Source organism: Tyto alba, unplaced genomic scaffold (assembly GCF_018691265.1).
Source record: "Tyto alba isolate M040663 unplaced genomic scaffold, T.alba_DEE_v4.0 Super-Scaffold_3, whole genome shotgun sequence".
NCBI classification, from domain to species: domain Eukaryota; kingdom Metazoa; phylum Chordata; class Aves; order Strigiformes; family Tytonidae; genus Tyto; species Tyto alba.
The window spans coordinates 11,979,073-12,120,170 of NW_024881304.1; the positions used below are offsets into that span (position 1 = coordinate 11,979,073).

The window sequence follows — 141,098 nt, forward strand, 5'->3', positions numbered from 1 at the left end:
CTGGTGCACGCGTGTTGCACTGAGCCTCTCCCTCAGCTGGGAGAAAGATATTGCAGCTGAAACACGGAGGTGACAAAACTTGATGGTTTTATTTGTTTTTGGGGAAGCTTTCAATTGCACTGATCTGTTAGTAGTCGTTTTTTTAAGGACTGTGTAGTTCAGAGCCTCCTAAAAGATAAAATAACGCTTGTAGTCTATCCTAATAACAAATCCTTCCAAAGACGTATCATTTATTCAGGAAAACAGGATAGTAAAATGACAGTGACTGTATGCTTGAGAGTGAACAATTAGAAGATTGTAACTGAGCTGTATCAGAAAAGCTGAACAAGGATCCCAGAGACTGATGCCAAACGAATCACTGGTTGTTCATAGGAACTTCTTTATCTAAGATTAATGACAGGAGGTTAGTGGCATCTTGCTCCAGACCCTATTTTGGCTCCGGGACCCTTGCCAAAGTTTAGACTCCCATCCTGAGTGTTGACAGGCAGAGAGAGCACTTCAGAATGTGTTATGGACATAATTAGTTACTGTTATCACAGTTTTCTTAATTAGAATATCATAAAAAGGGGAAGTGTGATGATTTACATGGGGAAGATCGGAAGAGCAGCAATTATAAAGTCCAGAGACTGAATGCCAGAGAGCAGTATAAAGTTTTTCTGCCTTTTGGATGAGGGATGGTTCTCACCTGGGACATTCAGAGGGATGCCTGGAGGTGCTCTCACCCGGATGACTGAATTTTTTTTTTTTTTTCAACTTTCCACTAACAGCCAGATTTTGCAAGCCTTTGTTCAGCAATTGCCCATCCATCTCCTGCAGGATGGCTCATCCCATGCCAGAATCCTTGCAATGCTGATAACTTGCAAATGTTAAAAGGAAGCTTATTTTTTAAAAAGACAGCAGCTTCTTTCATAATATACGTTTTTCCTGCTGTTTCTAGACAAGAGAATCTGAGACATCCAAAGTCCATACCATCCATGGTGGGTTTTTTTACCATTGTGGGGAGAAATTAGAAAACCATCTTAAAATTAAAGCAAGCAGCTAAAGCAGACCCAGTTATTTTACTGATAACCTCTCTGGCAGTTCCTTACCGGGGCTGTGCCTCACTTCTCAGATGTGCCAGCCTGAAAAAGGCAAGGTGCCACCTGGCCCGGAGCACAGTTTAGAAAGCCCTGCTCCAGCACTGGCTGCTCCCAGCCTCGACACCTGTTTGAAGGCTGATTCTCCAAGCTGTTTTCCAAATCTCTCTGCCCGGTGAGGAGTCCAGGCCGAGCTATTTGCAGTCCTGGCTGTCTCTGCCACGTACAGGGCCTGCCCTCCTCTATTGCAGGGAGGAGCATTTGACCGGTTTTGAGGCCAGCGCTCTGGAGCAGGAGGTGCCTTCGGTTATTTGTTGGGGGCTTGCAACAAAAATTTCCACTGCTTACCAAAACTGTCACAAACCTGAGCGCTCTTCCTGGAAGAGATGGAAACCGTGTGCTTTGAGGCTCTCAGCCAGGCTGTGCTGCGCTGCCTCCCCCTGCGCGGCCCTGCAGCGGCGTAGAGAAGCACGCGGCAGGGGATGTAACTCGCAGTCAATAAACCCATTTCTTCCGTTGCGTTAATCCTTCGTTCTGCAAGTAGTGATTAAACTGTTCCCGGGGAACCTGGGACGCAGCAGCCCACGCATGTGCTGTCATCCCTGCTGAGCTGAGGCTCGGCATGGCAGTGGCCAAGCACTGTGCCTGGGGGGGATGGCTGCTCTGCGTGCCCCCCTGAGCCCCGGGGACAAGCCCTCTGCCCCCAGCAGCACCTTCCTCGGACAGAAGCCCCTGACAATGACAGGGCCCATTCTGCACTCGAGAGAGCACCATGCAATGGTAAATACGCCTTGCACAGAGCCGTGCTACTGGGATTCATTTGGGTTAATTAACCCCCTCCCTTTCCGTCTTTCCTTGACAAATAGTTTCTGGTGAGACTGAACTTAAAATACCTAAATGAAATTCAGTGTGACTTTTTTTTTTTTTTTTTTTTCCCCCTATAAAGTAGTGACTGAATCATAGTTTTCTTGAAGGCAAAAGCTATGGTTTTTCCTAATGGCATTCCTTGTGCATATGGCTGCATGAACTCACTCTTGTATATCTGCCTCTCCTCCACTCCCCCTGTCAGTGTGCACACTCACACATGCACTTGTTGCTTGGAGGAATGATGGTTTCAGGAGCCATGAAGTGTCTGTATCCATCAGGGGTAACTACTGCTACAAGTGCTATCTGTGTTTAGTTGTTGGAAAGCACTGAGCTGAGAAGCAGGAGGGGGAAGCGCTAGTTTTGAGGAAGTGGAGATTGCAAAACACACACCATGAAAGCATCGTGTTCGCAGAGACTTTCTGAAACCCTGGTCTAGGGCATGGGAGGCTGAAGTTCAGGCTGTGTCACAAAACAATTACAGCAAAATTCTTAGCCCCAGATGCTTAGAATTGTCTTCCTGGGGCTCCTCTGGTTATCCAGGAGTGGCTCCAGGGGGACATTCCCCCACCCCAGACTGATGGACTCAACTCACCTTGGTGGGATGGGAGGTTGCACCAAGTGCACAGGTCACCAGAAATATTTTATTGTTTTTTTCCTAATTCTGTGCCCTAATTTGACCCCTCCAGTGTGAAAAGAGCTGTGCTTGCCTTGTCATGGGAGAGGAGGGGCTGCAGGAGCAGGCTGGCCCCCAATGGCACATCTCACCCCCATAAAAATTTCAGTTTATGGGATAGGAAGGGAGATGGGCAAATTTCTTGTTTGCCTATCTCTTGTTTAAGCTGTTCTAACAGTAAGGTGAGCCCAGAGATGCAATGGTGATTATTGAGACACCTTGGCATATACCTGTGAAGAATTATTATTTTTGTTCGATGTTTGTCCCAGGGATATGTCCCCATTTGCCCTCCCTGCTAGGTGTTTTTTAAGGGTATGCTGCTAAGGCCCACCACCCCGCATTGCTAGCACCCAAATTACTGTGGCTGGCATTGTCTTGCAGCTCTCACCCAGCAATAATACACAAATACGTGTGATCGCAATCGCTGTCGGCGCTGCAGGCAGGCACCGTGCCCGCGGAGGCAGCACTCCTGCCTATTGTGCCTCGGCTCCACCAGGAAAGAATGGGAAAGCAAAATGGGTTAAAAATGCAACAAACTTTGCACATTTATATGAAGGGACTGTAATTTTCACATTTAACACTCCGTTAGATCTAATGGAAAGCTGATATTTTTCTGTAGGTGTGAAATTAACCTTTCAATAAAACTAAAAGCTATCTTGAGCATTTTCAAGCTGAAGTTTAAAATAGAGCAATTATGAAACTTGTTGAAGGACTGCCAAGTTTTCTTGTTGAAAACTGCTGCAAATGAATTATGTTTCCCTTGTGATTTACAGCACAGTGTGAGGGAACTTGAGTTTGTATTTAAATCTGCTTCTATTAAAGACTATTTGCAGCTTAAAGAAATTTAATTTTTTATTTTTTTTGGACAAAGTTGTCAAACTCCATCAGAGAAAATTCCTTTCAATGTTTAATGCTACAAATTGCTAAACATGGCATTGTTTTTATGAATGACATATGTAGTAATTGCATGCCTTGACAAAAGAAAATTTTCTTTCTGGGCAAGGATGGCTGATGCTAAAAAAGTGGTTCCCCTTCTTGTGGGGTCTGCTAGAAGCAAGCGGGGACATAAGGGCAGTTTTATCTTTCCTTAAATCCCAGCAAAGCTGGGATCTTCCATGCCATGCTCTATTATCCGCATTTAGGTTAAAAAACAGGAGCTGAAACACAGCCACATGTTTATGCAAGCTTTTGATATCTGTGTAGAGGATGGTGTATGCCAACAGGATTGCTATGGGACACTGGAAAAACTAATTGAGCCAGCATCCATTCTGGAAATCCAGTCAATTTTGCATCCTACTCCTAGAAACAAGGGATTAAATACCAATTCACAGCTCACTGCTCTCTTTTACACAGTGCAGACTGCAAGGAAGATGTTCCTGGGGAAATGGAGTATGGGGGGAGAAAGCTGATTATAGTATCATGGCTGTAGTATCTGGAGAGAGAAGTGGAAGCTGCTTCACTGGACAGTTTTCTGGGAAGTGGGTTGAACTTTCTGTGAAATATAGCTTACAGGATATGAAAATAAGATGGGTCTGCAGAAAGGACTTTAAGTAAGGAATTAACAGTAAAAATATTCCTGTATGTAAAGTCTTTATGTCACCATATACAGATGCCATCACTTCATGTACTTTGACACCTGCAACTTCAGTTGGATCCTCATAAATTCCTCAGTGGCCCCAAAAGCTTGACAAACCAATCTGTATGGCTAATGCTAAGTGGCTATTAAAAATATACATGGTTGGAATCATACATTCCATGTAATGACAAGGTAATTCTTCAAGATATTCATATCCAAGCTCAGAAGCAAAACAGCATTTATCTATTTTTCTGATTGCATTCTGAAAACAGTAGGTAAGAGGCAATGATGTCCTGTTTAAAGCTACTCCTATCCGAGGCAGGAGCGGCAGGCCGGAGGGCGGGAGGCCAGCCTGCCCCGTGAGCACCGCGGCGTGGCAAGAGCTAGTGCCCACAGAGGTGAGGAGGGTGCCCACGGGTGCTTGCCCCGGCACCCCGTCCCCTCGGAGGTGAGGCCGTGCTCGCAGCATCTCTGGTGGAAGCTGTGCCTGGCAGCCTGCCCCAGCCCCGCCACGTATCCCCCAGCTTCACAAAATCAAAGCATTTTACTGTTTTTTTCTGGTATAAGTAATTAAAGGCGTGACTGCCGCTCCCAGACTCATGCACAACTGTATGTCCTGCGTGTGTGGGGTTCATCGGCTCAGCATGACCTGGCAGGGGCTCACCCCTCCACCCTCCCCCCCAAATATCTCTCCCCCTTTCCCCGCTGCAGCCTACGTACACCCCAGCCCTGTAGCACCAGCTGCTTTGTGCCACTATTCACCTTGCTTCCAGCTCAGGGTGGGCTTGGGCCAGGCTAGACATCACCATAAACGGGACAGTTTGGGGCAAACAAGGCACTCGGGCTGAGTTTTACTTCACGGATGGTGTCCCCCAGCCTTGGCCTTGCTTGAAGATCTTCCCCATACCTGATGGACTGCTCTCTGCTGCAGAATGAAGTACATCTGGGGACCTGCCCTGGTAAAGACATGTTAGCTCAGCAACAACTGAATTATTTGCAATCACCTCTGTGCCTGTATATCTAATTAAAAAAACCCATTAACATGTCAAAGTAGCTAATATTCTTGCAGTCTCCATAATTATCCTACATAAATGTCTGTCAGCTGTACAAGGTTCGTATATTGCCATCCATCCTAATAGGAGATAGACTATTTGCCTGGCTCATGCAGATGGGTTTGGTGCTACTGGCTTCAGCAAGGTGACGATGATTTACATCAGTGGAAACCTGGTTTTATAAGTGTAATAGCTAGTAGATAATTGATTTCTTGGTAAAATTCAGCTGAGAGAGTGTCATGATTCCTGAAAAACACAGCAAAGTGGCTTCTAAGTTATGAATCACATATCTGATCTCATTTATGTCAGCCTTGCATCAATGTAGCGGTGAAATTTGCTTGAGGGGGTAGGTTCAGCTGTGCTGGAGCTGAAGTCAGCATTGATTTAAAGGATGCTGAATCTGGCTCTGCTGTCCCAGAGCAGTCTGTGCAGCCCCATGAGGGGCCAGCTCCTGAAAGCACAGAGGATCTAGTCCACTGTCACTAATGTTTGAACTGTCTCTGGAGTGAATCAAGCATCCAGCACAGGTACTGAAGATGGGAAGGGTGTCAGTCCCTAAAAGAGCAGGAAAAGGACTTTTGTCATGATTGCATTGTGTGTTGAGTCAGTATAAAAAAGGTGGCAGCTGCTCACAGTGCAGAATTAAATGCCGAAGTGCAATGCTCACCGTCGAGGCTCTGGCACAGAGCAGTGGGGATGTGGGGTTTCACAGTCAGAATAGCTCTGTGCAGGAACACTGCTTAAGAATTGGGATTTTCAGTGTATTTTTAGCACACAGAAAATCACTAGAGATTGTAAAGGATAGAAAAATTGAAGCTTTTTTTTTTTTTCTTAAAGGAAAAAAAAAATGCACTTTCCCCTCATGTGCATACTCTGCAGGAACAGTGGGAGTGCTCTCTTCTCCACTGGTGTTCTGATGGGGAGGGAGTAGTCCCAGTGGATAACTCTGGAAAATGACTCTCTCCTGTCTGAAATTGCATGACTGCAGTTCCAACCATAATTATAAGTTGTCAAAAAGCTGCAACAGGTAACTGTTTTTTTGCTAAAGTTATTCTCGGGAAATGATCTATACCTGGACTTGTGCTATAAACAGCACTAACAGCTAATCAGAAATTCCTCATTACAATGAATATTGAAAATGCTGCCACACCAACAACCAGGAGCTTCGCAGCAGCCAGTGGTTTGAACTGCTCTTGGTTTATGGGGCATTGCCAGTACTAGGGGGAGGCTTTGGCTGCCTCTTAATATCTGAGAGTTCCCCTATAATTCTTCTGTCTCCAATTCTTTTCTTGCAGCCTCGTCAGAATGACCAAATTAGCTCAAATTAGTTGCTAGGTTTCTGTGTATCCACTTTGGCTGAATAGTTTTCTATTGCAAGATACAAGAGGGAAATATTTGTGCTGGATCTCTGAAAGGCTTAGATTCTTGTAAAGCTACTAATCTTGGAAGCTGATAAAAAAGACGGAAAATCCCATTTCCTATTTCAGGAACTAGTTAACAGCACAAACAGCTTCATTTTCATGGAAACCTCTGAAGTTTTAAGTTTTCTGTTGCCAAGAAAGTGACATTTTCTTTGATACACCTCCTCTCCCCAATGTCCTTCAAAATTTCTGTTTACATGAAAAACCTTATTCAATAATACACAGTGGAGGGATTTCAACCAGCTCTCACTTTAGTCAAATAAATTAACAGAACTCTCTTTACCCTGTAGAATAAAGATTTATTTGGTAGCAAGTTAGATGTTGCTGCTGCCAAGTCTTTCTGGTTTTGAGTTACTTGAGAGTAGCAGTTGTGTTTGGTTGGGTTGTGTTGCGTGAAGCTGAGCTGTAGAGAGGAAAATGGGTTGCTGCAAGGTCCTTCACACCTACAATTTGCACTGTTTGTGATTATTATTTCTTATTCTCACCACTGGGTCCTGTTTATAAGCACATGTGTAACAGAGATAAAAGTTCTGCTGAATAAATTATGTTTCCATAAAGTGTAGAACAGGGTGTGCGGTGCAAATGTTTCTAAATTTCCCATCAAAACAGAAGTACACAAACACAATAACCACAAAGCTAACTGGCCTGCCCCAGCTCCCCAGAAGCAACAGGAGGATGTTTGGGGAATTTCACAAACTTTTTGTAGGTGGGATAGCTCATTATCAATTATTTTGTGGCTACCCCTAGGAAAAAAATACCTGTTAAAAATGGATTAAAAGAGAATAGGTTTCTATATTTAACAAGGACAGACAATATTAATATGCAAGTGCAGGGAAATGGCTAATGAGTAGGATTCATTCTTACTATGCAATCTATAACCTCTTTGAGTACCACAAGTGGTTGGGGAAGTCACTGCTGAAGTGACTAGAATTAATGAGTTGTCTCAGGAATCTTATCAAGTTCTCTATAAAAGTCTTTCACTTGTTCCCGAGGAGATGGATATATTCAGAGAGAGGCAGAGAAAAATTTTCTTTGTATCTGCTTAAAGGTTGAACGATCATGAAGGCTATAAAACCCCTGAGCTTAGGAAGCTCTTCATGTTGAATTTTTATGGGAGCTTTGAACAGCATCAGTCCCATTAGTAAAGAAATACATTTAACCTCTTCAGTCTGTTGGTTTACCTCCTACGGCTCCAATCCGTCAGGATTCTTCGGTGTATGAGCACGTTTAAAATGAAAGTGGTAGCATGAATAGACTGGACTAGGCATGGGCTTTGATGTAGGTTTTTAATAAAGACACTAGTGTGCAGTTTGCACAAAACTGTTATTGCTTAACGTTTTCCCAGGGCCAGATTGATTGAACCAGCCTACACTAAACTGATTATTTATGTAGCCATTATAGAAGTTTTAGAAGAAAACAAAAGCTCAAGGTACTTAACGTATCTTGTCAGTGACTGAGTCTCAGGTGAAGCTGCCTCATTTCTTTGGTAGCTACATTCAAGGTGGAGCAAAAATGAAACCTTACCACTCCCTCCTGTAGAGGAAAGCTGATGCTCACAATTGTCACATAAAGTAGCGATCCCTCCATATGTCCTGCCTTGCAGTAACTAGAGTGTAAATGAATATATACTAGAGTATCTATGCCATGGCTTACTCAAAGACAACGTATTCACATGCCCACGTCACAAAATGTCATGTTCTCTTAGATCAGAGCTCGTGAGGAAGGCTCAGGTTTATATTCACCCCGTTCACTGCTGAGCTCTTGATTCAAGTAAGAGCTAACAGAGGGGCATCACCCTTCTTTAAAAGTATTTCCTTCAAAAAATTGAAAGGTCTCAAAGGCTCAGGGTGCGTGTTTGAGTGTGTGTATATATGCATGTATTCATAATTTCCTGTGGCAACTGTCATCCTCTTTTCATTAAAAATCTCTCACACATATCCAACTATATATAAATTGCATGTAGGAGTTGCTCTCTCCTGTATCCTGAGTGCAGAATAAGTAAGGGAAGATACAGGACCAGAATGTGCTTCGCTGACATTAACATTTTGTGCTTGTGTGTAAAAGTACTATCTATAATTAAGCAGCGAGAGCAAAGAACAGCAATCTTTCTCCTCTTTTTTGCTCCTCTTTTACACTCAAGACTGTGGGTCACTTCCCAGCAAGCACAGGAACCCACTAGACTGGACCAGGTGAGTCAGCTGAGGATCTTCCTCTCCCGGTTAGAAGTTCTGCTCCAAACACTCCTGAGATGGAAGTGGAGAGAAGGTGGCCAAGGGCAGGTTTGCAAGGCATCCCTAGGCAAGCAGCAGAAGCACAAGCAGAGGGGGAAAGAAGTCCTTTCACAGGGTTTGTTCTTGATTATTGTTATTTTTAAAATAAGAAATAGGAGGCTTGATCAAAAAGTTGAAAGTAAGTAGATAAGAACCATGTAACACCTGAAAAGCTGTATGTGCAGAACAAGGAAATGAATTCAGGGTTTGTCATCAGTCTTCTAAAGATGCAACTTCAGGGTTCAAGAGGGTTTTTTCCAGTTAGAAAAAAATCAGAAGGAGCTGTTTTCAACAGTTGCCTATGGTTTCAGAAACAAAATGCAACTTGTCCGGGGAAGAAGAGGTAACCACTTTGGTGAAACTATCTTTCTAAAGAGAGGACAAAATAAATATATTCTAGACTGAAAGAAGTTGTCATAGAAATGATTCCAGTATCATCAATAGTAAATGCTTTGGTCCTGCATAAAAGCTCTAGGCAGTTCTGTCACATACACAGAAAGGAAGGATGCTGAAAACCCTATGGATATAATCCCAATATTTCCTAGTGTCCTATACTGTGAAGAAGTTAAGGCCAAGCACAGGACATTTAACAGAAATAAAATCTCACCCTTTACTGTTTGGAGCAAGTGTATTCTCTGTTAGCATTGAATGTCACTGCAGCAAAGGCTGAAGTAAGATCTTCATTGGAAAACTTCATTATAAGGTTTTAATAATACAAAAACTAAATTCCATGGCAAATGCTGGGGCTGACTGGTGTTCTGAGATGTCTTTATGCAAAATCTGCTGCCAGTTCAAATTAACATCTCACATAACTAGCCTGGAATGAGAAGTGATCATCTGAGTAATGAACAAGTGCCAGTTTCTGTCCTTGCTTATGCCCTGCCTCAAGGCTAATCCTTCTTCCTTCAGCACAACTCTTCAAAATCTTATAGAAAAGGTGTAAAAATGTGGTTCATGAGGTTTAAGCAGGAAGCAGAAGTATTTTATCACAGCTTGAATGTCACTAGTGCCTGCTAGAATCTTGTATTTGTAGTGCATTTGGTGTGTGCATTCTTCTGTGGGAGGGAGATGGACTCATCTCTCCTGGAGGAGTCCAGCTCTGAGCCCTGGGGTTAGCTTTGTCAGCGGACAGCAGGTAACCAACCACACATGTATTTGTTGTCCCTGTGCAGTGCACAACGCTAACAGCAGTTACTTGGTTGTGTCTGGATTAAACTGGGGTATTTTGTGTGGTGATGAGTGCTATGGCATACTCCTGTATGTTTAGGTGCTTGAGCTCTCCAGCATAGAAAATAGCGCTTAATAATCTGAGGTTTAGAAAAATATGTATGTGAAATATAAGTAATGGAAACAAATAAGTGTATTTGTGGCATTTAAAATCACATGAGGTCAGGCAGCAGTATCTGCTGCTGCAAAGGGCCATCGCCCTCTTTTGGAGGTGCACTCCTCCCAGACTGCTGCAGGTCCTGTTGGTGTGAGGATGTTGTCTCCATCCCATGGGCCAAAATTTTTAAAAGGCCCTTTAGTGCCTAAGTGCAAAGGCAGGTCCCTGACCAGGATCTTTAGCACGGTCAAGGAGGGAGGGAGGTCTCATGGTTTTCTCAAGACTTCTAAAAGTTGTGTTAGGTGCTGTTCTCTCTGCACATGAGTGTCTTCAGCTTTGAACACCTGCCCTGGGAGCCTGTGGAGGCTGAGAGGCTGCTGCAAACACCAGAGTTTTTGTTCCTGTTGTTTTATGAGTGAGCTACTGGAGGGGAAGGGGGCATGGTGCCTGGGGAGGGCAGGAACACCCAGCCAGGGGGACAGCAGTGGGTGGAGGAAGCTGAGATGCAGCAGCTGGAGGAGTGGGAATGAGTTGGCCCAGTGAACTTGCTGCCCCTGCAGCTCTTGTAGCTGGGGTCAGTGCCTTGCTCTTGCTCGTTAAATCACGGCTATTCTCTTGCTGCGCAGCCTGATGTTGTGTGCTGTTGGGGTGTGTGGTGCTCCCAGGGCAGCAGGCAGCAGGCTGTGGGTGACAGCGGGGGGCTCCAGAGCTCGCCTGCCAGAGGGGCCCCTGCACCAGGCAGCATCGCAGTAAGCTCCCTACCTGACAGGCTTCATGTCTTATCTTCCAGTGCAAGTGTCAGTGATGCTGGGAATGCCAACTCCGTGTAATTAAGATACGGCACATCTCGTTCAGCAGGTTTTTATTCCCAAGTGTTGCTTCTGATGAGCTCTGTGGGGACCTTTCCTTTGAGCCAGGCCTGAAGGGTGGAAATATGTTCACAGAAATGCATGCCAGTGCGGGTGATTTTCCAGGTAGTGAATGTCTCTGTACAAATCCTGAGCACCCCTGTGTGTCCCCAGGCAGGGGATGAGGGAAAAGCCTGTACACTGGTCCTCACTGGATACCTGTGCTGGAAAAGGCAAGGAGGTGAGGAGGGGCGATGCCCTGGCTGGGGTTTTGTCCCCACTGCAGTGAGGGCAAGGCTGGCTGTGTAAGCCAGGTAGCGTGGCTTATAACTCTTGGGTCTTGGGAGATCAGAGGTAGCTGCACACTCCTACTTTGCAGACAGGTAACATCCGCCGCCCTGAGCATTTTCTGCTGCAGCCCATCTGTCCCAGGACCAGCCAGCAAAATACAAGCGAGCAGAAGCATGTCTGGATGATCACAGCTGTGCCAACCAAACAGCTATGGTCTGTGCAGACTTCCTTCAATCAGAGTTTGACACTTTTTTATTCTTTTTTTTTTTTTTTTTTTTTTTTCCAGCCTGGGCTTGGCTTGAAGCAGTTTGACCTAATAGCACCACTTACAGAGAGTATTTCTGTCACAGCTCTGGGATGTGAGGTGGCTGCTGCAGGGTATGAAAGTTTTCATCAGAAAACTCACCAAGTAGGTGATGCTGATGTGTCTGGTACCTGTATGCTCAGAGCCCGTTACTGGTTGCCACTTGGCTGTGAGTTGTTGGCTGCTCTGCTCCCCTCAGCCTGCCCCACTGCTGGCTTAAGCATGGGCATGGAGTGTGTGAGCCCTTGCAGGGACCTTGCAGGTCTGGAGGGAGTCAAAGCTTGAATGCTGTTGTGGTTTGGGCCTGGTTGGCAGCCAACCACAATGCAGCAGCTCTCTCTCCCTTCCCCTCCGGCAATGAGAAGGGACAGAGAGCCAGGCTTGGGGTTTGAGATAGGACTGGGCTGGGGAAAAATCCCCCTTTTATGATCACGAGCAAAAAGGCAGACTCGTTAGGGGAAGAAAAAAAGAACATACATTTATTACAGACACTAACAACACATAACAGAGTAGGACAGTGAGAAGCATTACCACATCTTGAGAACACCTTCCCCCCACCCCTCCCTTCTTCCCGGGCTCAGCTCTGCTCCCGATATCTCTACCTCCTCCCCCAGTGGCGCAGGGGCAGGGAATGGGGGGTGCAGTCAGTGCTGCCACTTCCTTCATCTTCAGTGAGGGGAGTGTCCAAAACTTGTTCCTCCTGCTCCATCGTGGTCCCCCTCTCACAGGAGACAGTCCTCCACAAACTTTCTCTGACGTGAATTCCTCCCATGGGCCGCAGCGTTCCCCACACTGCTCCGTCATGGGTCACTAACTTCCTCCGACTGGATTCCCTCCCACGGCTGCAGCCCTTCCCGAGCTGCTCCGGCGTGGGACACCCCCACATGCTGCAATCCTCCCAGCGCTGAATTACAGCAACGGGGCTGCCTTTTCCCATGAGACCCCGGCCTTCTTCGGGCACAGAACCTTGATCAGGCGAACAGGAGCAACAGGCCATAAATCAGTGTCTGCTCCACCGTAGATCTTCATGGGTGGCGGGGGGGGCCGCCCTACCGTCTCACCACAGGATACAGGGGGATCTCTGCTCCGGCACACCTCCCCCCTCCTTTCTTCCTCTGTTCCTCCACTGACCTTGGTGTTCATGCAGCTGCAGCAACTCCTCCTCACAAGTCCGACTGCCCGTCACCACGTCCCTTCTTAAATACGTTGTCGCAGAGGCGCAGCCGATTGGCTCAATTTCCCAAACTGAAGTGGAGCTGACGTGGAGCTGGGGGAGCTTCGAGAAGCTTCTCACAGGGGGCCGCCCCGATAGCCCCCTCCCCTGCCACCAAAAAACTCCACCACTCACTCAACCCAGGACAAATGCTTTGTCTGAATTCCTGAATGAAATAAAAATAAAGTGAACAACAGTTTGGTTCTGCAGTGGCTCAGAAGAAACTGGGGAAGGGACAAGTTTCATCTAGCTTTTAATATTTTTGATATTGAAAATTGGTGAGTTCTTAGCCTCTTTTTAATGAAGTTTAATTGTTTAAAATGTATTTTTAAATCTTAAGTCATAACTAAATAAATCCCCACTGGTACATAGGGTACCTTCTAAACAGAGTTCAGCAAAGCTCCTCAGGGGTACTGAGCAATGACTGGCCCAGGACTTTGAAGGTAGAAAAAGTTAAAGCAGCACTGCATCAGCTTCATTGTGATGGGAGAAAGCCCAGTGAGACACTTGCTGGCCTCAGGATGTCCCCATCCCATGCTGTGATGGAGGAATCATTGAAAGTTAGAGGAAAGTCCACTAGTCATTAACATAAGGACTTTACTGAAATTTCCCCAAAGCTTTTAATAGGCAAGAAAAACATCTTAATCAGCAAGAAGTACAAAAAAACTCCCTAAAACTTTAATTGCTCTTCTATAACTCTGGAACTGACAATCTCACTTTTAACGGGTCTGCTGTACAGCTGGATTGTCAGCCACAGAAGATATTAGTTTATAATTAAAATGCTGGCAGTTCCTTAATTATAGGCACTGCTGCAATATCATTCACCACTGTAATTGTTTTGCTTTCTGGTGGAGAGCATGAATAATTATTTTTCTTCAGGATCTTCAAATAAAATATTGTTGGAAAGGATATGGTCATCATGTCAGTCTGATGATGGGAAGAATATGTTGTGCTAGTGCAGTGCATGGCATGAGTGTTCAGCAGGTGACTCTGCAGGTGAAACTGCTTCCAGTAAGAAAAGTTTTGGAGTGAGGTTTTCAGCTGCCCAGACTGATGGCAGAGTAGGATCTGACATGATAAATGCTGGGGTTGCTCTCTCCCCTTGGCTGCTGGAAAGCTGGGGTGGTTGTGCTAATGGAAGAGAGGTAATAATGCTGTCCAAGAGCTTGGTTCCCATCTCATGTGAAACCCTACCTCTTCATTTCCTATTTTGCTTCAAAAATAATGGAGCACCATCAGTAGAGGAGCTTTTTTAACCTGTTTGATGCTTTGTCTAAATAAGCAGTAGCAGAACTGCATGCTAACTTCCATGGCTAGGTCCAAGCACACGAATCCCCAGAGTGTGGCTGGACTGGGGAGGGGATGCTGCTCAGCCGGGTGACAGAGCCCAACTTGTCCCACAGCCACAAGGACTCGGGGCAATGGCACTATGGCCAGTAAGGGAACGTCAATTGGACAGCAAGAAGTAAAAATTTCCCAATGGTCAAACATTGGAACTCGGACCTAGAGAGGCTGTGGGCCCTCCGTTCCTGGGACACTGAAATAGCCAGGTCCAGGCTCTGAGCAACCTTGCTTAAATCTGAAGCTGGTCCTATTCTGAGCAGGAGGTTGGACCAGAGACCTCCGAATATCCTCTGCGGACTAAATCATTAAATGATCCTGTATGGACAGTTCAGGTATCTTACTTTTACACATGAGCTAAGAAAAGGCAAAGAGAAGCAGGTCACCAGGTGTGCAGGAGGGTACAGGGGGGACGGGCAGCATTCGTGCAGTGTGCCTGGGCGTGCCAGGCCCCTCGCATGCACCTCAGGAGCTACTCTGCTATGGAGTCCCAAGAACAGACACCTCAGAGTGATTCAGTGTCTTTCTGGCTTGAGTACACCATCCAAGGAGCTTTACAGCATTTTAGCAGACACGACATGCTTCTGTTGCACTTGCTGGGAATTGCTGCCGAAATTAATGAGCAGGAGAAGGACCGGGTGCTGAGCCCGGGCCGCTGCAGCTGATGTGGTTAATCGCAGGCACAGCAACAGGCAGGTAGCAATTTGGAGATAACACAACTGGGAATCTTTCTTGTCTCATTTGCACTGACGCATCCATGTAATCACTTCATTTTGGTCGGTTACTATTATTTCTCAGTGAAATTGCTGCTCTCTGCTCCATGTGCCCGGCCTCTTCCCCTGCTGCTCCCCCAAGGGATGAGCAATTGTAAAGCAAACAAGCAGAGGAAGCTTGACAATGGGTGATAACAGGACAATAGGAAATAGCAAGGTAGCCGAACTTTCCAGCACTTCCCCAAGTGTCAAGACAAATAACAACGAGTATTTACTCCTCCTGTGTTTGTATTGCTGGCGAAGGTGTGGGAGTGGAAGAAACGGTGGGGGCTCTAGGCTAGCTTGATCGAGAAGCTGTGGTAGTTGTGGGTGGGAGGTTTTGAGCCACAGTCAGAAAACATGGGAGCCACTGAGATGTGTGTGTTGATTTAACCAGTTTTAGCTTCAAGAAGTGCCTTTGTACAGTGTACCCAGCAGCCTGCAAGGTTTCCAGCTGCGGGGTGTGTGTGTGTGTGCGCACGTGCACATGTGTGTGTAAACATGCACATACAGAGGCTACAGATTTAATCCTGGAGACATATGGGCATAAGGCAGGGACAATCAGTTTACAGTTAATTTCTTTCCCTTTCCCTTTCCCGCTTCATTTTTCTTCTTTCCTCTCTTCCAAGAAAATAAGCCCACTGACTCACATCTCTTATGTGGTCACTCCCAGCAGGCAATGCAGTGGTTTAATGCTACAGCCTGTCTTTGAGTACTCTGCCCTGAGGATTTGTTATGTTTTAGCTGTTTCTCCCTATAGAGCTGTCCTGCAGTTTCTTTTCACCCCCATCCAGGCTTGGTCTGCAGCTGACTGCATGCAGGTTACAATGTTTTTGGAGTCCTCTGCTTGCTACTTGCATTAGCAGGAGAAAGTAAATATTCCCACTGCTCTTTAGCAATTCTCATCCTCAGGCACTGTTAATGGCATAAACCATCTATCAGTTGGCAGCAGGCTACAGCGGGAATTGGCACACTTGAAAAACCCATGACATCGGATTAAAAAGCATCCACAGGCCAAGTAAACACTGGCGAAGCCCAGGCCTGGGGGAGCGGGGAGCAGGCAGCTCCGGGCAGAGCCCGCAGTCCCTGGCTGCGTTGCCAAGGCTGGGCTTGCACAGCACAGCCTTTCTGCTGGTCCTGCAGTCAAAACTCCACGGAAATGCTGTGCTGCCAAACAACCCTTTTGCTTTCCTTAGGATTTTGCCCTCAAATCACACTATGATGTTTTTGTTCTTTCTCACTTGTTTTTTTGTTTGTTTTTTTTTTTTTTTTTTTTTTTGTTGTTTGTTTGTTTGTTTTTGTTGTTGTTGTTGTTTTTATCTGAGTGGTTTTGAAACCTCTCTGCATTGTTTTCAGCACAGCCCCTTACCCAGATCACAGGAGCAGTGTTGTTTTCTTCTTAAGACTTGTCACCACTCTGTCTCTGAAGAGAAGTGCTTGTCGGGTGCTAGCTGCAGCCCTTATACAATGTCGAGAGAATCAGCATCATGTGAGAGGCCTGAAATACAGGTAAACTGTTTTGGTTTACTGCATATTATATTATTTGGTGTAGGACGGTATAGGCATACCAGTGTTAGTTGATGCGCTTGTAGGATTGGGGTCTGAGTTTAGTCCTATCAAGCTTAGAGAATGTCTCTATCTGCATCTTGAAAGATGCTGAAGTGGAACACAAATCCCCTTTTTACATCTCTCTACATTCAGTAAATAGGCTGGATATTTACTGTATTGGAGCAAGGAGATTACATAAGGGTTTTTCCTCATGTGCCTTGAGATCCTTTGTCATTGCTTGGTGTACTTAGTGAAGCAGCTGGCAAGTTTGATGGGTTAGGCAGTAAGGAAGAGAAAGGGAGAGAACTTAAGCACAAGTTAAACACTAATATAATCTGTCTATTCAAAGAGGGATTTGCTGTCTCTTACAGCATCCTCTTGAATAAGTAGGACTGAAATGTCAAACCCAAACAGACCCCAGATACACCACTCTGCTGCCCCAGCAGTTTGGCACAGCCTTTACACCCAGGTGGGTCCTGGAGAGTGCTGTCCTTGCGGACAGCCCAGCTCCCTGTCCCACCTTGATGCCACCCTCTGCCCCACATACACGAGTAAAGGGACCCGCAGGCATTGTCAGAGCCCGTGCAATGTATGGGAAGAAATCTTCCTTTGGTTTTGTTGGGTTTTACGGGGTCAGGAGAGGTTAGTCCTGGGGATTTTGTTTTCTCCATCAGTGTACCAAAGAGTGTTGGGAAGAACCTGCTTTTATATATGAGAAACCGAGTGAATATGTGCCCCTGACACGATGAGTCCTGAGATGCAGCAGTTGTCTCATTCTTTCAGTGAATCACACTGCTGTTACATACCAGCAAACAGTTTTGATGCTCACAGTTTATATGACCGAGGCACAGGTCTCCCAGGGAAGGTTTCTGTCATTAGGACCATCAGTTTGCCTTCAATCACATCTCAAGCCACCTCAATAAAATGTCATGCTGGTATGTCAGAAGGGCAGAGATCTCAGACAGCTCTAGAAGCTTTGAAAAATAACCAGCACATTATTGGCCAGCCCCAGGAAAAGCTCCAGCATAACTTGTGTCCTGATACGGGGCATTCAGGATTGTGTAGGCAGGTAGTGGATGCTACCACCACGGGAGATGTTTCCACTGCGGTTTTACACCTTGCTGGGTACTGGGGACACTAATGACACGGATGGTAGAAGTGGTGGCCCCAGTGTTCCACAGCTTTCTGGTCCCAGCAGTCACAATAACAAAACAAAGCAGAGTTGATCCAAAAGCTTTCTGTGAATTCATGCAGAATAAGTCAAAAGATATCGATGCTAACAGACACTAAGACAGAAATTAAGAGACTATTTTTTTTCCAGGTTTCCTGTCAACAAAATTATAACATCTCCACCTTCAAATTTCCTTCACTTTGTAAGTTTCCTGAATGTAACTGGGGAGAAGCTGCTCTGGACAGTGGTGATTGTTTCCATGTCTTGTGTCTAAACTTGTCTCTTGTGCTTGGTAAGCAGCCAGAGGCTTTTGGTTTTAGCTTTGAAGCTTAGTGTTGTTTGGGACTATTTTAGCAACAATACAGTGCTTTAGGGAAAATATTTTGTTTGAAATGGGAGCTAATGCATGGGGATTTTGGTGCAGCAAGTTCCACATAAAGATTAATTTCACTCAGGTTCATATAAGGAGATTTAAGTGTAGTAATGCTTTTGGAATAGTCATTGCAAAGGTGGCCTCAGACAACTTGCCTTGACAGCTCATAAATTATATGTTGCTTTTTGTTCCAAAAGGGCTACTTGTGGGACCTATTTGTTACATGCAGTACATGCTGTTATTTCCAGCATGTACTTCTGATTAAACCATTTTTTGTTGAGAAGAGCACGATCCTTTCCTCCTTGGAGTTAAACCGTCATTTTATATTCTCTTGGTGGTGACTTTTCCATTACAAGCAAATTGGCAAAGCATAGAAAAGGTTGTTTAGTTGGTTTGCTTTTTATTTTTCCTTAATGTGACAGCAGCTGAAAAACCTGTGTGTCTGGGCTGATGACTATTTTAGGAATTATCACGCAGTAAAATGCTTTTGGCAAACTGTTGCCAAGTTTCTCACCGTGATGCTGCAAATTCTGAGCATCCCGGTATGGAATGATCCGGCAACGTCTCTCACCTTGGCCTCGCGTTGCCAGGGCTGGGTGTGATGGCGCAGGAGGGTGCTTGACCCCTTCTGCCAGTGCTGCGGGGCTCTGATTTTCCTGCCCGTCCGTGGGAGAGGTGGCTGGGAGGGTTTGGTATCTGCTCTTCAACATCAATAGGAAAATTAAGTGTTGGTTACTGCCTGCTTGTGTCACGTCATGGGGCGTTACAAAGAGCGTAGGTTTCAGCATTGCACCTTCTGCTGCTGGGCAGCGTTGTATGTGCGTTGGGGTGTTTTAGGAGAGGCGCTGAGAATTGGGGCAGTGCGGGTGAGGTGCTGGAAATGAAGAGTGGCAAGTGGGTTGAGCAGAGAAAACGCTCTGTGGTCTTTGACCCCTCCAGACAGTCCCGTGCATGGAGAATTGAAACCAATAAATAAATAGAAGGTTTAATAAGGGCTTGCAAGGCCGGGCAGTGATGAAAATATAAACACCGAGGGCCGCAACACGGGCCCTGGGCCTCGGCGCGGCCCAGCAGCCCCGGGCTGCCGTGAGGGGCCAGGCCGGACTCTGCTGCCCTCTGGCGGCCGCCCCCGCCGGCCGCGGCCCGCGGAGCTCCGGGCCGGAGGGAAGAGGGCGCGGGGAACGGGAAGTGCGGGGTCTCAGCAGCCGGTGGGAATCGGGGGATCCGGGTTTAGTTTTGTGCCAGCGAGGTGGGAACTAAGTGCTGCCGAACTGATCCCGGCCCTGCTGCGCTTCGGGCGGCGCTTGCCGGCGCAGCGGTGAGTCATTGTGAGTTTCGGCGCTGTGGGTAAGCCCGCGGGGCCTAACCCTTGAGCGGTGGAAGGCAGCGCACCAGCCCGCCCGCCCGGCTGCTGGGAGCTGCGGTGGCTTATGTCATCCAGACGTGTGGCCCCGCACGAAACTTGAACAAAACAAATGTAGAAAAACGAGTTCGGTTCAGAGTTCCTTCCATGCGGGTTCCTCGATTAATACCGGCTCCCGCCATTCAGCCAGCAACACCTGGAGCAGCTGCCCAACGCAACCAGTTCCTGTTGAGGACAGCCCTAGAGCTCCTCTGAAACAAGCCCTCCACCACTTCGCCCTGCACAGAGGGGTGTCAGGCCCCTCATCCCTCCCTCAGGACTCTGCTAACCCGGACAAAAAGCATGGCACGCTGCATCCCTGCCTTTAGGATGACCCTTGAATACCTGGCCGGCTCCTCGACACGAGGATGCCGGGTCCGTCCCCCCGTGCCTTTGGCACGCAACGTGCTGCGGGCAGGTGAATCGCGCCGGGCCAAGGTGAAGGTCGGGGTGTTTGCAGGCAGGCTGCGGTGCGTGCTCAACTCGGGATGCTCTGTTCCAAAGCCTGGCTTTGCCTCCTGGCTGCTGCGCTGCTGCCCGGTACACAGGGGCAGGAACAGCCTTTTTGTTCTGCCTTTGCACAGTGCCTAGCAACACACGGGCCCTGGGCTACGAGTGGCACTTCTAGGGACTTCTGCAACACAGATAATAACGTTTATTAAAATAGACTTAGGAAATAAAGGCTGAAGTAACCCAGGAATATGTTTGACAATCAGGATGAAGCATGAAAGGTAGAATGCTTCTCTAATGCTAACTTGCTTTCCCTGGCATCTGTTGTATATATATATATATATATATATATATATATATATAAAGTGGTTCATACACTAGTATAGTGTTTCCCTAATGAATGTATTCTAGAAAATAAAAATCACACAGGTTCCCAGAGCAAAACTAACAGTACCTACCTCTATTTCTGAAATTATTTTTTTTTTAACACAAAAAAAGGAGAACCACCTGACACTTGAGTAAAGGAGTCGGGGGAAAGGATGGTACAAGTCAGCTGTGACAGCCAGAAAATTTACATGACAAATATCTAAAATAGTAATTTCTCTCTCTTAAATCACTGTTAGATATTTTTTGCAATTTTCTTTGATGGCAGCAGCTGCCTTCAAATTACCATGGTTTCAGAGATATCCCATTACTTGGCAGTGTGTCACTGTGACCTTCTTTCTCCTCCTTCCATCCCTCCATAGAGCTCACTATATCTCTCTTTAAAAATTCTGCCCAAGTGACCAATTCTGTCCAATGTTCCACTCTCCCACTCTCATTTGGAGAGGACAGAAAAACCGTCCTGGCATAGAAAATGTCATTTTATCACTTCAGCATCTCTCTTTCTGCTTGTATTTTTGCACTGACATGGCAATGGCATTAAGAGGAAACATTTAGGCATGTAATGATCTTTCAGCTCACACAGGGACAAAGCAAGTCATAAAACCAGGAAAAATTTCTTAGTGTCATTGTTGAAATCCTGAGTTTACGTATGTATCCATTCTCCTACATGTACCTTTAGAGGTAATGAAGGTAAGTAGCATCGTAGAGGACAGCTTTTCAGGCAGTGATGAAACAGTGACTTACCATCCGTGCCTTGGAAATTTGACACAAAACTTCAACAGAGGAATAAAAAGAATGCAGATGCCCATTTCCAACATATGCAGAGCAGATTTGAACCTGGAACTTGGGGCTTAGCAACAGAGCAGGTTAAATGTTGCCTAGTATTCGAGTTTCATTTGGGTTTGTTTCTCTTTTGGTACAAATCTAATGTTCAACAAATTACAGTTATAACTACTGAAAAAAATAGGAGCAAAGATTTCAGATGTCCTACTAGGGCTGCATTTGCAATAAACTGGTGTTGGTTTTTTTGGTTGCTCTCCAAGGCAGTATGGTGACATCACCCTCTTGCTGCTACATGGCACTAAGGTGACTGGATTTTCTAGGGCAGTAATTTCTTTGCAAGATTGCATCGCTGTAATTCTAACTAGAATACGCTTCTTACTTTGCTGCTGTATACTTGTAATGCTTCTCTGCTGTAGAACTTCTGTTTGTGCGTAAGTGTTCCTTAGCAGAGGGACAGACTCGCGCATTGGCATCTTTCTGGTCAGGTTCTATATAGAGCAGCACAAGTTCTGAGATAATATACTTGAGTGATCCAAGTAATTTCCAAAGAACTGTGTAAAACAATGAATGGAAAAATTTGAGGTTTTCATGACAATGCTGTTACAAAGACCATTTTTAGCTGGTAATTGTCATCTACCTCTGCACCAAAATACAATCATGGAGGGCCTTTCAACCACAAAAAATGTTAATATGCTTTAAAAGTGTCTTGAGACTTTGTCATTTATGATCTTTATAATTCATACGTTCATGAAAGTGACTCCTCCCTGATGTGGCAATAATTTAGTACTGCCGCTTTACAAAATATTTTACTATTCACTGTTGTTAAGAGGCGGGAAAAAAACTCAAAACACTAAATACTTTTTGACAGTGTATTTTTCATATTAAATCCCTTTTGTTTGCTTACTCACTCCCCCCGTCTGCAAAATCTGTAGTGCAGGAGAAGCACTGCATGCCTACACAGGTTCTATCAGGCAAACCTGAGTTTCCCCTGTGTTCTGAGTTGACCAGCTGTGAACAAGAAGACTTTTGACAGCTTATTAGTCCAGGTCTGCACTGTGCTACTGAAGTTTTATGAATTCTTCAGCTGGCTTGCTTTTAGCAAACTTTGGAATGTGAGCAAAACAAGCTCAGATATGTCTGTTCAGCCCAACACACGCAGATCCACAGCCACTGAGAGTGGGAATTATATTGCATTTAGACTATAAAAGTCCAAAGTCACAATCCTGTAAATCCCCCTCAGCTGTTATCTAGTTTGAGGAGGCAGTTCTATTCTGTATAACATCTTTATTTTACCTCAGCAACCTATGTTTGAGTCAGACTGAGTGAAATCCAAAATGCATTCTTTTACCCAAACCACTGGAAGGCTTGATGTAACAGATGATTTTACAACATGGCTAACAGGTAGTGACATGACCTACTACTGCCCCTTGTTCCTTCTTGCCTTGTAAAAGCCTAGAGCATACTTCTCTTCTCTTGTTGGGAAGGTTGAAGCCTGCATTTCCTAGCTCCCAACAGACTGCAGGATGATCCAGGAGGATAGATTCCACCCTCCCTATTAATAATAAGAGTATCTGAGATTCTTTAACATCATGATTACTGCTCTACTGCTTCAGTTTGTAATCATGACAAAGGAAGGGTTCCACCACCTGTTTTAGGAACTATGATGTATTTCATAATAGTCACTTGACAGATAAAATCCAGAAGCAGACTATAAATGGTATCAGGATTAGATTCCTGGTTCTACAAGAACAAAGCTTTTAAACTGCAGTTTTAAACATGTCATTTCAAAATGTGACTCCTGATGTAGTTGCACAGAACACAGCATAGCAAGGCTCAGATACTGCAGTTCTTTGCATCACCTTAAGCAAAAAAATAAAGCTATTACAGTATGATTTTGGTTGTTCTACACCCCCTGACAAGCATTAATTCTATAGAAGTAATTTGTTTTATACGAAACTAGCAAATTCTAGTCTAGTCACAGGTAAGTTCTAAAGTGGCAGCTACTTTGAAAAATTAAGACCCTACTTAATTCAGTTTTAGGTCCCATCTGGACTAGGGTATGGAAACTGGGACTCACGCAAAGATGCAATGCCCTCAGTCCAATGTCAAGTAAGAAAAGCAGCCAGTACTATTAGGCTCAATGCCTACTAAAAATAGAAAACTCTTTGTAAACACCTTTTATTGACAATGTTTTGCAAACACCATAGTTCACAAGTACTGTGCAGAAGCTTCATCCTTTGTAAAACAAAATATATTTCTTGTCACAAATTACAAAGTTTTTTGATCAATGCAAATTGCCTGTCTGCACAGATCTGCAACTGTTTTCCCCCGAAGCATAAGCAAACAAGTATTTTTGTATAAAAATTCACAGAAGCAGTAGAAAACTATTTTTCGGCTCTGTCTCTCTTACTGTTGGTTTCATCACAAAGTGAAGACACTTGGACATTCTTCAATAGTATAGTCAGTCTTCATATTACATCTACTGTTTGGTCTCTGTTTCCATCTGAGTTTCTTGAGATTCTTCAGCTTCTGAAAGTTTTTCATCATCTGAAATTCAATATTACTGTTAATCAAACATGCCTGATTATATTTACAGACCACATTGCAGAGCTGTGTCTCACTTAAATATTTTATGTTGATTGCCTTTAAATGTGTAGTTGAGTATCTCATTATACAAAATGTTATGTTCAAATGAAAAAAAAATGCTTCCAAGTTTTTGTAACAGATATTACAGGAAACTGTAATAGGGGGGTAAACTCTGTAGTATCGATACTATGAGGTAAACTCTGTAGTATCAATTCAAGCACACAGTACTGGATTGCTTCAAATTACATGGCTTCTCTTTGCCTATTAATGGCTCTCAAGCTGTTCCTTCTGCTAAAATGTTATTTCCTTCACAAAATTCTAGAAGCTGAAAGGTAATCTATACACTCATGTGAAAATGTATTTTAGAGACTAATACTTCATCAAGTATTAGTAACACATAATAACAATAACCTTCTGCTAAAGTGCACCTAGAATTAACAGTTCATTCTGCTTAAGAAGATCTAGACGGCCTTAGAGAATGAAAGTCTGCTCTTACAGCTATCTCCGTACGTTATTCAGGTCATGCTCAGAGGCCCTACCAATTATTCCGTCTCGGAAAGACATGGCAAAAATCCCAGTAAATAATATATAAAACAGTATTATGCATATTAGAGCATGAAAAGTAAGCACTGATTTGAAAATATTAAGTATTTGTATGACAAAAATGAGTATGACTAAATTCCTGAATTTCGCTCTTGTGTATGACAGTTTTAGTCTCTGCTCTATCCCAGACACACTGTCTGAGTAGGTAAGTTAGCTTTCCTGTATTTCATTTTCTCTTTAGTAAAGCCTCAAATGATACCATGATGGCAGTGACATGTTCAAAACTACTAAAACTGGAATTATACAAATTAGTTTGGAAACTATGTACAAGAATACTTTTCTGTAAGAAATCCTTTTTCTGTTAAAAAAAAACCCCGCAACCTCAAATCACCATTATTCACCCCCACATTTTAAAAAAGTCTGTTGCCTACAGGTTAATTTGAAGCTGGTCAGGAAATGATATGGTGGCTAGCTTGTAGAAGAAAAAAAATTCTGAGCAGTCTCAGGCTCTGGACTACTATTGAGAAAAAAAATGCCACTGGTGCAAGAGGTCACCAACCTCAATTGCACATAGTTAGCCCACTGCTGGAAGCTGCGATGTCTTTTGATCCACTGAAACCCAACCCAGTTATATATATTACTTAAAAACACCACTTACTTTCCAGGGTTTGCTGAAGTTCATGGATAGTGCTCAGGAGAACATGAAACTGTTTTCTTCTCAGCTCCAACTGGAACAATAAAATATGTATTTTAGGAAACAGAGAGCACATACAGCCAAACAGCCTATAGCAGATCCTCCAATAATTATGTTCCTAATAAATACTTATATAACAATCTCTATGAAAAACCTACCTTATCTTCGACATTTTCTTTAATGTGAGAAAGATGTTGCAGTTCTTTTCCCAAAGCTTCTAGCTGCCTGGAAAGAAATTGTCATAGCATTTTTAAAAAATTCTGTAAAATTATTGAAAAACAGATTTGAACTAAGTGGAGGAAAAAGAACCATTAAAAAACCAGCATAGGTAAACAAAGCATAACAAATTAAATGACAGAGACACAAATGTTAAATTATTATGTCATACACTTGTAATTTCAGGACTTGTTTTCTGTAAAAGGCCTGCAAGCTTGAATACAGTTGTACACTGGGCATTTGGACTGTAACAATTCAGTCCTGACACAAACATGTTATTTACTTGACCATACAATGAAAGTTTAATGTAACCCACTGATTTAACACCCACGGCACTTTCATAGGCTTCACTACTTCACCAATTTCTTTATGTTGATATGCATAGATTACATAAAAACACAGCATCAGCAAGGAGAACATATCTGGTAAACCTACATACCCAACATACAAACACAACAATTCCCAGACACAACAATTGACCAAATACATAGTCAAGTACCTTATCTCTGTTAATGGCCTGACCAGACAGAGTACTGGATAGCATGTAGACTTTACAGTAGGCATGTGTAGAATAATCCACATTTCTGATGAAACTACATGATATAATTTATGCCTTAGCACACAGAATTTAACACTGTGATCCATATAAATACTCATTTCCTTCTCAAATGTCAGTTTTTCTTTTAATTGATTGTCTCTGGCATTGAGAGATAAAGGACACATGCAACACCTATAATCTTCATTATTATTCATATCCTTTTGAAATACATCATCTTTCAACAACTCTCCAGGATCTTTCTGCAAGCATCTGACTGTTTTCTGTTCTCACTTGGACCCACCATGGACCACCACAACCCTTTCTGACATAGGGCAAAGAATAACGTGTACCATAATGTATATTAGCTTTCAAATGAGGATGGATCATCAACAATTACACTCAAACCTCCAGTTTGGCCACTCTACTTTTCCTCTAATGGCTACCATAATTTATGCTCCAAGTAATGAGAACAATCTGTTTCTTTAAAGGTAAAGTGGATTGAGGCTGACCATCATAATTAACTAGCAGGTAGAGCCATATAGGTATCAGTAAGGGCATAATTTTTTTTTTTTTTTTTCCTGAAGTACTGACAGCTGCTTCAACTAGTTTGGGCAGGGAACCACAAAAAGGCCTCTAGTTCTAAGTAATTCACAATGGCTGGGAAAATGGTCCATTTTAGTGCTACCTGAGGGTGTTGTCTTTTTGAGCCAGTCTGCTTGGCATTTTGAAAGAAATGCCTGAAAGAGGGTTGGGTGTGACATTATTTCTTCCTGTAACAGCAACTGGTTAACAGGTTATAGGCTCATACAGTGATTTTGCTAATATTTGAAGACATGCAATTTTTTTCTGTTATATGAAGCTATATTTGGCATTTTATTACTCTTACTTTCTGCTCCAGAGAATCTTTGCCTAGCCTTCTCATTTTTGTATCTCCTTTTCCAAAACTGTGTCATTTCCTGGTCGTCTTAACAGGTCTTCTGATACTGCATCTATGCCGTGGGCACTGCCGTTTAGTAGTTCAGGTCCTGTCACTTCCTGCATTGACTAAGCTGATAACACCTTCTCTTCTTTTGTGCTGTATGACTAGTTCCAAGAAACAGTCCATTAAAAGCATAAAGAAAGTATTTTCCTAAACTTTGTCATATTGTGCCATATAACCTGCAAAAGCTATAAATGTAACTCTTGCAATAAACCATGACATTTGTCCTCACTAGAAGTTCTCTCAAGTGTTTTCAGCGATTAAGAATCCCATGAAGATCATGACATTGTTAGTGAGGCTTCCTCCGTCCTGATTTGAGAGTGATCTTTCTTGGTTCATAGTACAATTTTCTGTATGCTTTCCTCAAACTGGAGAGAAAAGAAGCCTTGTAATTAAAACATTGGATGAAAACTTCATCTAATTTCTATATTTAAAGTCTACTCACTTGGAGAAGTCAGTTAAAGCTAAAATACCTATGAACCAAGCTCCCTTTAAAAAATGTTCCATTCTGTTACTATGTCATATTTCCCCATCTGCAAAATGGGGGATCATACTCTGCTACAGTTCAAGTTCAGATATAAAGGACTAAGGACAAAAAGGGCATACAGTGTAGGCATTCTTCCACTGGATGAATACACTGGTATTTCTAACTGTAATATCCTCTTCTAAAGAGATGATAAAATTAAGTCTAAGAAAAGACAAAATGCCAAATTTACTAGCTGTAACTTACCACCATTTCTAGCTTTGCTCAAGAAACTTAAGCTTCGATGTGTTAATCAAAATGAGAACAGCCCCTCCAAACCTAAACATCCTGGCACCCCCTAAAAAAAAGTATCATCATCTAGTTCCATTCTTAATCAACTGATTTAAGCCTCACTTGATAAATGGCACATGCTGACTAATGAAGTAAAAAGTAGTCAAGCCACATGAGAATCACCTGTAATCAAAGTTGTGGTAATGAAATTAAGGCACAGAAAAACAACATACAAGAAATGCATGAAATATTCTCAGTAGCTTATAGCTATAAAAATATTAATATTAGGGTAATAATATAATAATTATATTCCTTTTACTATAAAAGGCCATGAAATGTGAGAATACAGCCTCCCTCTGAAAGCAGGCAACAGGACAGGTGCAAACTGTGCTTAAATGAGACCAGTAACCCCATGCTACACCTTTAATCAGGTTAGGAAGAACAAACTCAGATGCAAGGAGTTCTGGAATGTTTCTGTGGCTTGATAACGTTAAAAAGATTATGTCCCCACAACTGTCCAAAATGACCCAAATGCACAGATAGTGATCCAAATCCAACGATGACAGAAGCAATACTGTAAGTTACATGCAAGACGGAGTTGGACAACCCGTAGGTCTAACCTGCATGCCAGGGCAGGTTATACTGTGGTACACAACGTAGTGATTTATAACCAGGCATGCAGGAACAACTGCTACAAGGAAAACACAAAAAAAACCTAAGAGCTTTCTCCTATTTTCTCTCATTCCACCTTACTTGCTTGTGCATTATATATTTTGTGTGACTACTAAAACCCTTGCTGGTGCACTTTACAGCACTTTCCCACTATCTCTCTTTTCTGAGCAACTTGTCCCCAGTAAACTCACATTAGGTGTACATTTACATCTGAGTTCACTTATTCACCTTAAGGATGAAAAAATTTTAAGTACAAAATGATTAGCAATGCTTCTAAACCCATGCAGATGGAGATTAATTAAAGCAAGCTGATAACAGCACAATTTGAAAACGAAACCTAAGATTTTCTTGTGTCAAAAGAAATTATATAAAAGTGAGGAAGGGTCAAACTGAAAGCAAGGAAGTGTCAAACCTGGTGACTTCTATCTTACTGGTTTATTATAATTTAATGTAGTCTCATACTTACTTCAGTGTTTCATGTCTGTCTGGATGGTGCTGTATGACTTTGGCCAATGCATCATATTCTGAAAGAAATTTAAATAGTCTAAATAATTCTGAAAGTGTTGATTCAAGAATAAAAAATCAGGTACCAAAGAATGGTACAGATTACTAATTCTTAAAAAATTGCTTTAACATTTTTCAAATTTGTACATAACACCTTACATACATAAAAATGTACCTGCAAAAATACATATATAAAAATGTATATAATTTATACCATGCTATAACATTTCAAAATAGATGATTACATTGAAAGAGATTTTAAACAAACTACAGATATGATTGTAGGCCATTATCTACTCACTCAAATTTGCCCAGTGCTAGGGATTCATAAAGGATGAGGCCAGAAAACAGGACCTTTAGATAGCTCTGTATTGTTGCACATTTGGTCTTTTATGTATAATTCACAAGCATTAGTTTTACATACATTGTAATGTGTATGTACAGAAAATGGTGTTGATGTTACATGTTAACATTTAAGAATTTTAGAAAAAAGTATAAAATGCTGCATGAGAAACAACAGGATTTTTTAAAAACTATATTACACATTGAGATCAGTATTATGGTTATACAGGCAACAGCCATTTCCTGACAGTAAGATTGTACATATGTCAACTACCTCATTCGCATGGAAAAATCGGTGCTGCAGGCTGGACAGAACATATCAAAAAGCAAACACTTCAGACCTATGTTTCTGAAGACTTAAGAGCTCTATATTCCTATCGGTTGAGGTTCTTTTAATTTCCAGTTGAGTCTAAAATGATCAAACAGTTGTATTTAAAACCTCCATCTGTTATACTTTTAATCATTTTCTTTTTGCATTTATCAAGAAAAAACAAATTCTTGGTTCTCCTCAATTGTGAATGTTTTTATAAGACAGTATTACAGGAAAGTGCGTGAAGTTTCAATTGAAATTATCAGCACATACTTTTAAGAGTAGGGAAGAAATACACCTCTCATAACACTTATTCAGTAAGGATACATAGAGTTCTTGGGTATGTAACTGGCACCACTGACACTGTGTATGTCAAGACGTTACCTCCCCTTAAGAGCTGAAGGAACACACTTGCGTGATCTTCAGAGCTGGGTGTAAGTCTATTCAACTCCTGTCTCACTGTTCATAATGTGCTTTAGTTCTTCAAGTCACCTGAATTGCGATAGGATGCTTTTATGGTTTTTCACTGGCTTGAAAACATCTCTCTGAACTACTGTTTTAGGTTTTCCTGATGTTGCATGTCACTGAGATCTACCTGTTCAAACTTGCCTGTCTCATCAAAAACTTTCAGTAGTGGGTGTGGAACCCACCAGACTAAATATAGTATTCATTATGTGAGTATATTCTCTTGCACTTTCAAAAGTTTGGAATCTATTTTCAGATACAAGGTATTTTAAAAGATAACAAAATAATGAAACTGACCAGCATAAACATCAATATTGCTCCTTACCCTGGCGATTTTTTCGAATCCTTTTTGCTTGCAGGATTTGTTTTTTGCATTCAGAAATCTTCTCATGTGCTGCAGCTATACTATTTTCTTAAAAAAATAAAAAACCCAAAGAGTTATATTGAAATCAAACAATACACGTAAACAATCCATTCTAAATTATAAGAGCCATTTCTGACATGGTGGGCTGCTAGCTCCATCAGCTTCAGAACTACATACACTTCAATAGGTTAAAAAAGCTTTTATTTGTATGTATTTTATATACTCATAAGATGCTTACAGCATATGTATGAGTGCTATCAAGAGAAATAAAAAAGAAACTCAGACCACTCATCATATGTATATATTGTGTTCGCTGGCTCAAGCTTGTTCATAAAAAGAGAAATTGAAAAATAGAAAACAGTAGTATTTTCTATGTTACTATATTTTCTATATTCTTTACCTATATCCTTATAGATTTTTTCATAATTTTCCATTTCTCTCAGGTTCATATCATACACCAGTAGAGTTTTCCCCATTGAAAATTCACACTGTGATAAAGTACTCAGCATTCGTTGGTACTGGCTGTAACTGAAAACAGACAAGACATTTAATCCTAAGCAGCATAAAAATACACCTTACCTTTACAAGAGACAAGAAAACAAAGCCTCATGTAGCATAAGGGCAGTCAAATAAGAATTATTAAGTAAAGAAAATATTTCAAAGAGTCAATGTATAATTTTTTTGAAAGTGCAGTTATAAACATTGCACCCATTAATTCCACCATCATGTCCTTAAAGGTGCATGAGTAAGATGAGTATTAAAGCAATGGGCAGGTTGATCCAGGCATTATGAACTTCCCAGCTATGGCTGGCTCTGTGACCACCAAGATTAGTATTTTAATACTGCATAATACTGCAGTCCTTCTCTGTACACACAATTGTTATATTGTGTCCTCCAGGAATTTATATCCAGTACTAGTACGCACCCGGCAGCAGAACACCATGTTGTCACTCATCCCTTACTACTTTAGGCTGTTGTTGTTTTTTTGTTGGTTTTTTTTTTTTTTTTTTTTTAAAAAAAAAAAAAAAAAAGACTAAAGGGAACCACAGAGGCAGAAATAGCAGCAGTACTATCCTTCCCTAACAGAACAAGTGCAGAACTGCCAACTAAAATATACAAGTCACGATCCTGTTATAACAGTGGGACTCCCGGACGGATCACGCAGCGGCATGAGAATCCCGAGGGCATTCCAGTGGTACTGGCAGATTTCACGATACAGCCTGCAGCCTTCAGTAATTTCCAACCCATCTCTGTTCCTCATCTCCCACCCTAACGCTGGAAACACCACAGAGCCATATCGAAAAGCAGATGTATACATTTTAACATGTATGTTTTCAAAACGGATCAAGCCCAGTTTTCCACTGAAATACAAGCTGGTCAGTTCCAAGGTAAAAAAAAAAAAAAAAGCAAACAAACAAAAAAAAAAAAAAACCAAACACCAAAACAACAACAACAAAAAAACCCAAACAGAAAACAAATACCCTTCCTCTTGAGATCCGGAATTACACCACTTAATGAAACTCTTCACCAACAAATTGATCCGCCTGTCGTCACCAGCACCATCACCATCGATCAGGAGTCGCTTGCGGATAACTTCATCTGAGGAAAAAAACTCCTGCTTAAATGGCAGCCGCGTCCCCGACCCCCGCGCGGATTCCACCCCAGGGCCTTCAGGGAACGATTCCCGGGGCTAAACCGGGAGGATCTGTTAAAACAGCCGCCCCCCCGGGGCTGAGGGACCCGGCCGAGGCCCGGGCGTGCCCCGGCGCGGCGGGCCCGGGAGCGGGGCGGCGGGCTCGGGGCCGGGATGGCGGCCCGCCTGCGGGGTGAGAGGCCGGGGGTCGGGCTCGGGGAGAGGAGAGGAGAGGCCGGGGAGCGGGAAGCTCTTCCCCGCAGGGCGGCCGGGACCGGGGAAGGGAGGAAGGAAGGCGGGAGGGAGGTCTCACCGTCGGTCACGGCCCCCATGGCGGCGAGTGCCGGAGCCGGCGGGGCGGCGGCAGCAGCGAGTGAGGTCAGCTTCCCACAATGCAGCCGGCGAGAGCGGCGGCCATGGAGGGGGAGGCGGCGGCGGCGGCTGGGGCCTGAGCCGGCTGGCGGCGGACGCGGGGCCCGGCGGCGGCGGCGGCGGCAACGGGGAGGGCCGGCGGGCGAGGCCTGCGCCCCGCGTGGAACCGGCCCCCTGGCGAGGGGCGGCCCCGCCAGGTGAGGGGCCGACGGGGGAGGGAAGCGGCGGTCCCCGCAGCCAGGCTCCACCTCCCCGCCCCCGCCACCGCGCCCCCAGCCCCGCCGCCCCCCGCCCGGGCCGCCCCGCCATGCCCCCGGCACATGCTTCCCTCGCCCTCGACGCCCCAAGCCGCCGGGCTGAGGTCGCGCCTCGGCCGCCCTCCCGCCGCGCTCCTGCCCCGGAGCGTCCTCCCGGGGCTGGCCTCGCCATCCCCGTCCTCCCCTCGCCGGCCCAGGCCCCCGCCGTGATGGCGGCGACGCAGCGGGGAGCGCGGGTGGCCGGTCCCCGTGGCGGGAGGCAGCGGAGTGTGGAGGACGTGCCCGTGGCACTGGCATGAGGGAGCCGGGCTGGCCTCCCCTGGGCCACCCTCGGGCTCATCCCCGCTCGATGCCAGGAGGACAAGCAGGAGGGCCCGGGGTGTGAAAAAAAAAAAAAAAAAAAAAATCATTATTCTGATATGTTTCCTGGCGAGTTCGGCTGTCACCAGTGGATGGGAACAAAAGTTGTTTCTTCCTACCCTGAAAAATTAGGCTGACGCTGGGAAAAAAACGCTAGAGGTGTTGAGGGGGAAAAAAGGGATATTAAGGTGTTACCAATACCGTGTTGAGTTTTAGGCTTTTGGTTCACAGACTCTGACACTTGGGCGGTGCTAAAGCTGGCAGTGTTATTGTAGCATATATCATGGTACCTGAGAAATATGTCCAGAGGCTGACACCCTCCTATTCCCTCATCATTTTGGTTTGGACACTTAAGTAGCTTATGGACTTGTTCTGCTTAGCACTTTTCATTGACAATTTTAGGGTCCTGGGGAAAATCAGGGTAAGAAAAGAACAAAGCGAATGAGTGCTGTAATCTGTGCTTTCCTACTTTTAGAGCTGTGAGTGATTATGAGGTGCTTTTCTTGTTCTGGATAGCGTCCTTTAACAGCTATTTACGGATTTGTAGATTGTTTCAAGCCAGGACTTTGTCTTCAATAGGCAACTGGTCGGATTCTTGGGAAGGTGTTATCAGGGAAAGCATTACAGGGAGCAGTCATTAAAACTCTGCCTGAACTTTTGGGAATAAAGAGTTTCCAACATAGAAAACCTGTATAAGTGATTTTTGTTCTTGAAATTTTTATGTATTAGTAGGTGATTTGTGAGTGATATAATTTTATGTGAAAACCCAACTCTCTATGCAGTTATACAAAACTTGGGCCAAAGAACAGACCATGAATTCATGAGCTATGTAAGCATTATTAAAAATGCTCACTTTTATGAACTCTGAATTTGTTGCTGTTTTTAATGTAGTTGGTTTGACAAAAACCTTTGTTTTTCCTAACTCTTTGGTCATTGTGATATAGCCGTAGTGTTTTGTCAAAGGGTGAGAAGACCTAGCTGAACTTCTCTACACAGATGTTATACAGTGTGGTTTGTTGCTGCCTTTCCCTCTTTACCCGCTGATTACCTCTTGGAAGTCTTAAGTGTCTTGAAGCATCCAGTCTTATCAAGACTTAATATATTTCTTGCCCTTCCCTGAGCTCTTTTTGTTTTCTGAGCCCTTTCCATTTCAACCACAGAGAGAAGTTGATCTGAACCGAAGGCTTGTAGGTGAAAATCCACAATTATTTATTTAGCCACGTTAGAGTACTATGGTGTTATTTTCTGTCATTTAATCCAAGTTAATCTTTTCTCACTTTTTGTTCATCATTCCAGTGTTGGTCAGATAGTCTTATTAAACTCTCCACAGTGACAAATAGATAGTCCTTAAGTAATTAATTTAGAATACAGCAGTCCATATGATTAGTTAATAATATTTAATGACTTCTGTGCCATTCTTGTCTTCATATGTGTTACTAATTACAAAATTCTTACAGATCCTCTGTTCTGGGTCTTAGGCTCATAAGAACAATTTTGAGAACAAAGCCATTATTTTTCTTTTTAAGACAGGGCTCTCAGGCATCAGCCATGTTAATTAACTTTTCTCTTTTAGAATGGGAAGTAGAACTTGGTAAATACACCATCAAGAACCTCACTAAGGCTGTGTATTGATGTAATAGCCTGTTCTCTTTCCTGCTCTATTTTGCCATTTTAAACATCCACGAGATGTTTTTGCCCAGGAAGCCAGTTCCAGCTTGCTGGGTTTCTATACGCACTTGAGTCTTTGGAGTCTTCTTTTGATTTGCTCCATTTCCAAGTAGAGTTCCTCATGTTGTAAGTATGAAACAACCTTCCTTTCACGTGTATGCTGTGTGTGTTGCACGGGGCTGTATACTAGCATGTTTTTTCCATTAATTCAGTGTTATGTACGATGTAGATCTCTGGAGCAAGGTTGACCTACTCTTATTTATTTGTCCTTCACTAGTTCATGTATTCTGTGCAGATTCTATCAGCTACAGTCTTTTATATAATCCTTCAACCCACTGGCAGAAATACTGAGTAGCACTGGACCTTCCTTAAGGCATCAGTATCGGATGTTCATGCAATAGCACGAAATGTCTTGCACGGGGCATAGCACCTTACTCCGTGCCAGCTCTGTTGGAATATGTACCTGTGTGTGCAGGCTTTCAACCAAGCTCAATTTGATGTAGCTTTCCCTCTTTCCTTGAGTTCCTTTATGTGTGCCATATGGTAAGACCTTGAAGCAGCTTATACATAATAATTTGTTGCACACCTGTCCTTGTCAAAAGTGTTAAATGATCCTTTGTAATGTTTCCAGGTGACTCTGGATACAAGAAGTATATGCTAGGTAAGTTTAGTACTGCAAGATGTTACAAGTGTGTGGAACTGGCTCAGATTTTTCATTAGAGTTTTTTTGTCAAAAAGAATGGCTTTTAAGTACACCAGATTTTATTTTTTTTTAATTGAGGAAATCTGTTAATGTTGAAGTTTTCTTTCCTGAAAAAAAAAAAAATCTATGAGAGTCAAAGTTTAAAGTGACTTTATACCTCCTCCCCTTTTCTTTAACTGTGTGTATATATTTTTTTTTCCAACTGCAGAAAAAGTTAAAGGGGAAGAAGCTTTTTATAGTATTCCAAGCTATAGTGAGCTATGATTTTTAGAGCTAAGAAAACAGCTTTAACTATTGATGAGGTGGATTTAAAATATTTTTCCTAAGCCTCCCTAATAATTTATGAGGTGGTTTTAGATTCCAGGTTTTCTTCGTGTTGAATAACTTCTAAATCAGACTGTTGTGTGGCACTAAATCTTACAGAGATCTAAGTATAGTAGGTCAGAAACTACAAGGTATTTTTATCCAGTCCAACCTATATTCTTGTCAGAAAGCCATACTAAATATATTTAGTGAGACCTATTTTCTGTAAGCCTATGTTTAGCGTTACTTTTTACCACTGTCCTTTATTTCTTTGTTGATTGTGTACCATGATTTTGTGCAAGACTGATATCAAGCTAACCTATTGATGTCACCCCGTTTTCTCATTTTAAATTATGTCAGTGTTACATTTTCTTTTCAGTCTTCTTTAGCCTCAGTGTTTACTGAAAACTAGCATCGCTGTTTTAAGAACTTGTCATCTTGTTCTGTAAAAATTCTTGGACGCTGGCTGTCTAGTTCTGCAGATATTAAAATATTCACTTTTGGCAGATAAACCTGACATTTTTCAATGCAGTGATTGGGGTAAAAAAGTAGTAGGGTTTCTTTCTCTCTCTTTATTTTTTTTTTTTTTTTTAGATACTAAGCAATGTGGTTCTTAGCCTTGTAAAAAGCTTTCCTAAGATGGACCCTTGTGTTTCTGCAGAGCTAGCACATTTTCACAGAATTACAACATAACAAGAGAAGGGAGAGTGAAAATACTTGTTGCAACTGTAGTGACAATAACAATAATTTAAAAATGCAACATTTTATTATCTGAACAGTAATCAATTTTGCTGTCTACTGCCTATGTTACCAGGATTGATTAAGTGTACTGTTAATACCGTACTTTAAAACCCAGGCTCCTATCAGATAACAATGTAACAACAAGTTGTGGGGTACAGGATTGTTTTTACTTCTTATTTTTCACTTTGTAACTGAAAGAAGCCTGTAAAATTCCACAATTTTTGACAGAAAGCAGTTTGAAAAATGCAAGTACTAAAAATACTATGTTTGTTATAAAGACATTGTATTACTACTACTGCTTTTCTTGTGAAGGGAGACAAAACCTTATCTTAGTAATTAAAAAAAAAATAGTGCTGCATGGTCCTTTTAAATAACTTTTTCTGAAGGAAGGGCTCTGTCTGTTGGTTAATCCAGGTAATACAGATGGCATTCTGATATTGCCCTTTTTCAGATATCTTCACAGAACTTATGTAACAGCTTTGTACATTTCATATCTGGATCCTACTGAATATTTATGAAGCTGGAAGATTGATTATTGTACATTTTAAGGTGATCTGTCACTAATTTATTAAAGCTTGACAAACTCACATTGAAACTACACGATACTGGAAATGTAGGTATTCAGTGTAGAAAAATGAGTTTACAGGTGCAGGGATGTGCCCAGGAAACGAAAGCATGCCTTGCATGCATGTCAAGAGGTGCTTTAATTGAGGCAGTGTAATTACCAGAAGTTAAAAGTGGTATACTGGGTCATGATACCTATAGCCAGTGACTTGGTAGGTTCCCCCTTGGCAAGAAAGTCAAGGTGTTTTAACAGGCATCCCATGAAACTCAGTGTCATGAAACTGCTTCAAGACAGATTAGATGGTTAGATTTTTCTTTTAATCTAAAAATCGTTAACACCATAGACTTCAGCTGCCTGTGCAGTGCTTCAGAGATCCCACATGGTGTCTGCATTCCGTGATTTAAAATGACTGTCGGGTAATTTTAGGGTGGCATTTCATGTTTTGTGTATTTTGTAAGGAAGCAGCCATTTATTCTTTTGAAATTATTTTAATCAGGATTAGTCAATTATCTAGTAGCCTTTTAGTTTGCTGTCAGGATGTTTTCAGTGTGGCTTCCTTTTTTTTTTTTTTTTTTTTTTTAAGAAAAGAACAGCATATTTTTCTTTTTCCTTCCCCAGTCCTTCAATTCATGAATTTGGTAGCATTTACATTGTGCCCTGAAGATATCAGTGGCGTGCCAGAGTTTTCAGAGGAAGAGGTGGATGCTGAAGGAGGTTTTACACTGACTAAGAAGAATTTGTCTGTGTTGGCATCAGGCCAAATGGTAAATGTTTGTATTTAGCTGTGGCTTGAAACACTGGATGAACAATAAGAGAGTTGTGAATATTGTGTTTACTTGTATCATGTTTAAATATATAACTGTTAGTGCTACTGAGGAAATTTTGCAAAAAGGTTACAAGGGAAAACAGGCATTTCCTCCTTTGGAAAGCAGCTCTTGCCCGACTTCAGAGTGGCGTTTTCTGAATCACATGGCCAGATGATTTGACTCGACTAAGAAAGCTGAATCAGAGCTATTGCGCAGCTTCTGAGTCAGCTTTTCAAAGTTTAATAAAAGTTGGTTGGTTGGGTTTGTTTTGTTTTATTATTTTTTTCTTTAAAGCAGTCCAAATCTGTAAAAGAAGACCTAGAAATTTTACAAGGCCACGTCATGGAGAGAAGTTGGAAGAAACACTCCTGTCTCAGAAAATGAAGAAAGAGAGTATCAGGTCTATATTGATAAACTTATGTTTCTCATTTTAAATTAGGTCTATACTTTGCTTTGGATTATTTTATGGTTTATTTTCTTTTAATGGAGTAACTCTGTCAGTGAGCAGTGTTTAAGCACAGCTACAATTTACAGTTCCCATAAAACATGATACACTGAAGCATGTTCTCAAACCCTGATTTCTGAGCGAGGTACAAGCCTGAGCAGTGAAACAGAAATAATTGGAGGCACAGTCGCACACTTTGGTGATGCCTGCACTGTTTCGGGTTTTAGTATGTCATATGTTGAATGAAAGCACTGAACTTTGGTAGGATAATGATGGTGAGAAACAATAGTGACTGAAAGCAGGGTAAAACCCCAAAGAGAGGTTGTGGCCTTCTTAGGAAGAAGGCATGCTCTCCTCAGTTTTTTTTTTTTTTCTGGGTAGGACAAATGTAGCTTCTAAACTATTGCTTCAGTTGCTGTCAAAGCAAATGGTTTAAACAAATATTTCAAGAGATGTATGATGAGAAGATAACTGGTCTTTTCCAGCAGACTCTCTCAGATCCAGAAGGGGCAGACCCAGGTTATGACATTTCCTTACCCTTCTCAAACTGGTTGTACCAAAGGGAAGGTGTGTCTGACTGAGGCCGGATATTTCCCTGAAGGTGGAGGGGGGGCAAATTCTTTAGTACTTGCTGGTGTTCCATTAAAATTATACCAGCTGGAGCAGCTTGAAGGAGATGATGAATCTGCACATTTTCTATGCAGTAGCCGAAGTAGGAATGTGCTTAAATCCTGACTATATCCAGGGCTAAGCACCTTTCTCTAGGGAGCATTTTGGATTCACGCTCTCTTGAAATTAGGATCATAAGCCCTTTCTTTCAAAAAGGGAGCAAAGGTCAATCTTTGCTTTCAAAACCCAGGAGGTGGCAATGGTTCTGGTTCCCTTTTCGTCATTAGCAGAGCTGTTATCCACTAGACTGCTCACCACATGTGTGGGAGACTTCAACCCAGCTCTCCTCCTTCCTGAGGGGATTAATGCCCATAATTCTTTCCATCAGAGTGAATTTTGTAATCGCCAGGCTGTTGACTAGTATGAGTTGGTGTTGGTGTCAGAAAGACAGACTGAACATGACAGCATAGCCCAACACAGAAGATATTAGATGACTGAGGACAAAGGCGTTTAAGGAAATAATCCATAAAAGCAAAGGAGTAGTTGCAGAAGTGCAAGAGAACATGCAAGATAATTTTTGCATTGAAGATCAGATTCCGTTCAAAGATGTATGAATGTCTTCCTGGTGATTTCCAAATTTTATTTGCAAACAGGGATAGAATTTTTAATTGAGAAGTATAGGCAAACAAAAAAAAAAAACAAATTGTGGAATAAAAATCTGCTTCATAAGCTGTTTTGATGAGTCACAAAAAGTAAATAGAAAAATTAATGTTAAAAATTGGGAAATAGAGAAATTTGTCACAAAATGTTACCTATAAAGTGTGTGTATATATGTATGTATTTATATATACGTGTAAATTTTCAGTTGAGATATGGAAGTGGTTATATGTGTGCCCAAAACATTAAGTCCAAAATGTTATTTCCCTTAATAATATTTACAAAACTCTCAAGGTAACTTTTCTTATAATAATGTTTTAGTGGAGACTTGGTATAAACAAGCATTCAAGCTTGCTTGTTGTTTTTTCTTTTGTAAAACGTTAGTGTAGAATGTTTGAAAACCACGAGGAGTTCTTTTTTGTCCTCTGCCTTTTAATAAAAATTTAAATGGTGATTATACATGGAGAGAATTGAACTAATAAAAGAGGCAAGGCAGATAAATTGGATTTTATAACTTAAATGAATAAAGATTGGCTTGTAAGAGATGAGAGTGAAACAAAGGCATGCTAATAATAACTACAAGTATGCACCTGTGATTTTGTGGTTCATTGTAAATATTTTCACTTCAGTTTCATTCCAGTGTTACTTTGGCAGTTAGAGGTTAGGGTTGTTTTTTTTTTTTAATTTTTGAGATCTGCTTGTGGTTTTTGGTATATGTGTATGTGTATATATGATGGTGTTGAATAATAACATATCCTGAAATAAAATTGTGTGCATGTATATTAAGATAAAACATAAGGGAATTTTTAAAAAATGTCACAAATTTGAAATTTAATTTTAAAAGTACCTAAATTGAACTTCAGCTGCAGCCACTTTGCCTGGATTGGAAGAGGGGGATAGTTACAGTCAGGTTTCCTGGTAAAGCTTTTCTTTCCTGTTGTTATGTGAAAGACTTGCACAGACAGGAGCAACTGACTGTAACTGTAGTTTATGTCATCAAACAAATGGAAGGAAATAGCTCCAGAGCTGCTGTTTTCAAATGTTTATGCTAGAGAAGTCTGTCCTAGTCTTGCAAGCTCTTGAACGGATTTTGAACTTCACTAGTCCTCTCAAATGTTGGCATAGACTTGCAATATGATGATAATACAGGTAATGAGTTTTCGAATGACTGGATTATTCATATCAAATCTTATCTATTTGTATTTGCCTCTTTATTGAGTCTGTTCCCCTTTGTGTCTTTCGAGGACTGGTCAACTAAATTTGGTACCGTTACAACTCTAAGACAGCCATTTTGCGACCTACATTTTCCTCTCTGTCTGCTAGTATCAGGGAGTATAATTGCTGTTCTGTATCTTTTTTTCTGGTGGTGGTTCTCTTTGTTGCTCTTCTGTGGAGATGGATGCTATGAGAATGTTTTTTTCCCTTGAAGATGCCTCTTAATGTTATCGGCAAGTACAGTCGTCTTTAAATAAGCAGTTGTTCTCTGTTGGCTTCTGTGCAGGTGGTGTCTTTTAAGCAGCTACAGTACTGTCACTGCTTAAGGAAAAATAAGTAACGGGTAGCCCTAGGATGAGACAGCTTCTAGTAGGTATGGGTAGAGTACAGGACTGTTTGTTGTGGTTGAGAATTGCATTACAGTAATTCATGTCAAAATGTGATTTTTTTCTTGACAAAGCTATAGAAATAGGGAAACATTACCTTAACTGTGTGCCACTGTAGTTAAAGATTATCCTTTTTGTTGAAAAGAGTCATTGGAAATTCCATGATCTCTTTTGCCAAAAATCATCTGATGTCAAGTCAAAGATCTTCCCTGGCAAGTGCCTTCATCAAAAGTAATGTCAAGACTGTGATATAGTTGTCTGTTGTTATCAGACAATTTAAATCTTAAGAGTAAAATTTGTTTTAAAAGTATAAATATTTCAAAAATAGAAAATGTAACTGCTGAGAGTTTATGCACATAAATATAATATTGGAGGATATATAAAAGAAAAAAACACACTTTTATGCGATCTTATTTTGCAAAGATTTACTTTGATGTTTTCAGATTAGTTTTTTACTTTTTATTTTTCCTGCTATTTGTCAAGTATTTTTCAGTGTTTCTAGTTCTTCACCGGTTCTTCTTTGTGCACCATCTCTGATATCAACAGAAAAGCGCATAGTTTTGCTGCAGGGCAATGGGGCCAACCTCCTTTTCATATTTGTGCTCACACAATAATGATGACATTTTATTATCTCGGGAACATGACTTGAATTTTTAAAGTGATAGGAATGTCATATATACTTTTGCTGGTTTAATTGTAAGTACAAAACGCTAGATAGGGAAAGAGTGCCTATGGAATTCTAGCTGAGCTTCCTAAACTTTCTTAGAGAAAAAAAAAATATCTACATTATTAAGGATCCCAAGTCTGTGAAAATCTGACTGCTTGGTCAGTTTTTGCTTTGAATTAAAGTATTAATTAACTGCACACATGCAGGACAACAGGGTCTGTGTTGAATGAAATTAGGGAAGAGGAAGTGTGGAGACACCAGGGCAACTGCTTAAAGATTTGAAAAACATGATGTATAAGCAAGTGTTGAAAGAATGCAATTCCTTAGCTGAAGTAAGCGGGGACTGAGGGAATGAGAAGACAGATCCGTTGAAGAGCGTTGCAAAGCGGTGGGGCTTATGGCAGGTAGGGCAATAAATAGATCAAATTGCAGCAATGAAGATTCAGCACGGACAAACACGGTTTTCTGGTGGAAGTATAGAAAGGTTGGAATAATCATCTGAGGGGACAATGGTGCTTCCATTGCCTGAGGTCTTTAAGAACAGGTTCGATTACATGTATTGTTCCCAGCAGATAGTTTAGCTATCATGCCCTGGGGCTAATCTGACCTTTGGAGGTTCCTTTCATCCCTTCTTTGGTTTACAGATCTCTACACTGTGCAGATTTTAATAGGATCAGAGTACATAACTGGTGGACGCTGAAACCTATTTTCTACCTCTGTAACGTGTTTAGCCATTCTATTTCAACTTTTATTCACTTAAACAGTGTCTAGTGGTTGTTTGATTAATGCTTGAGTATTGAGTGCCCTATTAATAGCTACATAAGTAGTAGTAGTCAGAAAAAGATGTGATTTTTATATAGTAAAATAAACAGCTGTGGATTAATGTATTCTATAAAAACGTGTCAAATTTACAATGTGTAAGAAGTGTTGTTGGCTTGGCTGGGCTTTTGTAGACATTTAAGCCACTAGTATATTTGGGCCAGTATGAATGTATTTCTTAAAATGAAAATATTAAGGTTTTAAAATTAATTTCATGCCACTAGAAAGACATTTTTCACCTCATTAGTATCACTAATGTCATTAATGTTAAAGCTTTGTCAACATTTTTACATAGGTAGTCTTTGAAGGGTGACTGTTGCATCTTTAGCGAATGATGAAATTTTGTATTTAGTTTCTTAGCATGGCTTATCATATTTCTTAGCAAACAATTTGAAACACAGGATTTACTTAAAATGCAGTATAGTGCTATTTTATATATACTTTCCCCACATGTAAAACTGAAGCGTTTATAACAAAATGCAATTGTAGTTTTTGGAGAAAGGCAGGGAGACATGGGCCAAATGCTCATCAGTCAGAAGGCACATTAAGAAGATAGACTCAAATAATTTAATTTTTAAAGCTAGTTGTAACTTTCTAGAATGTCAGTTCTTGGTTTTTTTGAATGGGATTTACACTTCTCTCATTTCTCTAACATTTTTCTCCTCGTTACCAATACTGTGTTTCATGTGAGGCGGTGTACTCTGACTCTAGATGGCAGTCACTGGTAGGCAAACAGGAGGATCGGTCTGGGTTGCTTGGCTTGGGCCCTGGAAGTCTCTGCACTACTTGGCTTCCCTAGCTGGAATTTTTATGGTGTTGGACAGCAATAAAAGTGTCACCTAAGCTTCTCTCCCTTCCAAAATGTAACAAAGATACTATGAAGAAAGAAAGAAGAAAAGGGCAAAAAATAAGAGAAACTGAGAAAATGTTGCAGTGAAACATTCACAAAAGAGAGCTGTAGTAATGCTGAAAATAGTGAAGAGGTTTCTTTTATATTGGCAAGATTTTGCCCTAGATTAACAGAAATAAATTTGTTTATAATGGGAGAAATACCAGTTTCCTACTAAATTCAGTTTCAAAGAGGAAAATAGATTGACCAAGGTGCAACCAGGGAGAATAGCAGTGGAGGAATGTGTGATTGTAATCTCGCTTTAACAAATGAGGATTTCCTTACAGTCACGTGGGCACGTGATGTTGGAGAAATAGTTCTTTTTGCTTAAGACATTGTGTCTTCCACCATCCCGTGCCCCCTATCCTCCCTCTCCAGTTTCCATCCTCTCCTCTTAATTTCTAAACTCTTTCCCATAATTTTACAGGTAATTCTATCATACCCGCTATCAGGCTGTCTCTTGACTCTCCACTCTGTCTCTTCTCTTTAAAGCAGGATAGATTTTGATTTTTTTTCTCTCCCTTTCTTCATGTAGGTGCTGTTTGACTTCCTTACTCGTCACTACTTAAGAGTTAGATGTAACATTGCACTTAGAAAAGGCAACAGCACTCAAGCAAAGGAACAACAGTTTCTCAGCACTTGCTGTTTAGGGATGATTGCACTTCATGAGATGAATACTGCTTTATAAGAAAGCTATTGCTATAATAAATACAGTTCAAACCCAGGAATTAATCTATACATTTTATTGATCTCTGCTTTCAAATGTAGTGCCAAATTACAGTCTTGTTTATGTACGTGCAAATCCCAAGAAACTCTTTGGAAAGTGCTGGAGTCATTCTGGATTTGCAGAGGTCAGGATTTGCAGATTTAAGATCAAGTTTTGGCCTTCAGTTTCAAGAATAAGAAAATGATTTACTGTTTTATTGCATATTGTATTAACTACTGGCATTAGTAAAGGGACTGTGATCCTGTAAGTGCTTTGCAAATATTCTGCAGGACATTTTTTGCACTAAAAAAGAGTAACTGAAAATCAGAAGATCTTGATTTTTGCTTAATATAATCCTAGCAACAAGCTTCTAATTTCTTAGCGTACTAATTTAACTGTAAAGAACTACTGATTTTTTAAAGGAAAGATGCTTTAGTTGCAGAAAAATGAAAGAAACAACCAAAGCTTTAATTAGGTCTTTATTTTTACATGTTTATAATGAAAAATACCATCGACATTTTATGCCAAGTTTTACGATTCACAGTCAAGTGCATTTCCAGAGGCAGTTTGAGAAATGTGAACTATCGTTTGTGAGGGAAAGCTTTCTGAGAGTTAGCAGTAATCTAGTACAGATTTCTGTGTGAAGTTAATGTGCAAGAAAGACGAGATAGAGATAATTTTGGTATTATGTCAAGATTATATATTAGGCTGACAGATATCACAGTCCCTAATAGTTTGCAGAGTGCAGAGATAATGAAGAGTGATGCTTTCTGTTCCTAACCCTGCCTTGGGCCTGGCAGGTAACTGTGGGCAAATCACTACTTCTTCCTCAATTTTTCTATAAAAATGATGATAATGATGTGGATTATTTTGTGTTTCATTTTGAGATCTAAAGGGAATATGTAGAAATGAAGCGGTAGGAAGATGATGGGAAATATAAGGTGGTAAAATAAGCATCTGTATTATAGGCAGCTTCATACTAGCCACCGATTATAAAATTATTGATTCTACTGTTCTTCCCTGGTGAGGATATTACTATGTACTTGTTCACAGGATTGTAGAAAAAAAATCTTGCTATTTCTTATGTTAGCCAATCTTTCAGCTTCTCATTCAGAATTTGCCGTAAGGTTATTCTGCTTTTATTCTTGCCCATTACCATCCTCATGAGGCACAGTTAAAGCTGTAGTTAATGGAGGATAAGGACAGCAAAGGTCTGTCTGTCTTTCTTTTCTCTATCTCCTCCCTTTCTATCTCTCTGTCTCTCTTTGACCATTGAAAATGTAGGTCATATTGCATCACCATAAAATGGAACAGTCAGAAAGGTGTTTGAAAAATGCTGACATCCTTAGCCTGGGGTGCATGCCAGTGTCCTTTGTTTACATTGAGAATAGTGTTGTACCTGTGTAAGAACCAGCATCTCTGTTAAGGTTAGTGATATGGTACCTAAATTATGAGTCAGATTTTAAGATGACTTTCATCTGCCTGCAGTAATTTAAAATTAGGCAGATAAAATGCAACCACTCACAATAATGATATACATGAGAAGCTAATTTGAAATCTTTAATCTGCAATAACTGTGACAGTGTAGTTTGAATAGTATTACCTTTAACAGGGAAGCTCAGTAATAAATTTTGCAAATCATGTTAATCATGTACTCCGCATTGTCCTGATGAGCTGTGCTTTTCTGTCTTGAAAAATATGTTTCTATTAGACATTTGTATGTTCTTTTTAACATTACTGTTTTACTTCATGCACCCTTTTAAATGAGTTAATCAGGATTTTATTTATTTTGAAAAATTGAAAATCATGATATCTAATGTCTTATTGCTTGGTACCAGTCTTTTGTTGTTTGTGTTTCTGATGTAATACCAGTTGTAATTGGTATGAAATATTCCTATAGCATAAAATGCAGAACATATATTTTTTCTTCTCTACAGTTGAATAGAAATACCAATTTTAAAGAAATGTATAAATATAATTTCAACTCTCCTTATTTATCTTAGATGCAGTGAGCTAATGTTTTTTTATGGATTGAACTTTCAAATGGTGGCATAAATCATACTGCAAGATGCAGGTGTTTTGAAATATAAGACAAGATACTTGTTTATAGAATATCTTTCATTATTTATGAAACAGAATTTTTTTAACCTGTCCTATGCTTTGTGTGGTTGTACTTAAACTGTTGAAGTGCAATACACAGAGGCTTCTTATGACTTTGTTAATCTTACTGCTAAAGAAGGCTTCTAAGTTAAAAGAGAAATTGTTGGAAAATAAAACTAAAATTAGTGATAACATGGTTTGTTGGACAAAATAATGAATGCAAATCTTTTCCTGTCGCCATTAGACAAAGGAAAATTACGATAGTCAAAGTTAAGACCCCTCAAATGCACTTTGCTATGAGTAAATATTTTGCCATTTTTATCAATTAATTTAGAATTAACCGAAAGATGTTGTTGCTTCTCCATTGACTAAGATATTAGTTATTTAGTAAATAAGATATTGGTTATTTAAGTTTGACACTTCTCATTATCTATGAAGATACTTATACATGTTTGGAATAGTTTCAAAATAACTTGCATCGTGATTGTATTTTGCAGTGAATATTCTGTTGCATTTGTGTTTGCACAAATAATAGAAAATATTTAAGTAATTCTAAGAAATACTTTATATTGGTATACATAGGAACTATATGAAATCTTGAGGTGCTGGAATTTTGTAATTGGTATTTACAGAAGTTTGGTTTCTAATCTCTATTTGAGGCGTGTAACTGGTCTTTATTTTTTCATCTGTGAAGATGTAAAGAATTGTGTCTCTCAAAGAGAGTAGGAGAGCCTATTCTGTATCAGTAGATCTTACAGTCCCTATACCATCTTTGACCCCCTGAGATTCTGTAATTGGTGGGTCCTGAGTCAGTCTCCAGCACAAATGAGATTAGGCTGAGAATTGCTCTGATTTTCTAGCAGCCCCTAGCTTTCTGCTGGCCGGCTCGTGTTCCTTCAACACACGCCTCCTGCATCCATTTTTCCAAGGGACAGAGTAAGACCCCCTTAGGTTATCCCCACAAACGAAATAAATAAAGACTGGTATTGGGGTGATTATACCTGGCATGTCCAAGTCTTTGTTTATATAAATGTAGACATTGTATTTTATCTTAAATTTGTATATTTAGTAGATAACAAATAAGAAATAATGTTCCAAAATCTAGGCACATTCTTTGGTGCCTGTTCCTGACAGCTGAAATCCAAAAGATTTAAAGGAGTTTGGATAGCTGAGGTATTAGTTTTGATACTTTCAAAAGTTAGGGATGCTTTATCACATACATTTACATTTCCTTTATTTTAATAAATTGAATTTCAATTACGATTTTTGTATAAATGTGTTTCCCCTTAAATGGATAATACACATTAGTCATTGTAACTATGCCTTTATTATATATGTCTATGTCGATGCAATTTTGAGTGGGATATAGCTTTTACTCTGTCAGGCTGTGGTTTCCTGTCTTGCATATCAGTATGTCCTCAAAGTATTAAATAGCGATTGCAACCAAGTTGCTTTGATAGTCAAGCATTGAGAGTGACATAATGCTAAGTCTGCTTCCCTGGTTTGAAAATGCAGGCCTTTTTCCATTTTCTTGGATTGCTGGTTTGGCTTGTTTTGTCACCTTTCCATCTTTCAACTAGCTTTCCCTTTTCCAGAGTACCAAAGTGCTTACCTTCTGGAGAGAGAGCTCCCCATCCGATTGCTTCCATGCATTACTCTTTGCCGACAGTTGTGGTTGTAATTGACCTGCTGTAAATTCTTAACAAGAATCGTTCCTGTTCTTTGCCACCCATTATCCAGAGAAAGAGTTCTCTTTAAAGGGTTGTTAAGCTGTCACTTTACTCTTTTGAAACTTATTCTCTTAACTTCATTCAAACTCAACTCCAGATGTAATCCCTACAGCAAAATTCACAGCTGGTGACATAGTATGCTCTGATCTCTCCTATACAGGAATAAAATTTCTGCTGATCCTTCCTTCACCCTCTTCTGGTCTGTTTTTTGCATTTAACACTTACTTATTGCCCTATTCCTAGATTTTTTTAAGTCTTTGGAAAAGTCTTCTGCTTTATAAGTAGTTTTTGTTTTCATTTTTGCATGAAGCAATGAATCTTGCCTTTTATGTAACAAATAACATTTGCATCATGATAAAAGCAAGAGCATTTTGCATGCAGAGCTCTCATATCCCCTAAAGAAATTGGGGCAGAGATGAAGGAGCGAGTTACTTCCACAGTAGGGAGGTCGTATGCTTGAAGGGATTGGGACTTTGAGGCTAAACATTGAATGACCTTCTGTAAAGGACACGGTCCATATGAATTCAGTCTCCTGTCCTAAACAAATGAAGGAGAAGAAGGATTTTTGGCAAACACTGCATTGCCTTTCCCAGTGAGCAGCAGTAAGAGTTGAAGAGAAAGTTTTACACTGTAGTATTCAATGAGATGTGTACATGTAACAAGGAAATACAATGTTTTCTGAGACTTCTACTAGTGTAGAAATTTGTTAACGCATGGTTTAATTACCATAAAGCAGAGAAATGAGCGCAGAGGAGAGGGAGGAAATAGTGTTGGACTTTCTCTCAAATGTTCTCCACTGAAGACAAGAAAACTTTGGATTTTATGGAGTAACCGGAGTACAATTGAGCTCAGATGTGCTTCTTAGGATCAAGTATGTCACTGAGCAGAGTAAAGCTTAGAAATAGTAAATATATCTGTAGGTGATCTCAGTCAGGATAGTGTCAGCTGCTAAGATGCAGTTTAAAAGAAAAGGGGGAAAAAAAGGGGGTTTTATCCTCAGTGCATAAGAAGACTTTAAAGACATGAACTCAGTTTGCAGACAGCTTCCTAGAGGAGCAGCAGCAGAAGCCGGGAAAAACTTCATCCTGCACCTTCTGCTGGGGCAGAGCCCTATAGCTTGTGGGATGCCTTGGTTGCCTTCTTGGACTGCATTCCTCTTGTCTGGACTTTAATCTTTGGAGGGGAAAAAAGTAGTTTTCTCTTGAGTGTCATTTGGTCCCAGTGCTAGATTGGCATTTTTATGTCTATCTTCATGACTTTTTAGTAGATGAAAAAAAATCACCAGTTTAATTTCAAAGCACTTAGAAAAATCAGTTAATTGATCTTTAATATAACCTGTGCACAAGAATGGTTGAATTTTTTTTTTTTTATCAGGCCTTTGGTTGAGCTTTAACTGATTAGGCATTGATTTATGCTAAATCAAAGCAAACTGGGCTTCAATTTGTTTTATATAAACAGTAAGCTTATAAGCATTGAATTAAAGGATTTTATAAACCTGAGCTTGAGATGATAAAAGTTCCTTTTGTGAGAAAGGTCTCAATCTGTACATTTCTCTAGTTTTTGTTAAATTTTTCATCAGCAATACAGTAATAGTCAGTAATGACTATTACGTGAGGAATCATTTTTAGCTATCCGCGTTCTATGACATGGTGGTAAAAGTGTCAATGACTGTGTACCGAGAGCCCCTGTTGTTGGAGTCGTGCTATATTCTAGAAAAATGCTGTGTAGAAAATCCAGCGCTGTCATGTTACCAGCCTGTGATACAGACACAACCGTCTGCTTGGAAATCTGGTCAGTAATAGTCGATGTAAGTGCAGTAACTGGGCTGAAGATTGAGATTTCATCCAATGCATACCTTTCTGGTAATGTCAGGCTGCCATTTAAAGAGCTTCTCTGTACATGAGAGTGCACAGCTCCCTACTTACCTTCCAATTTTAAATCCATTGCAGAAACTGTATTTGTAAAATTGATAAAATACTTCAGATTAGTTTTTAGATACATTTATAGCTATGAAATGAAGATAAGGTTTCAAATGTTTTATTGCTGTACTCTCTCTTTTCTTTCAGATTTAATCAGGTACAAGTTAGAAAAAGCTTCCAAAAATCTGAACAGATGAAGATCAATTGATAAATCAACCCAGCGATTCAACATACTTCCAAGGTACCATGACATGCTTATCCAAATATTTTCCTTAAGCATAATATTCACATACTTTAGATGTGAGAAGCGTGGAGAACAGGATATTAGCAGAGTTGCAAAGCAAGTCTGAAGTGTTACCAGATGCAGTGGGGAGACTTTTTTTTTTTCAAATGCAGGTGTTTAATATATGTTTCAGTGGGAAATAAAGTGACCTTACAATCAGCCTAAAGGGAGTTGAATGCATGGAACAGTCAAACTTAAAAAGATAAAAGTAACTTGTTTTCTATCTCTCAGTCACTTAGATGAAGTGATTTGGACAAGTAAGATGTGGCAGATGGGAAATATTTTTAATTTATTATATTTTAGAAGAAGTAAACTTCTTTTTCTAGATAAATATTTTTTTCTATTTCCATGTTTCCATGATTCTTTAAAGCATTTGGAAGCTGTTAGGCTCTGTTATATACCATAGCCTACCAGCTGCATCAGTTTTGTTATCTTACAAGTTCAGAAATTGGAATTGTAAACTGAGGCAAAGACTGTACAGTTGCCTAACACAGTGGGGTTATTCTTCATGACTAGTGTTCCTGGCAGAACATTAGGAAAAAAGATAAAATGATAATAAATGGAAATTTTGGCTGAAAAGCTGCTAGTGCAGATTATTTTATCAGGTACTGATAATGCGTTGAAACAGTATCTGTTTCTTTCTCTGTTTCCCTTACATTTATCTTTACTCTTTATCATCACATGCATTTCACCATTTTGTACATTTTTGCTTCACATCATGAAAGAAACGACTTCAAGTTTTCATTTTTCTTATGCACAGACTTGAAGAATTTAGTCTGTTTTAGACTGGCTAGTATTTGCTGTGCAAAACATCCTTTAATAGATTTAAAAATAGATTGCAGCAGAAGGGGCCACTACAGTTAGCATGGGGCTGGTTTGCAGAACTTAAGTAAGTGGCAGAGTTAATCTGGGCTCATGAAGAGTGAGGAATGTTTGCTGTGGTGTTGCTCCTGCAATATGTAGCATTGGAAGCTGTAATATCTGACATTTCTGTAACAAAATGCTTCTCTGGATTTTCCAGCAGCCTGAGAAGTGTCTATATTAATGAATCCAGAGTGCCTGGGGATACAAAAATTGTCATTGTTCTTATCTACTTGCTTGCTCCTTGTCCCTAAATAGGGCTACAACACCTGTCAGATTTTCATACAATCATAGGAGGGTCTAGATTGGAAGAATTCTCTGGACATCATCTGGTTCAACCTTCTGTTAAAAGGAAGTTATCTGATGCCTGGTCAAGCCAAGTGTTAAATATTTCCAGCGGGGAAAGTCCACCATTTCTCTGAGCAACCTGTTTGAATATTTAATTGTTCTCACAGTGAATATTTTTTCCTGTATCCAGACAGAACTTCTGAAACAACTTGTGCCTATTGCCTCTTGCCCTGTCTCTGTGGTTTTTGTGAAGAGAGTACCTCCATCTTCTTTATAATTATCTTTTATTTATCGGAAGACTGTGATTACATCCCACCTGATCCTTCTCTTCTTTAGGCTGAACAAACCCAATCCCTTCTTCAGTAGGTCTTACAACCTTTTTGTCACTTTGTTGGCCTTCTGCTGGACCCTGTGCAGTTTTTTAATGTGTCCCTTGAATACGGGTGTACCTACCTGACTTCTGAGTTTCATGTCTTCTGCAGACTTGGTGAGGATGCATTTACTGCCATCATCCAGACCATTTGAAAAGATATTGAATAGGATTGAGTCCAGTATTGACCCCCAAGGAACTCCGTTTGAGACTGATTGATTTTGAGCCATTACCACCCTTTGAGCACAGCAGTTTAGCCAGTTTGCCAGCAATCTCTTGGTCCACATCCATGACCTTTCAAACTAAGTCTCTTGGCACCCTTGCATGCATCCTGTCAAGTCTCATAGACCGGTCCATGTCCGATTTGTATGATGCTTTGTTGCTAACTTGCTAAGCGTGCAGTCAGCGCAGGTAGCATCAACAAGCAGCAACTGAATGTGAGAAGAATGGTATAAATTTAAATATCCTTGTGCCAGTGTTCTCAGGATCCTTCATCTGATGTTAATCAGCATGTCAAACTTCTGAAGGTATGGGGACTCAGGCAGCTTCACGCAGGCATCATTGTGGTCTCAAGGACCTTTTGAATCCTGTGGGCTTCTCTTGGACCCAGTGTCTTCTGCCTCAAGGAATTGCCAAGGAGTCATGTAGACAAGCTGGCAAGAAACCAGGCAGGGCTATGAAACCTTGCATGATAGTTAGGTTCCATCAAGAGATTGTTGATATCAGACTGTTCCCATTAAATGCTTTGATTTCAATAAATGGAAATTCAGAACTAATGTTTCATTACAATTGACCTGGATAGCTGTGTATTTTAATAATTCTAAATTGTAATATTGTATTCTGTGTGTATAAATGAGAAGTTAAAAGGTCATACCCATTTCATTAGCATAGTTAGGTTGTTGAAATTGTTTTAACATTTCCAAATTTAAAAGGTGATTTCATACCTTATGTAAAATTGATAAAATTAGGTTCATTTCCAAATCATTAACTGGGTGTATTTTGTGTAGTTTTACCTATTTACCTTTAACACTTGAAAACTTTATGCCACTATTCAGTAAATTCTGTAAAATCCTCTTCAAAAATTGACAGTATTTAGTGACACCTAAGCAGGCCAAAGATCTGTATTCCTGTATTCCTTATGCTCCTTAGTCTGCTTTAGATCAGTCATCAATTCTTGTGGATATTTGACTTGCATTTAAGACATATTTGATAGTTATGTAAAGAAGAAAGCAGTTGCAATGTTTTGCTAGGTACTGTGTGTTTTATTAACACATGACAATGGCATTGGCTTATAATTTGGCTGTAAAAATGTTATACTATCTTCAGTATAGTCATTGTGATGTTTGGATAAACATATAGGGGCATCTATTGCATTTTCATCCTAATGCAGAATTCTTTGCAGATTTACTTACATTTATGAGCCTCCATTCCCTTATTCCTCCTCCTCAGAAAAGGAGACTTTAAGTTAGTCTTCTAATCTTAACAATATTGTTCTTTCCCCTGATACATGTGGTTTATAGTAGATATCCACAATAATTTCATATTCCAGTATTTAAAGTAGCTGTATTCCAGCACTTCTGAGCATCTTCAGCTCCCCCTTTGAAGTGTTACTCATAAATAAAATTATACACATCAACCTGTTCCCATGATCTGTGGGAAAAAGGATAATAGACTGGCATGGTTTGTTGTATAATTTTTTATTGTGTGTTGTTCATGATTATTATTCTGTGGGATTGCAGTCCTGTGTATAGTTATAAAAGGAGAAGTTGCCTGATTTCACTGGAGGTGAGAGGGAACTACAGATTACCATAAGGTGCTTTTCTTAATGTTTTAATATTTTTCTATAGTGGGGCTTGAATGAAATAGTCTGTTTTGTTATGACTAGATCTCTCATCATCTGGACATCCTGATTTTTATGAGCTTTTTAATCTCTTGCTTCCCTACTTGCCCAGTTATATACTTACACCTCTTATAGTGGAGACATTTTAAAATGCACAAAATGTACTGCCAGTTCTACCACTGTCAGCAGGAGCTGACAGGAGGGTCAGGACTTCACTTCAGTGTATCAGCTACTTGAGTTGTCATTTCATCCTGAATCTCATCTACTGACAAGTCTTCACTAATAGTATTTGTTCTTAGTTTTTAAGACCTTCTTGATCATTTCATACCTTTTGGTTAGAATTAGCTTACTTGATTTCCTTTAATGCCATAATACCCCTCACATCTTTTGCTTGACAGACTTTTTTGTGAATTCACTTTTTTTCTTTCTTCTGAGTACTGATGAAGTGACACCCTCACAGGTTCTCCCTGTCTCTCCCTTCACACTTCAATTCTTGCATCCTTTCACTTTCATTGTGGAAAATCATTGGTGAATTGTATCATTGTACTTCTGTTCTTGAAAGAGTTCAGGGCTGCAGATTCATCCTTCCATTTTCATTACAGTTAAGAGTTATCATATCTCAGGTCCTATATAGAGGGTGTCTTACAGATTCTAACTAAACAGCTGAGGTAGGTGTTCCCTGTTCGAATGGCTTTCCCAGACCACTTGGTGAAAGAATGAAACCTGCCAATACAGGTGAAGAAAAGCCTGCAGTGTCAAGCCACGAAATAACCATCCTCTGCAGTTTTAAGCAGTTGCATGCTTGTAGGCATAAATTTAATCATAGTATCACCAACCACGTTTAATATGTTGTTAAATCTATTTAGTGAGCTTTAAAACTGTGGATTTTCCTTTTCTGTATGTTTTGTTTCTTCTCTCTTTCTTTCTTTAGGCTGTGTTATATTTTCTGTTTGTCTGTTTATGCTTTCTTCACCCCATTATTTAGCTGCTTTCTCTACATCATCCACTGTTTCTGCTGTTTTCCTGCCTGACATTTTTCCTTTTCCTTGTTTTATCTGAGCTTAACTTGACTCCGTGTTTTTTCTCTGTTCTCATTCACATGTGCGAGTAGTCTGTGGTGGTTCACACAGTCTCAGTCCCAGTGTTACTTCTTGGGTTATTTTGCTTCCTCAATTAAGTCCTTTAAGCCCTTTGAACTGGTAGGGTTTCTGGTCCCCTTTTTGCTCCCTTAAAAGAGCATTGGCAGTGCTTTCTACACTTGAGTGTTCTGCCCACTCCTGACCAGGTTCATCCCACTTAATTCTGGGTGCCTAATGCAAGTGCCTAATTTATGTGCATGTTCATCCTTGACTACTCCTGTGGTTGGTGGGAAGAGAAGGGCTTCTTCAAAAAGTTCTTTGGACCAGGAAGGATGAAACTGATCCCAAAAGTATCCCTGGCTCTCTGCTGATTGCCACAGAAGCTTTGGATGACCGTACTCCTGAGCTGGATGCATCAGATTCATAATAGTCACCTCTGTTCAAAGTCTACAGCTTGTACATGTGTTTTCAATTCTGATCTCCTTCTAACATGATGAATTTTCAGGGTTTTCCCTAAAATCATCAATGTATCCATGTACTATGGAAACAGTTTAAGAGAACTGAACTTGTGTGCTTAAAAAAACCCAAACATATATTCAGCCTAGTGAGTTTGTGGGAAAAGAAAATTCTCTCCACCTCCAGTCCTTGTAAAATTAGTTTTTCAGCTGCCCCTGTTCCTCCTCTCTGACTAATCGGTCTTGTGCACTGAACTGATGAACTGATCTTTCTGCTGCCACTTTCCTCCCTCTACTGGAATACTGATGTATTCACGACATAGTGGGAAAACATTTTACTAGTGGAAGGTTTACTAAAGGACAGCCTGAGGCCCAGTCTGCAGAATTAGATCTTGAGTGGGAATATATAGGAAAAAAGGAAAAGCTGTGAAAGAGGGTGAGGACAAAAATGCAACAACCGGTTTGAAAGAGCAAAAAAGAGCAAGAAAGGGGATAATCAAAGTTGTGTGAAATAACAGTGGTGTGTGCTTCACCTGTTTGGCTGGCACTCTTAAAGTAAGAGGCGCTTTTGAGTAACTTGATGAGTGTCAACCTTAGAAACTGAAAAGTTGATAATATATTGGCTTGTTAAAGTAGTTAGCTAATAAGTGTAATTTTGCCAAATTAAGCCATTTTACTTTTGTGTAATTTGACATACATACATCAGTAATGTTTAAAGAAAAGAACCATGAGATGTGTCAACATTAAATTGATATACCATGGTAAAATCTGTCATTATTAAAAGGTAGATGGTAGTGTTCAATGGCTCTGTTTGGTCACCCATCACTATATTTGCTTTATGATCTATGTAAAATAAATAATAGTAAAAGCATTACGAATTTGATGGGCACTCAGAAGTATCGAGAACTCTTTTTCAAACTGCAGCTGAGGCAGCTCTCTGACAGCTTTCTCCAGAACAAAGGAGAACTGCATGAATGAAGTTGTTAATATAAACCAGAATGTTTGACACAGAATATAGTTCTGTCTGTAACTTGCCTTATGCTATGGCTGGATTCTGAATACAGCTACAGATGTTATGTTAGACTTCATTTGTGGAGCACTTGAAGAACTAATCTTGAAAGAAATTGGTCGTAGATTTTTTTCCCCATCTGGCTTCTACACCACAAAAACAGCTTAGGTTCTGTTCATTGTTTAGCACCTGACTGACATTTGTCTTTCAGTGATGTTCTTAGCTTTAATTGTAAGTAGTTTTCTGAATTGTAAGGTATACTATTTGATAATTAATCAAACAGTAATGCCCTCCATTCATCAGTTATTCTTAGACTCTGGTTTCATAAACACCTTTACTCATGCTCAGACTACGATGAAGAGTTATTTCACTGTTTTGGGAAGCTACAGTACAGTGCAGAGCAAGTGTAGCTGTCTGAAAGATCAGGGCCCAGCTTGGGAAGTTGATAGCCTTGGTTTATTAATCCTGCTACAAATGTATTCAGTAGAAGTCGTTGTTGCTGTCCTTATCTCATGGTGTTTGCCTTTTATTAAGGAGTTAAGTTCGATTTGCAGTGACCAAGAAGAGAGGAAAATCTCACTAGCTATTCTGTATTAGATCTGAAATTTTACAAGATGCATTCTGAGTGTGACATAAATTATCAACTGGGTGGAACACTGAAACTATTCTTATAATTACAACCTATCCCATCCTGTATGACAATTGTCTGATGAGCTTGTGTTTATACATCTTTTATATGCATAAATTTGAAAAGAAACACCTATAGCTTCTATAGTTCCAGACTTTAAGTGAAAATAACAAAGCCTTAGCCAAACCTGCACATATGTACACCTCTGCAGGGCTGGGACCAGGTAGTCTAAACAAATTTATTTACAGTTTTGATTTCTGCTGTCCAGTTTTGCAAATAAGCTTATGGAATCTGTGAGCAGTTCCACTGACAGTGCGAGTCCCATGCTCACGAGCTTATGCATAGGCTGAGTACCTATAGAGGAGGGAGCAGATCAGCCTTATATATGTTTTTAGCTTTTAATTGGAGATGTTATTACTGACAGTGACATCGAGGGTGTCCAGAAATCTTTGCAGATCGTGGCCTGAGAGTTTAATTTGACTTTGGTACTTGAACATTTTAGTCAATATAGAGAAAGCCCTGTACTAAATGAATTCTAAAACCAAGTTGATTTTTTTTTTTTTTTAATCAACTTGTTTGTGTAAAGCTTAAACTTTGTTACTAGGATTTTTTTAGGCTGGAAGGCATCCTTTAATCCTCGCTTTTAACACCGCTCAACGTCATCCTGAAGTTTAGGGGGAGGCGGGGGGGGGGCGGAATTAAAAATGCTGTTGTTTAAAAAGAAACACGGAATAACAATGACAAGGATCCCCCCGGGAGACAGGTGACGAGTACGAGGAAGACAGCGGCGAGCAGGAAACTCGCTCGGGGCGGGTGGCGTCCGTTCCCCCCCCACGGCCCCGGGTGGGTGTGCGGGGGCGGGGGCGGGGGCGGGGGGGGGGGACACACACGGCCGGGACGCCGCCCGCCCGGAGCGAGTTTCCTGCTCGCCGCTGCCTTTAAGGAGGCGCCGGGTTTAAGGTGGACCGGCGCGGAGGGGCGGGGCGCGCAAGTCCGGTTCCGCCCCGCCGCTTGTTCCGCCCCCCTTCCCGGGGGCAGCGGGTGCCAGGCGGGGTTGTGATGCGGCCGTTGTTTTTGTAGGGTCGCGGGCCGCGGTGCGGAGAGAGAAAGGCGGCCCGTGGAGCCGGGGAGCGCCTGGTGGGTGGTGTAGCGCTGCTCCCCTCCGCCACCCCCCCCACCCCACCCCACCCCCCCCCGCCCAATCCCTTCCGCCGCTTTGTTAGCGCAAACACACAAACACGCCTCATCTGCGCGGTGACGAGGAAGGGAGCGCTTCCCGTACCATAATGGGCACCCGGCTCCTGCCCCCCGGGCCGCCGCAGAGGTGAGTCGACGCCGCCCCAGGGCCGCAGGTTCCCCGCGGGGACGAGAGCGAGCGGGCTGACAGCGCCGCGGCGCTTCCTTAAAAGCGCGCAGCGCCACCTTAAGCGCCCGCTGACTTTTTTTTTTTTTTTTTTTTTTTTCCTTTTTTTTTTTTTTTTTTTTTCTCTCCTCTCTCTCTCTCGTTACATTATAGCAGCGGAAAGAATGTCGGCGCGGGCCGCGGGTGACGTCAGAAGGGAGCAGCGCAGCGCGGCGGCGGCCAGGCAGCGGCAGCGGCGGCCCCGCCACGGCGAGGGAGGCGGAGGCGGAGGAGGCGGGAGCGGCGCCGGCCCCGCCGCCACCGCAGCGGCAATGGCGGCCGTCGGGGAGCGCAGGTCCCTGCCCAGCCCCGAGGCGATGCTGGGGCAGCCCTGGAGCCACTGGGTCGATGCTGCTAAACTTCACGGGAACGACGGTGAGCGGCCGCAACCCCAACACCCCACCCCCCCCCCCCAACCTCCTCTACCGGTCCTCGCTCCCCGCGGGGACGGTGGGGTGCCCCGGGCACGGCCCCGCCGCGGGAGGGACCGTGGGGCGCCGATACGACGCGGCAAGAGGGCGCCGCGGGTCCCGGGCCCGGTGAAGGGGGTTGGGGCCGTTTCCCCCCCCCACCCCCAACAGCCGAGTTCGTTGCCCGGTACGCGGCTCCCGGGGCGGCGGCGGCCCCCGGCCGCGGGCTGGGGAACGGCGCGGAGCGGGCAGCGCTTGCCCCAGTTCCTGTAATCCGGGACGCGGAGGTCTGAGCCGGTTCCCCGGAGGCCGGCAACCTCCTGCCCTGGATTCAGCCCGGGCTCGGGGCGGGGGGGGAAGCTCCTGCCGCAGGTGAGGCGGCCCCCCCTCCGCTGACAGCGGCTGGGGCAGCCCCCCCCCCCGCTCCCGGGGCCGGGGTGGCTGATCCCCCCCCCTCTGAAGCTGTCTTTGCTGCTGTAGCAGTAGGAGCGTGTACCCCTGAGGTGCTGGTTTGTTCCTGCGGGGGAATGGGCTACAGGTCAGTAGCGGGGCGGGGGGGGGGTCAGCCCCATGCTCTAACCCACACGTGGATTTGAGACCTTGCGGCTTTTTGGTTTTAGGAACAGCATTAGAAGAAAGTTTCAAGGAATATGGAAGAAACCGAGAAGCAATGCGACTTTGCCGAGAAGGTGAGTGCGATTCGTTCTTGAAGAAAAGTGCACGGGGAAGTTTTCCTGCTCGTAACTAGTTATGAGAGGACGTGCATGGGAAAGAGAAAGGAAACTTCAGTCCTGTCACTTTGGATTTGGGACTTGCGGCCTGTCAGTGAGTGGTGTTACCAGCATTATTATTAAATTAATATATAATCTCAAAACTACAAGGTAGGGCATAGGTTACTTATCATCTTTGCTGTGTTTCTAATTGGATTTTTTTTTAAAAGAATGTAAATAGTCTAAGGAAGCTGTATGACCAGCACTGATAATATCTTCTCTTTCACTAAAATACTTGTTACTTAATATAATCCGTGTCAGTATTTGAACACTGATCCCTTTCCCTGTCATGTCAATGTGTTTTGCTTATTTCTTAGTGCACTACTAAATGAGAGTGACCTTTCACCTGTGATTAGCAAAAGCCCATTAACAGCCCAGTTAGTTTCAAGAGTAACAATGCTACTTGAAGTTGTAAGCAGATGATGAATGAAAGGTTATTGGTAACTTTGTAACAGGGAGTGAAAAAAACCTGTGATGAGTCTGATTTGTGATGTTCAAGCTTTTTGTTTGTTTGTTTTTCCAGTTTAACAGTTGGTTTATAGCAGAGGAATGTTCTGAAACTTTTTTAATATTGTTGAAGCTAGCTTAATTCTGTCGGACTTTCTGAGAAGTATGCTATAGAATAAATACTAGATCAGTTAGACTCAAGTCATTCATTTGATGCTAGTAGAAATGGAAGACTGCGTTTGTAAACGTGGTTTACGATCACAGAAGGCAGGACTTGCCAGGGACCTCAGGAGATGAACTGATTCAGCACTTGTCTACTTGTGAGCTACAAACATCAAATGAAACCTAAAGCAAGGTGGGACGGGCTAGTAAGATTGGGAGGCAGTGATCCATACTGAGGCTGAATCAAAATGTCTGTTTATTGTAAAATTCATAGTGTTACTAAGATTTGGAAAGAATCAGTTTCTAGGATCAGAGTCAGTGGTCACTGACCTGTAAGAAAGATGCAATAGACAGCTATGCTGCAGCATTCAGTTATGTGTGCCATTTTGCCATCTTATAAGTGTATGTATAAGTTTGTAGGCATCTGAAAAATCACCTTATTACTTCATTGCTCATTGCTGAGTTCCAATCTGTTAGTTGTGTTGAATATTTAATTTATTTTTCTGAATAGGCAAATCATTCAAGTGCTAAAACAGCATTTATAACAATAAGCAAACACATTATCCTAGTAAAGATTTTACTAATAAGGATTTTCAAACATTCTTTCTTATTTCTACCTCTTAAAATGCAAGCGTCTAAGGTTTCCAGATTTTAAAGATTAGCTGGCAGGGTGAAGAATAATCTTTTTTTTTTTTTTTTTCCCCCTGGAGAGAGATCATGAAACTGTTTTTGCATAGGCTGACCACTGAGACACAACTTCTCCACACTGACTCCAACCATGTGAATGATGAGTTGAAGGAAGTTCATAAAACACTTTGAGAATTAAAAAGTGAAACCTAGTAGCTCTGTCAGGCTTCCAGAAGTCTATTTATTTTGTTTGCTTTATGACATATGAATGAGACACTGACTTGGCATATACCTGTAGCTAGTCTGTAGGGAGCTCAGCCTACTGCAAAATAAAGCAAAAGAAAAAGTAATATTAAGTTTGCACTTAAAGAACTAGGGGAACAGGAAAACATGCCAGAATATCTCTGTGCTGTGTTATCAAATAAAATTTCAAGAATACTGTAACAGATTGCTTTTCCCAGGAAGAATTTTGCATTCAGAATTGAGGAACAAACATTTATTGAATAATTGGACTGGCTAAAGCATGGATCTTAACACAGAAAGGTGAACCAGAGGTATAAATTTTGTCAAATCAGCTTTAACCTCAAGATTTTTGTCATGGCACCACACGGTATTTTAAATATGGCTAACAACGGAACTCGTTGTGTAAGAAGGCTATTTCTCTACAGATTGGGAGTTGACTCAGAGGCCCAACTTCACAAAAGGATTTCAAGGTTATTTAGGCTAATTTAACCTTGCATTGCAACTCTTCCAGTTTGCATAAAAGAATTAAATATTCATGGACTGGAGAGGGAGCGAAGGAGGGAACATGACTTTACAGCCCACTTATTAGAGATGGGTTCAAAACCAACAGCTATTTTCTTTATTTAACAATTGTCAGCTTTCAGATCAGGCTCCCACTGGCCTCTGTACCCACTGGGTTATGGGTTGTAGTTGTTTCCTTTCCCACATGCCATTTCTCTGCATCTTCTAGTGGGAATAACTTCATCGTCAGCCTGCCTTGTGGCGAGAGGTGGGTTTCAGGCTTGCAGGCAGTAGTCTGGGTCTCCTGACTGAAGTGTGAGTGTTGCCCTTGTTGTTAACACTGTATTAAAAAGGGGCCTAACATTACCAGCCTCTCCTTTTGTTATGCTTTAAAGGAAAAGAATGATTCCTGATATCCTTTTAAAGGAATAAAGGATGTAACTGTAATTCCAGGACAACATTTACAAGCTGTGGAGAGAGGCAGGATTTCAGACACACCTTTGTCACTGGCATTTCCTATTTGCTGATCAGGCAGCTCCTCTCTCAGCATGCTGGTGGTTGTGAAGCCTGATGAGTCCTTAATACCTGTCAGTGATGCTAGTTCCATGCAGGGATCAAGAAACTAAAATTAGTTCATAGTCTCAAACGCTTTTTTTTTCCTGTATCTAACCCTTCTTAACATAAGCAAGTTCACATTGAAGTAAGAACTAGAAATTGAATTTGGGCTTCCCAAACTCCCAGTGTTTGTCTCCCATACTTACCTATTTCTTCTTCACTGCTTTTATATTCTTTCTATTCTGGTAATCCATAATATGCAATCATTCCTGCTGGGATCCTCACAGACCTTCATCAAAGTGCGAAGCTCGCTGGATGCTTTCCTACATGTTGCTTTTTGAGGCAGTAATAGTCCACGCTGAGCTCTGATGTAGAACTCAGAGCTGCAGGAATAAGGTACGAGTCCAATGGACTTGGCTCATTTTGGTACAGAAAATCCCCAACAGATAGCAATGAGAAGGGGGCATCCATCATCATGGGAAAATTTTACTTCGGAGTAAATTTTAAATGGTACTTTAACTTTGTATGCTGAAATCTTCTTGTGATGAGCAATACTATCAATGTAAGAGCATGTTAGAAGCAATTGTACTTCAGTTATTTTCGTATGTAGTTCACATGACAGAATCTTTTAGCTTATACAGGCATTAATTGCTTACTGCTTCTGAACCAGCTAAAGGTGTGATTCCCCTGCCACACAGCTTTTGCTGTGATTAAGCACGTATAGCATGTTGCATTATAATCTGTAAAGGCATTTTAAATCAGCAAGATGGCAAATCTAGTCTTTTTAATGCATTTTTCTTATGTTTTAAAATGAAACTTCGCTGAAGTGTATCTTTCGAACTTGTTTGTGTGCTACTGGGAGCATGTGCCATCAGATGCAACCAGTGTGCTCATATGCCCAGTTCATCTTGGAGATGCAGCAGGTTTCAAAAAGAGGTTGATTTGTCTGTAGTATATGATACTTTTTAATTTGAAAAGAATGATTCTTAGTGTCAAACTTTGTAATCAGTGCTTGAAACATTTTTGGCAAACAAGGTAGTTTTTCAGGAGATTCTTGCTAACCTGTGTTGAATTTGGTTTGCTTTTAAAAGATTTTCTAGCCCATTATTGTTGTGAAGATGATCTCTAAATAGAACTGTGTTTGGAAGCGTAGAGTTCATTTGTGGTAACTTTGACAGACTTCAACGGAGTGAACTTTTGCTTCTTGCAGAATTTTACAACAGGTTGGCTTGTCTTGTTTTGTGGAAGAGTAGAGAAGCTGTGAGTAGTAACAGTGAGGCCTAAAGCTGTTTATTGGAACTGGAGGCTTAACCCTCCCTCACCCCATGAGAAACTGACTCTCCCCACAAAAAATTTCCAGTTGCTACCAATTATCTCGTATGTTGTATTAAATAAAACAAAAACTAAAAAAACAAACCACCATCCTCAAGACTGTATTGGAGAGAAAGACAAAGAACATATCTGCTCTTAAAAGAGATCGTTATTACTTGCAGTAATACTTGTTAATGTGTGCAACCCTTTTGGAGTGGTTGGGGTGAGTCTGCTAGACTCTTATATTGACTTAGGAAATAATTTTGAAATAAGTACAATAATAAAAATGCAAAGGAAACTATAGCATCTCAGAATGGAAAATAAAAATGTGGAGAACAGAAGAGGGATTTGGTTAGACAATTTAAAATTGAGTGTTTGGTTTTAATAACATATTCAGTGCATGCTGATATCCATGGGATATCTTTATACTAGAGCTTAAGCATGTCATTCTTCCAGTTACATGCATAGCCCCTTTTTTTGGTGTTTTGGGTTTTTTTGTGTGTTTGTGTGTTACATCCCTTGAGAGGTGAATCCCTTGGTACTGCCAGTTTCAAGTACTTCACTAGTACTGTCACCATAGTTTAGAGCTAACTGGCAGCAATGTATAGGAGGAGGAGAGAACATTTGTAACTTGGGTCTTGGGCTCGATTTGATCACTTGTCATCGATAAGGTTGTTGAATCTTTGCTAAAAAGATGTCTTTACTGCCCTTACAGGTTCCATACTTCTAACTTCTATGATTTCTTCTAACTATTTGTACTTGGTGCTTCTGAGAATCCTGAGGAAGTTTGTGATGACTCTTTGCACATAACTGAGCTGTTTTGGGTGAGGTGGTCCTCTCGATGGTCACGGAGGGAGAGGCAGAGCAGGCAATGACTTTATCGTAGGTTGAGGTTAGTTGAGCACTGGTCACTGATGCCTTAGATGGTGTTTGGGGGTATCGCAGGTCAGAACTGTTGTGGTGATGTTGTGTGGTACCAGTCTTACAGTTTTTTCAGAGGGTACTGAAAGCTATGCAATGAACCCTTGTCCCTGTTGAGCCGTGAAGTCCAGGACCGGGCCAGGAGGGCTCACTAGATGCATCTGTATAACATAGACCCAAGGTCTAGAATTTTCCCAGCAGCAGGTTCAATAAATAATTAAAGCATTGCTGAAACTTTTGTTCCAATATTAAGTTGTAAATACAAGTAAGAGACAGCATCTCATTTCAAATTTAAATTTGTTTTTATTCTGCCTTGGGAGGTGCTCAATTGAGTTGATTTTTTTTGTGTTAAATCATGTCAAAGATGCTTAGAGGGCTCTGTAGTCCTTGACTGCCTGCAAACACACTGTGAGAATTTTTAATAGATTGAGATAAATATTTTAAGGTAGCAGTACAAAGTGCCATGCTTCTTTTTTGACATTCTGCATAGCTATTCACAATCTGTAATCAGATAAATCTCCTCTTCACTTCATTGCATTTTAATTGACTATTTACTCAAAGTGTTTTAAGGATTTGTGGACTGGTTATTGTAAAACAATTACAAGGAGAATTTAAAAGTGCATTGAACTGTTTAAGAAAATTGTAGAGATTTTATGAGAGTTTCAAAAATATGTAATATGAAAGGATGCTACTTTTGAGATTATCTGCAGTGACTGGCCCTCATTTTCTTGTTATTTTTTCCCTTAAATCCAAGTTCTGTTTACAATATTTAATTATTTCTGGTGAGATGAGTCACATGTTATAAATAGAATATTGTGATGTTAGACTGCAAGTTAGAACTGTGTCATCTTTTATGCTTTAAAGATACTTTGCAGGTTTTAGATATGACCATCGTATTGTGTGATATTGCAAGGCCTTGGGGACTTTCACTGGAACTGCAGCCACAAAACTGCTTCAATCTGTCCGTAATATGTGAGGAAGCAGGATATATATTTTTTTTTATAAGAACCTTTGAACTAGCTGTCTATACACACACATAACAGTCAGGAATTCACTGTTATCTAATGCTTCTTAAGTGGTATGTATGATTAGCTAGGTTATCCCTATATAGAAGAGGTGATGTCTTGATAATACTTGATTAAATATTGCTTGTTGCATAGTTTCTGTTCTGTGTTTGACAACAAATGCTCAGTAAGAGAAGAAAAATGTGATAAATATCATGTAGAAATATGACTTTCACATGAATTGATAGCACTGTCATCTGAGTAGAGCAGGAAAGACAAAAAGGCTTAGTGAAGGGTACTTTTAAATAAATTGGGTTAAGAGGATGCAGATTGCTCTCTCTAAGGTAACTATTTTAAAAGCTATTTCCTCCATTGCAGTGGATCTATAAAAGAAAATGCATACAGTTCTTACACTTTTTCTAACTATGTGTAGCCTATGGCTGTAACTGCCAAAGGCTGGCCGGGGTAGTGTGTTCTCTTATCATTTACAAGACAAAAGATTTAATCTTTCACAAATCATTATAATTGATTTGCAATTAGGTATTTGAAGTAGTCTGAGATGCTTAAAAATTCTTTCTCTTCCCTTTTAATGATTAAAATGACCACTGCTGTGGAAGTTGTCCATATGTATGATACTCAGCTTTATTTCCTAGACATTCTTACAGTGTAGGTGACAGCACAGAGATGAATACAGCTTTGTACTTAGAGTATAAGTTTTTAGCAGCAAGTGTTAAAATCTGACAAAGGGAATTCAAAGTATAAGGGAGCTGAGTAGCACGACTGTAAAAGCAGTTGTCATGGAAGGCAATGAATTTATTGTAATTGGTGTTCCTGTTGCTAGAAGGCTTTGCACAGTCAGAAGTTCTCCCTGCCTGTGCAAGCTGGGTGCAGCTGTGAGCCAGGACCAGTGGTGCAGCGGCTCTCAGACTGATTTTCGTGGTAAGTCAGATACTCGTGGTAACCCCAGATACTATGGGGTATGACTTCATCAAAGTAAACTGCACATGCAGCTGCTCCCACATCACTTGCAGTCATGATCGCTAGCTTTGGAAATGGTCACTGTGATGGTAAATATTCTAGGTTATTGGCTCAAGTAGATTACAAATACTCATATGCTCAGTTATTTGTGTGTAAACACTGCTTGTCAGCCCATGTCAAATAAGCTGTTTTGTGGCAACCTGTTTTCCCATGAGAAAGATCTTTTTTTTTTTTTTTTACAAGCTTGACCCCGCCTTGATTTCGACTTTTGATAGCTTCAGCGTAGCCCATAGACAAACTTCATTGATAATAAAAGGTGAAAGGGTTAATTGGTTATGCCTCCCTTCTCTTCTGGTGGGATTATAACAGCCAGAAAATTTATGTGGTGTTCTTGATCTGCTTTTTTGTGGCTAAGCAGAACATGCACCTCTCATCAATGTTTGTAGTGTAAAAGAAAATTCAGTGTTCTCAACTGGCACTGAAAAAGTGTATACAAAGCAGCTGAAGGCCTAAATTCCAATAGGGAGCAGCCTTGAGGTTGTAGGTCTGTGATGTGTGCTTTTGTTCTGAAATCTAGAGGTCTCAGTTTTATTTGCAAGAAAATTTCTTGGAGAATTTCACACTGATATGGTAGCCTGAAAGTCCTATAGGAGCTTGCTTAATATGAAGTGTAGAAACTTTAATGACTTAAATTTGAAAAGCAAAGAATGTGTTGAATACGCAGTAAATTGGATGTTTGTTTTCCTTTAATGTCAAATTTTGTTGTATTTTCCTCTTCATAAATTCAGCTTTCTGTCTACAGTTTTTTTCTTTGACTGCATAAACAGTGTAGTAGATGTTGTCAGTGGGCAAATTGGATTTCTGCTGGTTTATTAAGTGGTATCTGGGGATGTGAGGTCTTGTCGTGAGCCACTGAAGTCAACAAGGGGTTTTTGCCTGTGACTGGAGGGAGGACACAGGACTAGGTTATGGGGCTTGACAGGCGAGAGTTTGCATGTGCAAGACAGCCGGTTCCTGCAACCTTGTGATCAGACAGCCCGCAGAGAAGTACTTCGCTATGCAAACATTTCAATTGTCAGTCCCTAGATATTGTAGCCATTGCTTTGTCAAGGTGTGTACAGCCTAAATGACACCCTCTGGCTATTGTTTCAGGCCAAAATACAGAAGAAAAATCTCTATCAGTTTACACCTAGGGTGTGGTTTTATAATCTTTTTTTTTCCTCCCAGTAATGCTGGATTAAGCAGCATGCTTAATCTAAACTAAATATACTTAAACTAAAGTTGTTTCCAAAACAAGGTGATGGTTGCTTAAAGAAGATACTGAATTTTCCAGCACGTATTCACCTGGTAATCCTAGAATCCGCTGGACTGTGCTTGATTGTATCTTTTCAGAGTGAATCTGATCCGATTTTTACGTGGCTCCCTACATGATTGTATAGCATAGTAGAACTTGTATCTTGGTTATCTTTCAGAGTGTTAGAGATGTTGTATCAGTGAATAACTGCACTGTAAATCAGGATCAATTGTAAATAGTGTATTGGGAAAACTAAACAGCAAGTAAGAACTAGCTTATATTATTTAACATACTGGTTATGGTTTTGGGTTTTGTGTGGTGGGTTTTTTTTTACTTTATTTTCAGTAATTAGCTGTGTCAGAAGGCCAGGTAATAGAAATCAAAAGCTTATTTGACTGCAATTTACTGGGAACCATCTCAGGACTTTGTGAACTGGAGAGAATACCATTTGAATCTGGGTTACTTTGCTGAGAAAGAGTTATGGTATCATTTATTTTTATCTCCTATTGCAGGGCTATTGCAAATAATGCCAAGAGGAGAAAGAGGCATCACCTATACAGTATACATAAATGTGAACCATACCAAATATTACTCTTATCTCTTCAGAACAAATCTGTGGTAGTGTGGAATCTCCAGAGGCCTCAAGCCTCAAAAAGTTTGGGTTAACTGGCTGTATTTTTGATGGATATGTCAAAAGAGCATGAAGTTTTCCCAGTAGTCAGACAGTGTGGGTGTTGGGTTATTGAGACAGGCATGTAAAATAATTTGGAAAGCAGCTTTCAAAATAGTGAATCAGGAAATGGTAAAATTGTCCATTTCATTCCTGTTCAATTAGAATGACTCTAGAAATGTATTAGAGTTTAACTTGCCTCTGAGAACTAGAAGGCTTCACTGGGCTTTGGTTTATAAGGATTATAATTCGGGGTTTTAGAATGTTTTCTTCAGATAATTTGTTTTTTAAAATGTAGAATCTGTGCTTGAATATGTCTGTTCTGCGCTACTAGGAGAGATGGCAGTCATCTTGCGCTCGCTGGCACTAAATGGAAGTATTTCAGAGGAAAGACTTAAATTAATTTCCTGATAGGCAGTATTTACTTCATAAAAGTACTTAAAGATGAATTTCAGAATGCAATTTTCGTTTTAATTTCTATGTAAGTTGTGTTACTCAAAGCAACTGTCTAGAAATCATGCTTGTTAAGGAGCTTCTGTTCCATGTTGTAATTTGTAATTTACAGAGAAGTTTTAGCGAAATTCAATATAGCTGTGTTGCCTACCAAAGCTAGTGTAATGTGCTTATATAATAGATTGCAAATTTTTGTCCTAAATTTTTTTTTTTTTTTTTTTTGTGGCTAAGTGACTGAAGAAAGATTTCTACTAGCAGTTGTGCTATGATACTCTGGGGGAAATATCAATGTCTGAACTATACCTGACACCGTTCGATTATGTTTTGTGTCTTGGCTGGGCAGAGCCCTGTCCTTATCTGTTGTACCTTCTATAGAACCTGCTTTAATAGCTGGCTGACTTGGTTTGCTTTGCCTGGCTATTTCAACACCGCTACTTCCATGGAGTGTTTGGAGAAGTCCAAAATGCATCAGCCCATGTTTGGGAATTTTCCGTTTGGTTCTGCCTATCAGCTTGTGCCCTGAAATGTAGGGGCACAGACCGCCGTGTCATTTGCTGGGATAAAACTTGCAAGTCTCTTTTGTGGCCTGAATTTAATGATCTGAAGTGTTAGCTTGATAGCCTTGGAGATAAGAATGCTATTTTTATCTGTGGAGTAGGTAGAGCACAGGAGTAAAATCTTCAGTGCGCTGTCAGTGTGTCTTGTCTGATGCTTGTTTACAACTGCTTGGGATGAAAAAGGGATTCTCTGTGCAACACTGCAATTCTCTATCCTCCTGCTGACACTGTCGAGAGTCATCGTGAACAACCACGATGATGTGAAGGAAGTCTCCTGTCCTGGGAAAGGACCAAAATGGCAGTCTGGAGAGATGATGCTCTTCATTGCAAAATGGGAAGACGTGATGATAAGGTGCAGCATCAGCAGTTTTATTTATAATTTAATCACACGAAGAGTTTTGCTGCATTCCTGTGAGCAGTGTTGTGCGATGGAGGTCACAGGAAGCGCTGCGCTGTTTGTCATTGCGGTGAGTCAGGGCGATGTCACCAGCCGACGGGAGCATTTGGGGTGTCCGTACCGCGACGGTGGCCCCGCGATACCCTTTCTTGGACTCTTTCGGCATCTTTCCCCAAGCGCTTTGCACTGTTGCTGGAAGCAAAAGCTTTTGAGCAATTTCCAAACACAAAGCGGTGCATTGTGGGCCAGCGCTGGGAAGACTGGCTCAACAAGTTTGGCAGCAGTGGCTTTGGCTTCCTGCCTCCCCTGGAGAGGCACCAGTGGAGACCGGCCGTAGTCTCCGAGCAGGTTTGAGCTGAAGACCTCAGCCTAGGTCCTGAAATTCACGTGCGTGCAACTGCTGTGCCTGGCAGAGGATCCACTTCTGTTGTAAACCTCACTTTTGTTATACTAGATATGTTTGCAGTAGATATCTTTTGTCCGCTTTAGGAAGGTGACTGTATTATTTGTTGTACTGGAGGGTTGTAAACTCCACAAATTTGTTGTAAAATCGTAGGAACCTGTTTACCTTTCAATTTTCTGTTCGCTATTTAATCTGATTTACCATTGTCATCCTGAGTCATCTAGGGGCAGTTAACTAGTGCTCTGAAATGTCCTCTTCTGTGCCTTTTTTAAAAATACCAACTCCGTATGTTCTTCGTTGTGCCTCTTGCTTAACACTGACTCCGTGTGTCTTCTGTGATGTCTCCTCTACAGACCTTTGCAAACAGGCCTAGTCTTGTAATGTGGTGCATTGAGACCACCACTTGAGGTCTGTGGGGCTCCAGGGGGTGCAGGACACCACTTGCCTCTGTCTCATTGCACAGTCATACACTAAATATTCTTGTATCTGCATAAGGATGACTTTGTCTTGCCGCTTGTATACTCAAGTTTATTGTTTCTGTGTCCTTTTTGATGCGAGATGTCTAAAAATTAAAATTTGTGCCCAATTCAGTACTTTTTTTCCCAAGAGTAGAGCATTTTACTTCCGAGCTGGCCTACAAAAGGGAGACAATCTCTTTTTTCACAACCCCCTGTGTATTTATGTCCATTCATACGTATCTATATACCTTCTTAGCAAGGGTGACAAAAGTGCTGTTAGCTGCAGAGGGACCAGGGGAGAGGAGTAGTGTTAGAAGTATCTGTCAGAAATGTGAGTTAGACCAAACCAAGCAAATCAGTATATAAAGTAGTCTGACCAAATTCTTCTCTTCTTTCATTTTGTTTTGCTGAAGGTATTCCCACTTGTGATATACACAGGTCTGGTGCTCTGGTTAAGTTACAGAGGCCAAGTTCATGAAAGAGCAGAAAAAATTACTTTAAAGCATGTCAGCCCTTTCACTTCTTCTGCATGTATAATACAATCTAGGTGATCTTCATTTTTGAGTACAACTAAATTTAAAAATATTAAAAGTTGCAGTCATTCCCAACTTCTTTCTATTTAAGAGTGAAATGGGTGATTTCAGTAGCAGAGAACTAGTTCCAGGTATGGAAGAATAATGCCTGATGCTGATTGGTTCATCCAGTGTTTTCAGAGTCTTTTTTATTCTCTAACAGGTTTCATAGATTTAATGTGTTACGTTTAGAGATGGAATTCTGGAAAATTTTGTGAAGATGGGCTCCTAAAATAAGGTGAATCACTTTTAACAGTGAAGAAACACGCCTTGAAATAAGGATAGTGAATAAGGCTTATTCTAAAAGCAAAGGCAAAACCTAAATTTCTTCTTTAGAAGAATTTGAAATTCCATAACAATAAAAAAAATTCAGTTCCATAAAGAGCTTTTTAGGCTGAACTACATTTGTGTTGTATCACAAACAGCTAGCAGTAGAATTACTGACTTTATACTGAGAACAGGTAGCCTGATTTTTTTCAGTGCTTACCTGTTCAATTAATAGAACTGTGTGTCAGAGGACAACTAGCACTGGTTTAAGGCCTAACATTTCTGAACAGATAGATCTCCTCTTGGAATGGGAGCTCTGACGACTGTAGCTCTCTGTGTGCTGGAATATGTCAGATTTGAGAAGACTTACAGTTCCTCAGCTAGATAATTGAAATAGCCTTAGTTATTTGTCTAAAGGAATGCAATAGCCAAGTTTAAAATACTTTGTGTCACTACGTGTGCATTCAAATACACAAGAACCGAGTTAGCTCTTTTACTGCAGTGTAACAGCAAAAACATTGTTTGATTTTTTTTTTTTTTTTTTTTTCCACTTTATCTTTTAATCTTATTAAATATCACAGTACTGTTGTTTGGGTTTTTTTTTTTTTTTTTTGGCTATAGTATATTTATATGCCTGTTGCTATGCTACTTGCTGTTTTTTTTTTTTTTTTTTTTGTATCAAATCAACTGCTAGTAAATTTGTAAAGTAAAGGAAGTAAATTTTAATGAGAAAAACTAATAGTGCCTGTCAAATTGAGAGGGGTGCGGAAATGTAAGTTGGTATGTGAAAATCGACAGGCATGAGTTTCCTTATAGCTATATTAGACGTGATTGAAACAGTCTCGTTTTTGAAGTGGATGTTCCAGTGCATGGAGAATGGGAGTGGCAGGGGTGGGGTGGTTTTAGGTAGTTGAGTTGCCTAATAAAAGAAAATACTGAAATAGAATTCAGTTGACAGGTCATCTGTGTTAATTTCCTTACTTTTTTTTTTTTTTTTTGCATATGCTGATTTGCTCCCTCAGGTATCAGGTGCACAATGTAAAATGTATGCAGAGTATTCTTTGTGCAAAGATGCATTGGCTTTGTGCAATTAAAGAGTAATGCCATGCTGCCGTCACACAGGAGTTGGGGCCACGGTCAGCGGGGAGGAGGGTCGAAGAGGTTGAAAGATGAGCACCACGCATGTCCTGTGTTCAGCCGGACAGGGGCTGGGCCATCTTGCCTAGGCTGTGCTTTTGCCAAGAAAGATTGTGCCAGGTGATCCTTGAGGTCTCTTCCAACCTGGTGTTCTATGATTCTATATGTAGCAGGGAAAATAATGTGTTAACTGATGATGCTTTTAATATGAAGATTGCAATAATGCCATTGTGCAAGGGACGCATAACTGTTTCTAGTTCTTATTTTTACTGGTTTATAAAGGTTTGTATTTTTAAAAGTTTGTATTTTGACTAGTGCTTGATGTCACTTTATTTTTTTTTTTATTATGACTAATTTTTATTGTTTTCTTGTATCACAAAAGATGTAGTCATGGGTATGTTGTATTCCTCCAGTTTCAGTTAGTAAGGGAATATGTAAATCTGTAAGTGAATGGTTGTTACCACTCTACATCATAAGTTCCTGGGTGCCGAGATGCAGCCAGCACCCCGTTGCGTTGCTGTGATATGACCAGTTACATAGGGAAGGATGGCAAAAACCACACAAGCCAGCTTTTTTTCCTCAAAAGCATGTCTAGATAGGAGATGGGAGAGGATGAGGAGCCTGGAACGCGTTCACCATTTGTAGTCACAGTGTATCAAAATACTTCTGCTGTAATGAGCAGTTTTATGTAAACTGTGAGTTTAGGTTTAAATAAAACAAACTTCCTTTTTCCTACTACAAAAGTACAGCTGGTGCAGAGTACAGAGAGTGCTGTGTGTGAAAGAGAAGTACCAAACCTGCTGATGTTAAAACAATAATAGTAGCATGCTTTAGGGTATATGCATTAGCCTATTCTATGGATGATTTATTTAATTTTAATTAAGGCTATATTTGTGACTAGTTGCTTATCCAGAACACCCCACCCCCCGCATCCCAGTAATAGACCCTGTTTATCTGCATAATAACTGAAGTGTTTCTGTGTACACTTTCATATTAAATCAGCCTAGATTTTAATTTTACCGTGTAAACTCAAAGTCTCTCCTGATTTCTATTTAATTTTTATGTCATAATTGCAAAATTAAACTCAACTTTGAGGGTTCTCTAAGATATTTTAGGATTGGATATATAACAAATAGGGGATTATTTTGACACAAAAACATAAATAATAATTTGTTGGCTTCCCTAAAATACAGCAGTGACACAATGAGATCATGTCACCTAAAAATAATGCATGACTTCAAATGAAGATTTCTTATATGACAAATTGTTCAGCATTTGTGTAATATTATACAAATTGGCTGGAGAAATTTAACATATCTTCAGCTCCGAAAACTCATTAATGAGTAAATGGGAATAGTTTTTGCAGATGACTGACTTCATTCAAATTACTGATGAAAACCTGATGTAACAGAATACAATGTGTGTGGGGAGACTTTCATCTGCTGAAAAGCTTTAAATATGCTATTTGTGTTTCATTGAGAAATTTATTAATGAGTGTCTCTACAGACAATCTTCTGTAAACTTGCTCACTGAAATATCGTATTATTCTGTATAATAAACTTAAAAAACATGCTTTATAGAGTTGAATGAACAATTTGACAGACATTTTGTGTTAGATTTTTCCAAAAGATTGTGTGTAGATGAATTCATATACAAAGAATTTAACTGAATACTTAGATGTCTGCTTTGATATGCGTTTTATATGTAATTACGGGAACATTCAAATCTTGGGAGCCTAAAATTAGAACTCCCAGCTGCACGCTAGGCTGCAGGTGCACGTGTGCGTGACGCACTTCTCTTTGGTATCTGCTGCTCAGTTTTTATCGGTGATCACAATACAGAAATTTCCCAATACTGTTAAATTTTAGAGAACAGGAGGTACAGTGACTGTCAGTTGCATTCTGCATCCTCGCAGAGGGAGGAAAGGCTGCAGGAGAATTGTGCTGATAATGCGGCCGTAGCCTTGCAAAAGGGCTGGTGGTTGGATTTGCCGTTTGGGTACGCACGGAGCAGCGTTACTGCCTGCAGCGTGTGGCAAACCTTTTTGCTGGAGGTGAAGCTGGAGGGGGGGGTGCAGGGAATGGGATTTTGGAAATGCAGCATGGCTGAACCCGTGGAAAATGTGAGCCAGAAGAGGTAGGTCCTCCTTCTCCCTTTCAGTTCTCACTGGGTGAGATTCTGCCTCGAATTTGGGAAAACAAAGTAAAAACTATAGAACTGTAGCTTTGGAAAAATAGACTGTCTCAAGTTTTGAAAGGCGACTGGGCAGAGAGGACTCTGCTTTTAGAGATGAAGCATTCTAATACTAGGAGAGATTTACGACTGATCAAATCTTGTAATGCAGTTCCTGTGCCTAGTTAAACTAGATTGTGGAGTTTTTTGGTCTTGAAGTAAAAGTCATTTCTCTGAGCCAAAACTTTGAGGTTTGGGTATTCTTAAGACTTCAATAAAATGCTATGTAATGGCTATATTTGCCAAAGTGGAAAATGCAGTAAAAACATTTAATCGAGTCGTCAGCTGTTCCCTCCTTCATCAGATCAATCAGCGACTGCATGGTGAAACAAAGTTCATGCACTTGTGCTCAAAACCCAAGGAGAGCTGCACCTTTCAAAAGTCTCCTCAAATAGATTGGCTTTCAAAGCTGCATGTACAAAAAATGTAAGTTGTTTAATGTACAGAGCAGAGTTGGCAAGGAATTTAAAAAATGGTTAACCTTGCGGAAAATACTTTAGTAATGCTTCCCTCTGAACGTAACTGAAGCAGCTCAGGTATGAGAATATCCTTATTTATTTATTTATTTATTTTGTATTAAAAGGTTCTTTTGTATCTGAGGCAACATGAGCACAGACCTTGTGGGACAGATTTTTTTAAAAAGTGTTTCTGTATGTAAATTTGATTGGTTTATGTTTGGTTTGTTTGATTTTGCATATGTTCTTTGCAAGCACAAATTTGCTATTCCTGCACATATCGTTCATAAAATACTTGTGTTCTATTAATACACAAGTGTTCATTACTTGAAATTTTGCAGAAAATGCTCGAGTATGTGTATTATACTAGAATCTCTTATTTTGGTTTAGAACTTGTGTAAAACAGAACCACTCTGAATATTGTATAGTTTTAGTTATTTTGTTCACACTATCTGTTTAGGAATATTTTTTTTTTTTTTTATTATCATCTTGCATAGTACACAGTAAAAAATTTGCCAGTAGTTTAATTTCATTTCAACATTGATAAGTATGCAAAAGCATGTGTGTTCATGAATGATAAGCACTCAAGTGTTTCTGGAAAATAGCTTGGAAAAAATATTGTGTGGAAAATAATATTTTAGTTGCAGAAAGTGAAGTATTTGTACATGAAAGGTAAGTTTTGAGATGCTAAGTTAGATCACTTTTTTTTTAAAAAAGCATTTGTATCAATTAAAATAAGAGACTATATGAGTTAGAATTGATGGGAGCTTTCCTTTAGATAACTAAGTTAAGATACCTCATAGTGCTGTTTGTGCAGAAGGCTTATTGCCTCAGGCTTGCATCTAAGATTCTCCTCGCACCTGAAGATTACTCGTTATTGACAACTAATGTCAGCAGTACATCCAGCAGGACTTGCCTGGTGTGCAGATTTCTTGGCAGAATTTTAGCTTTTGGGGCTGACTGTAAGCCATTAGCCTGGTTGTAGGCAAGCTCAGCTTTCTGTCTGAAACCTGCCCAGGTTTGGTGCAGGCAGTTTCACATGGTCCTCAGTGCTGGTTAGGCACCTTCCTTCTCCCTCCTCATACCTCTCCCCCAAATCACAAGCTGTTAAAATTAGTAATTTGGGAGGTGTTGTTTGTTTTCACATATTAAAATTACATTCATGTTCTGCACGGTCATAAAGGATAAAAAAATTAGAAATATTTTTATTGCTTTGACAGAATCTGACAGTACTTGGGACATGTGTTATAAGCCAATTATGTTAGGTGGCACAAAACTTCTTTTCCTTCAAGATGTCAACTAGTTTCAAGTTACTGCAGCTGTGTTTTTCTCAGCTTTTTGTAATTTTTTCAGGTGCTAGTGAAGAGTTGTGTTATCTTAAAAGTTCTAAGGAAAGCATACCTTTAGAGAAAGAAATCTACCAGTTGAACGGTTAAAACAAGGTGCACTCGCATACTGTTTTACCTTAGTGTGATCAAGACTAATTCTCTTCTAATGAGAAGAGAAAACACAGCTAGTACGGAGCAAATGTATTCAAGATAGCTGTTGTGGACATTATTTGAACGTACTTGGTCCACAAAGTAGATAGTTCAAACAATCCAGAGTTGGCAGCATTTCAAAACAATGGAATATATTTACAATTTCCTTCTATAGTACCTCCAAAACAGTTCCCTGATGTCTTAATGGAAAGCCTAGTGAATCGATAAAAGTTGGTGCATTTACTTAGGGTGGATTTGGATCAGGCCCCAGTAAAAAGAAAAAAATTCTGTGTTTGGGGAATTGTAAAGATAATAGGGAGTTATATCTGTTGGGAGTGTAAAGTTAATAGTCTAGGGCATCACATTTTTAGTGCATCTAATATTACCTATAGTGATTTAAAAATATTCTGGAGGTATAATCAGGTTGGTGGTGTGCTGAAGGCATGTTATACTATGCCGTGGAAATCTTTGTAGTCAAAACTTTGCACTGTTCACACTGGGCATCAGCATGAAATGTCTGTTGTCAAATTATACCAAGTGGCAAGCAATTCTTACATATTTGTGATAAATCAGACTTTTAAAAATAATCTTAATAAGCAGATGTTTATGCTGGGAATGGATAGGAACAGAAGTGAGCATTAGCAGTGTTCTGTCTTAAAAAAATGCTTCTGCAGTACTTTTATGCATTCCTGTCACTTTTTTGATGAAGCTTTCTATTCTTTTGCCCAAACTGATAGAATTTGTTCTTTGACCTTTTACTTCTACCCTTACTAGTTTTGCTTTCTCTTCCTCTGTTTCAATTTTCACTCTCCTTCTTGTTTTTTTTTCAGTAGTGGTGAGCAGACTTCTGCAAAATAGTGAACTTGTGTTCTGTTCTTTGCAAACAGCCAGATTTAGGGCTTCTTTTACCCCCTTCTTCTAGAGTTTGCTGTCCTGGAGGAGATCTTGACCTTGCTTTTTTTTTGGTGATAATTCACTTCTAGAAGGGATGTTGTCTTATTAGGTGCTAGAATAGATGGACTGTGCCATGGTCCCAATCTGAAAAGGGACAACAAGATTTGTGGGAAATTTGAATTTTGGGGATTAAAAAAAAAAAAAACAAAAAACAACAAACCCCTCAAAATCAAACACACACACACAAATAAACAAATACACACAGTGGATCTGTGGTGGTCACTGAATCTAGTGGCTCAGTAAACACAAACTGACAACCTGTTGTCTAACTGTGTTGTTTTTTGCTTATTTTATTTGCTCTGTTGTATGTGATGTTAGGTAATAGAATTGAGAGTACACAGACACCATTACTTTCAGTGACCACAAGAATAAATTTCTGTAGTGTAACTGTCCTGAAAGAGAATGCTGGAAATACTAAGAAATTACTAGATGACTTATGTGCTTCTACATCCCTCTGGAGGAGATGGCAGCTCAGTTTATGAAAGATTTTCAGAGTAGACATGCTGATCTCCATGTTACTTAATGTACAGTATGCCAGAATGTCCATTATTGGGTTTCCTTTTTTAATAGAAAAGATGCTGTACTGGCCTTTTCCAAATAAGAAGCATTTTCCTTATGTGCTCCACAAATAATGCAGTTAAGATACCTCAGAATTGCCTATGGCACAGGCTTGATCTGGCCTTTTGTAAAGAGTGCAGCAATATAGCATTTGAAGTTACTTTTTTAAAAACACCTTAGCTAAGTTACATTTGAAAGGAGAAGTGAATTCTGGAGGACAAAACGTTCAGAGGTTTCGTATTATGGAGGTAAGTTCTTATTTTTTATAGCATTAATAGAATTAATGTAACTAGCAGCTCCTATAACAGTATTTTTATGTTGATACTGTATAAATACTGCATTTATGAAAAAATAAATAGAAAGTTTGGGGTCTTGGTTTGACTTTTTAGTTTGACCTTGAAAAACATTCCCAGGTAGAGAGAGTTAAATTAACCCAGCTTTGAAAGAGGAACTTATGAATCATGGTTGCTAGGCTCTTCTTTGAGAGGCATGGGCTTAACATTTACAGTGAAGTATTTTAAAAAGTAATCCTTAAACTTGGTGGAACAGTGCATTTGAAATTACGCTGGTGAAATACTGTAAACGTCATTAGACTTTTAAATAGAGAATTTGCATGTCATTAAATGAAATAGGTATAATGTATTAGATATTGGAATATCAACTGTAAGACTTGTGAACTTTCATTAAGTGATTGAGAGGTGAAGAGGAAAATTAGGCATCCATCTCTTGGTACGTAATTCTTACGTCAGTTTTGTTATACTGTTCTGTGTATATTAGTCTCTTAACATTTGCATGGTCTAAGTTGTCATTCTTATAAGTGCTGCATAGGTGTTTGCCCCATTTGGATGCAGAAACAGAACTAAGATTTCCCTGAAACCTGCTCTTGCTCTCCTTGACTAAGATTACAGTGAAGCACGTTAAGCACTTGGGAGCTTATCTGACTAAAACTGAGGCTCCTGGGTTGGGAAGTATGGATTCTGATCCATACTTCCAGTTGTCCTAACCTAACTGATCTTGGTTGGGTCACACTCCTTACAGTTTCAAACCCATTGTTAAAACTCATGTTCAGGTCTCTGAAGTATTGATACTACTTTTTGCCCACTGGTATCTAGTCTGTGGCCCTTACGGGCTGGTCTCACGTGTTCATGCAGTGCTCAGCATAGTCAGGTTCCAGTGTTACTTGGGGCCCTATGGGTTTCTCTAACAAAAGGATTTGATTGCATCTATTTTAAATAAGTGCTTTGATAATAGAAAGCTATAGTTTATTTTACTTCATATGATAAAACAAAAGGAATTGCATTTAGGACTCTAACCTTCACTACTCCCTTGCTGGTTACGTCTAAATGCTGCTCTGTTATCCATACTGCAGGGGTAGAAGATCTTTTACATTGATTTGTGTGATCTGGCTGGAGTCTTGTGTGTGACTTCCTCTGAAATCATGGTTGTGATTTTGGGTGCGCAGCAAACCCTTTTTTCTGTATCAAGTGGTTTTTCTCTTAGAATGTTTTTTTTTTTTTTAATGAGTTTCTGAGTTTGCTAGTATTCTGGCATTTCTTTCTGTAACCTGGAGCTCTGATTTTAAAACTGAAAATGTGCTTCAGAGTGCAAAGAACACTTGTAAGTTATTCAGATTTCTTGGTATCCCCAAACTGAAATAGTAAAACATTTTTGTTTACATCAATTTCTGTCCATTTGTTTAAAATCTCAGCTCTGTATTGCCAGCAAATATTCATAAAAGTGTACTTGGAGTGAGCATGAGGTCTCAAACTAGTGTCAAAGAGTGTGCTTTATCTTGCAGGAGACACAGAAGTAGGCAATCCTTTTCTCCTGTTAATGATTTCCCCCCTGCATTCTGTACAAGCTGGTGTAAAGTCTGAGTCCAGCGTTGTCTGAAAGGTACAGTTATGAGAACAGGTTACAGGGTGTGGGTTTACAGTTCGTTAGACATTATACAGTAGTAGCCTGTCTGTGTGCTATTAACAATGTAAATAGCAGGCAGTGCATGCTGTTACAGTCCCATTCATCATGGTGTATTAATAGTCAAATGGAAATGACCCTGGAGTTTTTACTTGCTGTGTGTAAGCTTTTTTTATGCAGGCATAATACCCCAAGAGCTTCTCCGTGAAATACTAGCAATGACATTCAAGTTTATAATTTTTTTTCTTATGTAGCTTACTATTACATCACAGAAAGTAGATATTGAAAAATGGTTTGTTATTCCTATCTGATTCCTGCCCCCAGCATATATTTTCTAGTTTTGCCTAGTTTGCAGTAAGTTAGGTGTGCCCAAGGTCTTAATACTTTTAAAAATAAACATAATATAAATAAATAAGCAAGAGTTGCTACTTAATGAAGTAGAAATCAGATTATTATTTATCTGTTTGTATAATGTAACATCAGTTACGAAAAGGTGCCTGTGACTTAGATAAGTATAGCTCTGATATACAACAGCCATGTCAGATGTCCATGGTCATTGTATTTGTGTCCAGTGCAAAATCCAGTGGCAGCTGTTACTGCAGGTATCATGCTTAATTTGAATGTAGCACTAGTAAGGGTTTTGGAAAACCTGAGATAGACCTTCTTTTTTAAAGGAAAGTAATTAAATGCTTATGATGAAGATAATTACTACAAAGGGAGCCCTTGATTCTGGAAGCCGTTCGGTGTGGATACGTTCTTTTGTCTGCGAGGAACAAAGTGGAGTCTGTGGGGCTCTACAGGGCTGACAGCGTCATTCTGCCAGTGGTTACCTTGTGTTATGGCACACTCACTCTTAAAACGCAGCCCACTCTATTTCATAATTAGTGTTCCATTAATGAACAAAAATGAGTGTTGTTAAAAATACAGATAGGCAAATTAGTAGCTTTAAATCAAAACTCTGGTGTCAGTTCTGAGGTAAATAAATTTAACTTAATTTCTAAGTTACTGTTAAGATAAATCTATTGCTTGAGTTTTTGTTTTTCAGAAAATAAATTTTCTTATACCCATTTTAAACCTTTAAATAGCATAATAGATATCTTAGCCACGTGTTTGGCAGTAATGAAATTATACTATTATGTTTGCAGTTTCTTACTTTTTGTCTTCTAATGATCGAATAACATTTTTAGTTATAGAAGTGTAATGTACCTTTAAGTTGTGCAGTAATGGTTGTATTTAATGCTCCAGTAGACTGGATACAGTTCTAACTGTTAAGCTATATTTTTAAGAAACTGTGTTCTTAAAAACAAAATTGTAGAAACTAATTTTATTAGTAAAAGTCTGCAGGTATGTGTGTTATCTCTGAAATTCACACATGCTCTGACATACTGTTATCTCTGTTTCTCTCTCATATATAGCTGTTACACAGATCTCTGGCAGCAGATGGCTGGACTATAATGCACTGTTAAACAAATAAAACCATTAGGCATGTAATACTGCCTAGTAAACAACTGTGTGTTTAAAATGGTTTAAAAAATTAAATAGAAAATAAAGTTCATTTTTGAATTCATTTAATGAAATTAGAATAAAATCCAAACCCCTTTCAGAATACATAAAACATCCCCTCTTATGTTGTGTTTGTCATTTGAAGTCAGTCTTTTTTTATTACATTCTTGCATCTGGTATAAGATAATCAGTCCTAAATCAGTTTTCTAATAGATGTTTTCTACAAGTAATCGCTCATTTTACATTTATCTTTGTAGGAAGATTTTTGCTTTTGTAATACTCCAGCACAAAATTATCTATTGCATTATATGCTCTTTTTCCCTCATTTTCAAATTTGATACAAATGTATTAAAATTATGATTCAACACTAGTGTCATGGCTCTGTAATTAAACTGTTTTTCAATAATTGTCAGCAGCTGAGAGATGCCATTTTGTCTTTTTGTTTTTAGATATGCCAATATTTGGTCTTTGCCCGGCTCATGATGATTTCTATTTGGTGATGTGTAACCACTGTAATCAGGTCGTAAAACCACAGGCATTTCAATCACATTATGGTAAGTGCTTAACTATTTTTAATAATTAAGGGTGAGGTTAAATCAGGATTAAGCCTGGCAATTTTTTTTTTTTTTAAATTGATGGTGCATAGATCATTACATTATTAATAATGTCAAAGAACATAACCCGTGTTTAATAATTTTCTATACATTGTGATGCAGTTACATAAAAATCTTGTTCCTTTTAATTTTTTTTAATGCTTTCCTGAAATGCTGCATACATTTCAATTTTGAAATATATATAGTGTATTTCACAGACAGTATACATAGTGTGTTTGTGTCTGTGTGTCATTTCTCCTTGTGTATTTATACAGATTATTTTTACATGGGTTCTTTTACAGTGTGAACTTGAGCTAAAAGCTGAACTTAGAAATTTTGTGGTAAAACATAGTATGCTTCCAATGGCCAGTAAGCTTATTTATTTATTTTCAGAAGTATCAGTTTGTATTTGTTTTACTGGTCTGAGGGTTTTGTGTATCAGCTGTGCTAGGAAGCTCTTGTTGTGTTGGTTGGTGTTAGCCAGTGTTTATAGAGGACTGAGAAAATGTGAAGTGCTGTGCAAGTTCAAGTGCTCAGTTATATCTCCTGCAAGCCTAACTGGGGGAGGTTGACAGTTCTTTTCCACACTCCTTCCAAAACTAGAAATTAACCTCAAACAATTTCATGACAATATTTGGATAGGAGGTTTTTGGTATTCAGCATTTGTTTCTCGAGAAACTCAGGAGATGTTTTCTGACCAAAAGCTAATGAGAAAGAGCATCTTCTGAACAACTCCTTCCTCCCTCTGTGTGTGTGTATTTGTACGTGTTCCCTTATTTCTAGGCCTGTGCATGTACCAATTGCCTTTGTGTTTAAAAGGATAGAAGGTGCTGGATATGGGTAGAGAGTCTCTTCTAGTGTTGAGAACAAGGGATACCTTTTCTTGCATCTTAAATAATCCAGCCTTTTGGCAAGAAAAGATGTATTTCTGCTGCTTCCTAGAGAATGGGAAATGGTCCTCCTATGCTGTGCAGAGGGTGAACTTCTTATCCTTTCTACCTCTCACTTGTTTGTTTTTGTGTTATAATGCCTTATGGATTACCCCTACCCTTGATGCTGGATTCTGTGGTTGTGTTGCACAGAGTGACTTGGAGAAGAATCTGAATAGGTTTTGTGACCTAATTCTGACTAGTTTTCTTGTTATTCTGTGGATGGCAATACTAATAACATTTTTTGTAAAAAACCATGATTTTGTGGATGTAAGTCTCCCGAACTGTAGGGAGCCGGAAGAAGAAAAGGGCATCAGCTTTTCTTACTCTGGTTGCTGTAAGCCTTTCTATCAGCCAAGAGCAAGTCCACCCCTTGCCAGTGCGATTCCTCACCTGTCACTGAATATCAGTTTGGGATGTCCAATAAGTTCTTCTAAAATATCATATTAAATTGATTCTGACAGTTAAAAATAAATTTATGGGGGAGGATTGGATGGTACTCAGTTCTGAGTGTGTTGGCATATTGAATCTTCCATCTTGAGGTCAGTAGTATGGAACTGGCTCGGGTTGGTAGGGATGTAGAGCTGTGGATATCTGCAGGCGCTTCGGGTTGTTTCTTTGAAATGAGCAGGTGATCTTCAAACACTGACAAACAGGCAGCTGTACTGTAGAAACAAGTATCGTAGTTGTTAGCATGACAGCCTTATGGGCAGATTGCAGCAGCAGTTTACCAACTGAATACGTATGATATTGCTTCTTGACAATGGACATGAAAACATGGGGTGTTGTAATGCTGCTTGTACCTGTGTTGAACTTGTTATGCGAAGTTAATTCAAACTCTTCTGTAAGCGCTATTTGCAATTTGAAAGGGACAGAGAGAAGAGGGAACTACAAAATGAAGGTATGGAAAATATTAAAAGAAAAATCGAAGAATACTAATGTAATGTTTCCAATCTGTATCCCATTGTGGGAGCGTGACCTCTAAACATGAAACTTTCTGTAATGTAAGCCTTACATCAGTGGCAGATTCATACTTTGAGAGAAATGTAGAAGGAGGGGATGGAAATGATGAAGCTATTCTTAGTATTTCTTAAGCCCATTCTGAACAGCGAAGGCGCTCGCTGAGGGCTGCGGTGTGCAGAGGAAACAGGCGGGGTCATTCTGATGAGAAAAACAGGCTTGGGTGGGGTGAACGTCATTAAAGGACTTTAGTTTGCCAAACTAATAGCCTCAGAAAGGTAAGAAGGCTGACTTGGTGATTTTCTGTAGTGTTAGCTCTCACTGCTTTTTATCAGCCTTCACATTCTTGAAACTCTTACACAGTTGTCCCTCCTTTTAGCAAATTGAATGTGAAAGCTGATAAATACGGCAGGTGATTGATTACCAGGCAATGGTGTGGGGTGTTTTTTAATGCAGTGTACTTCAGGAGAAGGAAATTGCTGAGGTCCTCAAAACACTCAGTTCTTTTAGAACAAAAGGTACGCACACTATCATAATAACAAGAAAGTAGAATGCTCTTTGGATTCATCACAGTCAGTTTGCCCTGAATTAGGTCTTTTATTGTGGCATTATTTCAGGGATTAATAAAGGAGAGATCACTTCAAGCTCTGAAAAATTGCAGTGCATCAGTGAACCTTTTTGTGATGTTCTTAGGGTCTTTTATTTTTAATTGTTACCAGAGAAATAGTAATCTCTTTAAATATTCTACAACTCCTGGTGGTATGTATTGCTTGTACTTAGTGTTCTTTGAAACTTGTCATGTGGGATTTTTTCTGAAGTAGTAGGAAATGCTCTTTTAAAATGTCACTTTTGTCAAAGGAAGGCTAAACAAACTATTAGCTACACCTAATGAGCTGATTAATTTCTTCCAAAGCATATTTGTGATAAACTACTTAACTAGATAGGCTGAAAGTGCATTCTGGGACATATGCTGGCTTTTTTCCCTGGACCACAAGTAGTCAGCAATAATTTAAATGTAGCCTTGTTCCTCAGAATATTTGACAGTTTTAATAAAATACTTTATTGATACAAATCACAGATTTTTATATGTAACTGATACTTTTATATTTCATGGGTTTTACTAGAAGATATATTAATTAAAAATTAAATTATACTTTTTGAGGCACTCTGAGTGTGCATTTGGAGTATGAATTGTCATTTTAGTAATTTGTTCTGTACTGTCGGTATATATACTATCATTGAATTGTAAAATTTGGTGACGTGTTTTGCTATGTGTAACACTACATGTAGTTTAGTTTTTAAAAGCAATCTAACACAATGAGATATCTGAAGTCTGTCTGTGGTATTTTCTCTAGCCTGTGAGTAGCAGCTGACTGTACACTCCCAGCAGTTTTACCCTCTTGGCCTAGGGTGGCAGCAGTGCTGGGGATCTGGTGGAGCAGGAGCAGGCCAGCCAGCTGAGGAGGAATTGTTTCAAGACAAATCCTCGATTCTGTCAGATCTCAGCTGCTTCCTTTGTGGGGCTGGACAAGTGATTTAAGTCCTTCCTTGCTAGTAGTCTTGCTTCCACTTTTTGAATGGTTATGGTTTCGTGCTATCTGCATCTTCCTTGGATGGCTCAGGATCAATTCAGAGGTGAAAGATGGAAAAAATATATAATGTTCATGCATTCAGTCTCATGGGTGAAGCACTGGAAACTGCTTACATGACCTATTCTGATAAAACACAGTGTTTTTTTCCAGCTGGAGTATTTCTCATGTGCCAGCCTCTCCAACTTCTATGCTATAGAGACCCTTCCTCTGTACTTAAATCAGGTACATTTCTTAAGTCTCTGCACGGTTTCCTCTCTTTATATATAAATTCTTACAGTAAAAATGACTTTGTCACATTGCTAACTGTCATGTTCCTCAACACAGTGGGATGTGCCTGTGTCCCTTTTATTTCTTCTCTCTTCTTCCCACAAAAACGTGCTAGACGTGATTCTCATGCTGCATTGAAAAGTTACTCTTCGAGCCATCGCGATAGTTATTTTGGGTTGTTCATGGAAACCCTGAAGTGATGTGGTTTTTGGGCTGTATGACCTTTTGGTGATATTTCAGCCATTCTTTGGGTTTATCACATCTTGTGGTTGTCAGCCTTCTGTCTGAGGAGAGCTGCTTCTCTGTACCATCTGGGCTGCTTTGTGGCTCCAAGAGAGGAGATAGCTCGGCAGTGTGGAAGTAGCATCAGTGTAGAGAAGTGGGATTTCTTCCCTCTAATTTTTCCTAGTTTATTTACAGAGTTGTTTGTTTTCTCTGTGCCTTGGTTTCCGTGGCATTAAACTCTCAGCAATAATAGAGAAGGCTACCTGTAAAACTTAAACTGAGAGTGCTTGTGAGTCATGTAACGATTGTGAAAACCATTAGTACTGTACAGATTGGAAAGAGATGATGATAGTGCGTTGGGTTGTCAAGTCATTAAAAAGCTATGTCTAGTGTTTTGATTAACGTCCATAGGTTTGGCATGCAGTGGCAAAGGTGAGCAGCTGCTGTGAGCTTTGCTTGCCACCGCTCTGTGCTCTTGTGGGGAATTGCTCGGGCATTTCGTTTTCCGATCTGTGCATGTTTAAACCTGAAGCATAGGATTCAGAAGTGGGATAATAATACCAGGTTTGCCAACCTTTTGTGATTTCTAGGAGGTTGTGAGATTGGGGTAGAGGTGGTCATTACACAACCTTATACTCGGCCTGGAGAGACTCAGAGGGCAGATCCTGGCAGTAAAGTTGTTCACTTGTGTTACTTGCCTGGGTCCTTCCTGCAAATCAGTGTAAGGTCTCTTGTGAACCTCCTTCATCTAATTGTATAACTGTACTCCTTCCTCCCTCAGCTGGTTCTCACACCCACCTTTAGTTAGCAGGTTTACTACTTTGGCTAGTCATAAGGATTTTCTTTGGTGGTGATGTTAAGTGCTTGAATTCGGAGAGAACATGTGATATTTATCATGATTTTAATTGGGATAAATGATCTGTTAACTATCCCTAACTATTACTAGTTTAGAATAGAATCGAAGAGAGGCAGTGTTTAGCATTGATTACAAAATCAAAGATAAAGTGCCTGTACAAGGCAGCATTCGAAGCAGATAGGACAATAAACAAATTACTGAATCTTCTTCCAAAGCCATTGCACCTGAGGATCGGGGCAGTTGTTGTTTGGTGCTTTTGTTTGGGGAGTGGGGCATGTGGGGTTTTGGTTTTGTTTTTTTTTTTTGTTGTTGTTTTTTTTGTTTGTTTGTTTGTTTGATTTAGGTTTTTTGTTTTTTTTTTTTTTTTTTTCTTCTCATAGGAAATTGACTGAGCTCGTCCACATTTTGGAGGGATAAGCCTTCATTATGGCCTGCCTACTTTTGGCAGCAAGCATTTTGTTTCAGTAATTAAGTGTCCACTGTTCTCTAATGTCTTTTTAAAGCAGTATGAAAGCGTTTGTTAGAAATCATAAGAATTTTCTTGGGTATCTAATCTTCTGTAGTAGTCTAATAACCAAAATAAAACTTTAATATTATGTGGTGTGTCACAGATGTGCTGCAGTAATCTGCCAAGCATATTGCCAAATGTGCACAGGTGGCATTATGGCTTGAGTTAATGTATATGATTTAACAAATTATCATTGGCAGCTTCAGCAGCTTCTGCTTAAATACCGTCTTCTCTCAGTAGTTTGCACAGTCCAGATTCCAGCAGTTGGATCTTAGTCTCTGGGTACAGCAACAACTAGTTTAATTTCTTGGCAGAGATTTGTGAAATTCTGTAGCTTTTGCAAGAATCATCTTGGCATATTTCCAGAAGAGAATGGGCTCAGAGGTCAGCACAGGATTCATTTTAGAAAAAAAAAAAAAAAAAAACAACAACAAAAAAAAACAAAACAAAACAAAAAAAAAAAAAACAAAAAAAAACCAAAAAACCCCAAACAAACAAACAAACAAAAAAAACAAACAAAAAACCAAAAAACACACACAAAAAATGTTTCAGCTGATAATTTAGTTATTTTGAAATAATGCTTCATTAAATAAGAAAGTATTACCACCTGGAAAGAAACTGTGTAAATGTATTTTGGGTTTTGAAATGTGTACCCCAAAGCCATTAGTTGAATACCAAATGTGCCATGCAGATTTTAAGGAGTGATGAAGCTAGGCACTGTGGTTAATTGTAACATCACAAACGATTCATGTGCAGAAGGTTATTTCTGTAAGCATAATGGCTGTGGTCTTTGCTTATTACATGAAAGCATAGGGAGTCTGTTTGAGAGGTTGATGACAGTTTTCTAGTAAAACTTCCTCCTTTTTGTGTGTACATAAATTTGTCAAGTTCTGGTTGAAGACATAAAGCATTTTGAAGTATCAGCTAACAAAAAACATGATGTTCAGATTCAGATTTAAGAAAGCAATTGATTGTTCGGTTTACCACTTACATGGTAACTCATGTTATTCTACCTACAGCCCTGTGTGTGCTAAAATATTACAAACTGAAAAGTGCTTTGGTGTGCTTTTGGCTTTTCTTACCTTTGGTTAGTGTAAATCAATTTTTTTTTCATGCTGCTCTGCCATAGCAGAAGACCTATAGGCAGAAATCCTTGTGGTTTATTACTGGCTGAATGGAGAATATATTTTTAAATTATATTCTTACAGAAATGTTACAGTATTTGAAACAAGTCTAACATAAGAGAATTATACAAGGGTCCCATGAAAACCCTGTTCCTTTATAGTGATCTCCTTGCCTAGGTATTTGGAGGCTGCTCCCTTTTCAAGTAAATATCGACAGGGGAAGAACAAGTGGAAAGAAAGAAAAACAAAGATGTTTATCTTTGTGGGAAAAGAGGAAGCAGTGCTGCGTTCACTGTCACTTACAGAAATATTTGTTCAGCAAGAGGGGGAAAGTTAGTTTGTTCATCAACAGATTGGAGCAAGATCTGAAGAGAACAAGTAGTTCTAATAGAAAATAGATGTTGAGTGTATTTTGACTATAGCTTTGCTTTGGAAGAAGCCGGTTGGGATAGTCGCATCAGGTCTACAATTAAAAATGATTGACAATGAGAAAGTTAACCAATCTAAAAGTCAGTGTTAAGTTGCATCATTCATCACTCATTTTGAATGATGTAATGGCACGTGGAGCAGAACGCAGCTCTCATAACCATCGTTTCAGATTTTCTGCAGATTCAGGGAAGGCTGTTCTGCATCAGCTTTCGTGCTCCAAATCCTTGGATGGTTTCCTTCCCAGCTAAAAGGGCTCTTTCTAATGCTGAAGCCACTCCTTCAAGCTGGAGCTCAGCCAGAGGAGGTGGCAGGCCATGGGCACGCAGGGTTTGGCACGGAGCCCTAAGCTGAGTGCAGAAGAATGAAGCTGCAACCTGCTTAAGATCTGGGGAGGTGGAGGAAGCCTGAATCGGAGGAAGAAAGGGCAGGATTTGTGCTGTTGTGGAGGAGAGCTGGGAATGCGTCAGAGCCAGAGATGGAACTTGGTGTTGGAGAGTGGAGTTAGAAGTAGTTTCATTTCAAAAGCTAACCACATGCAGATCAATTATTCGTAAGGACTTCCTCATTTATTTTTGGGGGAGAAGTATGTGTTCTCATTAACTGTGTAGATTATTCCAAGAACTGCAAACCTCAGATGAACACCATGGCGTTTTGTGATTCCAGGGAGAAGTATTCTGGGAAGCTTGTAAAACAACGTTGAGTATTGAACTGTCACAAAGAAAATAGTTTGGGTTGGTTTTGCCTTTTTTTTTTTTTTTTTCTTTTTTTTTTTTCATGGAACCATATAGCTTCAAGTTGCACAGACTGTACCCTCTCATCCCTCCATCTGACTCTCAAACTGCCACATTTGGAAGAGAGAGGATTTACACATAGTCTCTTTTTCTCTGCAAGCACAGCAACAAAGGTCAGACAGGAAATCTCACCAGTAACCAGCAGTTATATTAATCTTTTTGCCCATGTGCCACTGCTCCCGGTGTAGAGCTGTGCAGCCCCTGGCTGGGGCAGCAGTGCCCAGCTAGTGCAGGCAGGAGGGTGGCAGCTGAGGCAGGGCCGGTTCAGCACGGCTAGAATTAAGTGGTTTTGCAGTGTGGGGGTGTGTGTGTGTCTGAGGATGGGAGAGAGAGGACACGGGGGAATAGCTAAAAAGGGAAATGTAAAACAAAGAACTTAAGTAAAATACATATAAAATGAAATAGATGAAGACAATAAGGAGGAAGCTAAATAAGGAAGGTAGGAGAAAATGACCTTGCAGGAGGGAGAATGAAGTAGGTAAAGTGCTGGTTTTATTACTCTGAGGGGGGGGGGAGGAAATAGAAAGGAGGAGAGATTCAACAGGGCAAAACAAACAAAAGCTTTTTCACTACTTTTTCCTCTCAGTGTTTTGGCAGCAATGCTATTAGTGTCGTTTGTGTAACATCATGGCATTCTTGGATCTTGAATGTTTTGGTGGGGGGCGGGGAGAGCAGCAGTGTGTCCTACTTGAGGCACCTCTCCTGACTTTATCAGGCACTGACCATCAAGGAAAGTGATGGGTATGTGCATGCCCGTGCACACTCATTAATAGGTCATCTTATGTTTGTTTCCTTATACATCCCTTTTACTGTTTCTTGCTGGACTTCTTAAGATTCTTTAAAAACTTTCATCTTCTGTACTCTAAACAATACAATTTTAGAGTAGGATGCACGTGTATCTTTCAGCAGCTTTTGCAGTAAGAGAAATGCCCACCAGCTCTCTACAAGTGGAGAGAAAAGGAGGTAGTATACTAGATGGAGGAAAGCTACCCATACTGGACCTACATAAAAGCAGTGTTTTGTAGGAACTTCATCTGCTGCCTCAGGAAAAGTAGGCAGCATTCTGAAAGCTATTTTCTCACCTACAACAATAGTGAACCAAACGGCAACAAGGCATGGATGTTAGTGTTGGGCTTGTGGAAAAACTGGAAACAATATTGTTCTTACCAAATTAAGAGATCAGTAACATTTTGGTTTTACACATAGCTACAAAGTAGCTGCTACCCAGTTTACTTAGGCATTGTATCAACTAATGGTCACCTGTTATTTATTTACTCCTTTTTGATTGACAGTTTGCTTGCTTTTTAAAAACAAAGTTGCAGGTATTGACACCATACTGCCTTTTTTTTTTTTTTTTGTCCCTTCAGGCAATAAGATACACTTAGTCTAACATGTGATACACAAAGTCTAGAAACTGTGTTTTTAAGATATTACCAGAAGAGGGAGTGTATAACACTTTGTATACAATGAAACCTGTAAGTTTATTGATGAATAGCAATCAATAACCACATAATTTATGTATTAAGTTTTGGTGTTGTGTTTTGTTAAAAAAAAAAAAAAAAAGAAATTACAGGCTGAAATTCACCTTCAAAAAATTACAATTAATGGCAACTTTTTAAGCTCCTCCTTAGGCTTAATTCAGTTTAAATAATTATATCCAAGTAATGTAAATGGTCTTGAAGTCAATTCAGATTCCTAAATGTTGTGTTGTGTCTACCTGTGACAGAGATTTAAAAACCTTTTTAATAGCAGTCTTGGATTAGGTCTTGCAGTACCCAGGTGTATAAGAGCTCCATAACAATGTGGAACTTGATTACAAATATCTTCAAAGAATGTAAAAAATCACAAACAGAAATAGATAAGTATGATATGAAATTTTACATAAGTCTGTGATACTATTATTGACTAAACAGGTTGTCTTTGGCTATCTCAGGCAAGAACAGCCAAAATACTTCCAAACTATCATCTGCTATTGATGAAACAAAAACATAATGTAGTGCTTGTATAGAAAATCAATATTTTTACTCTATAATTTATGTAGATGTTCTTCCAGTTGTCATGCAGCAGGGCAACAGGTTAATACTTTGAACAATAGCAAAATGATGTAGGAGAAAAAGCCATCAGTGTGTCTAATATGTAAAATCCTGATAAACTTTGTCTATTCTGGTGCCTCATACAAGTTCTGCAGTGTCTGAGAGCACTGCTGGCCACAAAGATTGCAATTACATTTTGTTTCCCAGGTTGTATTAGAGAAAGAAGAATCGTCATCAAAAGATTCTTGTCCTCTTTTCTGTTCCCCATGTTGGTATGAAACTCTCACTCTTGATACTGCTGTAAAGGATGCAATTAGTCCAGGCTCCTGGAGAGCTGAAGCAGTTCCTACATAACTTGAGTTTTACCCTGTTGTTTGGCAAGATTGTCAGAAAATCTTTAACTCACAATTCTATATAGAGTAGCTTTCCGAAAGGAAGCCTTCTCTTTTAGCCAGATAACCTTCTTGCGCTTTTCCCCCATAGGATTTTCTTCCTCTGCCAGACAGAATTTGTATTGTGCCATGTCCTCGATGTGTGACCCCGACAGTTGCAAATAACCTGTTTGTCATGTCTGGCAGTGGGAAAAGCCCCAGTTTCTGCAGTACGTTGTGTCTAATTCTATGGACTAGGCAGGAGGTGTGCCCCTTTCAGTGTGCCCTTCCACCTTTGAGCCTGAGTCTTTCAGATATTTGTGGATTATTTATAGAGCTGTATTTGAGCTGATCAGAAGTTTTGTGTGATATACTTTGATAGTTTTAAGAGCTGTTCATTATTGTCAGTAGATATTCACATGGAATTCATGTCTCCTCTTCTTGCTAAGAGGAAAATTGGCAGTCTCCTTTGTTACTGCATGGCTGAAGTCTTCATTTGAGTTTGTAGGCTAAGCGTTTTGATGTTCTGCTGTATTAGGGTGGACTTAGTGAAGTAATTGGTTTTGTTTCTTTTACTTTTCTAGATCATAATGAGAAGCCTTACAGTACTCTGTAAGGCTTTGGCCCTTCCCATCATTGGCATGGGACTAGCAAGCACTCATTTTCTTCAGTTTCATTTTGGCTTACAGTCTCTGACAAGCCACACACAACCATGTATATGCCTGGAAGCATGCCATGTTGGCCCTCTCCTGGCCTCTAAGGTCAAAGGAAAGGTTTTTAAACTGCCACAGTTCAGTCCCCTCCCTGTCATAGTGCCATGTATCCATGTATTCTTTGACCAAAGGTCATCATGTAGGTCACAAAAGCTATCTACCAGCCAACTTCTAAAAATACCTGTGACTGCTTTGATAGCCACAGAAATTATATAAACTTACATATATGTGTGTGCAGTATTGCAAAGCTTGATGCTCACATCTTGCTTGTCATGGATTGAGAATGACAGGTAGTGTCACTTAAATTTGGTAGTGACCAGTTCCTTTCTCAGTCCCACTGTCCATAGGATTGATCAGTGTTCAGAATGAACAGGGGCACTGACCTTTAGGACCATACCCATCACCTTTTTCTTTGGTCACAAGAATGTATGTGGGGAGGCTGGAGGCTTGGCAGATAGTTAGGATGTGCTGAAAGCCCTGACTAGCTCCTGGGCTGCTTACTATTTCCTCTGCCTTGTCCAGTTGTCCAGGTGGCAGCGATCCACAATAGCTGTGGACCACTTGAAATCTTATATACTAAATGTCTTTTTCTGGTTTTAGTCCCTGAAAATGGGATAAGTCTATGTGGAAGTCTTCACTCTGAGTGTACACGTGCTATACAGGTAGCAGTTATATTTTGTATTTCTAGTATAAACAAGCATGTTGTGAAAGTGGAGTTGATACTAAGGCAAAAAATGCTGTCACTTGACTGTGCACCAACAAGCCTGTCAAGTTGTTCCTCTGTACTCAGTCATCCATTTTATTTTGGACTTGCTCCACTTTTCTGAAACCTGAGGAACTTCTAAGCATGCCCACTTGGAAAAGAAAAGAAAACACCAATACCAGAAATCTTGCCCAATATATTTGCATTTTCTGTAGCATGTAAGACACTCTCCAGAGTGGCAGCTGCTAGAGAGAAAAACCTGATTTCAAAATCCATTTCCCTGTGGTTCTGGGAATTTCATTCATGACGGTACTTCAGAGAACTTGTTTCCAGTTTTGCAAAAAGATACACAAGACCTTAAATACAAGTCGGTAGTACTACTGTTTGTATGATTTTGCTGCTCCCTTCACTAAGGCTGGTTTCATGGCAGGATTCTTTCTATGCACTGCCCTCCCCCAGCAGCATAACCAGTTTTCCAGATCACCATGCTGGAGTTCTCAATTGATCAACTTTAAGGAATTTGGTTTTGGCTTGAGGCCCATCATCCTCTTCCTTCCAGGAAGAACAATAATAGTAGCCAGTACCCAAACAATATCTTTAAAGCAAAATATTTACAACAAAATCATTTTAGACAGGACTAAATGTAAACATAAGCAGGCTGCAGTGTATGCAAGCCCAACTTATGCAGTATTGATATCAATTGGATAAAATTCCTTGGAAGGTGAAATTTTTTTTATGTATCCCTCAAAACTTCCAGGAAATGGCAAACTAATCATTCCTGCAGCTCACAACCCAGTTCTTTGTCATCCCCCAGTTGCTTAGGCCTCCGGCCCATTCCCTGGGATCAAGTCACACTTTTGCTCCTTGCTAGTCCTCACGCTGTTAATTGCTAGCTTTGGCACAGGAAGGCTTGTGGTTTGTGAGACTGTCAGGTCTTTGAACGGATGGTTTTGCTCTTTGTTACGGAGAGAGCAGATGGTGCGAGGGCTTGAACTGAGTGGTCAGGATTGGGGGAGAGGGCAGGAACGCTTTTTGCTGTGGCAGTATTAGCTCACACCAGCCAGCTTAAAGTGATTGTGAAATTGGTGCCTGAGATTGCTGAATTTTGAGAAAGGATAAATGAGTTGTTTCGTGTGCAGTGGAGATAATGAAGCCTGGTCGTCTGTGCCTTTGTCCTGTTAGTTTTGCCACCACTCTGCCTCCTGTTGCAACACCTCCTGCTCTGGCACATACATAGTTTCAGGTTTCATATCGTGTTTTGCCACTTTTTTTTTTTTTTTGCCTGCCAGTTCATAAGACATATGCATGCCAAAGCCAGGCTGGAGTGTGCACATGATGACTGGCCAGTGAAGATCTTCCTGCCTGCTTTCCATAAAAGCACTGAGAGGTCCTACCTTTGCTGTCTGAATGCTGATTTTAATGATAATGATAAACCTCCAATACCTTTAGGACCTCTCTCACCAGCGGGTGGGAGGGCACACCATCTCAAATCTAGCTCTTCAGTTTTCTTAAAATTAACCTAATTTAAAAATACAGAACACTAACGTGTAGACAATTGGAAGGAGACATGGTAGAGCTGTGTTTATCTCACTTCACAAAACCAGACAAGATTATATAATGTAAGTAAAAGATTAAAAATTTCTCTAGCCAATCATAAAAACAGTTTTCTTGGTAATGTAAAACGTGCAGAATAATTCAGGTTGTAGAATGATTCCTCTCCCCCCCGGCATTTCTTAACATTCTACAGTACTCATTCGTACTAGGCAGCTACTGCATGTGTGTGCATAGTGATAGCATCACAAATGATACAAATTAACTTTTCATGTTACATGTGTTCAGTGCGGAAATGAAGAAAGGAGGGGGTAGGAGGGTGATGCTATTTGTTATCTTTAGCAGGAAGCAAACTTTCCATTGCACTGGTTTCAATGCAATTCAAGTTGTCCTTCTTGGATGATTTTGCAGCACCAGACCTGGAAATTAGGTTCTCTGCAGTGATCCATATAGAACTGCTTCTCTCTCTCTCCCGCCCTGCTTGCGCTGTCCTCCTGGTGTTAGAGCAGGAGTCTTGTCTCTTCAGCCTCGTCCCCTGGGAGCAAGCAGTGTGCACAGCTGTATGTCCCCTTGGGTATGTGTCTGCACAAAGTATTATCACAGCTTGCAAGGCTAATTTTAGGCCTCTGAACTCAGGTATTAACTGATGGTATAAGTGTTTATATTTAATGTTGTTGGTGTTTCGGGGATTTTTTTTTTAAATGTCTTTGAGTAGTGTTGATAGAAAATAACACTTAAAACCTCTTGTGATATTTAGTACCAGGGGAAAAAACTTCAAAATTTCATTGCCTTATATAACAGGTTGTTTTTACTACATTAAGTAAAATCACTTTTGCATGTCAGAGTACACTTGCAGCATGTGATTTAACTGTGGCACATGCACAACCCGTTTCAAGGTGAGACCCCATGAATATTTACTGCATAAAGTTATTTCGAATTCTTTTGTCATTGGAAAATAGTAAATAAAAACAAAGGTACAGATTGAGACCGTTGGCATGTATGCTGCTACTATAACATAAGCAAGCATAAAATCCTGTTGCATTCTCTCACTGCCATTGTGTGCCTCCGTGGGCTGTTGCCATTTTCTCCCCGTCATGCCTCTCCCTTCCATTCCAGCTCCTGTTTTGACGCCCAGCTGCTGGGGTGTCTTAGCGATTGGGTTCTCTTTGTCATCACTCTTACTCAGAAGGAAGACAGCTTTCGGTATTGTTCCATGTGGGAACTACATTGCCTGATCTTGGTCAGTTTATTTGTGGAACAAGCAACAAAGTAGAAGTTACTTGCCCTCTTGGTCCTAAAATGAGAGCAGGCCAAATAAAAGACTAAAGAAGGATAAATTCTAGTTTTTAAGACAACAAATACTTCAGTGCTGGTTCTCCACATAGTAGTTCAAAGACAAGAATTTTGTGAACCACTAAAATCTTTTGGAGACTTAGCCAGTTTTAATTATGGGTGTCAAGTAGAAGAGTGTACAAGAGAAACAAATCCTCCAAAAACCATGAATGCGTCTGGTACCAATTTTAGCGGTGGAAGGAGGTGTGTTTTAAAAACAGCATAATCCAAGGAAATGTCTTTGTATTTCTGAGTTGTCCTTAATAATTAATGGGTAGGTGACATGAGCTGTCAACTTATCTTGAAATTCAGAGCAAAAGAGGAGCTGGTTGCTATCTCATATTCTGAGTACATAGACATGGGAAAGTTAGTATGTAGTATTTGTGGTTTATGTTTTAGTACTCATTGCTAAGCTTCTTAATGGGAGCAATAGTCTTCATGTTTCTATATGTTCCTTTAAAAGAAGAAAAAAACCAACATAAACAAAACCCAGACTGCTGAAATGGTTCTCCCTGCTTCTACTGAACCCTTCTTAATGAAAATAAAGTAATATGCTAACACACTGATACTAATACACAAAGGCATTTCCACAAGCCAACAGCCTTTCCTCTTGACAATCTTTTTATTTTAGTGAAGAAGTGGTTTGCTTGGTTTTAAAAATGAATTTGGGTGTAATTCGATAAGTGAGGAAAGACCAGAAATTTCAGCTTTGATTATGGTAATTTAAAACAAGAGCAAAAGCCACGAACTGTTTCTTCCTTTTGTCATCAGATACACTGTAATTTTTATAAGTGATTACTTAAGAAATGGTCCATAAAATAGTAATTTGGTAAAAATTAGATTTTGGTATCTGTGTGCTGACTTTGGGTGGAAATCAGACCTTGATGTTCAGATCTCAGTCTGGAAATTCAGGACGGCAAGGCCTACCTGGAAGTTCAGGACGGTAAATGCTGGAGTGTATTTTTTTGCTGCCGGAGAATTACACCAGGAATGTGCTGTGGTGCCGTGCTGGGGTGGCAGGGGCCCGTCCCCCTGGAGAGCCGCAGCTCCGGGGGTGCCGGGTGCCCCCAGGCCGGGCGATGCGGCCGCGGGGGAACCGTCCCAGCACGGAGGTGCTGTGGCTATGGCCGTATCTGACCGGCACCGATGCCACCTCCGTGTCTGCAGCGCCCATCATCCGCAGCGGGTTTGTAGGTAAAGCTGAGGCTGGCCAGAGGCCCGGGGGCAAGGCGCCGGAGCCCAGCCTGCAGCCCCAGCACCCGTGGTGACGAGGCGGCCCGGCGTGCACGCTGGCCTTGCCCACGGGTGTCGCGGGGCCTCGACGGAGTTCACCGAGCGGCGCAGATAATCTCACAGCGAGGGATTAAGCGCTGCAAGCGGCCTGCGAGAGCCCTTCTGAAATGTCACCGGAGCGCTCTGGCCCAGCTCCAAAAGCAGGAGGGTGGTGAGTTTGCCACGAGCGGGGGCAAGCCGAGGAGCTCTGCTCCACACCGCGCCTGCTGCCGAGGCCGTGCTGGGAGCTGGTGCTTTTCTCCAGAGCTCCAGGGCCGGCTGTACGAGTACCTGCCTGGGGGGCCACGGGAGACGGGCTCTGCTCCCAAGCTGTTTCCCCGCAGAAACTTGAAAATCCCCCAAAAGCACTCTGAACCACAGCTCTGATGGGGAGAGTGCAAAGGGGGGAAAATAGCAATGAAAGCTTAGACAGCTGATTGCAGTCCTCCCAGGCCTCTAGATAAATTGGCAGCTGTTAATCAAAGTGTTAATCAAAGAAAGAAACTATTAAGAGCGTGTTCATTTTAGCTTGCTTTCCCGAGTGTGCTCATCCGTGTAATTTACAAATCAGAGGGCAAATACATTCCTAGTTACGGCTCTGCGGATGCCTGCCTGGCTTTGGGCAGGATTGGTCTGTGCCGTTATATCTCGGCTTTGGAGGAAATGGGAAATGCAGACACAGCCTGGATGTGTCAAGTGCAGTTGTGTTTTTATTTAAAAGGTTAAACTTGCACAAACATTTTAGTTACCACATCCTAATTACAGCATTGCTCCATTCTTTCAAAGTGAAATGTGAAAAGGCTGGCTTATTTAATTCGAAAGGCATTATTGTGTAAGCACAGTAGGTTTGTGCCCTCATTTGACTGTATTAGTGATTTCTGTGAGACTTTGCTGTGCTAATGCTGCAGTAAAATTTTAATTAGTGTATAGTTAGCGTGGTCAGTGTTTTTAAACATGAAAACAGTTGTTTCATGCCAATTGTGATTGACTAGTGTTAATCAAATAAGCCGTAATGCTCCTTTTTTATAATTGAAAAATTGCTAATGCCTAAAAATGTTAAATCAGGGTAAAATAATGTAAGGATCTGACTTAAGAAACCAAATTATTTATTCTCTGTTTTCCATTGATGTTGCAAATTAAGTATTTATGTTCCACAAGGTTTCAAGTTTTGGAAAGTTATTTGCCTCTTTAAAACGTCTTTCAAAAATATTGCAATTCACCCTGACACAGGTTTGCTTCCCATCTTCCTTTTCCATCCTGAAAAAGTTCAAAATTTTGTGTTTAAAAGCTTGGAATAGAAAACAGGGTGTTAGCCATGCGGGCAGAACCCCAGCCCAGGTCTCTCCTGTTGTTCTCATTTCTCCATGAGGTGGGCACTGCCCACAGGTACAGAGGCTCGGTAATGCCTTTCTCCTGTTGCTGTAGGGAAGCATGTAAGTTGTTGCATCCATAGGGGGTGTGTGGTCGGTGCTGCATGTACAGGGACAGAGGTGAGAGATGGGGGACTGGTATCAGAGATGTCCACAGGAGCTTTCTTCTTGGCATTTCCTCGTCTGCGATGAGCAGTAACACCTCGGGGGAAAGCGGGGGCTGTTGTAGTTGGCCAATTTTTAGACAACATGTACATGTTTATCTCCTTTTTTAATCTTACAAAGCTTTTGTATTGTGTGGCAGTGGAAGTCACTAGTTAGTTATGTAGTATGTAAGAAAAATATTTGTGCTTGATGTCTTTTTTTTTCCCTAGTTTCTTAATGACAGAATCAAAGAATGTAATTTACTTAGCTGACACTACTAGTTTTGTGTATATCCTGTGATATTTCCTCTTAACTCTCCTGCTCAAAACAAAGTCAATTCACTCTTCTTGATCTCTTTTGTATGGAAACCTTTCTATTTCAAGGCCTTTTTTTTCACACCCATTTCCAGAACTTGTATCAGTTAACCCATAGTCCATTTTGGATTTTGGGTCACTAACAGCTTTTAAGCAAGTTTTCAATGTCAGCATATTTTTTTTGTAGTGGAGCTGAGTCTGACAGTCAACATACAGTGATTAAAGTTTGCTACACTTAAAGGAATAGCTACAGGGGAAAACATTAAAATTCCTGATTGTGGCAGAAATAGAAGCATTAGCAAGATGAAAGCCAGGCAGGCATTTGGATATATGAACTCATCTGAATACACTGCACAATATTATAAGGTCTTGTAAGGAGTATTGTTGATGCTGAAGAGGCAGCACATGGTGTTAAAGGTGTAAACCTGATTTCTGGGTAGAAAATGGGCAGAGAGAAAATCAGAAATTAGGTGGTGGTTCTTCCCTTAATTCTTTATTCCTATGCTTTCAACACACAGTTCTTTAATAAAAAGTTGAGTAAGCAGAAGTTTAACAAGCTTTGGAATAATGGGGATTTTATTTTTAATTTAGGCTTGTTTTTTCAAAACTAAAACTTTTCATTAATGTCATTCAGGGTAGGCATATACAAGACGACAATCTTCCAGCTGTATTTTTGAGAAAGCTGACCCATACTGCATCTTGGTACGCTGCCAATCTGTACTGGTTATCTTTTTTTTTTTTTTGCTTTTGTTTATTATCACAGTGGCTTTTCTGAAGTTTATTACGAATAATAATATTTTTTTTAATAGCAAAAGAATGCTTTATTCAATACCTGCTTTTTTAATCAGATAGTGCAGGTATTGTCATGTCATCAACAGGCTACACGGAGATTAGTGCTCATAATGTGGACATTATAATCTCTCCATGGCCCGATTACCATCTAAGACACTCTACTGTCCTTCCGTAAATAACTCTGGAATATTTATATTCCAGTGCTTGACAGATTTACAAGACAGCTACTGACCAAAAGGGCCAGGGCCAGTTCCCAGGTGAGAAACCTGTCCTTTCCCCCACCTCTTGGCAACTTGGTTGGGAAAGCATACCAGAAGTTTGGTCTTGGATATTGCACCAGAGTCATTTTGAGGCGTTAAAGCCCTTGTGTTGAGTTTATCAGAGCAAAGAGGGGTAGGGAGCAGGATGGGGAAAACATTCCTTCTCTGGGTGATGGAGGGGGACCGAACAACGGTCGGTCTCCCTGGCTCCATTTTTCTTGTGGTTCTGCTCCGTGAATAATTTAATCTCCTGTCTCTATCAGTTTTCCTATGTTGCTCTTAAGAGTTTTACTGGTCTTCACAGGGCTTTGAATAGCTGAAACAAACCTGATGGGAGCATCCCTAATTCCAGTTTGCCACTGCATGAGGGAGCTGCATGACACAGCACAACCCTCCTCTGTCTGCAGGCTTGGGATGACAGTACATATTGGTTGATGCTTCAAAGGTTATTTTACATCTCTCAGGGACAAACCCCACGTATTTTAAATCCTGTGGCAATTGAGTACAGAACTACTCATGTGCGCCGAATACAAGGGGCTTTGAAAGGGTTAGTAACAAATATGGAAAAATAGAAAAACCAGCTTTAGTAATGTGCAGAGAGTTGTGGAGAGGCAGCAGAGGAGAAAGGGATGCACTTGAAGGTTGTTTAGTCCAATAACATTTTAGTGTTGCTATTTTTTGCTACACTTTTAACAACTCTGTTTGCAATCTGCTTCTCACTCTCCTTTTCTGTGTTGGTAATCTTGGAGATCAGGGGAGGTGTGCTGGGTCTGGGGCCGTTTTACAGCAGTTGTTATAGTGAAGATGGCCATTCCTGTCCAGTTAGTATTGTGCTATTACAGAATTACAACACCAGCTACACTATAGCTGTACCATTTTTAAAACAATCAGTTAAATACCCTAAATTATAGTTACAGGATCGTTTTGGTTTTGAAATAAGATTTTAAAGTATTGAAGTTATCATTCAGAATCTTATTAGTGAAAATAATCTTTTTCCACTCCGCCCTTTGTTTTCTTCAATGGCAGCAACAAAAATGTGACCCTGCTTATGCAGAATTTCACGCTCCTTTATCAAACGTATTTTGCACAGTGATTGCTTGTGGGTGGATTTCAGTTCTCGAAAGTAAATCTCTACGAAAATTGTAAACATACATACTTAAAAATCAGAAGTCGAGTAGTTGGTTTTACAGTTTTAAAAGTAGCCAGTGCTTCTCTATAACTGCCGTAATGAAATTAACAAAATAATAATAATAGTAGCTAACATTTGCATCCTGTTCCTGTTCAAATGGATGCGGTTAACTAACTGTCGTAACACCTCTTGGGAGTTTATTAAATTATTTGCAAATACTCAAATTTAAATGTTGGGAAACTTCAGAAACTTCAAAAAGTGGCACACCTAATGTGGCACAGTGAGGCTGGGGAAGACAAAAGCCAGAATACTTCAGAGAATGTTTTCCAATTTTCAACTTTGCTTGCATTTCCTATGTTAAGTGCTCTGGTAAACCTGATTTGAAAAAACAAACCAAAGTGAAAGTTGAGCTAAAATGTCAGTCTATGACTTACGGACTAATAGGAAGTAAGTTACATGAAACTTTTAGTTAAAGTAACTATTACAAACACATCATTAAAAATGATCAGTACTTTTGATTATGTTGAAGTTTGGATTTCATGAGGAATATTAGTTAAGTGTGCTGGATCATCATAAACATCCAGATATGTTTTATTTACATGTCTTAAATCAGTATGAATTAGGTGGAGGGATTTTGGAACTGGAATGTTACACTGAAACTGAAATATTTTTATAAATTAGAACTTTGGGTTCTGAATTGAGCATTTGTAACCAAAGCATATCTTAAAAATAAATAATTTGAAATCATTCTCTGTAATTGTGAGTTTTCATACTAAATCAGTGCACCCTAGTTAAAGCATAGCCAGATTTTATATGCTTTTTGGGGAAACTTGTACTATGTGTTTTGGAGGTGACTGACAAGGGAATGGTGCAGGAATTCACACTGAGAACAGTGGGACCTTCTCCCTGGTGAGCACTGGACAGCAGAGCGGGGAGTACACACACCAATGCTGCTGTTAAACAAAGATGCAGAAAACAAATTACACGTAAAGCTTAATCGTGACACAGCCCTCATTTGAGAAGTAAAAATGTCCTAGGAACTGATGTATAATTTTGGAGCATACTCAGTCAGCAATTAGAAAGGTCTTGATGTATTTGCTTTATTTGTCTGTTGGCTTCAACAAAGGATTTTCTGAGAGGAAGATAATATTCTCGGTTCTCATTGTGGAAGAGTGTAAATGTTTTATGGCGCTTACCAACCTGAAGCCTCCACAAATTGCTTTAATGTGAAAGAACGTTTCAAAGGGAATTTTAAAAGCTGTTGATCTCTAGTTATGTTTTGCTCTGTAATGTATGCCTTCAACTTAAATTCAAAATGCTGTAGCATGTATGTGGTAACATGTAATATAAAGACATAAACCAGTACCTTTTAAATCTCTGCTAGGCAAAGCAAACCTGTTAACATAACAAGTTGTGGAGGTGAACTCTGGGTTTTAAAATATACTCCTCAAAATTGGCGAGGTATTGCATTTCAGTGGATTTTTGAGACGAGGCACATTTTAAGTAAAGTTTTGTCATTGTGGCTTAACTGCCTCTTTACGTGGTGGTATCTACACAGGCAATAGAAACATTCTGTACAGCAATTGTGCTGACTATTTTTATAGTAAGGAAGTGCAGGACATAAGGTTGCATTGGTGTTGCTAACTTGGCCGTAGTCTGTGTGAAAGATATTATATAAACCTATTTCTTAGGTAGTTTATACCTATTACAGTTTATTTATAATATTGAAGAACTCTGATCAACATAAGGAAGACCATTGCATTAAGTGATGTAAATACATAACAAGGTAATGATTATGCATGTGCCACTCTGACTTGTGCTTGCTATGCTGCAATATAAATTATATACTTCCTTTTTTTTTTTTTCCTCCTTTTGTCATCTGCTAAAGTGTTATTGTTTTGTGAATGGAGTGTCATAAGCATACATGACTATCAGTCAGATTATCTCTGTGGTTTTGCTAACACTGAGTGATAAACAATAATAGCAGCTGCCAGTTGCAAAGCAATATTTTTTTTTTATGAAATAGTAAGAACTAGTCTCTCCAGAGACATGACAGATTGTACTGGTGCCAATCAAGCCTTGGCACTCTCTCATACTGATAGCCTGGACTCCATAAATACTCCTTTCTGTAACTTTCTTGCTGAAGTGAAAAATATAACTTTGTTTAGATGCTGTCCGTTCAGCTAAGACTCTAAGTTTAAACACCACACAATGGAAGATGGAGTGACCTCATCCTGATTTACAGTGCAAATGGAGCTGATGGGATGATTAAAGGGACATCAGTGGAAGATTAAGGCAGAATCCTTGGTATCTAGGCCCCCTGATTAGAGCAGGATAATGAAGCAGCAAGAAGAGTGTGAGCAGCAGATCAAGATCCCAAACAGACGACTGTTCCCAAGCAGCTGCACGCTGCCAAGTTGGCATATAAAGGAAGAGCAATTTGCTTGCTGTGCCTATGATTGTTTTAGCTCCCAAGTTTCTCCTGCAAAATCCTTACAAATCTCACTTTTTTCTTTCTTTTTTCTTTGTCGTGATGAGGTCAGAGTGGTGGTGGATCAGAGCCCAACATAGGTATTTGGAGTAGAGCTGCAAAAGGGATTTTAGTTGGTTGCTGAGTAAAATCTGGAGCTATGGTGAGGTGCCCTTCCACAGTAGCATCCCAGGCTGCTCTCCTGTCATGTCATGAATCTGATCCTTGTAGAGAAATTAGATCATTTACTCTAGAAATTTAATAATCATACAAACAGAAAATTAATTTTATCTCCAGATAGAATATGTTTGCTTTAATATGGCTGTAGTAAATAATTTCTCAAACGACAAGCCAAACAGTAGCTCAAGATGATGGGGAAAAAAAGTTTCCTTTAAGTTGCACTTTTATCATGCTTATACTTTAAGTGAGATGGATATTCAAAATAATAATTACTTTGTTACCTTTCTGCTTTGTTTCAATATACACATTTAATTCTATAGTCTGAATGATACTCTTACACTTAGGCTAACGGATGTTAAAACTGTCTGGCTGAACGTTAACTCAAGTTGCAATGTATTTCGTTGAACTAAACTTGTGTCTGTTCGAATGGGTGTGCTTCATTTTTAATGATGGCTCTGCAAGCGCTGACACAGGTCAGTTTGACTTTTTGCCCTGTCCTTACATAAGAAGCCAGTATAAAGAGATGGGTTTATTAAATTTGTTCTGTACATCTTGTATTTGCTGCCCAAAGCTATTAATTGATGCCTGGAAAGAGTGAACAGCACAAAATACTTCCTAGATTTTTGGGAAACAAGTGTACACCTGGGAGGAACATTTTGTAAAATTTTAAGTGTTACTCTTAATTTTTTTTTTCTGTTCTTAAGCATACAGAAAAGAAAGTAACATTTTATGAAAACCAGAATATTTTTCTCTATAAAAAGATATCTTATTTTAATATAGAAATAAAGTTATAAATCAGTCCAAGTTTTACCCATTGATGAAAGAATAAGAAATTGTAGCCAAACACTGTAAGAAACTTTCTTTTTGCTTCTTTCTCCTGTTTTTTTTTTTTTGTTGTTGTTGTTTGTTTTTTGTTGTTGCTGTTGTTGGTTTGGGGTTTTTTTGTTTTTTCTTTCTTCCTCTTCCAGGCTACATTTTTGTTTTGTCAGAAATTAGTGCATGTTTAGTAGGGAATATACAATGGAAAATAAGATTTGAAACCCAAAGTGGCAGCCTGACCAAGGGTCGAGTGAAACTGCTGAATTTTTTTTTTTTTTTATAGCTCTTTAAGAGATTTGAATTGGTAATATCCACTTTATCAGGAAGTTTTGTGTGCTTTGTCAGTGTGCGTATGTAATTCTTGCTCAGCCTTAAGTCCAGTAGCACACAAACTACCACTGTATTTTTCAGAATTGAAAGTTCACAGATATCCTGGTCACCAAGCAGAGACAGCCTTTGCTGGGATGCCGTCTCTTTTCACAGCTTTCTAACTCTGTACAGCCCTTCTCCTTAGAGTCTCAAACATGTTATGTAAATGCAAAGATATTTAGGGAGGAGTTTATTAAGATTGTGTTGAATGCAGCTTTCATTTTAGGTCAAATTCTACCAAGTGCTGTGGGATCAAGGAAGACGTTCAGGTTCTTTGGACAAAGCTAAAACTTAAATTTTTCTGATATTAAAACAAACAAACCAAAAAGCCCCCACACCCCAACACCTCAAAAAAAAAAATCCTCCCAATTTTAGAGTTCAGAACTGTATTAGAAAGGTGCAGTATTTGAAATAACACCCTGTGTTGTAAAAGCAATCTTGGCATCAAAAAATTGGGTTTCTTTCAAGAGTTACGCACAGGGAAGGGACGTGATTGCTAACTTTTAAAATTCAAAAACTGAACACCTGCAGATAATTTTATTTTTAAATGTTTTCAGGCTGAGTCAGAATTAATGGCAAATGGGAACTGTATTAGATTGGCAGATGATTAGTGAAATTTATCACTATAATATGCTTAGCATAATAAGCATGGTGGTCTTGATTATTCAGTGACAGTTTGTGTAGTAATTTTTCCATTAAAAGACTGTGTCAGTCTGTCAATAAATACATTCATTAGATCAAGTATTCCATGCTTAAAACATGTCTGGTTTCAAAACTAATATTAGCTTTCTCCAATAAGACAAGACATCAGTAGTATTCAGATGGTTTACAAAACAGACATTAGACAGATTTCAAAACCATGAACTTAATAAAAAGACTGAAACATTAAATACAAGCACATCCTGGTAGCAGCCCTGTCTCTGTATGTAAGTCAACATGAAACAGGTCCAGGTAGGTTATGAAAACTTAGATTAAAATTTTTATCATTTTGTTCATAAACTACACAAGTCACGGTTACATACAAGAGTGAATGAAGATTTCATAGATGTAAAATGTTACAGTATCTCTTTCAGAAATTGTCCTAAAATTCTAGAAAAAGCTCACTTGGCTTTGTGTGTGTGTGTGTGTGTGTGTGTGCGTGTGCTCCAAATCCTACGTCTGTAGAATGAAAGTTCTCTCATGGGTAGACTGTAATTGTGATGTGTGGTCAGTCACTAGCCTTAGTTCTCTTAGGTCAATTTTTTTTTATTATCAGCAATTTAAAACTTTCTTTTTATATGAACTCACTTGTTTGAGACTGCAAATAGTAGTCAGTAACATCTCAGTTTAGTACGAGAACAGTACCACTTAAAGTTGCCAGAAAATAAGTGTTCATATAATTTGGATTAATAGCTGAGATTTAATATTTTGTCTAGTTTATTCCTATTGATGGAACTCAAGGAGGTACTCACGTCTTATTCTACTCTCTTTCTCTTCTCACCTGCCAGGTTTTCTCCAAGGAAGTAACACCCTCTCTTCCTTAAAAAAAAAATAATATCAAAACAAACTCCCAAAGATTGCGTTAGTCATCCACGGGTTTATTAGAGATTATTTGTAACTGTGATAAGAAATTGGACTTTGAATTTTCTAAATATACAGGAGGTAGAAGAGTATTGAGCAATTTTTCTGATTATCTCATGGAGTAATCTCACAGGGTGTAGCATCGCTGAACTAATGGCCCTCAAATAGTAACTTATCAGAGCTGCTCAGGGATTCTTGCCATTGCTATAAAAAGACATTTGGCAATAAGCAGTATGTCATATTAGAAGCACAGCCATTTACTAGAACATAAATATGCTAACATACTTCACTTACAAACTCTTCAGTGGCATCTGGTTCTAGAAAACTAGGTAGATGATTTGGAACATCACAGATAACTAGTCATTCTAAATACTGTAATTTTAAAGCAGTTGTTTCTTGAAATGGGTGATAAATTGCGTCATTTGTTACGTATTTTTGTTGGGCATTTCACCTGACCTTTCGGAGGTTTTTTGGTAAATGCTAATTAAGAAGTGATGACTTATGCATAAGATTCTTTAGGTAGTTTACATCCATTTTGCAGTTCAACATTTGGTTAATTCTCAGAGGTAATTTCTTGACCGAAGTTTTCTAACCTGAGGTCTATGCTTTTTTTTTTTTCTTTCTTCCCTTGAGCTAATGAGCATATTTAACATGCTGTTTCCTTGCCTCTGTAAGAAATTAGCTTGCCAGGTGTTAAGATTTCTACATCTTTCTCTTGCACTGCTGGAGCAGCTTGACTCTTTTCCCCTGGTTATTGCTGTTGCACTCTGTTACAGTCTTGCTTGCAGGAGCCGTGCAGCGGGTGATGAGCCTGGTGACACTGGTGTAGGGTTGGTGCTGTCTCGTTTGATGGCTTCCAGATACAAATGGAATCCTGGTTGGTCATCATGAGTCGCATATGATTGCTGTATTTAGGATTGAGGGGAAAATAGGCCATATATGCAGAACGCAGATGTATTAATTTGCATTTTCCAGAGTGTTACAGACTTCCGTACAGGTTGCACTAGACTTGACTTTCACTCTTGGCAGTAGTTGTAACTTCATGAGTAGCTGCCTCCTTTCACAGTTTAAGTAAACTTAAGTCAAAAGCTGTAAGCTGATCCTGGGATTGATTGGTGGTGGATTTGGGCACATTTGAGTGTTAAGGCTGGCGAGGAGAAAAGTGCCTTTCCACTGCCTTGATGGACCTGCTAATTCTTGGTTCTCTCTTGGGTCTGTGGTTTGCATATGCTTGGTTGCCAGACATGTCTCTTAAGCAGGTGTTGATTACACAGATCATCGAGGAATCACAGGTGCCCAAGTATCGGTCCAGCAAATGGTCAGTGTAGGCAGAGCTGGGTGCTCCCTGAAGCTGTCAGGTGTTTGTGACTGAGAATTCCTTGTTCCAAAGAACTACTTGTATAATATACACTATTTTAACCTAAGTGGTGCTAGCAATATATTAATGCTAATTAAATAATTTATTTTCTAACACATTGATCGATGGAACCTAACCATCTGAACATTTGAATTAAGAGTGATCTTTTGTTTTTTGGTTTGTTTTTTTTTTTTTTTTTTTTTTTTTTTTTACTTAGTTTGGTTTGGTTTTGGTTTTGCGGGGTTATTTTGTTTGGCATTTTTGGGGGGGTTGTTTGTTTGTTTGTTGATAGAAGAATATATGTTGTTCCTTTTGGTGTTGTTCCTAAATAGAAATACTCCCTAAACTGGTCATATTGTGAAAAAAAGCAATAGAATTAGTAAGAGGAAAAGAAAACAAACACAACACCCCAAAACCAACGTAGGTCAATACTTGAGCTGCTGTTCTCAGGGAGGTTCCACACTGAAGGTCTAGCTAGTAGACCATACAAAAAGGTTGTAATGAAGTGAAAGTTAAAATGATGGCTCCAGTATAATTTTGAGCATTAGGAGACGTACTTAAAGATAATTGTTATCTTTTGAAGAAATCTGATATTTAAGCTTGATTGGCCTGAGGACTGTGGTGTCTCTGATTTGTGTGTCTGAGATCTAGGTTTGATTCTCACTTTCTTATTTAAGATGGAGAGTGGGGAGTGTGTTATTAATAGCGAAGCTGTAGTGGCTGAGGAATGTAGCTCCCAAAGTTAAAAGACTCTTGTAACCGACTGGGGACCAGCACTGAGTAGAGCCTCATGAATTACAGTGAAGCTTGAATCATCTCTGCTCTGTGTGTGGCAGGGGACCTCCCAAGCCAATAAAGGAAAAATGTGAATGGAGTAAATGACAACATGAAGTATTTAAGAATTGTTTCTGTATGGGAGCTTAAAACCCCCTTTTTTAATTTGACTTTTCAGAAAGAAGACACAGCTCCTCCAGCAAGCCACCTTTGACTCCTCCTTCCTCTTCAGTATTTTCCCTCATTTCATCTTTCCCTTCAAAAAACAAAGGTAGCAGTGGAAGTGGGAGCAATCGTTCATCCAGTGGAGGTACTAGTGCATCATCATCAAATTCCAAGTTGTTGAAATCACCCAAAGACAAGCTGCAGATCAGCGGAAACAACAGGTTAATGCATTCGGTACAGCATAGCAAAGTTCCCCATGATAAAATGTGAGTATGTGTTTTGACAAAGAATTAAAAGTTACTACTTGCATAGACACTGCTATATCAGTAGAATTTCCTTTTGTTTCAGAGGGTTTTTGGTTTAAGGGATAACCACTGTAAACTCCTAGATCTTTTCCAGCAGCCTAGTCTAAGATTATAGATAATACTCATGACTATATTGAACAAGAACTCTTGCAAAGCTGCATCTTAGATCATGATAAATAAAGGTCATTTTCCTTAATTCTTTGATCTAATCTGCATACTTTGATCATAAGGGAGTTTTAGCTCTGATTCAGGTGATTTTTGACCTGCACATGTGAGATTGCAGTACGGATAATATAACTTATTCTCACAGAATGGAGCATTTCTCACTGGATGTAACAGGTCCGTTCCAGTTGCTTTGGTGATACACTGTATCTGTGAATCCAAATAGCAGTTTCTGAAGTTCCTGATAACTCTGAAATGCTTACAAGGAAATGGGGAAAAGAGGACTGAAGAGATTATGGACATCGTAAAAAAAAAAAAAAATGTGAAAATAAAAAAGATAAGAATAAGAAAACTGGGAATAAAGGAGGAAGGTTTACATTTGCATTGTGAACAGATCAGAGTGTTGTTAATAACATATTTTTAAGTACCTTTTATAATTTATGACTACAATTTTCAATTTTCTCCCCTTTGTTTTTCATAAATAATAGTATGACTCCATCTGTCAAAGTGGAAAAAATTCATCCAAAGATAGATGGTGCCCAACTGAAAGCTGCTGTTGGTCCAACTTGTTCTACTACTGTGAGTTCCTCAATAAAGACTGGCCTTAATTGTCCCTCAATACCAAAGCCACCCTTGCCTTCCCCTGGACAGATACTGAATGGTAAAGGTCTTCTCTCTGTGCCTCCATTTTTGGAAAAGAAACCTGAAGAAAATATAAATAATAGGAAATTTTTACATAAAAGATTGTCAGGTAAGTGTGTTTAGTTATTATTTGCTGTATTGCTCTTAGTAGTGTATCTATAGAAATACATGTATAGAATATACAGAAATAAGTTTCAGAAGTAAATTAAACAATTTTATAACACTGTAAATTGTAATTAGATACGCTTTATGTATTAGAATTTAAATCTATAACTTGACATACTCTTAAAGGACACAAACAACTTGAAATGTGGCTGTTGCTTTCAGAAACCACACAGACCTCAAAGACGAGTCAATTCTTACAGTTTTAAAATTATGCACTTCCTAGCACCTCAAACTCAAAAATGTAAACCCAGTCTGCTCTTTGTACTTTTTAAACACAGTAACTTTGAGTGTTAGTAGACTGGTAGAAAAGTTCTTAACAAGAAAACCAATAACAAAAATCGCTGTTTGTTTGTCACCGTTCACATTGATGGTGACCTTTAACATGCAGGATCTACTCCTCCTTTGGAGTCCATTACAGCTGTAGATTTCTTAATTCTGTTTGTAAACTTGAGATCTATATTTCAGCACACCAAAAACTTGCTGAGATTGTAGAAGATTTTATTTGTACAATTTTATTGTGCATTTTTATTTATACATTTGCCCGTGTTACATTTCAAAACAGTTTCCAATATGGTTAATTTTTCAAAATGTCTTCTGATAACTTTTCAATACTGTGTACCTTTGACAGAGAGAGAATTTGATCCTGATATATACTGTGGTGTCATTGATGTGGAAACCAGGAAACCTTGTACTAGGTCTTTGACATGCAAGGTAGGATATCTTAATCAGAATAAGATTAAGTAAAGTTTTAATTCTATTTCCTGAGGAATATTACAGAAAACAGAACTACAGATTTTCGCTGTCAGTAATTACCACTGTAAATGGTACTTCTCAAAACAAGTTGCCTAGAACCAAGAAGGAATAAGTTCAGTAAATTATTTATTCAAAACATACTTCTTAAAACCTGGAGATTTGTATTTTTGTATAAACCCTTTAAACGTGGATGTTGACATGGGACAGATTATGTTATTCCACACGTAGGTAGTGGGGTGTCAGCGTGTTTTTCTTGTTGGGCATAACCTTTGGGTCATAGATCATGAATTTTAAAATTCCTTATAAACATTAAAAGTATTATTTGTTTATCCAGGATTTAAATAAAGCAAGCTTCTCCCCTCTCCCCCAGCCCCCCCTCTTCCCCAGCAGACTCTGCAGCAGATACTTAAGAGGTATTTGTATAACTTGTAAACAATGCTGCTTGATGTAAAACTACAGCCAACTCTGAAATGAGTCTTCTGAAAAAAACACGGGGTATGCCTGGAGATTAAACTCTACGTTAAACAATCTGTAAAAATTTTTGGTCAGATGAAATGTGTCCTCTGGCTCCAAAATGTTGGGGGACAGAAGGGTAGCGCTTAGTCCCGAGGAACTGAAAATCCAGATCCCCTGCAATTGTGTAACATTGAGCTACTTTCCTGCAAAGCAGCTAAACTGTCAGTAGGGGAAGTATCTGGTAAATAAACCACCTACAGAACAAAGGTAAATGCAGCTGGTACTAATGACCCAGAGGAACTGAACTTGAACACATTGCCCTTTTGGAATTACAGGGGGGATGCAATTGTTCTGCTAATAGAGGGAAAAGATTCGAGATTTTGCAAGAGAACCAAGCAAATCAAAGGGGTAAAAGAGAAAGTAAAAACATTTCTCAGCAATTCATTATATTATATCTACTCATAAAATATCTTTCAGAGTTGTTATTTGTGTCTGAATTAGGTGATAATTTTTACCTACTAAAATGAATGCAATCAAATCTTTTGTGCCATGTGGAGAAAAAAAAAAAGAAAAAAGGTATTGTATGAGACTTTAATAATTTAGAAAAATAACTTGCATCTATTTCACTTTACCTAGAATTTGTGCCATATATACACATACACATCTACTGTGTGTAGCATTCAGGATACTCAAAGTAATTTGAGTTCTGTCTGACGATGGATTCTGCTGTAGTTCTTTGCGTTCCTTAATATCGATTTTATTATATTAGTTTTCAAGGAATATTTTAGTATATAGAAGGAAGCAAAGTATTTTTATAAATATTTTTCATGTCTCCCACTAAAAGTCAGATTTTAAGCATTATGATGTTAAATATTTTCATAAGTGAAAGTAAATATTTAATATTTTTGGTTGTGCACTAGTTGGCAATTAAAATAACAGTGTAAAAAAGATTTTCAATTCTGGTCTTAACCTTATAAAAAATTTGGCAGTTTCTTTTTAAAAAAATAAATTTGAAAGATGTCTTTTATTCAGTTGCTGGGTTTTGTTATTTTGTATCAGACAGGGATATAATCATCCACCAAGCAGTTTTAAAGTTTGTTTTCCAAGTCATTCTTCCATTTGTTTACTAAACCCTGAGTGTGATGATTTTCTCTGTTTTAGAGCTCTAGGCACACGTTTCGAGTGTTTGATTTCGACAAATCTAATAGCCTGGGATTAATGATTGATTTATTCATGCTTTTGCAGACACATTCCTTAACCCAGCGGAGGGCTGTACAGGGTCGAAGAAAACGATTTGATGTGTTACTAGCCGAGCACAAAAGCAAAACCAGGGAAAAGGAACTTCTTCGACATTCGGATCATCATCAGCAGATGCCCCCTCTCAGGGAACCACATCCCTCACCTACTAAAACTTCCCAGGAGCTGCACCAAAATTCTCATGGAGTTACTCTTACAGAATCAAAGCCTTTATTACCTAATAAACCCAAACCTCACCCCCCCAGTCTTCCAAGGTAAGGAAAATCTGCAGATCCAATGGTATGAAATTAATACTGGTGGCCTCATCAGGTGGATTTTGAAAGAGCAGTATGGATCTGTTGGACAGGGCTGTGGTTTTGCTCTAGGCCTGGTGACCGTCTGTCTGCAATTAGCGATTACATGCTGAGCTGTAACTCTTAGCAAGGAGGGTTTGGGGTTTGAAATAGTAAAAGCTGACTTGCATCACTAAAAGTGGTTCAGCAACAATTGGGCAAAGCTGCTTTTCCAGGGGTACCGTACCACCTGGCCTTCCTCATGGTAGATGTCTTATGAGTCTATGGAAAACACCAGGAATCCAATAATGTAGATTTCCTTCTGTCAGTAATAGTAAGCACTTAAACCTGGAATTTTTAGGTAGACTTGGTTCAATAACACCTTTCCTGTTTGCCTTGCCCAGGCCTCCAGGCTGTCCAGCCCAGCACAGTGGAAATGCCCCTAGTGAGTCTCCTTCTGTCCACGAGTCCCCGCACCCTCCCTTGCCTGCAGCTGAGCCAGCATCTCGGTTATCCAGTGATGAGGGAGAATGTGATGAAAAAGAAGAGCCTGTTGAAAAACTGGATTGTCATTATTCAGGTCATCATCCTCAACCAGCCGCTGTACGTTTTAAGTAAAAGTTAACCTTGGTCTCTTGCTGGCTTTGAACTTGTCAACAGATTACTTAAGGTTTTTAAGGGTAGTTTTCTATTGGGTATGTTTGGGTATGTGGGATTTTGTTTTTTGTGGTTTGTTTTTTTTTTTTTTTTCCTCTAGATTTTGAAGAAATTACTTTGTCTTAGTACACTGTGAAGATTTAACTATAGTTGCAAAGTAAATGTGCTAAAGAAATATGTTTGGAGCTCAGTTCCCCAATCCAAAAGAAATCAAAATGCCAAAATACTGATGATGAAATTGATAACTGGGTTAAAGGGCTTTGGGTTTGGAATAAGGATGTACAAACAGTGCCTTTTTGGTGAGATTTGGATATTGGACTTTTGCACACACACAGAGAGATTTTTTTACTCAAGTTGCCAATCATCACAGTAAAGGTAGCAGTGATGTGTTGTTTTAATATTTAAATCTTGACAAAAGCTAGTCTAACCAAAAGCACAGACTTTATTGCCTAGCCTGTGTATCAAATGATCTTCTTTTTAAACAGACTATGAGCAAATAGCTGACAGCTCATCAGAAGTAGATGTTACATGTATATGTTATGTTTTTATACATGTGCGTACAAACACACACTGCTGTCCTTCCCTGTTTAATCAGAGGGATTAAAATTTGACAGCTGCTTTTGGTCCTAAGTATGGAAGTATCAGATGGGAAGAAAATTACTCCAGTATACCAAGACCAAAAATTTAAAATAGTTGTTATACCACAGAAATAAAAGTTCTAATTTATATTCTTTTATCCTTGATTTAAATGTCTAAAAGAATATTCATTTAGCAATATTTATGTATTATCAAGTGCATTGTTATTCAGAGAGTTGTTACTGAAAGTAGAAAACACTAATAAAAAAATCTGTCTTTTCAGTTTTGCACATTTGGTAGTCGGCAAATTGGAAGAGGTTATTATGTGTTTGACAAGCGGTGGAACCATATTCGATGTGCACTTGATTTCATGTTGGAGAAGCATCTTAATTCACAGATGTGGAAGTGAGTAGAAGTGAAAGTTCTTACTCTTCTTGGTATTTGTAGAAATACACGAAGCCTGTGATTCTAGTTAAAAAGCAGTAATCTCGTGTTCAGATTCATTGGATCAAAGGTTGATAGTCTATCCTTTATGTTTTTTGGAACAATTAATTATTAATGAAATATTCTAGTGGCATTAGTCAGCCTCAAGATACAATCACTTTAATGTAGCATTATTAGACTGGGTGTTATTCTGAAGAACAGTAGCTATGTAGTTTTTTGTTTTTCTGTTCACCTGCAGGAAAATTCCTCCAGCATCCAGTAACACAGCATCAGTTCGTGCACCACATCGGACAAACTCGATGCCTGCTTCACAGTATGGTGTCAGTGCAGCAGGTTTCCTCTTACCCACCACGGTTATGTCATCGCCAGCATTGGTATCTCCTTCCTGTGTGTCTCTGAATAATAAATCGGTACCATCACATGGAACAACACTAAATGCCAATCCTGCTACTTTGGGTGCAGTGGATCCTGTCTGCAGTATGCAATCAAGACAAGTGTCTTCATCCCCTTCAACACCTACAGTGCTTTCCTCTGTACCTTCACCTATGCCCAGCAAACCTCAGAAAATGAAATCCAGCAAATCTTTTAAACCTAAGGAATCTTCTGCTGGCAGTGGCACCTGTAACAGTACCGGCAGCGTCAGTAGCAGCGGCGGCTCAGGAAAGAAGCGTAAAAACAGTTCCGCACTGCTAGCACCTTCTCATTCCACAGAGTCCTTTAGAAAAAACTGTGTGGTTAACTCTGGAAACTCTGGGACCTCCTATCACCCATCGGTGACAGCTTCGTCCCACAGCGTTGGCCTCAACTGTATGACTAGCAAAGCTAACTCCGTTAGCCTCAAACATGACCAATCAGGGAGGGGTCCTCCGACTGGGAGCCCTGCAGAATCGATAAAGAGAATGAGTGTGATGATGAACAGCAGCGACTCCACGCTCTCCTTAGGGCCGTTTGTTCATCAGTCCAGTGAGCTGACTGTAAATTCACACAGCAGTTTTTCACATTCACATACTTCCCTTGACAAATTAATAGGAAAGAAAAGGAAGTGCTCACCTGGTTCAAGCAGCATAAACAGCAGCAGCAGCAGCAGCAAATCAAACAAAGTTGCCAAATTGACGTCGGTGAACAACGTTCATGCAAAACACGCTGGTGCAATCCCGGGGACGCAAGGACTGATGAACAATTCTCTTTTTCATCAGGTATGAAATTTTGTCTCGAACTAAGCCAATATGAACATGCCTCTTCACGTGCTTGTGTTACAGGTGTTCTCTTAAATTATTAGACAGCCAATTCCAGATCTTATTCAAGTAAAAGATAGTTCCCTTTTCCACTACTAATTTTGAGTGTTTTTATAGTACATTTACACAAGATTTTTATAAACACTCCTATAAAGCGTAGCTTTTTTTTTTAGAGTAGCCTTAAACATGACATACCAAGTTCCTTAGATGTTGCCTGTGAACTGCGCTCAGATGAAATTCAGTCCTCACATTTAAAAAAAATAATTTTAAAAATAAAACTTGCCAGCCAGCCATAGAACTGAGCTGCATGTCTCAGCCTGACTTCTTGTTTCTGTGTCAGTAATAAACATTCTACAAAGTGGAACATAATGATGCTGATAACAGAACTGTGATACTGTGATAAAATAAGCCTATTATCCCAAGGTGTCATTGACTAACTTCTTAGTAATAACACGATTAAATGTTATAAATAAGATACAAACCTTTTTGCTTGGTAAAGCAAACAGACTTATGATAAAGGAAGCAGATTTCATGAGTATGTAAGATCCCATTTTAAAAATTAGTTTTGGGTTGTTTTGGTTTGTTTTTTTGTTGGTTGTTTTTTTAAACAAATCACAGTGAAAAGTAGTGTGTTGGGAAAGTTCTTGATAAGTTAGGATGAGAGACAATTTAGAAACTGGTAGCTCAGCCTTCTTAATAATACTATTCAAATTTACTTGGAGGATCACTTGGCAAGGTAAAAAATAATTTGATACAGCTCAAGGACAGTGTAGAAGATGGAATTTTAGAGAGTAGCTAACTAGATTCTTCGAGATTGAAAACACAAGAATATTTTTATTTCCTCTGGTGCAAATAACCTGAAATCTGTGTACCTGGAGAGCTAGGAGGGTCAGTAAGAGTTATTTCAGAACTGTTTCTAAATTTTCAGTTTCAGCCATAGAGAAAGATTTTTACAATTATGTTGTGTTTACTGTAACAAAAAAAAAAAAGGCATTCAGATGGCTGAATTTATTTTTGGACTTATAGTTGCCGTTTCAACTGTGCAATATAAACAAATGAGAAGTATGATTAGAGTGAACTAAGGAAGGAAATCGTGTCTGAAACTATTATAGCTGTAAATAGCTTTAGCTTAAGAATCGTCAAGTCTCAGAGAAGCCAACCGCGTGTCAGTGGTGTCGTGTTGTGCCTGCTGATTCTCCCCAAAATATGCTCTCGTTATCCAGAAAATGTCTTTTAAAGGCATCTGCTGTAAAAGCCTGGCTCACTCATCCTTCTCTTTCTTTCGCTTGCTCAAAAGCCAAAGGCACGTCCCTGATAGCTGAAAGCACCGCGGTGAGAAACGAACTGGACAATTTTCACTACAAGCAAAACCTCCATCTGGATTTCTGGACTCCAAGATGCCTTGAGTTTTCCCAACTTCCCATGGTCCTCAGGTGTGGAAATCTACTGGACTGTCACTTAAACAAGGAATTTCCCTGAAGCCATGTCTGTAGCAGCGAATATACTAGAAAAGGACACTGGATGAAGTTCAGCCACATAATTGCTCTTATCAGTGTTAACGGTGGTCTGGACTGTTTGCTACAAATCTGTGAGATTTTACTTACAGGAGTACATCATCTTGCCACTATTTGACATAGATTGGCTGGGCAAACGAATGTTTTCTGGGGGAAAATAAACGTTACTGTGGACTTATTTTTATACTGATGGTGTCTTTTGTAGGTGATAGCTAACCAGACAGACACCCTCAATGGAGAGGACCCCGTGACAAGGGGGAAAAATGTGTGAGGCACAATGGAAAGAAGCCCTCAAGAAGGGAATATGGCTTTAGTGTTTTTATAGCAATGTTCCTTTAATGGAATATAAAAATAGCACAATTCACAAAATAATAGTCTGCGTTTTGCCCAGCCTTTTGCAAGTAATTTGGGATAAGAAGCTATCAGGAGTTTAAAAAAAAAAACAAACCCAACAAAACCCAGAAAAACTTGTTTGAGGCCATCGCTCAGAAAACAAGTATAAAAGTGTCATACTTGCATGATACAAAAGCTATTTTCCATTCTTTCAAATAAGATTTGATTGCAGAAGAAAATCTAATTTCGTTTTTTAAAAAATCCAAAAACATCAAACAGACAAAGGCAAGTAACCTCTAAAACTTATATGCCCAAAGAACATATTTATTGACCTATATTGTATACCATAGGCCTTTGTTATTAAAAAACAAAACCAAAACCAACTGTATTGGTTAAATTAGGCTGGATTTGCCTTCCAGCCAGTAAAAATAGCCCTTTTAAAACTAATTATTTAAAGTATTTACATATTTTCTAAAAAACATAGAAGTCAGTTTCTTTATGCCTTGTTTGTAAATCGTTAACATGTTACACTTTCAACCACCTGGTAAGATTTTTTTTTTTTTTTTTTTTTTTTAAATTCTGGAATAAACACCAATTTGACAGCAGAATTCACCGTTAAGCGCAGATGTGTGCATCACAGTCATCCCACACCTACCCAGGCTGTATGAATAAAGGGGGCTTTACACAGTTTTATATAGTCCAGTCAATTTTTATGAAATATTTTGTCTTGCTTCAAAACACCTCAGAAGTGAATTCCGCTAAAGGGCTTATTGTATTAATGATTTGATTCGTCTGGATGTTTTTGTTAAGTTTTTAAACATCAGGTAAAGTCTCAAAACTGACTAAACTTTTACTAAGGGGGCAAAGCAAAGGAAAATAAATTCCTAACCAAGAAGATATTTTTTTCTGCCTTAAAGGGGCACCAGCTATTGCTGAGAAGAGACAATCTGAGCCTGTCCAATTGTTCGTGTAGCCCAGCCTTCTCCCCAGTTCTGGTGGCAAGTAGTACATCAGGGAATCCAAAGCCACTCTGAGTAGCAGTTGCTTAGTTGTTTACCTAACGATGCTTTCAGTTTAACCTGAACTTGCTACGAAATCATTGTTATACAGCAAAACAACAAGAAGCCTCTATGCAGACACTTTAGCTTTGGATTGATACAAAAGATCACACTGAGAAAGCAACGTACTAGAGACGCTTATTATGCAAACTTTAAAAAAAAAAAAAAAAATAGACAACTTTTCAGGAACAAAAGGATTCGTGTTTAATAAGATGCCCGGTTGAAAGGTTTGTTAGAACTGCAATTGGTTTAACGTTAAAGGAACCAAAGTGATATGCCACAAAGAAATCAAAGCGTATTAAGTCCTGCACGTTTGGAGTGAAATCCACACTCTGAAGACCCTGGGGCAGAGCTTCCGCTCCAGGAGAGCGTCAGTCACAAGTGCAATTTGACTCTTAGTAGACACAAAGGTAAAGGAAACAAATTTGGCAAGATTGAACGCTAGTGAGTTTGTGACAGAACTCTCCTCTGTTTTCTTTATGGTTTTTTGCTTTGTTTTGTTTTTTTTTTTTTTTTTTTTTGAAGGTTCTGTTGATCTGAAAGCATAATGGCAAATTCGTGCTCCTCCGATAGCATGCAGGTGTGTTAAAAAGCGAATTCCTGATCGCTGGTCGTACAGAGCCAGTGTCTGCACAGTCCCCTGTGCTGTGTGGGTTTAAGCCATTGGGAGTAAAGAGTTAGAACATCGTAAATTCTGTCTGCCCTTGAGCATAGACCTGCTTAAATATTATGTTTTAGATCTTGATTATAAGCAGAACATTGTTCCTGAAGCTTTTATTGTCACATAGTTCTTACTGTAAATAATTAAGGAAGCTTAAAATTAATTTTCCTTGCAAAATTGAATTTGCAGTGGCTGGGTTGTTTCTAGACAGATTTTGGTATTAATTTAAGAGATACAGTTTTTATAGTCTTTCCAACTTCTCGTTATGACTCCTGCAGTTTTCTTAACCTAAAAAATTGCTGCAATGATGAACAAAGAATTATACAAGAAAAAAAAAAAAAACATACTTTTGTATCTTTATTTTGGAATTTGTTGTTCTATTATAAATATTGAAGTATCCCTATTTCAGAAGACATATTTTGTTAATTGATTGTACATATTTAAATATGTATTTTTGCACAGGTCTTTTTTTCTTATATCCAGTTTTGGTACAATTGAGATCATCTAGTATTTATTTATTAATTAATTAAAAAAAAAAAAAGCAAATACCTTTTTATAATTTGAAGTGGTTCACTGCCAAGCCAATAGTTAACATGCCTACTTTGCAACTTAAGGGATGCCTCCGTTTTGTGAAAGCTGTGTCCCTTTTCATGTCTTGGGAGTGGATACACGCAAACTACGGCCCGGGTCCGGCGGTCGGGTTCAGCTGCGGGAACCCGGGCGCAGGATTGGAGCCGAAACGGTCGATACGGCATTGCTTATCAGTTGCCTGATTCCCAGAAGACTACATTTAGTTAAGTGACACACTGCTTCTCTTTTCTTAGTGTTTGTGTGCGTGTGTGTGCGTGCGCATTTGTGTGGGTCTCATGTGGTTTAAAACTAACGGAAAAACTGAAAGTGCCTGATATAACTAGTTTTAAGCTTGGACTGTTTAGACAGCGTCTCCTTAAAAGACTTGAATGTTCAGTTGAAATTTTGGAGCTTGCTTTTTCCACCTATATATATATAATATATGTGTGCGTATATATATGTATGTGTGCGTGTATATATATATGTATACACATACATATATATATATATATTTTCTGAAATTAATGAGATGGGTTGACAAATGGAAGTGAATGATGCCGGTAACTTTTGTAAAATCTTTCCATTAGAATACCTTGTATTGGAACAATCCCACTGATATCTCATATTTAATATAATGCCAAGGGTTTGAAATACAGATTTAACCAGCAGTTTATTTAACTGTTTCATTCTGGGAAGGGAGGGAGGGGGGGGCTGGTATCTGTGAATGAACTAATTTAGAAAATGTTCAAAATAGTTGGTATTCCAGGAAAACAAAAGAAACAAAAAACCCAAGTAAGTACCTCTTAAAACCATTAAAAAATAAAGATGTGATTTCCAAATGACATTTCTAAGGCAGTTGTCTTCCTGTAAGAGTTCTCTTGCCAAGGAATCTCTCTCTCGTCTTTCACTCATTCTGTCCTGGAGGAGGGAATTGGGCCTAGAAAGATTCTTAAATGTTTCACTGTTCAGCAGAAAATAATCATTTTTACCTTTTGTGCAAGATATTTTACGTTTTAAAGATAATTTTAAAATGAGCACTACATAATGTCAATGTGAATGTAGGCCTTGAAAGCATATTGCTCAGTGTTGAGCCTGGTTCTAAAAGCAATCTCCTGTGTAAAATGTGTGAATAGTTTGATAATTTGTATACATAATCAAGAGCATCTGATCAGCTGAACTCTGTGTTGGCTGCTGTATAGTACATGAACAAATGTCATGGGATAGAAAAATTACTTTGGATATTTAAAAGAAAAATAAATATATAGTCTATTTGTTTTGTAACAAGTTTCTGTAAATAAAATAATTTATACTATTTATAAGAAAAAGTTGTGCTTTGCTTCATGAAAAAGATTAGTTTGTTGAACAAACATGTTACTAAACAAGGCAATAAAATTAGGACTTTTCAATAAATGAGGTTGGTTGCATGGAATACATTATATGTTTCTGCTTCATTATAAAATCATTCACCATTAAAGGAAAACATTATCTGTATTGGTGCCTATGTGAACTAATTTCAGCGAATTGGATGTGGTCAAATTTTGTCATTGTACCTCACGTTGCGAGGGCGGCTGCAGGGTCAGCCTGGTGGGATCTGACATCCTACAGGGTTTTGGTACCTGGTTTTGAGAGGTGCCTGTATCAACTCCGCAGTATTTTTCCCGTGCAAAGGACATTTTGTTACATAAGGCTCACACTTTATATTGTTTTCTAAATAGAATAACAAGCAGCAGCTTTTACAGCCCTAAACGTGGTATGTTGAATGGTCATGTTCCCTTAATTTTTCAAAAGGAAATAAAAAAAAAAAAAAAAAAGTCATCTGTGTTTTCACAGTTTAAAGATCCAGTGTGTGACTTCAGCGAGTTAAATACTCTTGCCAAGCTTTCTCCGCGTGTGGCTCGGGACTCGCGTGTAGTGGACAACTCCAGAGGAGCCGTTTATAAAACTGGTAAAACTCCTGTTTGTGGGATAGGAATTCATAGTTACATCCATGGCAATGCTTCCTTTGTTCTCTCTTCTTTTTTTCCTTTTCCTCTTATACCAGTAACAACAAAGTTTTCCTTAGTATTTGGAATAAATCCTACAAGCCAGAAATGGGGAGGGGTCAGGCAGCAGGCAGGTTCTGCTTTGCCTTTTTATAATGAGTACTTCTAATAGTTGTACATTTACCTACTGTGTTGACTGAAGATTTTTTTTATATTATTTTTTTTCTTGCCTGCCTGCAAATACCTTTCTTGCAGGAATTTCTAATTTCTGCCCCGCCCTACAAGCTGTTAGCACTGAGGCTGTGCTGGGCTGTACGGGGAGCTCGCAGCGCGGGGAGCTCTGCTCACCATCACCTTCAGGCAAGCTCGCGACTCTGAGCCGTGTCTGGTTCAGAACTGAAGGATGAACTCTGCGTTTAAAATAGGGCCCTGTCTCCCCTAAAACTGGTAAGGTGAAGAAGGGAAAAAAGGTGAGTTTATTCCGTATAACCCCAAGCTCTTTCAGGTTTCTTGAAGCTCTGCAGGCGTGGAGCGTCCCGCCTCTCCCCTTCCTCTGTGGCACCCCGCAGCACAGAGCCGGGGAGCCCCGGCCCCGGGAGCAGAGCTGCTCCCTGGTTTATCCTGGTGGCTTCAGTAAAGGGGTTTGTCATGAAAAATGTCTCTGACCAGGTGCTGGAGCAGAACCCGGTAAACGGATTTCCCTGAAGCGGACAGAAAGCAGTTTTTCTCTGGCCACTGATTGTCTCGTAGGAAAATACTCCAGTTTATATTCGGGAAGAGTCACTTGGTGCTGCAGGAGTTTGAGCCTGGTAGCGTGCGCGGTGCAAATCCAAATGTTCTCTGTGCACGTGCACATAGTGCCGATGCCCCTTTGCATTTAAGATGGAAGCTGGCGACGTGTCCTGCCAGCCCGAAGGTGTCAGACTTACCCTGGTTGCAGACCTGTTGGGCTCAAAGGCCCCGACCTCCCTTTGGTAGGAAAAAAAAAAAATCTCCTCGAGCTGGTCCCGGGCCTGCAGCTCGTGCAGCTCTGGAGCTGGGGCGCGAAGCTGGCGCCCTGCCCTCGCTGCGGGCAGCCCGGCCGGCAGCCAAGGGCCCCGGCTCCCCTGGCCTTTGTAGGCTGAAACGCTGCTGCTTCTGCCAGCTACCGAAACAACCAATACAAGGGCTTTGCAATTGGCTTTATTTAAATGCAAATTCCCGTCGGTTCATTATTATCAGGTTCCGCTGCAACAAATAATCAAACACACGTGGCTTGCAGGATCCACCACAGGACTCTTAATTTGACTGAATGGTTTTCTCGGTGCTTTGGCTCAGAACTGTGTTAGCTGCTGGATTGGTTCCTAACAAGCAGCATGGGATCTTTGTTGCAGAAAAGCAGCATATGCTTGTGTTTTTTGGTTTTTCGTTTTTTTGTTTTTTTTTTTTTTTTTCCCTAGCACACCAAACTTCAGGGGAATCTCAAAAACCTTTACTGAAGTTGTTCAAACTAACCTGGACTCAAATTTTATTTCAAAGGACAAAAAATGGCCTGAGAAATGCAGTCAAAAAGCTTTGTCCAAGCCCATGAGAAATGGCTGGAGCTGACACCTGTAGCCCAATCGGTACAAAAGCTTCAGCATCACCAGGGCCAGTGTGCTGCTGCTCAGTTTAGGTGCCCTCTGACACTGCTGGAAATTTTCTTTGTCCTCTGTTTGCAGTTGAGCTCCCTTCACCTGCGTCTCTTCCTGTCCACAACGGTGACTTGTTATCAAAAGCAAGTGCCTTGTCTGCAAGGCCAGACCTTAAACTCTGGAGCCCAGCGTTCAGTGGGAGCAGCTCAGTGGCGGTGAACGGATTGCGGAGCAAGGTGGGAAGCGTCTCCGTGGTGTGGCTGCATCTTGAAATCTGTGTCTGGTTCTGGCTACCTCGTTGCCAGCATGAAGTCAGCCTTCCAAAGCGAAATTGGAGAATGGCATTAGTTCAAGGAATTGCACAAGCTTAAATTACGAGAGAGAATGTACGACTTTGGCATGTGGACTATAAATCCATGGAAAGCTGTCAAGACCGAGGCATGAACGGCTGCGTCTGGAGCGCTGCTCACAATCAGAGTTAAATGGAAATCATGAGATGAAATAAACCAAAGGTAAAACTACTGTGACCAGGGGACAGCGAAAGGTAACTTGGAAGTTACTTCAGGGTCTAAAGGAAGCAGAAACCCTGTTGCAAATTGAAGTAGACAGTTAAAAATGATAGACTAGAAAAAACTGTGCCCTTGATCAGCTCAAGGCCTGACCACCCTGGGCCCCTCTTTGGAAAAGGACTGTTTCAGATTGCTTTTTCTTTTTTTCTCAGGGGAGCAATGTAACTCACTCCTCTGGCTCTGCTTTGTGCATCCCAGTGTGGACTTCAGGAGGTGTTGCTTTTCCCTACAACTGTCCAGGATTTTATCCTGCTCTTTGGCATGCCTGAGAGGCTGAACTGCTGCTGAAAGCCTTAAAATTGTTCAGGCAAAATTGCTGCAGCTTTCTTGCCAGGCCTTGGCCCAAAAAGCTTTATGGCGAAGCCCTGCAGGTTCCTGCAGGATCTTCCTTTGCAGGACATGGGCTGAGATCAGAAAATGAGCAAGGCAAGTTGGGATCTTTAAAGGGGTTCTTCAGAAATTGTCTCTAGTACACTTAGCGTTTCTCTAGATCATACTGACATCTTGACAAAGATTCTCTCTGAATTAATTTATTGGAGGCACACTGAAAATGAATTCTTACTTTGCTCTGGCAGGATATGTGCGCTTCTGTTTTGGATGTTCAGATTTTTCACCTCCCTAAGCAGAGAACACCAAACCCTGAGATGCTTGGCCCCCACAGGACGATAGCGATGGTTAGAAAATAAAAAGTGGAAGCTCTCCAAATATCTTACAGCACACTAAGAATCTTTAGTGAATCTTTAGTAATACTTTTATTTTCCTCATAAAGTAGACATTTCCAGGTCTCTTACCTTCACTAAAAGAGCAGCAAGATTTCTCTTGAGTGAATGAAGCCTCTCGTAGCCCTGTTTTCTTGAGTAAGTTTCTATTATTTCCTTCAATTTACAGTTAAAAATATATACAGTAATACATAAGCTGAATGGAAAGCTGGAGGTTGATTTTGTGAAGTGTTGATATAATTAATTAAGGCCAGTTCAAATACAAATATGTTGGAAAGGAAAATTCATCTGTGCACCAGAAATGAAATCCCTCAATTCAGTGAAGCCTGCAGCCCGTACCGTCTGTACTGTGTATGGTGTCCTGATAGGCTTAACACCTGCACGTATGGAAGGTGGAAAAGATGTTACCAAAAGGCAGCCAGACCTAAAGTCTTCCTAGCTAGCTGTACTTTATCTGATATGGAACGGATCTAGAAAAAATGAGAGATCACAGCAGCTTTGAAAAGACGGAATATTGGCCTAAATCTAATTAAAAATTTGTTAAGAAGCGATATATGTGTGTGAACACACGAAATATAGAATCAATAGCTGACCACATGGTAAAGAAACTAGGGTTCTCTTTTTTTATTACTCTCACTATTCTAAAGAAAGTGAAGATCAGAATTTTCTTCTAATCAGCACTGTCTGAAATCTGAATCTTCAAACCTTAGCTAAGTAGCTACAACTTGGGAAACAAAACAAAACAAAACCACAAACCAACCAAAAATCAAAACAGCTCCTAGTAAGTAGCGAAAGAAAACCAAAACTCATTGGGTGGTATTTTGGGTTTCAGAACAGTTCAGCAGAGAACACTAACGGACCCTCAAGCCCGGCTGAGCAGTCTGACGTGGGGCGGGCGGCCGCGATTCAAAGCGGGAGATCCTCCGTGGGGAACCCCACGCTGTCCTAGCTCTTGCACAGCAGCTTCCAAACGCCAGGATCACTGTGGGGGTAGCTACCTGTTGGTGGTACTTCAAGCATAAAAGCCGCAATGACTACAGACAGCAAATGGAGTCTGTTGCTAAGTGCAGTGGCACCAAACAGCTCGGAGAGCTAAGTCACAGACTTGCTCTGGGAGGAAAAAAGAAACCTCAAGCCGGGTCAACAGCTGCTGCCGTGGGCTCTGCTATGGCCAGAAGCCATGTGTCAGCAGTATGGCAGCAGCCTACTTCAAACATTTACTCCTCAGCAGCTGTGAAGAAAGAAATCGTAACCCCCTGCAGTATTTGATCAGTTGTGTCCAACTGCAGCGCTACCTTCCACTGTTCCTACCATCATTTTGACATCTGCGAATCTAACAGAGGAAGTAATTACAAATTTAATGCTTTGCTACTGAGCTTTCTTTTCAACAGCTAGCAAAAATGTTGTTTTAAGGGAGAGACCACTTCAGTTAAAGAGGTTCCCAAAGTTATAGTCCTTATACTTTTTGTGGTTATATTATTGCTTCACCACAGTCATTTTCATCCTTATTGCTTCTCTCTTAAGCTGTAATCCTCTCGTAACAAGAGTTTGTCCTGTCTGGACAGTACACAATCTCAACTAAAATTTTTGGCTACTTTGCTATTACACAACTGATTCTTTTCACCTTTAATTCAAATACAGAAGTCTTAAAAAAGCAAGCACAGATGACCCTGCTTTGCTATTAAATACTGAACACTGTACACACAGTCAAGTAAAGGAACAAAGTATATTACGAGAGATCACCAAATGTATCATACATTTAATAAATGAACTGGGATCCATACACCAAAACAGAACATTGTTTACATAATGAAATGGAAAATAAAAACACTACCTCTCCTGCTAGTACTTTTTTTACCTACAGTATATCAAGTTATACAATATATTTATAGGTTACTTCCAAAATGTTTTAAACATCTAAATTTTGCATTCCCTTGCATTAAAAAAATTACATATTAATTACTCTGGAAAGTTTCTGAACTCTGTTTAGCAGCAAATCTCCTTTCTTGATGGTTTCTTGGTACTGCCAGTTCTTGCTATCAGGCCTAGGAATTGTGGGGGGAAAAGAAAAAGGTTTAGAAGTGAGAATATGTCTTACATCACACATTTCCATAGTAAATGTCATCAAAATGTACAGAATTCAACTAGACTGTCAAAAACAATTTATAGGAATTGATAGCATACCTGTTAGTTTCTACAATCTCATTTACTTTGTCTATTTTGCAGTGTAATCGCCCAGCTGCAATAAATCTTGAAAGCTCCCTAAGTAAAGAAAAAAGTTGGTTAAATCATGTTTCACCACGGACTTGTAGACCTAGCAGCACTGAACCTGCTGTTACAAAACAACAGTGTCATCACACTATATTTCTGTTGAGATATATATATATAGCAACAGCTTATATATTTTCATAATGTATCATGCATCCTCATCTTATTAAAGTTTGGACTTGACACACAAGAATAATCATTCTAATGATCTAAATACAAAATGTCTTAGTACTTTCTTCTCAGGCCAAAGTGTCGTACCAGAGTTAGTAAAAACACTTAGTTTAGCATCAACTACTCTTCAAATTCAAAAGGTACCAGTCATGTAGTGTGCCTATTCTGAATTGATCCTTAGTATCTTCATGCCAGTCAATTTATTAGAAAAGTCTCTTAATAGTTCCCTACTCTCTAGTAGCTCTGAAGAGCCTGCTTCTTTATTATTATTTTGCTTAATCAGCTGGTGGTCTACAGCACGCTACTCATGGTAGAAGAAAATATTCCTGTGATCAACTGTCAGATAAGTTACAAATAGTAATAAAGTACTGAGAAGCGTAAGAACTACTATGACTTTAAAACATTTACCTTTGATTTGAATGGTATTTGGTTTCTCTTGAAATACCTATTATTTAATTTCTGAATATTTCAAGCAGTATTCATATTTCTGTAACACTTTTCTATGTCAGAAAATCTGAAGTTTCTCTATGACAGCAGAATGACTCATGAAGGCACTTGAAACAAAGTATTTCATGTACATAGAGTAAAAGTCAGTTCCTCATTTTGTGTTAGTTCTCATCATGATATAAATCTGTTGGTTTTATACTAGAAAAGAATTGCAAATTGGGACTGCGGGGTACGTTTAAGTGAAATATATCAGATCCTGTTCACAGACCAGAAAGCAAGCAAAACTACATAAGGAGAGTTCTGGGTATGTAAAATGTGCGGATCCCCCAAGTTGTGACAGTTAAAGTTTTCACACAGTTGTGAACTAAGTCAGCCTCTAAAATCTTAAGTTTCCTAGCACATGGTCAGTAGAGATACAGCAGTATAAAGAACAAAATTATTAATAAAAGACTAGTTTCTCACATGGGATCTTCAGTGAAAGAAATACTGGAAAAGTTGTAATGAGAGACTGCAATCAAATTATTTTCTTTACTGAAATATAAGGTTCACTTAAATTCAGCCAAGTTCTTCTACAGAAACGTAACTTGGCAAGTTTAGAATCAAAGTAGAACAAAGATTTTTATTCGTAATGAGATCATTATAAATAATTAAAAGGTGTAAAGTGAAATCTTTATGAACCTAAAAAGCCAAGTAACTTACTGATCTATGAATTCTACACTGACTCCAAATGCTTCTGCCATGTATCCTAATGTCAGTGACCGGTAAGACTCTAGGAGCTGGCTATACGCATGAATTCTCATTTCCCGTACATAGTATCGATAGTGAGGTGCAAACAGCCAATCTTTTTTCATCTCTTGTTCTACAATAGCTGAAAAGAAAAAAAAAAAAAAAGAAAATGAGTCAACAATCTCCAAGAAATGTAAAATATCGGTTATGTAAATAAAACACATAACACCAGTTAATACGTAATCAGTGTGAACTTAACTATATTGTGTTCTTACACACTTCAGGATGCGAAAGGCATTCTACACTACTGACCAGTAAATTGGTATAATCTGCATCGGTTCTAAAACCAGAAGCAGGAATAACATGCAAGCAATATTGTGGCAAAGCTAACGAGAGCCCGTTTGTCAGCGCAGGCTCCTCCTGTCAGGGTGGGAGCCAGCCTCCCCCCCGCTGCAGCGGGATCGCCTTGCTGACGGCAAGTGCTGGGCTCTGCTGCCACACGGAGCAGCGCGGTGCCGGGAAACACGCAGCACTGGGTATGGGACTACCTGAGGAAATGCTGCTGCCCAAAGCTGCGTTAAGGAAATGAGATTAACTTTCTAGTAATAGCTCTTGAGTTAGTTACAAGGATTTCTGGGCACTCAAGTGACTTTTTCTCCTGACAGTTTTAGTCCTCAGCTAGTGAGAAGGCCAGCAATAGAACAATATTGCTCTTAATCTCACCAAGCCTAGTTTTCCACAAAATTAAGTGTTTTTTGTTTTTTTTTCTAAATATCTTGTTTTCTTGTATTCTAAAGCTCACAGCAGGAAAACAAGCAGTCTGAGAACTGGCGAGAATGAGAGTGTTCTGAAAATCTTTTCTTCAGTGTCACCCTTTTACACAGAAACCAGAGCAGAAAGCAAAGCTAGTGGTAACAAAGAAAACTTTCTACGTAATTTCTTTTACACGTTGAGATTTCAGGACCTTTAGACTACAAGTCCTGTAATTTCTTTCAAAGCTTTCCCATCTGACCTGGCTCTTCAGGTAAGACAATGTTCCATAGCTTTTTTCAAAACACTTCTCCATCTAATCAGATAGGACCTTTTAAAAAGTTCACTGTATGCAAAGGTTGGTTGGTTGGTTGGTTTGATTTTCCAAACAAAGAGCAGCGAATCTCAGGTCACTGTTTTTAAAAAACAAACAAACAAACAAACAACTTTTTTTTTTGGCATAAAGTAGCTCTAGTTCAAGACTGCAGCTACTCTACAAAAGTTGTGGATGATCTGAAACAAATAACTGAAGCACCTGAAATAGTGTTGTAGGACAAAACACAGCCTTACCTAATGACTGGAAAAAGGCTGCGTAGCGGCATTCATAGAGAGAAAAGAGATACTGTCGCACAGCTGGCAAACTGTGTAGCACTTCCAGAATCTCTGCTCCTTTAATCACCTGAAAGCAAACAAACAGGTTTAAATACCATCACTTTCAGCCTGGAGATAAACTGGTTAAAGAAAGGCTGTGTCTGTTTGAACTGGTGTTTTCATCTGCTTTCCTTACCTTTTCCCTAAGGTCAGGCCTGTCTAATGCAATCATGCTGACATAGACAGTGTATGTTACAAATGTTTTGTAATCCATGAGCTCATAGGATGTAAACGTTGATACTGTATCAAGGAAGAGCTCCGCTGCTTGTTTGAAATCTCGGATAGCTACACAGTAAAGACCCTGGTACACTTTGAGGCGATTTCTCCTGTCCCAGTCTCCTCCTTCTTCTATTAGACTTAAAATAGAACAAAAAGAAAGATTTACTTATGTAAATATATTATGTAACAAGTTATATGAAACAAGACCAGTAAATCAACTGATATCATGTGATTAGAGAAAGAATAACTTGTTTTATGTCACAGCTTGTTGAAAGATTCCAGGCTTTGTACTCCTGTTGGCATGGGAAAGTGGCTTCCTTGGGCCAGGAGAGGCCAGATGCTTTTGCACAGTGCAAAAACTTTCAGTGCAAGGGAAAAGTTTACAGCCTCTGAAGTTGTGACAACAGCCTTGTGAGATGTGCAGGTAAGTAGTACTGTCAGCCTTGGCCATGGCAACGTATTTCCATTGCGTATGCTGCTAAAATCAAAGCCATCCAACTAGCAGCATAGAAAACAATTAAAAGTTGCCACTTTTCAAGCATCATATTAACACCAGAAAAGAGCCTGCAGCTTGCTACAGCAACTACTGGAGTTCACAATGGTGGGAGCACAGGGCCACCAAAGCTAGCAGTGGCAACAAGGGAAGGACAGCTGCACCCAAGCACACTCTGTTGACACGAGGCTCTTGCTTCTAGAGAAGCTGGCACCTCACAGAGCCAGCTGGGTGGCACTGGCAGCAGCTGGGTTTCAGCTGGCAAGCCCAGACTGCACTTTATCATACAATCTAATCACACCCAAACGTATTTGTCTTCTAACAGCAACAGAACAGGAAAGCGGGAGCGGGGGTTGGGCTACATATTAAAATTAAGTCAGCTGCTAGAAAACAACTAGCACAAAATGTTGACTTCTTTTTTTTCCTTCCCCCTCTAAAAAATCCAGAAATAGGAAGCTCTCTGGTACAAGGTAACACCCCCCCCCCACCACTCTGTGACTCTGTATCACAACCAGTCTTAGTCATTTATTGACAGCAAGGTATTTATCTTCCTTTTATTTTTTACAGTTTGTCTCGGAAGTGCTTCGGTGCACTCAAACAATCCAAGCAGTACCTTTTTGCCTTTTCAATGTTCCGTGTGATGAGGTCATTATCCATATAAAACAAGCCAATCCTCAGAAGATAGAACACGATATCCAGACGATGTCCCAATGCCACAGTTTTGTCATAAGTTTTGCGGAATGCAGTCAGAGCTCCCTCCTAACAAGATAGTATTTTTTTTACTGTAAGAATGTTAAAAGCACTTACAGTAGTTACAAAATGTCTGTTCTAAGCACATGTGTTGTCTTCCACTGATAGTCATGACTTGGTTAGGTTCCCACAGCAATTTAACATCATGCATTCTGAATAATCTTAAAGAATCGAAGTTTACATCAAGGTAAAAGAGCTGATCCTCATACATATTTTAAATCTAAGGACTATGAAAATCCACACTAACTTGAAATTAAGTTGCACTACGTAAATAGCTTTGAAAGGTCAAAATACACAAGGCAAGTGAAAAATAACACCTGCAAATGGAAAGTAGCTTTTTCCCTTTTCAAGAAAGAAAAATTATTTCAAGGGCTGCTTGTTTGGTTTTTTTGGTTTTTTTTTTTTTTTTCCCCTAGATAATTTAAATTTCAGTAAACACCTTCCCCTATCTCCCATCCAGGTCTGAGCTGTGCCATCGAGAAACGCGCTGTAAGTCACCCAACACCCACTGGAACCTGCCCAGCTCAGAGGATACAATGCAGTGTTTTCAGTATGAGTCCATAAAGCCTCTGCCATGAACCAACCTTGTCCCCGATCCTGCACAGGTACTCAGCTTTGGCCATCATTGCATCTCGGATCTCGCTCTCCCCCAAGATCTTTTCTGCATCTTCTAATTCGTTGTCAAGCCGTTTCAACTCTTCCTCATTAGCTTTCTTCATTTTGTTCAGCAGGTCCACGTCTATCTGCCATTCCAGAGACTTGCAGAGTGCTTCGTAATACGGAGCCATATCTGAAAGAAAAGCAGGCAGGCATCTGCTGTGAACTGCTGCAACGAGCGTGTGCGTGTTTCTAGAGCAGAGCCCCGAAGGATGACACAACTGCCGGTGCCAGCTCTGCCCTTTCCACAATCAGGTACCTGTTAAATCCAGACACGCTCGAGCCAGTGTTTCTGCCGGCCCTCTCTGTCGCGCTTCTTTTTTGCCGACTCTTTTCTACCACTGATCTCTCTACGCCTCTCCCATTTGCGCTTTCCTTACTATTTATCTGATTCTGAGCACAGTGGACCGCGGCGCTCAGCTCGCATGCCGTTTAAAACCCCAGCACGCTGCTGGCAGCCGGCAAAGCCTGGGACAAGGCGCCACACGGCTATGCCCAAACCCCCCTTCCACTCTCCCCCCGTCCCGCTGCTCTCGGCCTGCCCGTGCCTCCAGCTGGGGAAAAGCCCCCTCAAACACACCGCCCACCGCCCCGGGCCGCCGCTGGAACGAAGGAACGGCCAGTCCGAGCGGCTCTGGGCAGGCAGAGCCGCCCCGGTGGGAGGGGGAGACGCCGCCGGGCCCACTCACTGTGGAGCCGCACGGCCGCCATCAGCTCGTCGCGGGCGGCGGGGTCGGGCGCTCGGGGCCGGAGGCTGAGGAGGAAGCGGAGCTGGGCGATGCGGAGGTCGGGGTTCTTGGGCAGCCCCTCTTCTTCCAGGTTCTCCAGCGGCATGGCGGCGGGGCGGGACGGGACGGGCCGCGGCGGCTTCTCGGCTCCGGGCGGGCGGCGGCGCTTCACCGCTGACTCAGCCGCGACGGGCGGAAATGGCGGCGCACTTCCGTCTCGCAGCGCCCCCTGCCGGACCGGAGGCCTCCGGGAAGAAGGGAATGGGGGGGGGGGGGGAACCGCGGTGAGTGTGCGCATGCGCGGGGCGGCCCCTAGGGGGCGGGCGCGCGCAGGCTATAGGGGGCCCCCAGCCGCGGCTATAGGCGCTGTGTGGGCAGGCACTGAGGGGGTGCGCGGGGGTTGTAGGGGGCGCGCGCACGCAGCGCCGGATCCCGGGGCCGCCGGTGTACGGGGCAGGCTATAGGGGCCGGGCGCGCGCTGTCTGTAGGGGGCGCCGCTGCACAGCGCGGGGACCCGCCACCCCGCTGTGTTTCGCTGCGCTTGGTTTGGGGTGGCTCGCGGGTGTTTGATGCTTTGGACACAAAGCAGCGAGAGGTTTAAAAGGGAACTCGGCTTTTGCTGTAGGGAAAAAAAAAAAAAATAAAATTTGTAGCCTTCGTAGTTGCAGCAAAAAGCTGGAATGTGTTGCCCAAAATCATGCCCGTGTCTCAAAAAAAGCAGAAGAAAAATAAAAGCGGCTTTAAAAACCTGTGTTTTGGTTATATCTCACCAAGTTAAGGGGGGAGCGTCACTCCCGACTTCTGGCCTCAATTCCCTCGTACCCTTCATCGAGCTTGTCGTAACATTTCTCCATCTCTTTATTAAATACCTCTGGATTTGGCTTTTCTGACCTGATGCGACAGGAGCTGCAGCAGCGTCCTGGCAAGCGCCGGCTCCCTGGGTGATGGGGAGCCGAGGCGGGGGGCCAGGGGGTCCCCGTGTCACCCCACCTCACCAGCCCTGGTCCTGCCCCGCTCCCCCTGCTGCGGGGGCCTGCCTATACGTTGTGCCAGACTATATAGATGGGGCGTATGGGCGCAGCATCACGTGTGTCTTTACGAATTTCGGGGGGGGGGGGATGTTGTTAAGGTTCAGCCCTGCGTTCCACCCTAAGTCAAAGCCCTTTTTTATTCAATGAAGCACCGAGTATCAGCCCTCGTTTCCCCTTGCACATTTGTATTTGTCACTTGTCGTAAGATAAAAATACAGTCGGTGCTTTTGGAGCGAAACACGGAGAGCTGTTGTCACTGCGGTGCTGGCTGTGGGGCTGTTCCCCTGCCTGGGCAGTGCTGGAGGATTGGGGATGCCCGAGTGGGGCCCTGGGGTGCTTGCCTCCTGCAAAGGGCATTTTTGAGTGCCCAAGGTTATCCAGTGGGATGCAGGATCCCACCCAGCCCAGCCTGGACCTTGTGCACTTGCCCATCTGAGCTCCTCCACACACTTTTTGTTTCTAAATGGTGTCTTTTGCTGGAATTGGTTTTTAAACACAGAGCTTGTTGCTGGTTTGGTGTTGGGTTTTTTGTCTAAGTCATGGGAGAAACTGTTCCCTCGACTGTTTTGGCACAGTATATTCCTAAGATTGGCTTCTTTATATTGGGTGTGAACTATTTAGAAGTTGAAGTTGGCTGAAAGGAACTGTCCTCTGCTACAATTTTGATAAGTGCTAATATTTGTTATGTTGATTCTGTTTGGTTTTTGTTTTTTTGGGGTTTTTTTGTGTTTTTTTTTTTTTTTGTTTGGTTGGTTGGTTTTTTTCTTCATTTAAGTAATTGGCTTGTAGTTCTAGTGTTTTAGAATGAACTAAAGGAAATTCTGTGCTTTAAATTGGGCAGCTCCTTTGTTTCTTTAGGAGCAGTCTTTTTTCTTGTCTTCTTGTTTCTTTTTTTTTGAGTTGTAATCACTTTTGTATTGATTGCACAATAAGAAATTGCTTTGATGCTTTGCAGAGAACTGCATGTAGATCTTTTGCAGCAGTGTTTATGTTATTTGCCTGTTGGCTTTTGCAATTTGCTTAGAGACCTATTAATTAGGTTTTTTTATGACAGACACTTTTAGGCCTCTTGCATATTTTTCTTTTGAATCTTGTTCCTTATATTTCATGGGCAGTGTGCTCTGGGGCAGAGGTATGCTGTTTATTCTTAGCATGCCTTGTTTAGGAAGAAAAGGATGGTTGGTTTTTTTCTGCTAAGTAGGGCTGATGTTTTATATGCTCAGGCACTGCACACATGGGTGAGTGTTACTCATGTGAGCAGCCGAGCTGGGATTAGCTCACAAAAATTGAAGAAAAAAGACCCAAATCAGCTTCAATGTCCAGTTATTGCAGCTGGTCTCTCCAGTGCTGGGTGGAAGGTGGAAAGTATGTGCAGTTCCCTTGGAAGCAGATAACCTGGCTGTCACCTCAGCTCTTTTCCTAATCCCTAATAAAGATTGGTTTGCAACCTCAGCTGGAGGTCTGCCTCTCTTCCAAAATTCATGTCATTTGTAACTATTATAGCTCTGGCCATTCTTACTGTCTGTAGAAATACTCATGCCCTGTCAATGTCGCTGCATTTTTGGCACCCACAGTACATTGTGCCAGTAAAAGCCAGAGCTTCATTATGTACTGCGGGATAAGAAGTTTTTAATTCACTCATTTCTGGATTTGCCGCTTTTTAATTGGCCCCCAAATAAGTTGCTAGGTGTGAAAAGAGTTGGGGAGCTGAGTTTTAATTTTCCTGGATTTACTGAGTTTTAATTTTCCTGGATTTAGTTATTCCTAAAATACTGTGTTTTGTTTTATAACCATATGAAAAACTAGTTAATTAAAAACCCCTAGCATTTATTGTCAGTAAATATTTGCCCACATTTTCATATTTATGTATATTTAAGCAATAACTGAGAGCAAGGGAGCCAGCTACACACATGTAACGTTCACTACTAAACATGGAAGGAAATTCAGAGAGAGTATTTATATCTCAAATATTTATATGAAGAAATAGAGCCTTGTGGTGACCGTAATTCTGAAGCGGTCTTACAACATTTAAAAGGATCCAAATTAATAAATACTTTTTTTTTGTTTTGTTTTGGTTTGTTTTTTTTCCCCAAATGGGCCCCAAGTTATTGTTTCCTTCCCTGAAAGATGTGGCAGGGCTGTGAGGAGCCCTGTGGTGGCTCCTGTAACTCTAACGGGGCTCTTGCTTGAAGAGTGACAGTATGGATACGCTGCAGGTTGTTTAAATGCCATAATAGACCCTGGTTATCCTGCTGAAAGTAGGAACCGGCCCCTTCTGCAGCTAGCAGGAGCTCCTCAGCACCTCCCTACGGCTCTGCCCCCACAAAGCACAAATCCTGTCCGCTTCCCTGCTCACACCAAACCCAGGAGTGGCTCTGGTGGCATCCAGGGCATCTGAGGAGGTCTCCTCTGCCTGATGGTGATTTTGGAGGAGGACGGGTTTGTTGTCAGTCCCTTTAGCCATGCAGTCAAGCTTAAAAATAGCAAAGTACTGTAATATTCACTGTTAGCTGGCCTCTCCTCCTCTCACAGGGAGCGGAGGTCTGCCATCCCCTCGTTACATCAAGGGGTGTCGTAGCTCTCTGGTGCCTAAGAGGAACAGGCACGTTGTCTTTCCCTCCCCGTGCAGAGGGTTCCCTCTCCCAGGGCATTGCGGGGGACGGTGCAGACCCTGCACTCCCCTGCAGCGATGCTCACGCATGGGGAGAGGTTCTGTTGCTCATTGCAGTTGCTGGGCAGACACATCTTGCGTGGCCGGTACCCCAGAGAGTCACAGGTGATCACGGGCACCCCAAGCAATGCTGCTCTCTCCATTAATCATTTCTGCAGCTGTGGGAGGCCTCGGGCAGAGCTGGAAGTGCAAACACAGATTTCCAGATCTTCTACCCTAGTAATAGAGGTTACAAAACGCTACCCCAGAGCAAGGTGGCTTTCTGTGCCCCCATGTGAGGTTGCTCCTGGCCATGTCCTGGCCACCCCGATGTCCAACGAGGCACATGGGCTAGAGTGTGGCTGACTGCAGCTGAGCTGCCACAAGGTGACAGTGTTTCAGAGCAATAACCGTGCTGCCTCTCTACCTTCTGGGTGTTTGGTTTGGTTTTTTGTTTTGTTTTTTTTTTTTTTTGGTGTTTTTTTTGTTGTTGTTGTTGTTGTTTTTATTTTTTTTTGTTTTTGTTTTTGTTTTTGTTTTGTTTTGTTGTTTTGTTTTGTTTTGTTTTGTTTTTTTATTTTTTCCCCCCAAGCATGCCAAAGTGAAGCCCCGCTATTGCTAAGTGCTAACCGAAAGCTCTGGGGACCGCCAGCCTTCTGCAGGGGCACAGCTGGGACAGACCACCCAAAACCTGCCGTGTGCCCCCCTCCCCAGCCACCGACTGGTGTCCAGGCCCCTGTACCCAGTTGGACACTGATTGCGGGGAGCCACCCGTTAGGGCAGTGCCGGGATCCGAGCGTTGTGCTTGCAAGTGCCATCGATGGAGCCAGGGACCCTGGCTGTCACCTCATCCATCCCCGCCTGGTGCAGGGGCTCCTCTCTCCCGGCCCGCAAAGGGAAAAGCTCACAGCACCTCAGGGTCCGCTTGCCAGCAGCAGATCACAGAAATTCTCTGCTTTCCTCTCCGAGGAGCTCCTGTGGCACTACCTGGCTCTCCTGGGCTTCGGAGGCAGGGATCACCCCGGCACTGTGAGCATCCTCTGCCAGCCGGCCACGGCCTCAGATCAGACCCCAGTGCTGCTGAATGGCTTTGCTCTCCCAGCGTGAAAGCTGTGAAGGGTCCTGGGAGCTGGTTGGCATGTCCCCGTGCTCTAACAAAGGGCTCTTTGTGCACAGCCAGCACATGGTGAGCTGCAGGCTCACCTCGGTAATACCAATTACGCTTTCTTACCTTGCTGCGATCCTCAGACATCTTCAAGGCCAATGCATTTGTTTCATTTGCAGAGCTGTTTTAACTTAACTTTGGAAAAGATGGCACTTGAGTCGCGCTTGGCTTCATTCTTCATCCTCCAGTAGTGGAAGTGTTGACAGCGATACTCACAGCTGCACTGTATAAACCTACAGGTGTTAGGCACTGATTTCTTCCAAATAAGCTCCTGGAAGTTACCTGTTTTCATAAGCAATTATTGTTGGCATAGATATGGCTCTCAGAAATTATGGTCTGTATTAGCAAGGAGTGAAAAGCACAGGGTCAAGCCCTCTGCCAGTGCAGCTCTGCTGGCCAGATGGCATCAGACAAGCCCTGGCACAAGTGTAAGGACAGTTAGAAAATGCCCTTGGAGTGGTATTTCTGCATTTCTCAAACTCCCTGACGTTGTTTGGTTACCCTCTCCATATTGTTAATCGCATCTGATCAGCCAGGTATCTGCTTCACAGCAATTAGTGTCTTTTATTTATTTATCTGCATATTTTCAAATCAATAAATCCTTCCCCACTAGTGCATCAGGATGCTTTGAAGGACAACATTTCACATAGTCCCCAAATTAAGTCTTTTACAGCATTAAAGTCCGTTAATTGGGGTATTCCACCAAACAGCAGGGGGAGTCTATTACCCTGGGAAGACAGGATGAAACTGCATCATTAATTGGAGACCTGAAAAGCTATTACTATCTAAGGGCCATGAGAAATCAAACTGGCAGGCAGGGATGGGATGGATGATGGGGGAGCCTCTTCTCCCCATACCTGTGGCAGCCCTGGGTGCAGGGAGGGGGGGGTGGCATGCTGCTGCCTGAATCTGGGTTTATTTAACACCACTGCTTCAGAAAAACTTAGAGTGGGGGGGAAAGCTCTTTCTGAACAGGTGAGCACCCACTGTATTCTGTGCCACGAAAACATACGTGAAGAGACAGCTTCTAGGTGAAATGGCTGTAATGAGGAGGGGGAGAGAGTGCCACCAGCATGGGAAAGTGAAATCCTGCACCGTGTCCCATCATCAAAAAAAGAGACAACAAAATGTTGTTTGTAGAGATGTGTAAATATACACACACACACACACATGATTTATACTTGAACTTTTTATTTTAGGACCTGTATTCCAGCCTGCCCATTTTTAATGCAGATTGGTGGATGCAGACATTGAATGGTGTGTATGAAATGGTAGCCTGTGAACCTGAATTTCAAAGTGAGGTCTATTTATTTTGTCTTTCCTCCTAAGTACAGATTTACTTTCAGAAAATTGGTACTCTAGACCAACCCATTGGTGTATTTGTTTCATACACAGCAGCAACACCCAGGACACAAACGGTGTTTCCTGTGACAAACGACGTGAATATTGTCACAGACTGGTGCTGGATCTGGCCCTTGCTTCCCCACATGGAGCACAAATGTTGATACCTCTTCCAGCCTGATATGACAGGTTTTGGGGGGGGTACCATCCACAGGGTAAGGTCTGCTGCTTTTTAAGGTATCCTCTTGCATGTAGAAATCCACAATTCTTTATTACGATTTGTCAGCTCCAGCTGTGTGTCTGGATCTGCCTTTGGTTTTTAGGTAATTTGTGCTGTACACTTTCACCACATGATTGCTTTTATTGTATGCAGTTCCTTCTGTTGGGCACTTCTGTGTTGACTATGATTACTACCACATCAACTGAAAATGCTCCTGTACTGTATAATTAACTTTATCTTCTTTGCTACAATGCCTCTCTGGTAATTACACACGCTTCAGCTCTTTCACTACATTTCTAAGACTTTAAGAAGTGCTGATTACTCTTGCCCAGTCTCTGTCCAAACTGGAGGGTTTTTACATGTCTACAATTATATCTTTTTCCTTGCAACAGCCCTGCTGTAATCTGGATATTGATTATAGTACAAATAAAGTGATCTTTAAATAAACCATCTGTTTGGAATTCATTGGGGTTTATATGTGTTGATAGCAAAAAGCTTATTTAAATCCTCAGGTTGTTGGCTGGTTGATATGATAGTTATCACTTTACTGAGACAATTTGAAATGGAGAGCAAGGATTTTGAAAGCTTCCAGTTGTCTGGAGAGTTATTCCATTTTCTTCCTCCTTAGCTCAGCCTTGTCAGTCTTCCCTGTGGTGCCTTAGTGACTTTTGTCCTTTGATGATTTTTTTAAAGCCTCTTTTTTCTAAGGAAATAGTCTCATGCAATTATAGCCTCTGCCCATCAGTGTGTGTTCCTGTGCTTGAATGCATTTGAACCCCTTGGTCCACTTGAACCAAATTTGGTAGATGTCATGAGCTCTCAATAATGTTCAATTCCTTGAAGTTATATGCAGATCAGGTAGGGCAGATCCAAACTGGGAAGGATCAGCCGTTCTGGCTAACCCACCCGTCCTCCCCTGCAGCGCCCATACCTCAGTGCCCTGTGCCAGCAAAGCCTTTTGCTTAGCTGGTATTTAGGGAACGTGGCCAGCACTGAGGACTGCTGTGTGGCCATCACATGGAGGGATGGGAAATATATAGGCGTGAGGCACATAGGAAAGAAGAGCTGGGGGTATTGCTGTGGTGGGTATGGGATCTGTGGGAAAGCAGCCTTCATCCATGACTGCTTGCCGAGCAGCAGCTGCTGCTGTAATTACAAATATTGATGTATTTTCCACGGCTTCTTCTCAAACACACAGCCTTGTTTATTTTTATTTTTTTTTTCACTCTTTATAATGACAAGTCGTTTTCACATCATGCAAAGAAAAGCACTTGGCTGAGAAGTGTTGTATAACTTCTTTTGAGATCTCATAGCAAACCAGGCACATATTTATTAATCAAGGGAAGTGGTGTTTGATGCAAACACCAGTGCAATGATTTAATATCGCCTTGTCTTTTAAAAAAAACCCCAGTGGTGGAGTGGATGCAGTCTGAACATCCTGCTAAGTTCACAGAACAAGGTACTTCTCTACATCCTATGGGAATTTAGCTCTGGCCATTACTGCAGACTGTTGGTGTACCTGGAATTCATCTACCAAATGCCCGTTGACTTGAACATCAATTTAACTGAAGAAGGTGCTCTTCTTTCCTTCTCCTCAGAGCAGTATGAGTTCCAGAGCGAGTCGGATTTGAGGGTACACACTCACAGCACCGTGCTGTACTGCCCCAGCACCAATCACCCGAAGTGCTGTGCTTTTACTAATGGGTAAGCTGCTAGCCTGAGAAACTTCAGTTCGGGTGAAAATAGCTGGATTATTATTTTAGGGGGTTTTATTTCGGCTTTAATAAGTGTGCAGAAAATTCAAACCATCTGGAATTGAGTGTCCACCTCTGTGTGTAGTGCTGGAGGGTG

The 141,098-nt window shown here is 40.4% G+C and overlaps 3 protein-coding genes across 5 annotated transcripts; 1 reads left to right on the forward strand and 2 right to left on the reverse strand.

Annotated features, from left to right (window-relative positions):
• Window positions 1-23,281: 23,281 nt before the first annotated feature.
• THOC7 (THO complex 7) lies at window positions 23,282-32,591 on the reverse strand. Its single transcript, XM_042799519.1, has 8 exons — window positions 32,033-32,591; window positions 31,568-31,685; window positions 30,487-30,614; window positions 30,048-30,134; window positions 28,568-28,625; window positions 25,101-25,167; window positions 24,907-24,976; window positions 23,282-23,666 (listed from the first exon to the last, which is right to left on the reverse strand). The coding sequence occupies exons 1-8, from the start codon at window positions 32,049-32,051 to the stop codon at window positions 23,599-23,601; spliced, it is 615 nt and encodes a 204-aa protein (XP_042655453.1). The 5' UTR covers window positions 32,052-32,591; the 3' UTR covers window positions 23,282-23,598.
• Window positions 32,188-121,526, forward strand: ATXN7 (ataxin 7). Of its 3 annotated transcripts, XM_042799515.1 has the most exons (13): window positions 32,188-32,288; window positions 49,784-49,877; window positions 57,966-58,226; window positions 58,882-58,950; window positions 81,535-81,639; window positions 109,051-109,303; window positions 109,993-110,255; window positions 110,940-111,022; window positions 112,766-113,031; window positions 113,454-113,652; window positions 114,566-114,687; window positions 114,965-115,922; window positions 117,259-121,526. In XM_042799515.1, exons 3-13 carry the CDS (start codon window positions 57,977-57,979, stop codon window positions 117,274-117,276), a joined length of 2,586 nt encoding a protein of 861 aa, XP_042655449.1. In that variant the 5' UTR covers window positions 32,188-32,288; window positions 49,784-49,877; window positions 57,966-57,976; the 3' UTR covers window positions 117,277-121,526. The 3 variants fall into 3 exon arrangements, with proteins under 3 accessions (XP_042655449.1, XP_042655452.1, XP_042655451.1); XM_042799518.1 differs by lacking the exon at window positions 81,535-81,639; XM_042799517.1 differs by lacking the exons at window positions 32,188-32,288; window positions 49,784-49,877 and adding an exon at window positions 57,322-57,773.
• A 5,183-nt stretch (window positions 121,527-126,709) lies between these two features.
• PSMD6 (proteasome 26S subunit, non-ATPase 6) lies at window positions 126,710-133,052 on the reverse strand. Its single transcript, XM_032985768.2, has 8 exons — window positions 132,802-133,052; window positions 132,040-132,245; window positions 131,319-131,464; window positions 130,130-130,349; window positions 129,913-130,021; window positions 128,566-128,734; window positions 127,165-127,242; window positions 126,710-127,025 (listed from the first exon to the last, which is right to left on the reverse strand). Exons 1-8 carry the CDS (start codon window positions 132,944-132,946, stop codon window positions 126,929-126,931), a joined length of 1,170 nt encoding a protein of 389 aa, XP_032841659.2. The 5' UTR covers window positions 132,947-133,052; the 3' UTR covers window positions 126,710-126,928.
• Window positions 133,053-141,098: the final 8,046 nt, after the last annotated feature.

Excerpts from the sequence above, each read along its gene's own strand:
- ATXN7 (XM_042799515.1), top strand. The coding sequence starts at position 57,977 with ATGTCGGCGCGGGCCGCGGGTGACGTCAGAAGGGAGCAGCGCAGCGCG. Across the intron at positions 58,951-81,534 it reads AATGCGACTTTGCCGAGAAG|ATATGCCAATATTTGGTCTT; the intron begins GTGAGTGCGATT and ends TTTTGTTTTTAG. Across the intron at positions 109,304-109,992 it reads AAAGTTCCCCATGATAAAAT|TATGACTCCATCTGTCAAAG; the intron begins GTGAGTATGTGT and ends CATAAATAATAG.
- THOC7 (XM_042799519.1), bottom strand. Across the intron at positions 25,168-28,567 it reads GACAGACATGAAACACTGAA|GCAGCTAGAAGCTTTGGGAA; the intron begins GTAAGTATGAGA and ends ATTTCTTTCCAG. Across the intron at positions 23,667-24,906 it reads ACTTCAGCAAACCCTGGAAA|ATGATGAAAAACTTTCAGAA; the intron begins GTAAGTGGTGTT and ends ATTGAATTTCAG.
- PSMD6 (XM_032985768.2), bottom strand. The coding sequence starts at position 132,946 with ATGCCGCTGGAGAACCTGGAAGAAGAGGGGCTGCCCAAGAACCCCGAC. Across the intron at positions 131,465-132,039 it reads TGTGCAGGATCGGGGACAAG|GAGGGAGCTCTGACTGCATT; the intron begins GTTGGTTCATGG and ends CTATCTTGTTAG. Across the intron at positions 128,735-129,912 it reads AGCCTTTTTCCAGTCATTAG|CTATTGTAGAACAAGAGATG; the intron begins GTAAGGCTGTGT and ends TTTTCTTTTCAG.